Genomic DNA, 144,179 nt, shown 5'->3' with positions numbered 1-144,179 from the left:
GATTGTATTAATCTGCGTGCGAGTGTGTGGAGTCTGTTTACACACCGCGTTCAGTTTTGGGAATCACATTTGGATTCTTGGGTGACTGTATCACAGTGTTATCAGATTGTTTTTTCCATTTTTGGTATTACGGCTATTTTGTGGTGATCTTTTTGAAATGTATGTATATTTGGGAATGAGTGTGTGTTTGGGTCAAATCTCCCTACAAGGACAGTATAACGTGAAATCCGCTACACTGTGAGGACTAGTCAGCAGTCCCATGAGGGATATGACTTAATAAACCGACTTGAATACCATAAATGTAAATTCTGTCATCATGTACTCCCTTTAGAGTCTTTCCAAACCTGTATGACTGACTGACATCTGTAGAACACAAAGATATTTTGAAGAATGTTTGTAAACAAACCATTTTGGATACCATTGACTTAAAGTGCATGAAAACAAAAAAACAACAACAATCAACACCATACATTTCTCAATCTTCAGTAGAGAAACCACGGAAAGAAGAGAAACCTCACTCGGAGCGATTCTACACTGTAAAAATTATTTTTTTAGTAAACTAAACTTAATTTCATAGTGTTTATACAATTGATTTGTCCAATGTATTTAAATTGACAAAATTAAAAAAAGTTATCTCAACTTTTGGGTGTATTTGAAACTCAAAAAAGGCCATGCAAAAAAGAAATGCAATATGAGTTGAGTTTTTGTTAGTGTAGACTAGAGTGAGAGAAAACACAGATTTTCCACTTTTTAAAAACCTCCTCGCTTCAGGCAAAATCTCTGGTTCCACTCTTTACTGCTCACATACTCTCAACCCACAGACAATTGGAGTGATGCAAACAGTGAAAAGTTCCAGTGCAGTAAACATAAAATAACACCACTTTTGGACCACCAACAAATAAAATTAACTGTTGTATGACACTTATGTCTGCTAAATATATAATATACACACTGTGAAATATATATATATTTTTAAAAGTATATATAAAATGTGTTATTTAAAACAAAATAAATATTAACTAAAATAAAATATAAAAAACTTAAACGGAGCTAGTTACCAACATTTCTCATTTTCGTGTAGTTAGCCTGAGTATGAAGTAAATAAAGTAACTAATACTAATAAATAAACTAAGTAAAAACTATATAGATATATTTTCGAAAATTTGAAAACCAACTAAATTACTAAACTAAAATTAAAGTGAAAACAAAATAAAAATAAACTCTAATTCAGAAATTTATCTAAAAATATAATAGTACAATGACACTAAAATAACACTGATCATTTTTTTTTGTCTTGTTTTCCCATCAAAATATCTAAACATCCTTAAGCAAGATGCATTTACGTGACGTAAAATAAATCTTATATTAATTCAAGCATTAATAGCATTCAAATTTGTATTCATATTTTAACCATATAATCATAGTTTATTCATAGTGAGGTTGATACTAAATAAACTATATTTTCTCTGAAAACAAGCATAGTGTAATTTTGCTTCCCATGTCTTACACAGGGAACTACACTGCGACCAAAATGGTCGCATATGCGACCTTTTGAAAGGCCATTGCGACCCTAATTTTTAATGGGTCGCAAATGTATCACCGTTTGATTATTTTTGTACCTACCTAATGTTTTAGGCAATATGCTATGATTTATTATGAGCATTTATTAAAATAGAAATGTGTATTTTAAGAATACGTTTTATAACGCGCTCTGAGCATTCAACACATCAAGTTGGCTTCGCGGATTCGCGCTTGTTTAACTGAGAGAACGAGCAGAGAGAGTGAAAGCCCCAGTCGCGCGCGCGCTCTCTCTCCCTCCCTCGCTCATAATAATGAATTGAGTTGACTGAATATCTTTGAGAATACACGATGGTAAAAGGTCGGAAGACCGAAGTTTTTTTTTTCTGAACTACCACTGGTTGTGAATTGTGCTAAAATAACGTTGCCTCATCTTCTCTGAAAAGCTTTCCACACATTCAGATGGCATAAACCACTCTTTCAATAAACAAAACAAAAAATCTATCTGGTGATGAAATGTTTTCTGTGTTGAGACAAATCTTGTGCGATGTCCTAAACTGCCTGGATAATCACACAACGTGTGCCGTGGTCCGTTAATGACACGTCCGATTCGCGAACTGACTCCTTTGAACCGATTCACTTTAATGAATGGTTAAAATAACAACTGATCTGTCCAACACTGAACTCAAGAGTCATTCTAGAATGATTCATTCTTTCCAAGTAGAGCTATTCAAGTCATCTGGTGAAATTGTTTTTATATCGCAATATATATCGCAGAAAAATCAAATATCGCAATGTCATTTTTTTACCAATATCGTGCAGCCCTACTGTAAATTCTGTGGGCCTTCAATTGCAGGACTGTCCAAATTTGTAACTGCGTCAAAACAATTCAAACACGAATCATTGAAGCTTCACAATGACATATTATATTTATTTTACTTTTCCTTAAGAGTTCAGAAGTCTGCCCATCTGTGCCAACCATAGCATGGTGAAATCCAAAAGAAATTAATTTAGCACTTTATTGTGTAGGCTACTGTATTTTCTATTGCAGTAAATCTATCCCAACCATTTTTAAAGAAAACAAGAAGGCATGTGTTTTAAAAGATGGAGAGTAAAATAAAAAGCACATCTGTATGCAATACAGTTTCACTATTGGTTATTATTATCCAGAGCGGCTTACTATATAAATAATTTGTGCGACCAAATCATGTTTTGCGCTAGTAACTGAAAAAGTTAGTAGCGCAAGTGCCACCAGTGGAAAATGTTAGTGTAGTTCCCTGTTACACTATTTTTCTTGATTTAAATTTGTTTAAAAAAATGATACAGGAAACAAATTAATTTATACACACTATACAACACAATTCAATAAACTTTTACGACGCAACAACACTATGTAAATATAACAATGTGTAAAGTCCCAGCATGGTAAGGATCAGTACTGGTATGCGAGTCAAGTTTGTCTAAAGACACTAAAAAATGAGTGTGACTGTGCTGATTATGATGTCATGTTCCAATATAATGAGTCTCAGGCCAAAAAATCGTCTGCACTAATGTGAGAACAGCCAGAACACTTTGTTTTCTTCGCTGTGTCCTTGAACTTTTTTCAGAGAAAAGAGCAAAGCGAGGATTGAGAGGGGTGTTTAGTTTCGGGGGCTGATGTCATGACTCATGATGTCATGCTGTAGTCTGACTGATTGCTCTGCAGCTCTTCTCTGATTGGCCCATGGCCGCTTTTGGCCGTGTGACTCAGTGACTTGATTTTATTTTTATTTTTCATAAATATTTACTGGCCGGTTGCTGGTGAAAGCGTTTGGCACTGTGTTTGTCTTTGTGTAGTAAGGCAGCTGTGTATTTTAAGCATGTTGAGCTCTGTGTAAGTATGTCTTCTCGTCCAAGCGAACCCTCAGTCAGCAGGAGATTGTAATGATTAGCTGTGGTTCTCTTTACTACTGGAACATGCAGCAGTAAAAGCCCAGATTTCATGTGCATATAGCGTCTCTGAGTGATGATGTCATGCTTTTGTGACTCATAAGAGATTTATCATCTTCACCAATGGGCCATTATGTCATTTTCTAAAATGGCATAAACAGGGTCTGTTTATTCTCAAAATGAAGTTATTAGTGGTGCTTGCTTAGGCCATCACTATTATTATTATTATTATTGCTGTGTGTGTGTGTGTGTGTTATTTATATACTACTATAGTATTTATTCATACTTTTATTAGCTTTTATTTATTCAGTATTTATTTTTGCTATTTTATAATATTTGTTTTATTTCAAATAATATAAATGCTTTGTAATAAAGTTTTAGTTCACAATAACAACATTGGCTTATATGTGACCTTGAAACAGAACTTGTGTGTGCTTTACCGCCACAATAATTGGCCTTATATTTTGGATTTATGTGCTTGTATTATTGTCCTGGAAACCATATGAAAGCTGAAAAATTACTTCACTGCATTCTTTCTCTCTTCCTCCACTTTTTCCCCTCTTCCTTCTCTCTTGTGCACTGTAAAAGTGAAGTGTCAGCTCACTTACAGAATGGATCTGAGTGCACCGTCTGTATGATCCTTCAGACTAGAAGAAACCTCATGGGTCAAAGAGCAGCCTGAGCTGAACATTCAGATTGAAGATCTTATATTATTTAAGCTGAAGTGTCATTTTTTTAAATATAAAATACTGTCTCCTATCCCACGTCTCAATGTGCAAAGTCATATACATGTAAGCTATTCATAGGAGGATTTCTCTTAAGTCAAATGTTTACTTTACCATTTGGCAATGGTGTGAGAATCAGTGTGAATGTGCCATTTGTTTTATCTCTGTAATTTGACGTATTTCTAAGTGAAACGTCATGAACAAATGTACTATTTATTGCATTTATCATGCTAAATTGCCTAAGCAATGCCTAAATAGCTATTTTGCTAATGGTTACTGTTAATCAATAGCCCACATGACTATGATGATGTCAGCGAATAGATAAAGTTGAGTGAGAAAAAAGCAAGCTAATATATGATAAATAATATAATAAAAAACAGTTATAGTAAAAATAGTGTGTATATATATATATATATATATATGACACACACGCACTCTTCGGGTAAGTTACTTTTAAAAGTAATGAGTTACAATATTGTGTTACTCCTAAAAGTAACTTATTGCGTTACTTAGTTACTTTTTATGGAAAGTATTGTGTACTTTTGGGGTTACTTTTTCTCAACTGGGGAAAAGTAACAATGTTTTTCGTAGTAGCAAATGGCGAATGTAAAGGCCCTTTCACACCAAAAGTGAAATTGATAAGCCTCAACCTAAAGGTAATGCAAATTCACATATGTACAGTAAAGAGCGCCGCTCAACTAAATATTTCAGCTGTGCTGCCATTCTGGATTGCAGAATAATAGGACACAGGAGAAGAAATTTCAACACTCTACAGCAATAAAAACAACAAAAAAACGAAACCCAAACGGTTGAATTGGATCATTGAAGGTCAGCAGAAAATACATTGGTTAATAAAGTGAGAATAAATACATAAAGGATATAGGCCTATGTGTCATTTAACATATTTTATTATTGCAGGGTTGCGTAATATTCGGAGTTTGTATTTCACTGCTTTTATTCATTTTGAGGAATACTGAATCTGTTTTTTTGCAAATGAGATGAGTAAATGCTAGTGTTGTTTTTTGCGGCCTGTTTTAATTTTAGTTTTAGACTAGTCTTTCTGTCAAGCTGTCATTTTTAGTTTTCTTTTTAGTCTAGTCATGTTTCAGTCGCTTAAAAGTGTCAGCATTTTAGTCTTATTTTAGTCAGAATTATCCATGACTATTTTCGTTTAGTTTTAGTCGACGAAAACTGATGACATTTAGTCTAGTTTTAGTCAATGAAAATTGTATTTTAGTCTCTTTTTAGTAATGTAATTCTATTTAACCCAGTCAATATAGTGTTAGTACCTAGACGAAACCAAACTTTTCTTTTAGCCAAACCCATTTCAAACAAGGTTATCTTATTATTGTTACCTTATAGACTCAAGAATACATCCGTTCCAGACAATTTACAACATATTTATTTTACCAACCAAACATGTTAGAAGTACACACATAAATTTAAATAAAAATGTATCGGTCCCTTTCTTTCTCTGTGTCAGACTTAACTTTGTTTATTGTTGTTTACGCTAACTCACCGCAGCTGCATCTTCTAAATAATGCCGCGAGTGTGGCTTGAGGAAGTGACGGACCTGATGCAGCCCCTGAAGTGAGACACAGGAAACAGAAATACTGCAAAATAGTAATAATAACGCGAGTAAACGAGACGGATTAACTTTATAACATTTCGTTTCGTTTTGTTTTGGTCAACGAAAATGAAGAGACATTTTAGCATAGTTTTTATTTTGCATCATTTATTTATTATCATTTATATCCAGCATTTACGTTGAGTCTTGTCTCATTTTTGTCACGTGATAAAGGTTCGTTGATGATGCATGCTTACACTTAGTCTACCATCATGCTCACAAAGCTCACACTTTTCAGGTTCCCTGAACAACTTTTATGAAAATCACTGCAAGTTAACAAAATATATTTTGCTTATCAGACAGCAAATCAGATAAGAGAAATAAGGGAGTTCCAGTAGCATAGTTGTTTTTTGATCTCAGGTGCACTCTGATTATTTCCAGCACAAACTTTGACACAAGCACACAATCATCTGCTTTCTGGGAAAAACAGTTTCCACCACAAATAAAATCAAACATATGGATCTAAATGACTTTTCTCCTCCTTGATACCGAGTCTATCATTGCCAATGCACTGATTACATTACTGGGTAGTTGCTAAGCATATCCAGGTGCGCTATGATATATGTTTCCCAGATCTCCAGGTCTCAAGCAAGAAGAGCTGTCTTTCAGATTCCATATGTGGACGATCCACATCTATCCAGTCACATTTTCATGAGCTTGTCCCTCTGCACTTGAGCGTCTCCCTCCGCTCTGTCTGGACCATGCGTGGGGCCTGTTCTTTGGCAATGCAAAGGGGAAAAATACCTTCCTGTATGATGTCAGGGCTTAAACACCAGAGCAAAGCATAACACAGTCTGAGAGAGGCTCTAAACTCACTCCCTACGAACAACAGCAGGAATGAGGATCATCTTTTTTTCAATGTCGCCGCTTAAGAGCAGCTCAGCGTTCATACCTTAATAGTCCTTTCGACCGAAGCTGTGGCCGCTCCATTCATAGCGCCGGTCATCTGAGAACTGGCTTCTGATCAGGCCTGAATGAACAGCTGTGGTGGTCATGAGTGCACTGTGGGTCTAGTTTCTCCTGTCTGAAATGTTACAGCTAGGTCCACGCAGTATAAACATAGTATGGCCGTAGCCGAGTGTTTTGTGTAAATAATTGAATGAGTCTAAATTCATACTTATTTCTTAGCTGGCGTAAATCGACTTACAAGAATTTTTTTGTTTTTTTGTTACAAGTTGTCAAGAGTTTGTAGACAGGTGACTAGTGACAGCAAGAATGTAGTTCCGTTTGTAGACGGAGAAACTTAGCTTATGGTGTGCTTGTGTATAGTTTTATTTGGAGTGGGGATTCTGTATTCTGAGAAACATTACTTGTATAGGCTATACTTGCTATAGCTATAGACTCAGTCAGGACAATAATCTGTTTAATAGGGACCGTAATCTATATATATATGTATAAACATTGGTCACTGTTTTTTTTATACATACATATATATATATATATATATATATATATATATATATATATATATATATATATATATATATATATATATATATATATATATATATATATATATATGTATATATATATGTATATTATATACATAAAACATTGACTAATGTTTTTATATTTATATATTACACTACCGGTCAAAAGTTATAAATGGTTATAAAATAAAAGTGTATTTTTTTTTCACTGCATATTAAACACTATATAAAGCATATTAAACTATATATATGTATATATATATATATATATATATGTGTATAAAAAAACAAATATAAATATATATTTAATATATATATTAAACAATATATATAAGTTTAATATAAAGCATATATTACACTACCAGTCAAAAGTTTTAGATCGGTAAGTTTTCAAAAGTTTCTTCTGCTCACAAAGGCTGCATTTATTTGATCAAAAATAAATAAATAAACAGTAATATTGTGAAATATTATGAAAATTTAAAATGACTATTTTCTATTTTAATATAATTTAAAATGTAATTTATTCCTCTGATCAAAGCTGAATTTTCAACATCATTACTTCAGTCTTCAGTATCACATGACCCTTCAAAAATAATTCCAATATGCTAATTTTATGCTCAAAAAACATTCATTATTATTTTCAATGTTGAAAACCAGTTGTGTACAATTCTTTTTTCCGAAATTCTTTGATGAATAGAAAGTTCAAAAGAACAGCATTTATTTCAAATATAATCTTTTCTAACATTATAAATGTCTTTACTGTAACTTTTGATCAATTTAACTCATCCTTAATTAATAAAAGTATTGATTTCTTTTATTTATTTCCCCCAACAATAAAATACAAATTCTTACTGACCCCAAACTTTTGAAGGGTAGTGTTTAATGTTACAAAAGCTTTCTATTTCAGATAAATGCTGTTCCTTTGAACTTTCTATTTATCAAAGAATTCTGAAATAAAAATGTAAAAAACTGTTTTCATCATTGATAATAATCATAAATGATTCTTGAGCATCAAATCATCATATTAGAATGATTTATGAAGGATCATGTGACACTGAAAACTGGAGTAGGCCTAATGATGCTGAAAATTCTGCTTTGATCACAGGAATAAATTACACTTTACTATATTCATATAGAAAACAGCTGTTTTAAATTGTAATCATTTTTCACAGTATTACTGTTTTTTTGTATTTTTAATCAACTAAATGCAGCCTTGGTGAGCAGAAGAGACTTCTTTTAAAAACATACCGATCTAAAACTTTTGACCGGTAGTGTAATATGCTTTATATTACACTAATAAATATTATTATTATTAATATATACAGTATATGTTGAATATGCTTTAAGGCAAACCATGTGCAAATTCATCAGTCAGCATCATTGCTGAGTATTTTTCCTTAAAACTGCAGTGAATAAAAATACACTATTTTATTTATATTATTTTAAATGGTGACCGAAATTTTGCAGAATCCCTAAAGTAGTCATTTTACAGATGCTTTTAGCTAAAGTGGCTTAAAGTGCACTTTAAACAATACCCCTGGACAATAGTGATGGGTCGGGTCACACTCAAGGGTTCAAAGTTCGCTTACTTAGCACTTGCAGTAACATTCAGCTGGTTGATGCTGTAACGATTCCATTATGGAATCAGAGAAAGCATCTTTTTCTATTGATCACCGTTCAAAGGTATTTCAAGTCACTAACTCTGTGGGCTGAGCACCTGCCCTTGAGGTAGATGGGAATGCAAATGCATATCTCTGTGCATGTATTCTAGACCTCCTCGGTCTTGATCCCTGCGCTGAACTTTTATTCTTGGACACAATAACGGGTCAATTATTCTCGAGAAGCTGTTATTGAGGAAAGCTCCTCTTTTGTACCCTTATCCTGATGATTAAGTGCCTAAGACTATTATGTGAGGGACCCTTATGAAGAGTGGAGGCGGAGTAGGAAGTGGCTAGCTGAGATTGTGTGCTGTGGTTGGACGCAGACATGCTGACTCCTCTGATTCATGCTCTGAATACGCTCAGAGGAATCAGGTATTCACAAAAGTGTGCAGCTCACACTCTGAACATCTGAGTTGATTTATCACCATGCCCAGTATCATGTATTATAAATATGGCAAAAGGGTTGCGTCCTGGTCATAGTCTAGTTCTCTGTGATGTAAATCAGTATATTGCAAATAATAGTTCAGGCAATTGTGCAAAATGTGTCATGTTATTTACCCACCTGACCCATTGAAACAACCTCTGTATAACACACCACAACCGATATCGTTCTGATAACGTTTGTTTCGTTTATTGTCCATCTTGTAGCGTTTAAATCCAGTCCCTTGGAAAGTGCACTTACTGTATACTACTGAACCAGGAAGTGGACTTAAACGAACTGCTGGGGGCTGCGAACGGGTTTGTTTCACGACAAGGACGCCAGGGATTGGGGTCGCCTTGTGGAAGCAGGCAAATTTGATGAACCGCAGAAGTGTATGGTGTCTCGAGTTCGGCAGAACACAAAGGGCACGTTTGATGAATATGTATCTGGTGCTAGACTGTCAGCTCTCGCGGTCCCCGTCTCATCTTCCTCTTCCACTCATCATCCTGTCCTTTGTGCTCAGATCCGTGGATGCACGGTCTCTCCCTAGAGCTTCTGTCTAGTCATGGTACCATCATCCCTCAGTCACGTTACCCTAGCAGGGCCTGTCAAACAGCATACGCTGGAGGACGCGTTGACTTTGAAATGGTGCTAAATGACTAGAGGATGTTCTTTTTTTCCTCTCTGTCCTGATGGTCAAGGGCCAGGAAAGAGTTGAGTAACAACGCTGGGTTGCTAGTCCTCGGTGGCACCTGCAGGGACAAACTTCAGGCTGATGGCGAGCAGCCCGTCCTCCTGTTTGCTGGAGATAAGTGGTGATGCCACAGGGCTGAAATGTTTGTGGGCAGTGTCTTTAAACACTGGCTGCTTCAGTTTTTTTAGCCACCCCAAACCCAAATATCGGACTTGGAATGGAAAGCTTATTGATTCTGTAAACTCTTCCACTTCCCCTTGCCCCTGTTATGCTATTTTAAAGGTTCCTATTTTTGCTTTGGAGGTCTCCTTTAGGTTAACCTGTATCCCAGGTAAAAAAAAAACACTTACATTTTCTCACAATATACATTGCAGCATTACCTCTTTTCTCACAGTGTCTGAAACGTTCAATAAAGGATTCAGTCTCTCTAAACACCGCCTTTCTGAGAGTCTACTCTGATCTGATTGGTCAGATGGCACAGTCTGTTGTGATTTTGGTCTACCGCTTATCCGCATGTGTCGGAAACGAAACGATTACCATATCTGAATTTCAGCTCTGGAGTCTTCCTCAGTATTTGATATACAGCGATACGAACACTAACAGTGTTCAACTGTATCAATTCAAGTCCCAAGTTTGATAATTAAACATTGGAAGTAGTAGCTGATCAACCTGAACTACCATCACAAGCAAAACATGAGCAGCACAAAAAACGGCGTCTTCTCGACATGTCGGCAACATGAACCAAACACTTTCAGGCCTCAGCTACTACTATAGTGTTTATGAGCGGGTCAAAGTAGGCGTTGTTTATATGCAGCCAATGAAGATCATAGGCTGGCATTATGCAAATTTGTTAAATTGTTCCTTAGGTAACAGGAAGTGAGTCTGGAATTACTGACGACTTGTTTCGGCAGCTCAGAATCGATTCTTTCATTTCGATTCTCACATTCCCTGAAAATAATTGAACATCTTAGAACAGCGGTGGCCAACTGACGCATACAGTATAGCCTATCTAAAACCGTAAATCTTCATTATAAATCCTAATCATAAATACAGTGCATGTTCACAAAAACAGTTTAAATAAATAAAAGAATGATTTAAACTATGTTTTACTTCTGATGTAAACATTTATATTAAATATGCCATTCTGATTAATGGAGTTAAACACTTAAGTTACATGAAATCATTACTGAGAAGTTACAACATTTTTTATCTTCAATAAATATAAATATTTGTTGTGGATGCAATGCAAATTCGAACACTTTTCCTCTGGCATGCTGTGTTTTAATGTTTTACCTACATAGATAATTGCTTATCATGATAATAGCAGATTGTCTGAGAAAATAGTTTCGTGCAAATAATGCACAACAAGGTATCTGTTTCCATTAAAAATATAAATCAATTAAAAATACTCTTTGGCCAGTGGGAAAGATTGAGAAAAACTTGAAATGTATTTTACACTGATTTATTTATTCAAAAACAAGGCAAGGATAGGCTAATAAATGATTTTATTAATGTAACTAATGTGACCGTAAATCCGTATTTCATATTTTTCTTAATGTCTGGTATCGTTAAACATGTTATCACGTGGATGAATAATCATATGCAAATGATACGCAGATGAGGATATGCATAGTAAAACTAGGCGTTGTAAGCTCCATATATGGTTGTTTCGGGGAGGAGACGCATGTGCGCACAATCTTCCGCTAACTGGTATTTATAAAGTGAATTCTGCGCAGGTTCTGGCGTACGCACTGTTTTATAAGTCTGAATATTTTTTTGCGTACGCCATTTTTGGCTTTCTGGCGCACGTACACTTTTAGTAAGGATCCTACGCACAGTTTTATAAATGAGGCCCCAGTACCGTCGTTGTCTACCCCTGCCTTAGAACATTAGTCAACCAATCAGATTCAAGCATTCAACAGCCCCATAGTATATCTTCATTTATCATGCACTTTGATCTTTAAAACTTTGCAGACCTTTTACATTCTCAGTCTATATTACACACTACATGAGTGAAGTTACGTGAAGGCATAGTGTGGTAACCTATACTCAGAATTTATCCTCTGCATTTAACCCATCCAAAGTTAGTGCAGTGCGCCGCCATTCACTGCGGTGCCCATGAAGCGGTTGGGGTTAGGGGCCTTGCTCAAGGTCACCTCAGTCATTTCCTGCCAGTATTGAGAATCGAACCTGTGACCTTCACGTTACAAGTCTGACTTTCTAACCATTAGGCCACAAATGCCCTAAAATGAAAGGTATGAAAGGTAATATACGAATAAGAATAATAGGGGCACATTAAAGCATGGTTAAATAGACACTTTGAGTGTCCTTTCCTTGGGTTTGGTGAATCTTTAAAGGAATTTTTGAGGTTTAATAACAACTCTATCGACAGCATCTGTGGACTTCTGATGATTACCACAGAAAATCATTTCCACATGTCCCTCAGTCTCTAAAAATAAGTAATGAACTACAGTTGAAGTATTGGGCAGTTGTATAGCACTGGAAATAAACATTAAAGATACACAGTTAACACACTGTTTCCACACTTAAAAATCATGTGTTAGCATGAGACTAATTTAATGGAATCGCTTACCAACGTTGTCTGTCACAGTGTAAAATCTTTCAATTCTTGTCATAATCATGAATGTCCAGTAAATTTTATACATTTTGCGTTGTAGATGCAAAGGAAAGTGATGTAACTATCTGTAAAGCACAGCTTCAGCACAATCAGAAGTTCAACCAAAAAGTGCCCACATCTAAATTACAAATTAGGGCGTTTTCACACCTGAAAGTAAGCACCAAGGTCCGACCCAAAGTTCATGTTTAGATACATTTTATACATTCGGTAAGTTTTGGTTTGGTTGCACATTGCAATTATGCGAGCGCACTAAAGAACTGGTAACTGGTAAATGACATACTTGCATCCTGACGTCATCATCTGTGGAGGCTGCAGCTTGACATTGATTGGTTTGTAAACATACGTGCGTCTGACATCAGCATGTTGTCAATTCAGCGGGTAACTTTGTCAAGAATGAATGAACAGACGCATATTGTTGCCACTATACTGTTATTATTATGGCATTACTACCTGCAGCACCAACAATACTCGAGGCTAGTTCAAACTCACCAAATGAACGTCCTCGTTGTGCGAACATTTTATCATCCCCGGTAGGAAAGGAGAAGACTGCAATCCTGCGAGAACCACCGGAACTTCCTGTAAATGGTCTGAAAGTCCAAACCAAACAGAAAATGCTTTCAAACTAGAAATGAACCAAACCTTTGTTCAGTTTGATCCGGACCGAGACTACCTCTTTACATCGGACCAAATTTTGTCTGTTTGGTCCGAACCGTGGTCCGGGGAGGTTTCACACCTATAATTTTGATTCGGATCAAACTGAAAAGTCTGAAAATCCGGACCAAACAAGGTAGGTGTGAAAGGGCCTAATTATTATATTATTATTATAGTATTATATAGTATAATATATATAGTATTATTAATTATTATATTATAGTAATTATTTTGCTCAATAATTAATATAAGACTATTAAAGTAAAGCGAACTAGAAATATTGTATTAAAACAAAATAATAAACCTCAAATATTTTGTTAACCAACCAACTACCAGGAATTGCTCACTCATTTGCACTACGGTGCAGAATCTATCTAAATGCTCTATTTATGCTTTGATGTAATGATAGAAATTAAGGTGTGCAGTTATTATGTCACTCTGGATATAAAAGCTGAGAGGAAAGGCTTTTGGCTTCCATGCTGGTTGCCGATTGCTCCTCTCTCATCAGTTATAGTTCAGGTCAATAGCAAAGAATGTGTAATCGAGAGAAAAGCAGAGTGTAAGAGAGAGAAAGCGAGGGATCCCTCTGCAAAAGCATCTCTTAGCATGCTGTCAGTGTATGCTGTGAATGCAGGGGCCCGGGGCCAGTGCTGTTTTAAGCCTGACTTCTGAGAGTAGAGGTCTCCCTCTCTGCACCAAACTTCACTGGAAGACCCTCGGGCTGAGTGCGGTCAGGTCACCTTCACTAAGCTCAGATCAGACAAGGGAGCGGGGGAACAGGGGAGCAGGGGACTAAAGCAAATGAGCGATGTAACTCTTCCAATGGTTAGTGCCTGTGGGTGAGAGTGGTTCATATGGAGCAGAGAAAGTTCTTGCCTGGAGTCTATTGCGTTGTGACCCCCATAGGGAGAACTGTGCGCTCCGGCCCCTTTGGTCAACGAACCTTAACCTTTTTGCCATTGCTTATGGACTTTTCTGATGTTTCTGGCAGAAAGGATGGAGCGTATTCTTTGATCTGTGGACGGCTTGGCTGATTGGTTGGCTGTATGTACATGCCCTGGTGTGCCCTAACACTGTTGTCATGGGAACTGAGGAAATGGAAACTAAACAAGTCTTCTTTTTTTGGTGCTGGAAAGGAGGGGGGAAACTCCGATGTCTTTCAATGCTGGTGTTGACATCAAGACAAAGGTCTATTATTTGTACTCTACGTACCAGAACTGAAATCTCATAAGCGAGATGTACCTCAGGGTTTTGTGAATGCAGTTTATTGTTGGCTTTTGTGAAGAATTTGTTTAGCAGGTTTTGTGGAATTTAAATATTTTTAATGAACTCTAGTCCGTTGAGACATTTGCTTTGCTTGGTTTGAATTAAGTCATGAGAAGCCTTTGCGCTACCGGTCATAATTAATTGCCTTTTATGTTTATAGTTTTTGATGCATTAATGTAATAAAAAAAAGTTATTTGACTGTCCCATGCTGCTGTATTTAGCATAAAATTACCTTGTCCCCTTATATCACTTTTTTTTTTTTTTTTTTACATTTTGTTTATTGTGCTTTGCTTTTGTTTTGTTTTTTGTTTTCCTTGGTTTGGTTCTTGTTTGTTTTGTTTTGTGGTTTGTTTTCTTTGGTTCTTGTTTGTTTTGCCTTTTTTGTTTTTTTACTTGTTCTGTTTGGTTCTTGTTTTTTGTTATGCATTTTATGTATTGTGGTGTTTTTTTGTTTTTTTGTTTGTTTTTTTGCTTTGGTTGGTTCTTGTTTTTTGTTTTGTCTTTTATGTTGTTTTTTGGTTTGGTTTGTTATGCTTTGTTTTTTTGTTGTTGTTTTGTTTGGTTCTTGTTGTTTTTTGTCCCTTTTATGTTCTCTTTTTGTTTTTTCGGTTCTTGTTTTTTTATTTTGTTTTGCCAAGTTAAGCATTCGTGCAAGGTCTAACAGCTGTGCAAAAAAAAGTCATACTAAATATAGTATAATATTTTGACTTTAGTCTGATGAGTGATGTTTTTTGCTAGTTGTGCCACCTTAGAAAACACTGACTGATGTTTCAGTCCTTCTTCCATTTGTGAAGAAAAATAAAACTAAACAACAAACGAAATGCAGAACAAAAGTCAAATTGCCCTATATATTTTGTAAAAATGCCAATATAGTTTTATAATAACCATGAGCTTTAATAGGAGAAAGCTTAACTGAATCATTTGTTTAATCCATGGTTATATTGAAATAATAAATCAAAAAAGTCAAATTGCCCTATCTGATTTGTAATAATGTCAATGTTTACCATGAGCTTTTATAGGAGAAAGCTTTAACTGAATGATTGAAATTTGAGTTTAATTGAATCCATATACCATGTATTATATTATATACCATGTATTGTATTATATTATATCCATATAATTCATATACCATATTATATATTTAATTGGTATCCAAGGTACGTCAAAAAACACCATAATGATGCTGTGGTTCTTGTACATTTGTTGTAACTGTAGAAAGTGAGAAAGCTTGCAGTATCTATAAAGCAGATGCTGAGTTTAGAAGTTTCTTTTGTTTACACTGAGCCAAAATGCCTGTAATGTTTACATTAGATTTGAGGCACTAATGGGCATTTGGGCGAGCGGTTTGCCTTTTCCAGTTTTCAGATCTCTTTGGTCATTTGTCACAACTCTCACCTGTAACATCTTGCTCCCTTATTTCTGAGGGTTTTTTAAAGATCTTAAACAAAAACTGCTTTCAAACTTTGTTTGTGATCGGTAAGATGTAATTGATTCTTGAGCGCAAGGGAAGTTCACTGGCAGCCCCAATAGTATCCTGTTCGAGTAGTTCGTTGTCATAGCAACAGTAAAATTAGCTGGCCTTTTTCTGTCAGATGTGACGTTTTGTGGCAGCGCCACCATGGATACACAAAAAGCAAAACTGTATATCGTGTATATGTGCATTTATATGTTCCAAGAAAACACCTTATTGTGGTTACCCTTCATAATAACTGACCCGCCAGTCGACTGCTTTTCTTACAGATTAATTTATTGACTTTCATATTTTGAGGCCAATTTGATACAGATTGATCATAAAAAAAAATTCCAATAATATATTTTTGGAGATTATAATCAAGATAAATGATTAAGTACTTTGGAGTAACATGTAAATGCTGTTTTATTAACAATAACAAAGTACCCTAAAAAAAATTAGTGTAGAAACAATTTTCACTCAGAATTTGCTAGTAAATTTCACAAACAATGATAGAAACGCAAAATTTTGATGTAGAAAGAACTGAAAAAGCATTTTCTTGTAAAACATACTCCAATAATCTATATTTGCAATTTCAAAAAATCCTATTAATCAGATACCATCATTCTACCTCCAAAAAAACGTTTCATTGGTATTATTTTCTCTCTTTATGTGACGCATTTAATTTAATGATTTCTTTAACAGTTTTCTCTTGTATTTTAATGAAACCGATTTTTGTTTTTCACAGTTTTTGTTCATATGCAGTTGATTCTAGCTGAGACCTCGGTTGTGGTGTGGATGTGATGCCGTCCACATTTGTATAATCTGCCTTATAAACGCAGCCATGCCTTGACTGACCCCAGGGAATCTCTGCTCCAGATTGCGAGGATGGATAATATTCTCGCTCCGTTGCCGTGGAGACAGATGCTGTATTAGCAATGCAGCGCTAGCTGTCAGCTGTCAATCAATGCAAGGGAAGAGAGCTGCTGCTTTGACATGTAAACGCGAGTGTCAAAAGCAGCCCTGAGGCGTGACTGTGCATTTTCCAAGGAGGGCTCAGCTGCATATGCTGAAATTGACTGATCGAATGGGTGCTGCCCCTGGCACATCAGTTGACATGTTAGTACGGCATATGTATAATTGTGTGTGGGTACGTGTTGGCATGGGTGTCAGAGAGAGAGTTGAAAGTGACGGGTAATGCTGTAGGAAGAGATTAACTGGATTATCTACTGTGATTTGGGCAGTGTGTGATAAGTTCGTATTTAGATTTTATGCATCTGCAGAATCAGTGTCAAGCTTACTTCTACTACAATCCAACCTTGTGCTAAGCTTACCTCCCAGAAACCACACACACACACACACACACACACACACACACACACACACACACACACACACACACACACACAAAAACAGGCTGCTGTCACAAGAGAACACTTTATCAGATTTTCTATTGTAAAAAGGTTGCATCCTTGTTATAACGTGATTTTTTTTTTTATGGAAAAAGGTAATTGTAGCTTTACATCTAATATTTGCAACTTCTCATAGTTATGGAAAATAAGTCACATTTTTTCCAAGTCACAAGTTTTTCGCACATTTACTTTCCCCAAAGTTGCTTCTCTTTATTGAAACCTTATATTTCACTATTTCTTTGTTATAATTGCTCAAATCTTTCTCATTATGACTTTATAACTCACAATGCAACTTTTAATTACACAATTGCAACTTTATTTCTTTTATCTCAGTTGTCTGTTTAATTTTTTACTCTTCTTGAGATAGAAACAAGCTGCCTTATCTATGGAAGCTTGTTTCCACCACAAAATTGTATAAATTGTATTATTTAATAATTATATTATATATATTTTTATGGACCATATGGTACAATTAATGCAACATACTTCAACACAATTATAGTCGCGTTAGTCGTAGATATACGCGTATGTACAGCCGGCTAATGAGAGGTCTGTAATTTGGGTCCGTATTAAAGGTGTTTATTGTGTTTGAACTGGTGAGAATTGGAATTGTTTGAGGATCGGGTGAGAACGCGTCTGCAAACAGCTGCAAGTTTGACGAGAGTGACGAAAGCGTGTGCGGAAAGCCCTTATATGGAGATGGTTTGGCCGTGTTTAATGCACGCTGCCGCTCATTTAGAATACTCCAAATTCACTAACATCAGAACGAGGTTAAGAACAAATTTGTGAATTAGGAGGAGTTTTTCCGTGAGAAGTTCTCCTGTGCAGACAAATGCAAAATAATCCACGCAATTATTAGTGAATGACACCCATTGTTTGTGGTCGTCCAGTAAGAAATGTTGACTAAAAACACTGAGGTTTTTCAGATGGTCTGTTGCAGCATTCTCTCCGTATTTCCGAAATTTATGGCAAAAGTAATAATTTTACCTTTTTATCTCATAATTATGACTTAGTATGTCACAATTATGACTACTTAGTATGTCATCATTTCAAATATATATTCATAATTTTGAACATATATTCAACATAATTTCAAACACAAGTCATAATTGTGACATACTATGTCATATTTTTGTTGTTGTCATAATTATGACTTTTTATTTTATTTTTTACAGTTATTTACCAAAGCATGATTTTTTTGGCCTTCCATACCATTCAGCTTTTTCCAATTAAGCCGTTTCATGAATACTTGATTAAAAAAAATTGTCATAAAAACCAGCGGTCACTTTAAAGTGTGCTTCTGGTGTCTCTTGCAGGAGCCGAGGGCTGCATGGGTCCAGTGGTCATGCCCCCAGGGAAGAAGGCCGAGGGCCCCAGCAGTGGGAGCGTGGCGCGGGGCCTGAGTCAGCTCTACCAGGACACAGAGGCCGCTGACCTCTCTCTGGCCCTCTCTGCCTCCCTCAGCCGGGCCGAGGACGAGGAGCTGACCAGCCTCAGCTGGTTGCACGAGAGCACGGATCTGCTGACCAGTCTGGGCCACTCCGGCCTGCGTAGCGTCAGCCCCCTGCAGGATGCTAACGGTGGCCGCGAGCCCTCGTCCTCGCCGTCGTCCTCCCCTGAGCCCAGCGAGCCGCCCTACCACCTGTCCACGGGTCCCAGCCGCAAACCTCCATACTCCTTCAGCTGCCTCATCTTCATGGCAATAGAGGACGCTCCCTCTAAGAGACTTCCTGTCAAAGACATCTACGGCTGGATACTAGAGCACTTCCCTTACTTCGCTAGCGCCCCCACTGGCTGGAAGAATTCAGTGCGTCATAATCTGTCGCTAAACAAATGTTTCAAGAAGGTGGATAAGGATCGCAGTCAGGTGAGGGCTTGTGTTTCACTGAGCTTTACTGAGGCTTAGGTGTAAAAGAGCCGGTTGGTGTTTTAGAATACATACTTTTATCTTTCTGATTGATTTTCCATCAATAATTCTTCGTTTAGGAGTTATAAACATTTTTAACATTATTTTTTGGAGCAGTCATGTCCACGATTAAGAATATTTTTAAAAATATAAAAAAAAATCTGTAAGTTCTTAATGTTTGAAAAAACCTTTATGGCAATTTTCATTATTTGAAAAGTGTCATGTTGTACAGTGGTCAATTAAAAAGTAATAACATTTTCATTAAACTTTTTGTTTTCAGGTTTAAGGAAGGTTTTTTTGTTTTAAGAGATAATAATAAGAGCCAAACTACTTAATAATGGCAATAATTATACCACACTAATCAATTATGGTTTGTTAAAAAAAAAACGTAAGATTTTTTTTTCATTATGTTTGTATTACATTTACATATACATTTTTATATATTTTTTTAACAAAGTAAACAAATTCTCATCATAGAAGTGGTGTCTTTTTAAATTGCATTTTTAATGTAAGGTAAGACAGAAAAAAAATTGCGACATCGCATTGACCCATTACTGCAATATTAACCTTAATTCAAAGTCCACTGTGACTTTATGATGGATCAGTTTCCAGTTAGTCAACAACGGCTTAGGTTTTAAAGAGATTTTATGAATGTGGGCTGTGGATATGCAAACATGTCCATAAATATAATTAAAATATAATATGATTATAACCAAAGCGTAACTACAAACAAAATGTATTCATTCTTTTTGTTTAGATGTGAAAAATAATGATAAAATCGCAGACTGACATCAAAGCAGATGTAAAGATTAATAACACCTTTTGCTCTGGCATAGTGAGTTTGCGTGTGTGTGTGTGTGTGTGTGTGTGTGTGGTTAAGAGTGTGTTTGTACCTGTCTAAGTCTTCATGTTGTCTTTTGGTTCTTAACTACGGCCAAAAGAGTTCTCCTTGTATATGTATTCCCATGGCAACCAAGCTATAGTTGACATGAAAAGCATGCAGTTTCTGTAGCAACAGCAAAACTGATTGGCTGCGTTGCTATGTGTGTGTGGGTAAAATATGGGAACATTTCAGGGAAGTCGTATGAAGCACAGTGATGTTGATCATGGTGGCCTAAGTTCAGGTTACTTGGCCAGCTGTATCACATTTCGCCAAGTTCAAAATAATCAAAGTCTCTGGCAGAATACCAAACTAATCTGCTGAAATTGACATGTTAATTTAACCTGTCTAATATAGACTGTGAATTAACTGAATTAAATGTGAATGCATGCGTTTCATTTGGTTTAATTTTTCCACTGTATTTGGAACAGGGAACGGAAACATTTTATATTATTATTATTTCAGAATATTTTGTTTGTCCTATTCAATTTATTAAATGTCTCTCTTAGTTTGATTAAAAATGGTATTTAATATTTCTGATACAAACATCAGAAGGATGTTTGGGGGAGAGGGGCAAACTTGTGGGTTTACAGCAGACTAGAGGCCAGATTTACTAAACAGGGTAAATAATAGCGCAAATACCAGTAAATTGACTAGCCCTTAGTAAATTGATTCATTTAAATACTCTTCTCCCATAATCTCAAAGGGAAACTCCTACAAATGCATATGCAAAAATAACTGTGTATATGCCTTTTCACCGCTAATTTTAACTGTGTGTCTTTAGTAAATCCTGACAGTAGTTTTTTTAATGCCAAAAGAGGGTTTACGCTAGTGCAAGCAGTTAGTAAATCTGGCCCTCTGTATAATAATTCACAGTGTGTTACTCAATAGCAGATTTTAAGACACTAAATAGTGTGGTAGATCAGTCTCAGCTTTCTTACAGGCCTCCAAACTTCCAGCCAAGACGCACAGGTTAAAGATAACAAATGTGTCCGCACTCTATTTTGTGCTTCAGTGTACTAATCAAATTCAGTGTGTGTCTGTGTTTTAAAGGGATAAAGTGCAAAAACTTTTGTAGCACTTTATTTTTCCCCCTTGCTGAACGTCCACTTATAATGTTAGTCAAGGTAGCTTGAGCGAAAAGCTAATTTAGTTTTACATTTAGTAATCATTTTTACCCCGTGTCTGACACTTGAAATTCAGTGGCCTGTTTTTTTTTTTTGCTTCTGTATCTTTAAGTCTTCTGCATGCAAATGTTATGGGTTTCCATAATACATCTTGTTAATGTTCCCAATGATTTTAGTTGCTTAGCTGGCACACGACCCTCCAAAAACAGGCTCATGGAAACGTCTCTGGTTACTGGTGTAACCTATGTTCTCTGAATAGGGAACGAGACGCTGCGTAGCTTAGACGAAATGGGAACGCCCTCTGGGTGTGCCGATTATCTGAAGCCCATATTGAATCACGCCAATTCATTGGCTGATGGCGCGGGCGCCACCTCGACACTCTTACGTCGTCATATTATATTAACGCGTGCGCGCCATCTGCTCCTCAGATTTCTCTGCCGAAAATGGACGCTTGTCGGCAGCGCGAGGAGCTTGGCAGCGAACGTAGCGACTCGTTCCCTATTCAGAGAACATAGGTTACACCAGTGACCAGAGACGTTCTCTTTCATAGCTCACTCAACGCTGCGTAGCTTAGAAGCAGTGGGAACGAAATACCAAACTCGCCAAGCTAAGCGCTGCCGTAACTAGAACAACGACCAAATTAAATACATGACTGGTTCAAGCAGACAAAACATGGGAACCTGGAGCCAAGTTGAGTTCCAAACTATAGAATTTGACAAAAGTGTGCGGAGAGGACCAACCTGCCGCCACACAAATTTCTTCCAGGAGGGCCCCTCTAAAAAGAGCTCGAGAGGAAGCCACATCTCTCGTGGAATGTGCCCTGATGCAAAGAGGTGAAGGCAGACCGCGCACCTCATATGCCAGTGAAATAGCCTCTGTAAACCAGTGGGAAATTCTCTGCTTCGATGCTACAAGCCCGTGGCGGCCAGCACCGAAACATACCAAGAGCAGACTAGATTTTCTCCAACTGCTAGAGCCATTTACATAGAACTTCAACGCTCGGACCGGGCAGAGCAAATGAAGTTTCCCGTCTTCCTCAGAAACAAAAGGAGGAGGATGGAAAGAGGGAAGGTTGACAACCGGAGAGCGAAATGATGTGGACAATACTTTGGGCACATATCCTGGCCTTGGTCTTAAAGTCACCTTGACCAGACCCGAAGCGAAGTCCATACATGTCTCGCTAACAGAAAAAGCCTGCAAATCCCCAACCCGCTTTCAGGGCTACTGTTTGACGGTTCAGCATCCACCCCCCCCCGACCTGAGCTTCTGTCTCGACAGAAAATCCGCTGCGAAGTTCAAGATCCCGGGGACATGGACAGCCCTCAGAAAAAGGAACTTGTCCTGAGCTCACAGGAGGAGGTGGCACGCATGCCTGTCTAGGGTGCGCAACCATGAGCCCCCTTGCCGGTTTACATGGGACACTAACGCCATATTGTCTGTTCTGACAATGACATGGTGCCCTTCCAGAAAAGGGAGAAAGCGTAGAAGGGCCAGGGAAACAGCTCTCACCTGCAAGCTGTTTATCTGCCAAGAGAGAGAGTCTTCCCAGTCCAGACCCCGCATGCTGGCCTGCCCTCGAAAACCGCGCCCCAGCCGGTCAGAGAGGCATCCGTCGTAATAATTTGGCGACGGAAAACGGCGCCCATGCTGACCCGAAACACGTCAGGGGCGAGGGGAGAAAGCTTAACGGGTCTCCTTCCTCCTGCGCCAAAAGGTTTGAACGAGATTGAACAGAAACTGCACTTTTTCGCGCTGGGCGGCGAAAGTGGCAGAGTTGGAAAAGGAGAGCAAATGAGAGGTGGGCAGAAATGCTTGCGCGGTCTGTCCCAACCTGAAAGTCGAGGTAAAGCTCCTTTTTCTGACCTGAGGGTCAGGAGCGATTTGAGGGAGCTGGAGCGGAATGTTTGTTAGACCGCTTCAGCTCAAGACGCCTGTGAGGTCGCTGGCGGGGAAATGGATGACCGTGAGCTCCCCAAACCGTTGCTGGTGGGGGATGAGCCGGGTCACTCCTCCTAGTGGAGAACTCCTTCCTGTGAAAGGGAGGTTCTCTGGGTTGACACGGGGAGGGATAAGACGACTCTCTAACCCTCCTGGGCATAAACTGCCTGAAGGCGGCCGACTGGGACTTTGCGGCCCGGAACTTGTCAACCACAGTGTGAACCGCCTCCCCGAACAGTCCAGACTGAGAAATCAGGGCATCCATGTGGAAAACCTTCTCCTTGTCACGGATCTCTGTTAGATTGAGCCACAGGTGGTGCTCTGCAGGTGTGTTTGGTGGCTCTTAAGGCCAGATTCTTAAGGCCCGGGTACTCCATACCCTCGAGCTCTACATCCAAATGTAGAGGGGGGGCGGATGACTCTTTCTCAAAAACCGCGAGCTCAGAGCGGAGGGTTTTGAGAAGTAAATTGTCACAAAATTTACATTTTGACAAACCTAGAACAGCCTCGCGCACATGCGAAAAACCCAAACACTTAACACACTTACTGTGAGGTAGGGCTGGGTATCGTAGCAAATTTTTCGATACCGATACCTTGACTTCGATACCGGTTCCTGAACGATACTTTTTTCGATACCAATTTTATCAATATAACATTACCTAAAAAAAAAAACTTTTCTTTTTTCAGTTTGTTGACTTTTTTACACTCATATTTTGAGTCTGTAAAAAAGCACCAATGCTAAAGTTTTCTGTTTCCTAATCATTTAACAACATGTATTCTTTACTTCAATGAGCTCATTGTTTCTGCCTTAACTTAATGCATTGTTTAACAATGAAGCTGAATGAAAATTAATTGAATTACACACAGTCACCCCTTATAACAGATCACTCTAAATTGTAATTTAGACACATGCATTTTCTGTAAAGCTCCTTTGAAACGATATGTATTGTGAAAAATGCTATACAAATAAATGTGAATTGAATTAAATGTAGGCTACTGGGGTGCGGGATATATCCCTCGCCTCAGCACACATGAAGCTTGCGCAAAGCACTGGCAAAAGTAGCCTAATGATTATGGATGTGTCGGGAAACGATAGCAAGGAGATATTTTAATTGTTTATTAATGAACAAGTGTTTACTAAACGTGTTGGCTGCAAAGATGATTATTGCGAATTTGCGATGCTGACTCGTCATCCCTGCAGTAGTGAACGCGCGCGCGCCTATAGCCTATGGATTAGGTAATCAAACTATTTATTTCTAATTGTTTCGTTTAAAAGTAGACATATTTTGAACATATGATGAGGCAAGTGAGGCAAGTATCCTATACGCTGAGTTTTGGTTTATATGTGACGCGCTCCAGTTCTTGTAGTCGAAGGCTGATAAACTTTCTACTCTCGAGTGTATTCTGTGCGCTTTTAAGTGCCTTATCAGATTTACCAATTATCTTGTCTAAAATATTGCATCGTGTGCTTATGGCATCGAGTCGGGTACATAGGTACACTTTTGATCATTTCCACAAATTTTCTATCTATCTGGGTTGGACGCTTACACACACACACACACACACACACACACACACACACACACACACACACACACACACACTATATACAGCCTCAAGTGCGATGATCCACGTCTCTGGGCAGCCGCGTAAACTAGTGTTTTTCCGCCACAGCCAATCATGCTGCATGTTTATTGTTTCACTGAAGTTGACGAGATTAACCTCTTAGGTATCGAAACTTGGTACCGAAAAACAAGACATGTTTCAATACTCGGTAGTATCGAGGCAATTCGGTCGGTACCTAAAAAGTACCGAACTCGGTACCCAGCACTACTGTGAGGGTCTTCACTCACAATAAAGCAGGTGCATGGCGGCAGGCAACGACGAAATTCCATGGCACTTCACCGCAAGGAGAACTGAGTTCCACTATTCACAGTCGCTGAAGTGCAGATGAAAAATGCTGATGCTAGAATCCAAGTATTCGGGCCAGAAAAACCGAGAACGAAGGGCTAGAATGGCCCCTTCATGAAGGCAGAGAAATCTGAGGAGCAGATGGCGTGCACATGCGCTAATATAATATAACGACGTAAGAGCGTCAAGGCGGCGCCTGCGCCATCAGCCAATTAATTGGTGTGATTCTATATGGGCTTCAGACAATCTGCACACCCAGAGGGCGTTCCCACTGCGTCTAAGCTACGCAGCGTTGAGTGAACCTATCAAAGAAAACTCATTTCCACATCTAGTTTTTTTTTTAACCAAATTACGGGTGTCATAATGCCATGTGGCTAATCACTCTGAAGCTGCTATTTTTTTCATAACAAAGCTGATTGGCTGATGAAACAAAAAAACATATACATTCCCAAACCCTTCAAGAAGCAATGGTTCATTCCATACTTTTAAAGAGCTCTCCAAAAACATCTACTATCATATAATGATTAATTTACGATTTTCTGTTTTGTCAGAATATTTACAAACATTTTAATCACGGTTGAGTCAAATTTGGTGTAGTTACAGCATCCACCAGGAGAGACTAACTTGACTATTCTAACCAGACAAACCTTGAGCCCTTGGGCTAAACACTTTGCGCAGGCGTACTTCATATTAGTGTTCCAGTTTTCCATGATATGACCCCTTTAATATTCATGAAAATATGGTTATACTTTATGAGCCATAAGTAGAAACCCTCTCCTCTAAGCATTGGCAATCATGTATCCTGGCTCTCTCAGCGTAGAGTCTGTGGCAGAAATCTGCTTTCCTCATTTACCATGGTTGGGAAAGATTAGCACATGGGTCTGGGCTGGTTTTAAAGCGCCATCATTGTCTCCATGTAGACTGAGAATCTCCTGCCAAACCTTCCGACCAGACAACCAGCCATCCCTCTCTTCTACTTGTTGCCTTGGAGACCAGTAAAACCACAGGTCCTTGTCTGCTCCTCCTCTATCTCCTATAGAGAGGGGTCGTGTGGTTCTGGCAGGCAGGTGAGCTGGAGCCGTACCCGGATGCTGTGTCGAAGCTTGTGAATGATGTACGTCAGTCTGTGATGTTGTTTTGCAGGCATGTTGATAGCTAATTGAGGGCAGATGGAAGACTGGTAGGGGAAATTATGAATGAAGTCATGGGGAGTGTATTTGAATTACCCTGCACCCCGGGTGGAAATGGCACGCTGGGCCAATGGCTCCTTGAGCACTGTGAAAAACAACAAATACACACAAATGTGAAATAAAGTTGCTTCCCCCAGCCATTTGGCAATTGCAAGCTTGTCGGCCTGTTTAATCAAACCTTCCCCTAATTGCAGTGAGTGGTGTGTCAGTAAACACTGACAAACACTGCAATAACGACTGTTCTGTAACTACGATAATATCAGAGCGCTTTCATCATCCCGTCTCACTTATTTTTGTGCTTAATACGAGAGCCGAGATCAAAGGCACACGGGTTGAATTTCATGCCTTGTGTGAGTTGTGTTTTTTGGTAAAGTGAAATGTGGCTCTGGAAGCCCCTGATGGAGGGCAGACAGCTTAATTAGGTGGAGAATGGCTTCTTTGATCTAAAAATATATCCCAGTATTGCCCGTTGAGGCAGTTTTAAAGGTGCCTCTGTGTTCACTAGACAGTGAGGGTCTCGAGTGCAAAGTCTTATCCTCCACCCTACTGTTCAGTTGTATTCATTGATCATGTACAATATATTCCAATATATATACCCATGTCATTACTTTGAAGATTTGCGAGAGCATCAGGCTAATCTGAGTGTTAATTTTTTAATCACGTTTACAATTAACATGCAGTATTTGGCGTACACTTTACTCAAGTAAAAACTTTCTCCACAACTTAATTTGTCTGACATGCTGCTGTAACGAACTGAGAGACCCTATTTTGCTTTATTTAATTGTTTGATTCATCGCAGGTTCCCCTCATTCATCATACTCCGGGGATCCCGTACGCATTTATGCACTCATCCAAAGCAGCACTGATTGTTGACTCGCTAAAATATATAGCTTAAAATGTATATATATTTAAATGGGATGAAACATTTAAAATGCACTGAATGTTAGCTTGTTTACTGTGCCCTAGAGCATGATCTATTTAAGTCCATGTCATTTTAACAAGAAACTATGCTTCTAACTACAGCTCAAGAGCTCCAACCACATACATTTGCGAGCTAAGTCTTCGGGAAACGTGCAAATCGTTCAACTATGCCGGTAACAACGGAGCTTGCGACCATAGTTGGATAACGATGCTTTTGGGGAATTCACTCCTTGCTATTTCATGTGATCCTGAATATTGTGATTAGCTGGTTCAGGTATGTTTGATTAGAGTTGGAGCTGAACTCTCTAAGACAGTACCCCCAAAGAGTAGGGTTGGCTACCATTGGTTTAGAGGTATGATTCTTTCTTGGGCTCCGTAAAGTCCTAGTTTCCTATCCTGGACGAGCCCCCAATTTAAAGTATGTTCCTGTACAGCAGGGCTGGTCTACTTCAGCCTTCGAGGTCCACACTCTTGCAGAATTTAGTTCAACCCTGATCAAACTCACTTGCCTCACTTGTTTAATTAGGATTGGAGCTAAACCCTGCTGGAAAGTTGCCCAGCCCTACTGTTCCCCCTTTTTGGGATATAGGCTTACAACCTCGTTCCAGGTGTTACCCATCTTCTTGCCTTCCTCTTTCCCTTTTTCTATGAGGATTTCAGGTCAGCGCTTGCCTAGTGATGTTTGATATAGGCTTCCTGCTGTACAGTACCTTGGAATATTGTTAATCTTAATAAAGATACTGTGTAACATGAGAGTAATTTGCCTTTTTTGTATTTTAGAGCATAGGAAAGGGTTCTCTCTGGTCTATTGATCCTGACTACAGACACAATCTGATCCAGGCGCTAAAGAAGACTCCATATCATCCGTATTCCCCTCGGCTTCCAAAACCACCTACCTCCCCATCTGCCTCTCCTCAGCAATACCACAGGTAACGCCTCAATTTCTAACTTTTTTTTTTTTTGGCCATCCATTTCTTTTTCTTTTTCCTTTCTGTTCTTTTCCTCTGCAGCTACCAGTTATGGCTTTTTTCCCTCTTCATTGGTTTTCTTCTAGTCCTTTCATTCACACTTTCCATTTTGTGTGGCCCTGAAAATCCTAGTCCAGACTTTTCCATCTCTAAAGAAAGAGCTTGGGCACAAAAACCTGTTTTTGTGTGGAATAACAAAATGTGACTGAGTGGATGTTGACTTTACCACAGTAAAAATAATTTTGATTGTAAAATTGTCTTCAATTAAATCAGATCTCAAGAAAGAGAAAGGAAGACTGAAGGAAGCTCATATATATATACACACCATTATTTGTTGGCCTCTCTTATGACCTTCCTGTGAAGAACACATTGATTCAGTGTCTAAGGGTTTTGGGTCATTTCCTTCACTCGTTCCTGAACTCTTCATCAGCAACTGGACTTGGTCCTCTGGGGAATCTGTGGGATGTAAAGAAGCGGCACACGCTTGCCCTTCCTGAGTCGTTTCTTCTCCTCTGCTGTTGCTGTGACGACCAGAACACCTCCATGGCAACATATGTATGAGACAGGTGTAATAGAAGCACAAAGCTATTTGTCTGGCAAAAGAAGAAAAAAACGTGGATAGGACAGACAGTTAGTGCTAAGAAATACATTATAGGCTTAGCAACACTAAACTCCATAGCAACAGCAGATGCTGGCTCTTGTTTTCTTACTTTATCCTTGCTTTTTTCCCCCCTCACTTCCTCTTGTAGGATGAGGGGGCCGCTCTCAGTAGCTTGTGGTCTCTATTCTTTTTTGGGAAATTGGAAAATTTACTGTGTAAACAGTAAAAAAAAATTGTTTACAAAAAAAATATATTTTTTTTTACTTTAATTTTGAATTATTGGCTTTTTTCATCAGTTGAAGAACCAAACAATTCAATTCACATTTATTTGTATAGCACATTTCACAATTCATGTAGTTTCAAAGCAGCTTTACAGAAAATGCATGCGTTTACATTATCCAATTAGAACGGCTGTCAAATCGATTAATCGCATCTAATGCTGAACCATGCATTTATCAGATGACCTAAAAAATCCCTGGAATGATAGTGTCAAATGTAAAATGAAATTTATCAATGTAAACATTTCCAAACCACTAAAAGGCTATGTTAAATTGTAATCAAAATAATATTAATGAGATTAGATAAATGTCATCTGTGAACCCCAACTGTCCCTATCACTTTATAAAGTGATGCTCATGGTGTGTTTGAGGATCTGGTTTCAAGACTAAAGGAGTGAGTGTAGGGATGATATCGACTGTTATTGAAAATAGAAGCCATTTGGATACATTGCTTTACACTGTCTATAAAAAGTAATCAAATAATTGAATTTCCAAGCTTCGCCAGGATGTCTGTACTTGTTCAATTAGATTATTTTAGTACCTCTCAGTCTTGAGTTTGCATTCCCCAAACCTTTATCTGTCTTTGAATAGGTTCTTTGGATGTTTATAATAAAAAGGTTGTTTTGTTTTTGGAAGTTTATTTTGCATTATTTGATTCTGTCACTGTATGTGTTTGTGTTTATATATTTTAGTCCTCCACTATGGCCAGGAAGTCCACTCTTCAGAAAAAATGGAGGAGTGCTCTTACAAGGTAATATCCCTTTTTTGTAAAAAAAAAATTCTATTGTGTTTCTTAAAGGCTCCATTTATATGAAAATTTGAGTTTTATTGCTTTTAGTTCATGTCTATTAGCTTTGAAACCTTCTGTATAGCTTGAGCAGGCAAACAGGTATGATGCTGATTAGCCATTCAGTCGTATCCGACTCTTGGGCATCATATGGGCCGTCTCTCGCCATGCTTTCCGGTCTTCTGCTTCCTTTTTTAGCTGTTCTATGCCTAGGCCTGTGACACTCTTGATAGTGTCGAGCCACCACTTTTTTTGGCGGCCTCTTTTCCTTGTTCCACTAACATAGCATTTTCCAATGAAGCTGTCACAGTTTAAAAGTTGGGGTCTGTAAGATTTTTTGCAGCGTTTTTGTCTCTTACATCTCTTTTATTAGAATTTAAGAGTTCTATTTTAATCTAATTTTCCTGAGATGCAAAGCTGAATTTTCAGCATCATCACTTCTAATATTATGATTTGCTGCTCAAGAAACATTTCTGATTTATTATCAATGTTGATAATCAATGTTGTTGTGTAAACCGGAAAACCTTTTTTTTAAATTAGATTCTTTTATAATTAGCCAGTTCAAAAGAACAGTATTAATTTTGTAGAATAAGTAGACATTTCTAAAAAATATATATACATGTTCTTACTGTCACTTTTATAATTTTAATGTGTCCTTGCTGAATAAAGGTGTTAATTTCTTTAAAGAAAAAATGTTACAAAAAAATCTCTTTATAGTCTACATCTTATGGTGAACGGAACAAATATATTGATGACTCATCCTGCATTACAAATATTTCGTCCAATCAAATGCTATCTGGAGTGAGAATGTCCCTCCTCCTAATACCTATTAGCCATGTAAAACAATTTTTTTAAGATGACAAGTCCTTTGATATGTCCCACCCAAAGAAATATATTTCAAAACAGGAAAAAAGTGATTTCATGCAGCCTTTAAAAGTACCTTGCAAGAGCTCCTTGATTTTGATTTATTTATATATATATATATAAAAGCTCTTTATCACACAAATAACTGCTTTGTGCCTACAGATTACCTTTGTAATCTCTTGGGAATCATTCTTTTTTGCCACTGATTCTCTCATTTCCCACAACTGCTCCATCTCCCTCTCTCTCTCTCTCTCTCTCTCTCTCTCTCTCTCTCTCTCTCTCTCTCTCAATCTCTCTTTCTCTCCCTCTCTCTCTCTCTTTCTCTCCTTCTCTCTCTCTCTCTCTCTCTCTCTCTCTCTCTCAATCTCTCTTTCTCTCCCCCTCTCTATCTCTCTGTCTCTCTCTCTTTCACTCCTGTTGGTGTCCCAGCCGTTTAAATGTCCATTCGATTCCAATCAGGGTGCTCTCTTTCCACTCCACCGCAAGCAGCTAAATGGAAGGAAATGGATACATTATCTGTCTGTAGTGGCTGCTCTCTCCTTCTCGTCTGCTCTTGATAATGGAATAATGGAGGCAGAGCTGCCTGTGAAAAGTGTCTGAGCAAGGCTATTGGCGTTTGACTGATGTGAATGTCTTGATGGTTGTCTACATAAAAGAAAACACTCCGTGTGTGTGTGTATGTGTGTCAAGTGGGCTTCTTCACTTAAGCTTGCTATAGCCAATGTCATAGTTCTTACAGTTTGTGAGTGGCTGGACACCTGTGAAGGCTATCTAGTGTCCATTTGGCATGTCTCTTAAAGCAAGTTCACCCAAAAATTAAACTTCTGTCATCATTTACTCGCCCACCGGGGATTAACTGGGGAATCACTTTCCCTGTGTTTGCCTGCTGAAAAACCGGTAGCGTCAACACTATTATTGACCTTTCCACAAATCAGTTGAACAAACATTGCATCACCTAATTAATATTGATGGGGATATGGTTTATAATGTGTTCCTCCCAGTTTTCAGACCGTTATATTGTCCAGCTCGCTCTTAAGTCGTTCCAAACCTAAATTACTTTATTCCGTGAGATGTTTAGCACAATGTTCATGCGGCTCTTTTCCATGCAAAAATAAATTAATAATAATAATTCATGCAACTCATACACCACACCTCAAGTCTTTTGAAGCCATACGATAGCTTTGTTTGAGGAACACATGATAGGATTTTCATTTTGGGTGAACTTTTCTTGTGTGTTGGACAAGATTTCTCCGGGTGATGTTCTTCAGATGTTTTAGGGTAGTGGTTCTCAACCAATCATTTACAAATGATTTTAAAAAAAGCTACAAATCAAGAGGTAAATGATGTAATATTTCTCCTTTTATTTTTTTATTTTTTTTGTTCTATTTAGGAACCAAGTTGGAAGGGTCAAGGTTTTTATTGAAAATTCCCTAATTTATCCAGGGATATCCAAAATCTGGATAAATGGGAGAATTTTAAAATGTGATTTCTAGACTTCTTGGAAAAGATAAAGATAATAATAAGTAATGGCCTTTTATATAAGGAATATAATTTTATTATTTTTTTTGTTATCTCAAGCTCTAAAATATTTTATTAGGTAGAAAATGATATTAGGTAGAAAAAATAATTCCACCATGAACTACTGGAAATTTGGGTTCTTGTATCTCCTGTAATCACAGCAGTGTAGTCCAGTCCAATACTTGTTATGTGTTTTATGGCATGAGTTGTAATTTGGGGTTTGTTTCTTGGCAGTTCCACAGAGAGTTATACAGCATAGCTCACGTGTTGCCGCTCAGGGGCTCTTTCCAGTTATCAGACCCCTTCCTTTGAGTCCTGTGAGCAAGAGGACCACCGCTGTGAGGTTAGTATCCTTCTTGGTGTTAAATAAAAATAGTTTTCTAAAATGCTATTATGCTATTTTAAAGGTTTGTGATTTTATGTTTTGGAGGTCTCCAACAATGTTCACATGCATTCAAGGTCAAAAACACTTTAATTTTCTTAAGATATACAAACACATCACCTAAATTCTGAAAACGGTTATTTTGTAGAGTCAGTCTCTCTAAACTCCTCCTTTCTGAGAGCCTGCTCTGCTCTGATTGGTCAGACGGCCCAGTCTGTTGTGACTTATTCTACCACTCACAGCACGTGTCAGGAACCAAACACCCATTATTATATCTGGATTTCAGCTCTGAAGTCTTCCTCCGCACTTGTCATTATCATTTGCATGTTTATTTTCCGTATTTTAGATTACATCTTTTATCATCTAATGCTCATTTAAAATGAATCTGTAAAAACACTAAAACTAATAACACTAAATGTAATCTTTAGCAAATCTCAAAATGGAACCTACCTAAATTCACTTTATTGATTTTAATTATTGACACTTAATTTAGAATTTATTTAGAATTTTAATTTCAGCCATTTATTGGTTATCAGCCATAATGCAAACAACGTGTGCACCTTGAATACACAAGTCATTTTGGTAATAGCATCTGCGTAAGTGTAATATATTTAAAAATGATTCCCTCTCTCTGTCCGTCTTAACAGATCAGCCCTGGGCGACTATCTGACGCGGGGTAAAACCAGTCTGTGCAGTGACTCTCCTCCACCCAGCGATGACCAACAGGAGGACCACACGTACAGCAGCTCCCAGTCCCCGAGCACAAAGGGGGACATTTCTTCCCCCCTCTCCTCCTGCTCCACTCAGGGTTCCCTCTCTGCCCACAGCCACGGTCAGGAGGTGACGGTCACTGAGGTCAAGGAGGAGCAAAAAGACTTCCCGCTGGATGCTTCGCCACCTCCTTCCCAGCTGCTCCAGCGCAGAAGACTGCTGTGGACCAAAGGCCACCTACGGACCCCTGGTGACACACTTCCCCTGAAGAAGAGGAGGGCAGGAAATCTCCTGGTAAAAGAGGAGGAAGATGAGGAGATGGAGGCGGCGGGGTCGTTGCTTCACCTGGCTGGAGTGCGCACCGGTTTGAATAAAAACACTCAGCGTGCATGTAAAGTTCCGAAGGAGCTGAAAGAGGAAGCCAGCGATTAGCAATGAACGAAAATCCCGTTAACACAGATCTAAATACTTCTGTTCCAGGATATCAGGTGAATTCTAGTCAGTTGTTGCAATATCAATAAAATCACTGTTGTCCCTTGTTAAATTTGATTTCCCGGGTGAAAGATTCTCATGTTCATGTTGTTTTGTGTGCGTGTATGCGAGCGTGTGTGTGCGAAGAGGGAAAAAAGCCATAGTCAAATTTGGGTCATTTGAGTGAAAATTTGTTTCATTGTTTGTTTTTGAATTCATCAAGCCTACAGAACAATTGAAAAGAATTAATTATGTTGTAGCAATCCTTCTAGTTCACATCAGAAAGCTGAACGGAGAGATTTTCTATGCTGCTCTCAAGTGTGCCAAAGATGATACCTGTTGATGAAAGTGCAGCTAATCCATGCACACTTAGTAAGACCAGTAATAGTTTCAAAAAGTAGTGATACCGACCCATGACAAAAACCATCAGATGAATATTTGGGTCAGTGACATGATAGTCATTTTCTTTGGTCCACATCTATTGATGAATTTAAAATACATAAAAAATGCGATTCACGACTAGAAAACACCTTGTTGCATGTCTTTTTTCTGAATTCATTTTAAAAGTTTTTGGGGCAAGTCAAATGTGTCAAGTAATGTGTTACAATATTAGTAAAAAGTAACTCATTTTGCCATACTAATTTCCAGTGTTGGGAGTAAAGCATTACTTTATCTTTCAGTTTTTTATTATTGTTTCTTAGAAATATGAAAAATTTGAAAAAAACATGTAAATTAATAGTAGTATAATATAACATATTTTAACAAAACTGCTCAATAATATTTGAAAAACAAGTCATGTGGTGCAATAAAAATAATCTATCATGAGGAGAAGACCTGCAGACTTGTGACTTTGAGTCAAGGTCAGTTAAAAATTAATAATTAGGAATGCTTTTTATCTTGAAAAAATTATTTAATTTCTTAATAATGAATAACGTACATTTTCATGTACATGTAGCCAAGGTGTAAGGAAATATATTGTTATTTTTTATTAATGTTAAATTGATGGTTACACCATATGATATTTTAATGTCATTAAATTTACTTTTCTTGAAAATGGTGTACACATACAAAAAGTACATTTCTCCTTAGCATGTTTTAAACTAGTTTTTTTTTTACAGTTCTTTATGGTGGACACTCTTATGTCATTGACCCATTTATTTATTAAGCAGCAAATGTTTTGTGTATAATGGCCTGTGTCCAATGGATATCAAACGTAAAGGTCAAATGCAATATGCGAATTCTCTCTTAGATGTCTGGTTTTCAAAACATTTATGGTGTTAGTTCTTATTTGAAGCACACTAAAACTAATCTTTTTATGAAGCAATGTGTCAGAAATGCCTATTATGTTGCCAAAATGTTGGTGTTTTTTACATTTCTTTTTTCCCCATCACAATCCAAGCAATTTGTCCTATCAGGATAACACTGTAAAAAAGTACTCCCTTTTTTCCACAAAAGGCAGTTTTTGCCTGTTTTTCAGTTATATTGCATGGGTGCTTGTACATAAGAAGAAGTATTTTCTTTTCTAAACGAAAGATCATGTAAGATAGATATTTAGCATGAGGCATGGCTTATTTTCTTACGAGAAAACAGAGAGGCGTCTCTAAAAGCGTAGGTTTCTTTCTTTACTCATTTTTTTTTAATCGTATCTCTCTTCTGCGGCAGACAACTCTTCCAAAGGAAGGGACTTCGTGAAAACCCATTAATGAACAGATCTGCCTTGTATTGAATATCAGGTGAAACTGATTTTGCCTTTTTCGTGGTCCTCAGTTTGGTGGTCCTTTTTCAATTCATTGATGTAAGTGTTCAAATGTTGTTAATAATCAGTGTTGGATGACCTATCACTCTGTACACCCTTTAAGGTTGTGCTTGGATGTCTGTTCTGTTCTTTTGTAATGGTTCGATACTCTGTTGAAGTCATTTGCATTGTGCAACCTGCAACGTTGATATCATAAATTGTACTGAAATAGTTTGACAAGGAATTAGAAGTGTATTTAGGTTAGTCCCTTATTAGCGCGATACTTCGCGATCGACCATTGCTTGTCTGTTTCCTTAATATTTTGTTTTCAATTACCCATCCCTCATGAACTTGAACTCCCATCTGTGAAACTGAATGTCCTGTGGTGGTGGATGAGCCTGGCTCGTCATCTGTCTGCGTCATACATATGGTGCGTTCAATGTCAGAAAGATCGTAATTAGGAGTTGAACACATGATTGAACTCCACAATGTCGTAAATACGAGTGGGAAGCTCTGAATTTTCTTTAATACTGCCTTCACGTGCTATTGGAATTATCAAAAATACGAGTTTCCTTGTTAAAAATTGGACATGATCGCCCTCTCAAGTCGTATTTACCACTGGGAAGTTTGGAGATAATTTTGATACCCCAGTTCCCGAGTTAGGCGGGCCATAAACTTTAAACATGGCGGAGGGGAGAACAATGCTGTTGACTGATATTCATTATTAGTTGTTTCCTCAAAAACATCGCCTTGTCATTAAAGTAGTGCATATTTACATACAATATGCTTCAAATGATTATTCATATGTATTATACACTGTGTAAATAGCCTGTATTTGAACCAAATTCCAAAATCGTCAGCAAACTGACTATAGATAGAATGCATGGTAATTGTCTATATGGTTTGTCAATGATTGGGATGCTACATAAAATTTTGGCTTTATGATTTTCCCAATTATTGGGAAGGATCAACCAGGTGTCCTCCATGGATCCTGTTATTTCCGACAAAAAAGCACCAGAGAATGTCTTATAAGGGGAGAACTTCCACTCTCAGTAAACTTACGGGTTCTGAACTGGTTGCAGTTCCACTTTGGCTCCATATGAGGGCGCTCACAGGATGAGTGCAGAATGAATGGAGGTCAATGGAACTACACCCCTCAAAATCCACTTTTCTCAAGATATAATTTTTTGTCTAGTAATTTGAATGTTGTATTCGAAAGGAGTATGCAAAGAAATTACACATTGCTGGGTGTTAGATTTTTAAGAGTCACTTATTTGCTTTAAAAAGTATTTTAAAATGTCAATGACGTCATACACATCGTACAACCAGAGATACTGCTTTACGGCAATCCTTCAGTCACTTTGGTGCTTTCGCGCTCTGCACTTTCTTTTCTCTCGAGGCATCGACAACACAGCTGACACGGGTAAATACACGTGCTAGAAGAGTTTTTGTTTTGTTGTTTTAAAAGACTACGCCGAAAATACACACACACATTCTGGTACCGCTTCGGATGCCACGATGCCATCAAGCGCGGTATCTCTGGTCGTAATCAGTCCTTCACTGACCAATCAGCGTTCTTTAGCAGAATGCTATCGTGTTATGGGCAACAATAACTCAACCTGTAAAAAATCGAAAGGACATAAGTACTCGTTCATTCAACTTTCGACCTATAACCCATGTTGAACTTGCAAAACCTACAATCAAATCTGAAATTTCTCAAGGGCAATCGGGTGAAAGAGACAAATTTAGGGTCTAGCTCCATAGACTCCCATTCATTTTGCACTCATGGGCGATCGCCACCAGTGGAGCTCTGGTGGAACTACAACCAAAATTCGGTACAATAGGACTTGGCCAGGCTCTCCGTAGACGGGCTCTGAAAGCACTTTGAAGTCGGCAAGGTCGTAATCACGACTTCACAAGCGAAGTAGGACACTTCCGTTAGCATGTGAAGGCAGCATGCCCCGATCTTTACGAGTTGAGGGTGTGTCAGAGAAAAAAGTGGCGGAATACCACAATACTCAGGTATTTATCAGTGACATTGTCAGGCTTATTTATTTACAACAAAATAAGCTAACAGCCAGCACAAAATATGATAGCATTGTAATATAATAATATGTAACAATAAAGTGCACAGTAGCTATATAAATCAATTAAAAACGTAAAAAAGCAAAAAACAACTGATAAACAATCTTTGTTCTTCATTTTAGACGTAGAGTTTAAAAACCTTGCTGTAGGCCTAGTTAATTAAGAGATCACCGCCATCTTGCTGCGACGAAAGTGACTTGAATGCACCCGACGTTGTAAACTCGACTTCCAAACTGGTAAATATGAACTTCCCATGAGGACTTGAACGCACCACAGCATCTTTCGCGATGTTTACACTCCACTTCCGCTTTATGTATGAAACGCTTTCTGAATGTTATGCGTCCCCCGAGGGAGCAGAGCACAGATATACCGTTTTCAGTCATTTGAAATACTCCAGCACGATATATCAGCACTTTTTAAAATAGTAAAATAGGACTATTTGTCTTCGGCAGGGGGTCTAGTGATGGAATGGCCCTGTAAGGGTGTAAAATAAGAAACGTACGGCGAGATGGCCCTACTTTATTTGATTTGCATATATAGGCAATAAGCTGCTGCTACGGTTTTGCTTTAAATTTTTGCCAGTCCCATAATATGCCATGTGTGTGTGTGTGTGTGTGTGTGTGTGTGCGTGCGTGCGTGCGTGCGCGCGCGCGTGTGCGTGTGTACCAATAAATAAATAACACGATTTGTTTTTAACTGATTAAATAGCTAAGATTCATACAAATCCATGTAAGACAAAAGGGGGAAACAAATATGCATGAATTATTTATTGGAAAACTCTCACTGCCTCTGAAATTATATGTGAAATAATATAAGGGTTTTTGTCAATGTTGTTGATGTTGTTTGTTTTTGCCAAATATGTTTTTGCCCTTGTACTTACATAAGTCACTAGTGGTCTGATTATGATTTTAGAGCACAATGGAATCATGATCATTATGTATTCAACCAGGTCTATTTTCAATACACTCAGATGCCAATGCTATACGAGTATAAAGCTGTCTATTTCCTTGGTGTGCAATCATATTGCCAAAGAACAATATCAAACTATTTCATCAATACATGTAAATAATCACATTGTCTATATGACAATAAATGTCACATCATGTTGTTACTTTTCCACATATTTCTCCTGAAACTTAAACTAATGTTTATGTAATGTATTGTCTTCCAGTTGCAATAATAAAAATATCAGAGTTTTAAATGTTGTTTTTATTTATTTGATTTTAGAGGTATAGTCTAACTGTTATCAGTATTTGAGTTCTACATTCCCTTCAAAGTTATATAGAATAATTTGAGGATTATATTATATTATAAATAATTTTATCATCACCTCTGTAAATCAACCATTGCATTTTTGTCCTCACTTTGTCCCCTACATTATGGGGACCAAATGTCCCCGCAAAATGTCACTAATTTTTAGGTAGGGTTATGGGATAAATTATACCGTTTCTACAGTATAGAAATCATTATGTCTGAGAGTCGCCATAAAACATTGAGAAACAATGTGTGTGTGTTCTTGTATATGGTTTATGAGGACATAAATGTGTATAATGACAGATACTGCAACATAAACATGAGTTATGCATTGCCAAATGGCTTAAAAACATACTAAATTGTTTTGTTTTTTTATTGGGTGGGTAGGTTTAGGGCTAGGGATAATCTAAGGGGATACAGTTTGTACATTATAAAAATCATTATGTCTATGGAGAGTCACCGTAAACCACAAATGCCAGTTTGCATGTGTGTGTAAGTGAGTGATTTTTGGATTACCTTCAGTCTTGAATGTTCATCCCATGTTTAAGGTGACTTGATTACACTGAGCTTGGGTGTGGCTAATGGGACCCAATGATGGCTTATGCAACTGGAGCTTTATTCATAATTAAAGGCAATAGAGGCTTAATCAGCAGCCACCAGCTCCCTGTGCTCACTGGAGCCATTTCTGTTGCTATGCAACTCCAGGAGACATAAGTAGGCAATCTGTGCTTGATACATTTTATTAGTCTTTGTGTTGAGTTATTATGAGTAAACAGGTTTCATCCCTTTCTTAAGAACAATGGGACAAAAATTCCTTGGCACAAAATAAATTGTGCAAATAGTGAGTGTTTAATTTTGGATTAAGCAAAATGACAGTGGACGAAATTAATTTAAACAGATGACACACAAAACGTATAAATACACTTTAAGATATTGATACTCCATGTATCCCATTAAAGCCACTAAAGCCAAACTGTAAAGGTGGCAAAAAAGCTGCATCTTGATGTTGCATTTAGGTGAATTTACACAGTTTAATGCTGCTCAGAGGTGGGATAAATGCTTTTATACAGCTATGACAGTTGCATAGATAATAAACTTTATTTTATAAAGCACCTTTAAAAGCAACTTCTTAAAGCGCTGTACACAATATAAAAATACAGCTAAGTAAAAATGAAAATGGAAAAAAAAAACTGCATTTGTTTCTAAGGGCTGAGGTGGGTCAACTGGCATAAGTGAATCTGACATTTATGCAGCATAACATCTTTACTCTTTAGCTACTTTTGAGCAGGCTGCCTTAACTCGTCTGTTCAAAGACACCTTAAAACGGAAGAAAGATCTGAATGTTGACAATCCTCTCTGGAATGACCTCAAAGTCCTCAATTCCTTTATTTAAACTTCTTGAAATATTCATCTCCAAAAACATTGACACTGTTAGTTTTGCTATTCCTAATTATTTAAAGGTTTTGAGATAGATGTTTCAATGTTTAAAATGAATCTTACTGTTGCTTATGGAGTGGTACACATTGCCCTCGTGTGGTGAAAATGGTAAGTCCATTATGGTTATAATTTCCAATAAAGTAAACTTGATTTTGTTTTGACAAAGCATTGCCTGGACGTTTGAATAATTTATAAAAGCATTTTTATAACATTAGGCATTAACATTAGGATGGACATATAGAAGCCAATAAATAAAGAAAAGCGTCTGCTAAATGACTAAGTGTAAATGTAAAGAGGCTAGGAATTTTGGTCTCAATAATAATAATAATAATAACAATAAACAAGAAACGCTTGGTAATCCACAATTATAACAGTAGTTTACATATCTTTTGTATGTTGACAAACACAATGTGACTGGCTGCATTGGCTGATTTTGGTAAAGCCTCCATACTGACTCACCGTGTCGTGTTTGCGGTAAGAGCGCGCTGAAATCTCGCGATATTTCGCGCAGTGCCCGCTTGACCCTGCCCTGTGTCTCGCGCAGCTCCGTATATAAAGGCGGACGACTGGAGAAGACGGACGGCTGGGGAGCAGCAGCCCTGGGACTGTGAATAAGACCGTAAACAGCTGTGTTTTTATTTACAGAAACTTTAACCGGCAACTTTTTAGAACGTTTTAGATGTTTCCGGGCTTTTTTTAAATGATTTTTGGGGTTCTTGCTTGATACTCGCGGTGTGTTTCCCCCCTCACTGCGCTCATAATGGCGAGCTCGGCTAACTCGAACATAGTGGTAAGGATCAGACAAACGGCACTCATACTCCAAATCATCACACACGTGTCCAAGAACTGTAGTTAGACGCAGTACCAAACCCACACATTTAGTATTCGCAATAAATAAACATACTAGACACACGTACACATCAGATCTGATCCATGTGAGCTCTTTGTAGGGAAGTGTGTGAGTGTTTGATGATAGAGATGTATTAACACGTCTGGATCTGCTGGTGGAAATATATCTGCTCTGATCCACTGCATTAAACTTTATTACGTGTTTAAAAACGTATTTCTGTTAAACTAACACGGGCTTTGTTACATTTTGGCCTCGGCCGTGTAAAAAGCTGTGTTTGATGCGAAAAATAAATTGTCGTGTAACTCGATATATTACAGTTTGTTACGTAAGCACCCTTTTATCCCGACAAATGCATCTGAACTTAAACCAAATCAAGCGTATTTATCAAGTGAGAGGGCAGAATTGTGTTTGTTGTCCTGCGTGTTCGAACGAAAACCTTCTACATCAAATTTTATTTTAACGAGTTGTATATTTCCCCCATAGTACCGAATCCCATTTATATAAGCCCAAAAATGAGCCGATTATCACTATAAAACCCGTTCGCGGAGTCCTCACTGCGGGCAAACGCTGTGTCATCATGGCTACCGTCGCTGTTCGCTGTCTGCGCTTCTGACCCTCCTTCTTTCGGGCGCCTGGTTTTATACAGCCATAGCGGCGCTCTAATATAGACTCTGGCCGGGATGGGAAGGTGCTACTCCGCGCTACGTCACGGGCTCTGCATATAAACACCAGACTGCGCTTTAAATAGTGAGCGGACGGGCCGCGCGCCACGGACAGGACGCGACACACACAGCGACCCGCTGCCGCTGCCTTCGCGTCTTAGCTGAAGCGTATCGGCGCCATAGCGATGGAGGTTTCTCTGTGGGCAGAGAAAGACGTTTGTTTGCTCGTTCCAGATTGACTTCTGCCGGAAATGCGTCTGTGTTTTTGTACGAATGTTGTTTCTTTTCTCGGTTTCGTTGAGTGCAGTTGACCGTGGTCGCAGTGCTACATACGCTATTTAACCGGATGCGTCGCGAGCTGCAGCAATGTACACGTTTGCTGAACCATATGTGTCTTTTTATAGTGCCACTCGGGTCCAGTTACCAAATAGTGATTGGGAAGTCGGACTGATGTCCGTGGGACCGAAAGCCCTTCTTTAAACGTAATTACGTCATTCTTTGTGTTCCTGAAACGGGTTTTTTTACACCCTCTAATACAAACTGTCAAGGGAGTCAAGTGTGTAGGCACATATCACCGTATATTACGTTCCATTACATTCTTGTCGTTATGGACATTTATTTAAATTTGCGTCCCAGTTCAGTTTGTTGCAGACATAACTTAGCACTTTAGAACCTATATATATTTAAATAATGAATAGAATTGCATGTATTATAAACGTTTACAACCAATGCCAAGATCAGTTTACTGTTTGGCTGAAAAATGGTTTAAAACCAATCATGTTTGTTGATAAAGCTGTCAAAGTTGAAAACATTACCAGTGTGTTTTTTTTTCTAACACTTATGCTATTAGACTAGTATGACCGGTACACTTTGTACGATTTTGGTCTGTCCCAGGCAAAAGATGACCAGTCGTGGTGATTTCTGTGGTCGTGACTCCCTAACTGTGGTCCTGCTGTCATACACTAAGAGAGGTTCAAAGACGGCCGTTGCCGCGGTCTTGCGGCGAAAGATGGTCTGCGATTAATTTTTTGAAATTGTCAGAAATTTAGCATGATCATCTCAGTGTGTTTGTTTGCTGCTGCGACCAATGTCTACTGACTAGCCAATAAAAGTGCAACATGAAATGGCGTATTGATGAATGCGACATGATGCTAAAACTTTAAACTACCTTACTTGCCTCAAGCTCCATTTGCAAAATTGGCATGCTAAGCCTTTTCATGACCGTGTCCATATACTCTACTCTTTCGCTTACTCCTTTTTTTTTCGGCACACATAACCAAAATTGCCAGAGTGACTCATCTTTCTCGATTTGTTTACCACTAGCACATGCTGATGACATTTTATTATTCTATACAAACGTCATAGCCTTTAATTCAATACGTGTCATCAATCTACAGTCTACATATGTCGTACCTAAGTTTATTAGATCCATGTCGTACAGTGTGACTTGTAATGATCTTATCGGATTGCCAAAATCGCACGGTGTGTAGCTGGCAGAACAGACTTTTTGCCTCATCAGTCAATCATTGTTCACACTTCAAGTCAGCTCATTCACTGATTATCAGTTCATTACAAATCATGTTGGCAAGAGACAGTTCCTGGTTCACTGAGTCGGCAAGTTGAATCGAGGACTGATTCAGTCCGGTTTGTAAACAAATAGTCTATTGATCTTGTTAACCAGTTCAAACACTTCCTTAAAAACATGCATTCATAATATTTTGTAATTTAGTAGTTAGCAAGGTTTACATTTTGTTTGCTTGCATTGTAGCCTAAACTGTATAGATCAGTAATGGAGGATGTCATCAATGAAGTCCGGGAGCTTTTCCTGGATGAGGGAGTGGATGAGCAGGTCCTGATGGAGCTTAAAACGGTAATATGTTTGGTATTATGATGAATCTTAACGTGCCGACCAGATCGATGGTTGACTTAAACTTGCATCTTTCTTACTGAGCAGTTGTGGGAGAGTAAGCTGATGCAGTCCAAGGCGGTGGATGGTTTTCATACGGAGGAGCAGCAGGCTCTGCAAGCTCAACAACAACAGCAGGCCCAACAAGTTCAGCTGACACAGGCACAATCCCAAACGCAGCAAGTCCTCCTGCCTCCAGCGCAGCAGGGTGAGGCCTGGTCTGATGTTTTTTTTAGAAATGGAATAAGTTAAAGACTTTGTTGTCATTGTACTGCTGTGCAAAACAATGACATTTGTTGGTAATCCCACGTTCTCGGACATTTATATAAAATATAACAAAAAAAGCCCAACAACAGCCAGTAAATCTGCTGTTTATTGTCTGATTTCTCAGCTCCTCAGCAGCAGGTCATTGTTCAGGATCCTAAGATCCTCCAGCACATGAGCGCGACAGGAATGGTAAGTGCGCTTCACTTTCGTGTTAGTGTTTGGAATAATAGTGGAACGGTTGTTTTCCGGTCGTTAGGTTAGGGAATTGATTTTTAAAGAGTACTTTCAAACAACTGAAGACCGAGGTTAATTGATGGTATGCTTAAGCATGCATTATTTTAACTTATTTTTTGGAAAATCAGCGTTTAACAATGGAATTCCCTGCCATTCCCATAAAGCAGTGAACCCTGATTTCTCAAACAAGGCTTAAGACAATCACAGACTAAAATGCATGTTTGAACTGGAAGCAACTTGCAGTGAAGCATCTTAAAATGTCAGTACCATTGTTTTGTCTCAAGATGCACAAGTCTTTTTTTTTTAAAGGCACGTTTATAAAAGCTACTTAAATGTCCTGATTGAACTAGGGTCAAATCCTTGCTTAATCTAAACCCTGTCACATGTCGTGTAGTAGTAAATACAAGACAGACTCCAACAAAACAATAGAGATTACAAGATGTTTTAAAGTGCCAAGTTGTGGGAAAAAATTGATTTTCCTTTTGATCCTAACATTACGAAAGCATGGATAAACTTTATTTTTAACAAAGTACCAGTCAGATCCCATCAGTAAGACGCTGTTCGTTTGTTTGCTTCATTTGACTGCAAATTTGTGCGGATCTAAGCCATTCGCTGTAATCCTGAGTAAAAGCCTCAGTGAGCGACATCTACTGTTTTGTCATCGGTAAGACATTACATGTTACACTTTATGTAAAACGCGACACTGCAAATGACAATGAATACGTTTTTCACTTTAAAAGATGAACGATGAATAGCCTATAAGAATGACTGTGGCAAGTAATGTTATCCTACTATCACTGTGGTAACTCCAAGTACTTATGCTTTATTTGCCACTGCCAACATTTATAAAGCATATGTAATGCACGTCAAAACTACGTAACAATATTTTTCAACATCGGAAGTTTTCAAAAGAATAAAACTCGTACAATGGATAGGACATTGAAAATTATTTTATGCAAAACTCTTACCCAATCATAGATATTAGGTATTTGCTTAAAGTCTTTAATGCAGAACACCCATCAAAATTGAGTGTTTGAAAGAGAGTCAAATACAGGATCGAAAATAAGCTTATTTCTTCTATGAAGAATGTAAATATGTAATTTATGTATTTATGTAAATTTATGTTTATGTAAATATCATGAATTTAAGTGGACCTCAGAGAAGATTATAAAATTGTTCAAAAATGCAGTTCATGACTCATTTAAAGTAGTTTATTACACAATCTTTGTCTGATTTTTCAACAACTTCCAATCCAAGTCTGTAATGATGTGATTCTCCCTGTAGCTGGTTGGTTTGGTTCATGCCATATAACTCTTTATAAGCTGCTTTAAAATCACTATGGGAAAAATGTTTGCAGAATCAAGGCCACTGAAACAGTGGAAGGCCACTGGCCAGACAGTCACCGTTACTCGGATCCAGAAATCTGACAGTCCCATTAAAAATAAATGACTTCAGTGGTTTGGTCACTGTAGTTGCCTTCATATATGAACACACCTTTAAGATCGGTGCCAGCAGGAGAGCAGATGGAATGAGGGAGGAGTTTTCCTGGAAAATGGTTTAGACGGAGCAGGGGACTTCAAATTAGATTACACGGCAAATTCCAGTGAAGGATATTGTTCTATCTCTCTCTACTAGCACACTCTCTCTCACTCACTCACTCACTCACTCACTCACTCACTCACTCACTCACTCACTCACTCACTCACTCACTCACTCACTCACTCACTCACTCACTCACTCACTCACTCACTCACTCACTCACTCACTCACTCACTCACTCACTCACTCACTCACTCACTCACTCACTCACTCACTCACTCACTCACTCACTCACTCACTCACTCACTCACTCACTCACTCACTCACTCACTCACTCACTCACTCACTCACTCACTCACTCACTCACTCACTCACTCACTCACTCACTCACTCACTCACTCACTCACTCACTCACTCACTCACTCCTGCTCTACCTGATCTTTAATGTATGTGTGTGTCCTCTGTGGATTCAATTCCTGTTTCAATCTCCTGTTTCACTAGAGTGCAGCAGCCACAGCAGCAACTTTGGCTTTACCCACAGGTGTAACACCATTTCAGCAACTCATCACACCTCAGGGTAAGACATTACGTATCCCGTGAGGCAATGGTTCTCAACCAGGGGGCCTCAGCAAACATCCAAGAAGCCTCAAAGTGACTTAAAATAAGGTTGAACAATATTCAGCAAAACATGCTACAATGTATTTCAGTTATTTTAATCATGCTCCTAATTTCTGTAAAAAAAAAAAAAGAGGCCTCTGGAAGGTTGAGTACTACTGCCGTATGGAGACATGTTCTTTTTTCTTTGGAGCTGCCAATTGATTTAAAAGGGCTACACAATTATGTAAACGTTGTTTTTGAACAACTGTCTGCATAATTACTTTAACTAATATAATTATGTATACATATATGCAACTAATACGAATTTTTTATTTTATTAATAGTAGATTTTTACATGTGACAATGCAGTGCTCCAGTTCTCTACTCATGCCTGTTTCGCTTGTGTGTGATATTTGGCTACGTTCAGACTGTCAGTCCAAATCAGATTTTTGTGCATGTGATCGAAATCAGATTTAGCAAGTGTTAACAGCTAAAATTAAGAAATCTCTTTCGATCTACATTTGTTTGAAAATCCTATTCAAAACGCATTCCTGTAAATCCGACTGTTATGATCAGATTTCGGATGGTTTGTGACTTTCTCACGCCACATAAAACGTAAACGTCAAACGTTGTTATAGGAAACATTCGGAAATTTGCTGTAGAAACAAGGTTGTGTTGCAAAGTGCCAGACAAGCAGGAAATGACTGTGTAACGGAGACCTGTTTTGAGAGCAGCGGAGTCGACGGCACGGAATAAAGCCGCTCATACCAGCATCCTATGTTTCTGCCGCTTCCTCTGAAGACGCAGTGGTCCAGTGAGGCGGATACAGATTGTCATGTTGTAAATAAGACAACATCTGCATTGGAAACCCCTCCATTTTGCGCAACTACCAATGCGACAGAAACCAATGCAGATATCTCAGAAAATTCAAGTGTGGCATAAAAGTATAAAATAAACTCTAATAAATTCTATGGTATTGTTAATGTTGACTAATGTCAGATGAAACTTAAAGTATTTATTGAACGAACAAATTTTTTTTACTAGCTAACATTAATAAAATGACAGCATTTTATTAATCTGTTAATGACAAACACCTGTCATTTTATGCAGTGTCATTGAAGTCACTGTGAAATCTAAATTTACTTCTGAATTCAGTTTTTATTTTATGGAATGTTGCAGTGTTCATTATAAAATTTATCCACTGACATTATTTTATAAAATTAAGGAAAGGTGTCCTCATAATCTCTTCTCTGATTAAACCAATGTGAAAAGTTGACAAGTGGCCATAATTTTCAATCAACCGGTCTCTTAGATTAAATAAAAGCCCATATAGTTTGCAACCCCCTCATTGTATGATCCAATCAATTCCAATAGATTTTATTTTTTCTTTCTTTCGTAATGCCCATTTCATGCTGACTTTAAGTGCATGTTAACACATAAAGTTTGAAGCCCTAAAAAGCGTCTCTCTGTTGGCTGTCCAGGTCAGATCCTGCAGGTGGTCCGAGCTGCCAATGGCGCTCAATACATCATCCAGCCTCAGCAGCAGATGGTGTTGCAGCAGCAGGTCCTGCCCCAGATGCAGCCTGGAGGTGTACAGGCCCCCGTCATACAGCAGGTCTGTGCTTCATACCTCACCCTTTCAGTGCGCCCACAGTGACTCATGTGTTCTAGTCCGGTCACTGGATGCTGCAGGGTGTGTTGTGACGCTGTCTGCACATGTATGTGTGTGACTTGTTTCACCGTGTCAGCAGAGGTCCTTATCATAGCTAGCCAATGCAAGAGGCCTGTCAGCTCTCTTTTTTGTTTAAATGATACTTATCAGAAGTGATGGAGGACCGCTCACAGGACGAGATCTGCTGGAAGTAGAGCAGGTTTAGCAGTTGCAGTTTCTGGTTTATGAACGATTTTGTACATTGTGTGTGTGTATATATATATATATATATATATATATATATATATATATATAGATATAGATATAGATATAGATAGAAATGCTGTGGTTGCCAAAGCTTTACCATTGAAAAAGCTGGCAATATTAAGTTTTCCAAATTGATCTTAAATGTACAGTAAAAAACTATTTAGCTCGGAATGATAATATATACCAAGGTAGTAAAATGCTTTGTTCCTCGTGTAATATTTTGACAGCCAGCCACCATAAAAACAAGTAAATGTTTTTTTTAAATTAAAAATAAGTTAAAATATATATTTTTTACGTAAATCTTTACTGTTACAAAATAAGTGTTTTTAATTGTTATATTTTATAATTAGTTTTTTGCTTCTTCTTTTTTTACTTGTAAGTAAAGTATTACACAACTTCACCACGCAAGTATAATAACTTATATTTTTATGTTTTTTTTTTTTTACTTGTGTACATAAAACCAAGTAGCCTAAATAAACAGCAGTTACACAATTGGCCGGATTCACAACGATCACGTGCGCTTCGAGTTTGTTCTGATTTATTCCGCTCAGCTGATCCTCACGAACTTGCATTTTTTTAGCAGTAAAAACTCTTTTCATGTAACCTTCATGTTTATTAAAATGGATTAAACTATAGACCCACTTTATTTGCATTAAAATAGTATAGGCTTATGTTGAACCAGGACACATGGCTCTGTATTAAGCAGTACATAAAGTACTGAATGAACAGTGTTTCTGTTCCTTCTTGAAAACACCTGAAACCTGTGTATTTGACAAATATTGCATTTAATCCCCTTCATATATGATAAAGTATGCAAACACCTTGTGAGTCACTACAGAAAGTGTCCCCGACTTCATGTTTCTTTTTTCAACTCCCCGACTGCAACCGGTGGATCATGCCCGTCGGTGGAAGCCTAGTATAGTTCAACTCAAACACCCCTGATGTCTCGGCCTCTCTATGCAGGTGTTGACTCCTCTTCAGGGAGGCCTTTCTCAGCAGACCGGAGTCATCATCCAACCACAGCAGATTGTCCTCACAGGAAATAAAGTACAGCAGAACGCTCAGGTCAGCACAACCTCATGCCTCAGGGATGATACTGATGAATGTGAGGAAGTGTGCATTAAGAAGTCTCGCGTGTGTTTAGGTCATGCAGGCAGCAGCGATGGCGGTTCAGCAGGCACAGGGAGCGGCTCAGGCGCAGGCTCAGCCTCAGCCTCAAGCACAGCCGGCCCAACAACAGACGCCGCAGCAACAGGCCTCGCAGCAGCAGCCTCCCATGATGCTCCAGGTGGATGGAGCAGGAGACACGTCCTCGGAAGAGGACGAAGAGGAGGAGGACGAGTATGATGAGGACGAGGATGAAGACAAGGAGAAGGATGGAGGCGAGGATGGCCAAGTGGAGGAGGTACGTGCTGGACAGAGCGCTTTTGGTTTTTGATCCTAGACCAGTCTTTTTTTTTTTTGACCGTTCGGTCTTTTAATTCAGGAGCCGTTAAACAGTGAAGATGATGTCAGCGATGAGGAAGACCAGGAGCTTTTCGACACAGAGAACGTGGTGGTTTGCCAATATGACAAGGTTAGTATTTGTAGCTTAGTATTTGTAGCTAACTTCTCTTGCTAGTTTGCAATACTTATCTTTTATTCCTGGAATTAAGTGTTTAAACACTGTTATTTTTGAAACCCTTTTTGAAAAGTTTGCGTTTTCAGGCCCCCAAAAGGTTTTTTAGTTAAACAGTGTTGTGAAAATGGCCACTTAATTTAACATGATTTTAGTGTTGTCACAATACTGGAATTTCTATCTTAGATACGATACCTTGGAAAAATATTGATATTCTATGCCATTTTCGATACCACAGGGAAATATTTGTATCTAATATTTTGATAATTTAGGTAATTTTGTTGCAATAGCTTACACACAGCAATAAGCCATTAAAAAGTAAATTTGGTACTGTTGAGCTTTTTGAGGGGTGGGTTTATGAAAGCGCCACTTATCAGTGGTTTTGGTGGGAGATAAGAAATTATGCACAATACCCACAACCAAATTCAGGACCTGTAACACCAACACTATTCAAACGGAGTGAGTGAGCGGAGGCGGGGGTATCAAACTGTCTATTCGCCATTGGAAAGAGGGAATGAGAACGCACAGCTGGTTTTGGTGTATTGATACTCCAGAAAATGAGTATTGGAATTGTTTCAGATATTTCAGTATCGAAATATCAAATTTTTGACAGCACATGATTTAATGAGTGAAATTAGACATTGCCTACAAAAAGTGAATTAGAACTTTATCATAATACAGTTTATTTATTGTTAATTTATTAGTCACTGGCACATTTACATGTCTAGAAATCTTATGCAAAAAGAACATGATTTTACAAGTAAAATTTGACATTGCATAGGAAACTTATTAAATTATAGCCTTAGACATTTAATTCAAAAAATAAAAATTCCACCCTTGCTTTAATTGTTCAAATGAAATTCATGCAATATCTTTTGCCTCAGATCCACAGGAGTAAGAACAAATGGAAATTTCACCTGAAAGACGGGATCATGAATCTGAACGGGCGGGATTACGTGTTCTCCAAAGCCATTGGAGATGCAGAGTGGTAAAAAGAGAGGAACACAACACAAAACTGTCTACACTTAAAGCAAGACACATCAAGACCTGAAACTATGTATCGGGGGATTCCCACTTCGGGGGGCTGAAGAGTAACGTCCCAATGCTACTGTGCTGTTTGAGTGAGATCTGCACAAAATAATGTGCCATCCAAGAGATTCCTCCCTCCCCCCTTTTAAAGCTGGCCCTTTTACCTGTAGAATTTCACAAGAGTCCATAACTTCACTTTTAGAACAATATTTTTGCCCCTCAGATGTATGAACATATATTAGGCGCAGGGAGCCAATTGTAGCGCCTGGCGCTAACTTAAGTCGACTCTGGTGTGTTAAGACAGCCTTTTTACTGCAACCGTATGTGTTTGTTGGTGATTTCCGTAGCTAGATCAGCCATCTGAATCCTGTGTAAAGCGACCGGTCCTACACGAGGACTATTCCATCACCATTCGCCACCTTATACAAACACTAAAACGAGCAACCAAGAACTGTGTTCCAGTCATTTCCTTTCATATTTCCGATGTTTTTAGACCTTTGTATGTTTAACAGCAGAGATACCAATGAAAACGGGCGAGTTAAGTGTAACGTTGTCGATCTCACTAAATTTGTTCACGTGTTTGTATGTCTGTCATGGATTTTTCTAACTCTGTACTCTGGCTAAAGATCTGCTCTGTCAGTATGATGCATGTTTTTGGGCAGTGCATCACGGAGCTTGCGTCGTCCCGCGTGTGTTCGTGTTCAATTATTGCGTTTGGTGTCAATGAAGTGCTCAGTCAGACCACCCTTCCTACTTTACTTGCGGTCAGGCTTCTTTTACACATTTGTAGTTCGTATTTATTCCTGAAGCTCAGGCAGCATCATATTTTTGGGGGGATGAAACCGAACTGTGCTCTTAATGAAAAGTGCTCCTCTACTGAGGAGTGTTTCAACCTGATTCTGTGCATTGTGGATTTTTTTTTTTTTGTCCCTCCATTTTGTTTTATAATATTTAGTCTGACTTTTTAAAGCCATGCCCTAATACAGTCTGAGAAATGACAGATTGTGGCGTTCTGTGTCCGTATGTTCAGCAGTTGAAAGTATTGACATGTTTTGTTGATCATGTCCATGCTAAGATTGTTCAAAGGACTGGTTTGGGGCTTTTTATTTTATTTTAGTATAGTTCATCTTTACGCTCCTTGTTTGTGCCTTTCAGATTTGTTTTAGATATCAGGTCTTGTCTAAAGGGGGAGAGCCTTTAACAAATCCTACAAACTGTACATTTGGCTTCGTGTTTCTAATGGTAAATAAAGAATTCTCAGAACTACTGTCATGTGAGGGAACTTCATGTATGTTCATATACTGTTTTACCAATCAAACTGCTCTGTCTGATTCTAATCTCTATGAAGGTTGTGTTATGTTAGTAGAGATCTTTAGTATTGTTTTATTTTTTTGCCTTTGCTGAACTTTATTAAAGCACTATTAAAATTGAGACTCTGAGTAACTGGCCTTTTGCAACTCGTCTCCTGCTGATCGATGCTGCCTTGAACTTTTTACTGAAGACCTATTATGAACTATTCGTCACTGCACAGTGCACGTTATTTTAGAGTCTCTTTTATATACAGGTCCTTCTCAAAAAATTTGCATATTGTGATGAAGTTCATTATTTTCCATAATGTAATGATAAAAATTAAACTTTCATATATTTTAGATTCATTGCACACCAATTGAAATATTTCAGGTCTTTTATTGTTTTACTACTGATGATTTTGGCATACAGCTCATGAAAACCCAAAATTTCTATCTAAAAAAATTAGCATATCATGAAAAGGACCTCTAAACGAGCTATTAACCTAATCATCTGAATCAACTAATTAACTCTAAACACCTGCAAAAGATTCCTGAGGCTTTTAAAAACTCCCAGCCTGTTTCATTACTCAAAACCACAATCATGGGTAAGACTGCCGACCTGACTGCTGTCCAGAAGGCCATCATTGACACCCTCAAGCAAGAGGGTAAGACACAGAAAGAAATTTCTGCGGAAGCAGTGGACTGAGTCTGGAGTAGAAACATCCAGAGCCACCGTGCACAGGCGTGTGCAGGAAATGGGCTACAGGTGCCACATTCCCCAGGTCAAGCCAGTGAAGCCACTTTTGAACCAGAAACAGCGGCAGAAGCGCCTGACCTGGGCTACAGAGAAGCAGCACTGGACTTTTGCTCAGTGGTCCAAAGTATTTTTTTCGGATGAAAGCAAATTTTGCATGTCATTCGGAAATCAAGGTGCCAGAGTCTGGAGGAAGACTGGGGAGAAGGAAATGCCAAAATGCCTGAAGTCCAGTGCTGCTTCTCTGTAGCCCAGGTCAGGCGCTTCTGCCGCTGTTTCTGGTTCAAAAGTGGCTTGACCTGGGGAATGCGGCACCTGTAGCCCATTTCCTGCACACGCCTGTGCACGGTGGCTCTGGATGTTTCTACTCCAGACTCAGTCCACTGCTTCCGCAGGTCCCCCAAGGTCTGGAATCGGTCCTTCTCCACAATCTTCCTCAGGGTTCGGTCACCTCTTCTCGTTGTGCAGCGTTTTTTGCCACACGTTTTCCTTCCCACAGACTTCCCACTGAGGTGCCTTGATACAGCACTCTGGGAACAGCCTATTTGTTCAGAAATGTCTTTCTGTGTCTTACCCTCTTGCTTGAGGGTGTCAATGATGGCCTTCTGGACAGCAGTCAGGTCGGCAGTCTTACCCATGATTGCGGTTTTGAGTAATGAAACAGGCTGGGAGTTTTTAAAAGCCTCAGGAATCTTTTGCAGGTGTTTAGAGTTAATTAGTTGATTCAGATGATTAGGTTAATAGCTCGTTTAGAGACCCTTTTCATGATATGCTAATTTTTTGAGATAGGAATTTTGGGTTTTCATGAGCTGTATGCCAAAATCATCAGAATTAAAACAATAAAAGACCTGAAATATTTCAGTTGGTGTGCAATGAATCTAAAATATATGAAAGTTTAATTTGTATCATTACATTATGGAAAATAATGAACTTCATCACAATATGCAAATTTTTTGAGAAGGACCTGTATGTATATATATAGATGGATTTTTTTTTTTTGTCCAATTCTAGAAATTGTTCCACTTTTCCTTTGTCGTGTAGGTTGTGTGGATTATGGAAAGTAGCCAAATCATTTTAAACTGCTTTAGGGGTTGGCTTCAAACCCTCACTTTACACAATCCAGCATTCCAATGCAGTATAAAGTGTAATATTGAGATTTATTCCTGTGATCAAAGCTATATTTTCAGCATCATTATTCCAGTATGTCCAGGAATGAAGCTTGATTTTCGGTTTTATTTTTGCAGCACATGATTTTCCTGAATGCATGTTGTGCTTTACTACAATAATCCACTAGGTGGTGATATTTTCTATAAAAGTAGTTGCACTAAAAAAAAAATAATAATAAATGTTGCTGCCTAAAGTACAATCAACTTAGATATTTAAAACATTTCAACTTAAATAACATTAAACAATTTGCAACCTTTTTTTGAGTTAAATGTAAAAACACGTTATTACTTCATTATATATCTTTTTACAGTGTATTAACGGTTGTCCGTTGTTTGAAATCAAAATATGTCACTTTAAAGTACTGACTAGTCTAGTTATAGTCAGTATATCTATAATAACTATAGATTAACACTCAGCTTTGTAAACTGCAGCAATAGTGATGATTGGTGGAGTGAAAGGTGGGTTAAAAGCCTTTATTTTACAAGTTAGAACAAACCATTGAGCGGGTAACCCTAAAAATAAAGTTTCTCTTTGGCCTTTTTAATTTCATCTTCTCATACCAACATTAACGTCTTCCCCAGGCAGGTCATAAATGCTTCATCTGCAGTAAAACCTCACTCCATTTCCACACCTCTCCCTTCTCCTGAATCAGCAGTTTTCTGCTGCAGGTCTACAGCGTTGCCCACTGAGGTTGATTGAGCACCATATCAGCACACGTCTCTCACTCTCCCATGGGTCCTCTTTCCTACATCACTTTGTCTGTAGCTTTTCCATTGAATTTTCAATCGTTCAAACCCTTATACCTATAACTTACTTCAGCCCATCCATTCCCCTCATCTGAGGTCACGATGCCACACAAGTCTACGTATATTCACCATCTGGGTTTATATGCCTCATCAATCTTCACACACACTCCATTAGGCTTCTAATGGAGAGTACAGCTGTGTTGATGCCTCGGTTTCATATGAATTTTACACCTACAACACCATCAGTAGATTATAATGTCTCCCACTCTCTTTAATATAGGTATGTTATGGTGTGTTTGAGGAAAGTACAGCGGTAGCCCTGAGCTTTTATATTTATCACTATCTACACCCACTTTACAGCTCTTCAGTGTCCTTTGACACCCTGGCAGGTTGTTCACATGTATAGTGTTGAAGTGTGTTTTTCCACGTGGACATTCTGACAGTCCAGTCCTAGTTTACATTGAATACACACGTAACACAATGATTATGCAATGGAGTAACTGGATGATTCAAACAGTAGAAGACAGACAATAGTCAAAAATGAATTTGGGATTCCATACTGCAATGGTAATATTGGGATTCAGTTCAGAAGAGTTACAGATTTACATTTGACCGAATCAATTTTAACTGCCCAGATAGTTGAAGCAGTCTCCTAAAATTGAAGGACATGGGCTGTTAACTAGTAATTTGGATTTTGATTCCTCTGTGACTGTAACCTTTAAAATCCATTCACCAAAAATATTCATTCAGATTCATTTACAAATCGTTCAGTGACCTTGAAGTTACATTATACCAGTAGATGCAGAGGTTACACTTTATTTTAAAGTGTCCTTGTCACAGTGTAATTTTACATGTAGCCTATTGAGTGATATTAAGAACATATAGAGTTAGGGTAGGGTTAGGGTAATGTAAAATATTGTTTCTGATGCCAACATTAAAAGTGCGGCTACTGATTTTACAGTTTTATATTTACAGTTAATCTACTTGGCCAACTTTTGATGACGAATACCAGTCATTTCAATATGAATCCGTGAAAGGGCCAAAATAAATAAATAACACAGATTTTGCTCGTCACGAATTTGCCGTATCTTACAAGCTGCTTCGATTGAAAGTGACTTTTCTTTGAGTGGTGCTCCATGCGTTACTGTATTGATAACGGACAGTGGTCTTTTTTGATATTGACAGCGCATTAAGACTGTTCAAAATCGCCCCCTGTAGGCTATACTTGTAAGTGCACTATTTGAGGGGACAGCCATGGTGTCGAAACCATAGTGGACATCATCAAGTGCTCTCATTCAATCCTATTAGCACTAACGAGTGGCCAACCACATTTAACTGCTAATCTAGGCTATAAATAGGCTATGCATGCACTGTTGAGAGTTGCACTAAATTAATTCCAAGCATTCGGTTGCTGAATTCGCTCACTCGTTTTCATTCCTTAAAGTGGAATAAAGCAGGGAATATTGAATGAGGGTATGGGGACAATTTCTTGATACAGCCTAAAATGCCATGGTCACATTAGCGAAAACTGCGAAAGAAGGTTCATTATCAATATTGTAGTGATAAGCTACATGATGAAGTAGCCTAGCCTACTCCTTCATCACTTCCAAACTATGCAGTTTTATATTGGTCAATGCACCAAATTTGCGTGTTCAGCGTTGAACAAACTTCAAACCGTTGCGAAATCCGCATGGTGAAATGTTTAGCCTCGCATGTCGCATGCAAATCGAGATTGCATGGATGCCAGTTGAGATGGTACAAAGGTAAATGTGACTGCACCCTAAAGGTGAGAATTGTAAGATAACTCACAATTGTGAGATACATAGTCCAATTCTGAGGAAAAAAAGTCAGGTCACAATTCTGATATTTTCTTACTATTACAAATGTATCGAATTTCTGACTTTATCACTTGCAATTGATGTTAGAATTGTGAGCTGACTTTTTCCTTTCAGAATCAGAATTGTGAGGGGGTAAAAGTCAGAATTGCGGGATATAAACTTGAAATTGCGAGAAAAAACTAGCAATTGTCAGTTTATATCCCGCAATCCAGACGACTTTTCTCGCAATCGCAGTTTAGGCTAAGCATATATCCCACAATTATCTTTTAAATATTTTAATTCCATGACGGACACAATTAAGCTTTGTAGATATTTTTGAAGCATCGCTTTCTGTTAGTCTGCGTGGCGAAATCTGGTGGGGAACATTTTCATCCTCTCGTCAAAGTTACAATCGAGTGGATTCTGGAATGACTGATTTAGACAACAGTAGCTAAATGAGTGCACCTTATGAGTTACTGAGTGAATTGTTCTCTCACATGATTATTAACAAATTAATTGAGTTAGGAATCATAAAAAATGTCTTATTATCCTTTAATAAAAGACGTCTGGGTCTAGAGGTCTACTAAAAGACTGCAGTGGACAGCAAAGCAGATCAATATTCAACCATTTTGTCAACTGCTGGGCATTTGTATCATTGCTATAAAAACAATATATTCTAAATTAAAAGTTAATGTATTTACCTTACTTGAATTTTGTATGGTCAGAGGCCATTTTTACACATTCATAATTCTTATCCGTTTAGCTCCTGGTTGTGGATTGACTCACATCTGAAATGAATGAACAACATAACTCTTGTCTGTTCAGAATCGAGACACCGAATCGTCGTTTGTTCAATAGGTTTAACCAATGAAATACTCGTTCACAACCTTCACTCAAATGCTTTTTGCTTGGTTTATAGTCGATCATTGAGGTGCGGTCACATTTGGTGTATTTCTGCAGCGGAAATCCAATCATTTAAACACTTATCTGCTCAATCTGGAATTTCACGCAAGGACGAACGCAGATGAGATATGGTGTACGGTGTTGATGACAGATTGAAGATGTCCTGATTCTCATCTAAAGTGGAATGACTGCTCTAGAGCTCTCTCTTGTTTCTTCTGAGAGGACATCAATACTGGTAGTGGAATAAAAACGCGTGTCGTAACAGTAAGATCAGACTTGGCTCACATGCTGGCCAGTGACCTTGTGGGTTTAATGGCCTTGGAGGCCGTGACACGGTGAAGTAAAGCTAAACTGATCCTGAATTTTAGAACTGCAAGACACTGGTTGCTTCAGATCGGGAGAGATGATACGAGGAGAAACTGACATCAGACAGTACGATACGATATGGGCAGCGGCCCTGTGGTCAGGCCGACTGTTTCAAATACACACTCGCACACATGCATGCATGCATGTATCCCAGGCTTGTCTGCAACATTTGAGATAGGATAGAGCAAGGTGATGCGCAACATGCACATGCAATGTTAAAAAACACACACCCATAACCTTATGTAAGGACATAGCCATTACAAAAAAACTCCACTACTTCATACTTGTCAAAGTAATGCATAATAATATTGTGCACCTAAAAATGTAAATATTGTCATTGTTTAAGGCCCCGATATACTAGCGGACAAGATCTTTTCTGTCCTTTGCTTAGAAAAGACCCCCCTAAAGCTTGCAGTGGGTTTTCTGGGGGGTAATTGAGAATGAATGGGGTAAAGTCACGTGATGCCTCATCGCACTATCATTGGATGTGATTGGTTATGATTGGATATGATTGGTTAGTGCAATAAATCCCTCCTCTTAAGTTTGTGCGTGTTTACGAATCAGTCTGAATGAACAAAATGATGGAGTTAAAGAGAAGTAAACAACTCAGCCACTTAGATATCACCACTTTGTCACATCAAAATCAAACTTGAAATGGCCTGAAAACATAATAACTGTGGGGGGTTTAATGAGAAATCAGCTCGGTGAAATTAAAGATACATCTTTATGTGTGTGACAAACAGATACCCAGCATGACATGATCCGAAAATAAGTTGGCTATTAAAAAGAACAGCTGAATATCAATATGCAAATAAAATATATTGTTTAAATTGCCTTCAGTTCTTATTTTTGGAATAAATGTAAAAATGCTTAAAACACTAATTTGATGAGATTAGTACTGGGTTTTAATAAACAGGACATTAATAACATTAAAATCCCCCTGTAGTTAATAAATGTGTCCCTTAAAACTCATCACGAAAATTACATATGTAAACGTTTTTTTATTGAAAAAAAAATATTAATGCCTTATAATATCTTGAATGTAACTCTACACCATTGCCTCATTTAGTATACGCGGTTCTATGAATATGCAAATTAGCCCCGCCTCCACTCACTCACTCACACCAGATCAGAGATCCACTTGTTGACGATCACACCTTGTCTTGATTGGTTACAAGGTAGTTTGTGACGTCAGAAAGTCACAGAAAGTTTTAGAGTTTCGTTGCCCTTTAAAGAGAAAATACTCAGCAATGGTGTTGACATGAATTTGCACGTGATTTGTCTTAAAACATATCAAAAACACCACATAGACATATAAACAACATTAAAAGCTTGATTTTCAGCACAGGGTTTAATGCACTTTAATGGAAAAATACAAAATAGAATTGTATTTGGTTTCTTTTTTTATTTTATTTTTATTTTTTTATTTGATGTAGTCATATTTATATAACTAGAAAATTGTGACAACATTAAATGTAGCCTGGACAGGAATTTTCATTTGATTTATGAAAATAAAATAAAAACCTTGCCTCCTCTAGGCCTATTCAGAGCATCACTCCTCGCCACTGGGACAGATGGTAGTTTGAAGGTGTTTAGAGGGAACTTTTCCGAAAAGTTTATTTTGGCTGTCCCGAAAAATAGCTTAGATTTTGTTCAAAAAGACGTCAAATCACTCTGTTCTTCCATTTCAATTGAAGTACATCACAGGCCCTCGTGTTATTCCAAACCTGACTGACTTCCTTCTGTGGAACATAATTTAAAGAACAATATGAGCCAAACAACGTGATCTGACCCCCATTAACTTGTTCCAGTGTCTAGTGAACCCAAACAACTGTCCAGTGGGTTAAAAATACAATGCTAACACATTTCATCATGTAAACGCAGACACCGCTTTCAAATCTTTAAAAGACTTTTCTCGTAAAGGTTTTCTGATATGTAGCTAAATGTAGTCGGCGAGCAACAGATTCTTCGAAAAAGTAAAACTTCAAAGGACACCCGAGACAGAATCAGGACCAGACAAAGAATAGGCTAAATTAAGCCAGGACCTCAGGGGGTCGAAAGACAAAAGGATGAGCTCGAAACGTTCACTCACTTACAAACAATGCTTGTTTCCCGTCAAAATAATATAACTTCCGAGTTCCAACAGGATGTCATTAAGGTCCTAAGTGAATCAAGTTATACTGAGGAGGTTTTCTTACTTAAAACATTATTCCGAAGAACATGTTTCTCCAATAAAGCCAATGAGACATTTTTGGGTAATACTTTGTTTTAATGTTTCCTTGTTACACATGTAACAAGCATCACATGTGTCCTTGTTACCTATAAATTATGTATAATTTCATGCAACTAAATCAAACCCTAATCCTACCCTAACCCTATAGCAAGTTCAGTACTTAAATGAATTACACTGCAACAGGGACACATTCAAATTAAGTGTAACCTTATTCTTTTTGTGTGTGTGTGAAAATTTGAATTTAGTGTGGGGGGGGATCAAGAATCATCTTCAATGTTTCTTCATATTTCGTTTCAAAGTTAATGGACATGGCACAAATGGCAACATCTACCCAATATCATTTCTATGTTTTAAATCATATGTTTATCATTTTGCAGATTATAGCATACATTAAACGAAGAGACATGTTGTGTCGTCAACAAAATACCAGACTATGCATGATATCAATAATAACTCAGATTCTTGACAGTAAAGTGGTCGCTAACCTCGTATTCAAATAAATTAAACTCGCTGCGAGGTACACAATCTTTACTTCAGTGTTCATTAAATTCAGATCTGATTTTCACACTTGTAGGAAGCCCCGCCTTTCGGCAGGGCATCAAAAAATTACATTATACTCATAGTGTTCTTCCCCACGGAAATCTTTAGTAAAAGGCGAAAGATTTATACGATCTGAGGAAAAACATGAGTGTACTGACATATTGTTGTAAGCAGCAGGCACCAGACCGACGACAACACACTTCACAACAACGGTAAGACTGACATATTTTATCACCACACATTTTCACCTCCGTTAAACATTCTTGCTGTCCCTAAAGTGTTGCTCATGTGTCTATCGAAGTTGTACCTAACAAATCTACTGAATAAATAGAAAACATATGTATGAAATCCAACGCGTCCAGTTGCATTGTGGGTAGTCAGTGTCCTCTTCCTGAAACGTCATGCTTCATATCATTTACATCCAGTGACGTCGGATGTCACGGAAACTTAAGGCTCGTTCACACCATAGACATCTCTATTTGATATCTATGGTTCACACCGCCAGCGACTTTGTCGCTGTATGTCGCTAGGCTCTGTACTGTGATGTCGCTTTTGGGCGTTCGTAGTGCTGTCGCTCTAATGCTATTGGTAGACTGCACGTCTGGCCATATCTACACAAAATACCATCACAAGTGATATATACAACTATACAATTTTAATTTGACTAGGAATTAGGCTAAAAAGAAACAGTATATGCTGTTGGGAGAGTGTTTTTATATTACCATAGCAGTGTTCAGTGGATTAAATAATTTACGAGATTAACGATCGATCAATCAACAAATTAAACTCAGTCATAATGTCATAAATTACTAAAACGTCATTCGTATTTGACAAATAATCAATTTTCTTGTCCCTAATAGTCTAAACAATGCAGGGGAAACTGTAAAATGAACTGAAGCAGTACTAAACTTGCATCATAAAATTAGACAACTCGAACTATAAATGTATGAATTAAACTCACTGAGATGTCGACAGTTTCTTTTCCATGCATCATTTTATTATATCCATATATGTGGTTAAAGTTAAATCATATTAAACAGTGTAATCATCCTCGAACTCTTCTGTCTTGCCTGCACTCGAGACGGTGACGTGAGCTCCACTGAAAAGGCTTCTTTCCTATTGGTTGTCGCTCGCGAAAATCGTTTCATATTTACTAGGCTACTAAAGCAGCTGCTTAACGAACAGAAATAATGAAACTGTGTTTGTTTCTGAAAGAATATAATAATAGTCATCGGTGGATGATTAGACCAAAATACTTAAACAATCTCAGGTAATTCCAGCAAAGCCTAGCTACTGCCATGCAATACACATTCAAAACAGCGTAGAGAGATAAACATTATGAATCATCACCGCTATACGTCGCCATAATCTCTCCTCCAGGTAATGTGTTGCCCTCTTTATTGCAACAATCTCATGGATTTACACAAATTCAAGGAACTGTTTTCCATTATTGGTTTCACCGGCTGGCGACACTCAAGACCCAACGGTGATGCTCTTCCTTCGTACTTTTAACATTCACTAAAGGTTATCGAGCATGAACAAATGAAAATGAATTGGCTAAACAACGTCATTAAAATAATTGTTCATAACAAATAAAAACAGTTAACGTCAGCACTGCATTAATCACACTTTTTGCATCTTCAAAACTCACGATCTAACGTTTTCCAAGCGACCTCGCTAAAAAAATGTGGTGTGTAGGCTAATATTATGTTAATATTAAATTAATATTAAAAGGTAATATATTAGGCTATAGCCTAGCTATGTTTTATATATATATATATATATATATATATATATATATATATATATATATATATATATATATATATATATATATATATATATATTAAACATTATTATGAATAGTGGTCATGCAAATTACTTACTACCTCAGGCATATATTTCTATGAACTGATTTATAAAATATGCACTGACCGTCCGTCACGTTTTATCAAAATATCTGGATTACAACGAAATCGTTTTTTTTCTTTCTTATGGCCTATATAAAAGCAAATGGCAAATCTAAACCGTTTTAATGTTTTTTTAAATGTTAGTTTTCTTTCTTTCTTTAGTTTTTTTATTAATAAGAAATCAAGATGTAGGCTAATATTTGATTTGCTTATGTTTAATAATTAGTGAAAATGAATGTGCATTCGCTATATTTTTAAATTGTAGCCAACATTTTATTAATCTATGTTATGTATGGGTGTATTTATTGTTCTCAGGTCATCACAATGAATAATAAAACAAATTGAACGTTTCTTTCACTTGATAAGTGAATAAATGAACATTACATTATTTTAAACTAAAATATTTGGACATTTAACAACACTTAATTCACACGTAATTAGCTGGATTAACATGATTGTGAATAGTAGGCCTAGGGCAATTGCAAATGCATGTATGAACTAAGCTATCAGGCTAGCTAACTAATAAGACTTTAATGGCCATTATAACATAGTTCAAACAGCATTTATCATAATATGATTTTGAAGGAATTGTAATCAGGAGCTAAAAAGAGTGCCTATTAAAAGTAATTTGAGCCAATGGGCTCGCTTGGGGTCCCTAGAGACCCGGGCTGCGTTCAGCCACGACAAAAAGTTGCAAAACGTTTTTAAAACGGAAACGGTTATGCATTGAACACCCTGTTCTCATGACACAAGAGTTGCAAATTGCAAGTATGGCAGCTGAGAAGGCCATTCTTTGTGTTCTTTTTGAAGCCTGATGAAATAAATAGCCTATGTGTTTAATACTGCAAAATACGCTCGATGTTACAGTCACTTGCTCTTGCCGTCCAGAATAAAAGAGAAGATCCCAATCGAGTGAAGGGATTTGTGGAAACTGTGGGTCTTAATTATTGTGATCCAACATTTGACTCGCATTTCAGGATGAAAAGACAAACATTACAGGTGAAGGATAATTAGGGTGGCCATACGTCCGGATTTTGTCTGGACAGTCCGGATTTTAAGCCCCCTGTCCGGCGTCTGGCGCAGCCTCAAGCCGGACACTCATTTGTCCTCATTTTTGGAGTTGCGCTGAATTGTTAAAACAAATTAACCTATAAAAATCCCGCATATTGATAGCGGCTCCCTGATGCCCGTAAATTAGTTAAAATCTCCCGGAATCTTGAGCTCGCGAGCTCCAAACCGTGAGAGGGAGAGAGCGAGAGACCTTGCGTGTGTGTACAAACGTGCGTGTGTGCCTCACAAAGCGCATGTAGGCCTACCCCCATGTTCTATATAGTATGAGTGTGTGTGGCATAAATGTAATCAGACGTTGGCTACTACCACATTCAACATGTTGTTGTTATCATGTGACCTACCAGCGTCAATTGTGTCGCTTCACTGCCATTCATAAATCCTCTCCCGTGGCCTCATGGGAAAGTATCCATTGTATGCACACTTCAGAATCTCGCCAGAATAAGTTGATCGTCCGGGTACTTTTTGCCTACTCTTTTATGAGTAGGCTACTGTGAATTCTGACATACTTATTTTGTCACATACCGTTTTTCGTCTACTATATAGTAGGAAAGAATGCGATTTCAGATGCAGCCCTCATCATAGAAGAGAAGAGATGTCCTTGCAAGTTATTTTGATGAAAGAATTCAAGCATACATGAATTAAAAAAAAAAGATGTGCAAATAAATCATTTGTATACTACAATATTCCATAAAAATGGTCTATTTTAATTTCATGGTGACTTAGGAAAAATAGAAATAAAATCTGAAAAATGTCAATGATAAACAATGACACATGGCATAGGTATTTTTTGTCTGTTTGGACGAAGATTAATTTAGTATATGAATAACATTTATTATGTGTTTTAAATTGATTATTTGCACTGATTTAGCAGTTTAGCGTGCGAGTGACAGACCTGGATTTGTAACCTGCATATGGCTGCATTATTCTAACTGAAAACTGTTTGTCTAACTGTTTGTGTGTTTCTCTGTGTAATTATGCTGAAGATCTCCTGTGCAAATTCACAAACACAAACTAGTACACACACCATGCTTTGCTGCTCAAACCAAACACAGAAAAGATCAGAAAAACAGAAAATGTTCGATTTTCTCTCTCTCAGGTGGCGTGGAAAATCAAACTATATCAGCGATTTTAAATCCCTTAAGATCTCTTTAATGCGTCAACTTGAATTATATTAAACAGAGACTGAGAGGAAATGTCTTCTGCTTCTCAGATTATTCCCTTAAAGGAAATCTCCTCTAGAGATCTCAACAATGTCATAAACCTAACCGTGAATTCCTTTTTAACCATTCAAAAGTCAACTCTAATTTAAAGCATTAGATAAAGGATTAACTATTAAATCAAATACACAGTAACATTTTCTGATGGCACGTGTAGATCTGACGGTTTCTCCATGGACTGTGCCATGCATTAGATCCTCTGATAGATGACTCACCCATTAAATAGTAACAAAGTCTCCCTCCTCAACTTCACCTGACACTCTGTCGTCTGCAAACTGACACGCTGGAGACGATCCAGGGATGAAAGTTACACTAATGAGCTCAATCGTTCGGTTTATTTTGGCGCTTACCCAGAATGCCAGCTTAGCTTTCAGGGCACCAGCAATCCACCAACAACCACCCTATATACTAATGCCTCTCGGCTCTTCTTCCCTCACATGCACCTGCACTCACATAGGGCTTCCTCATGCCTCAGTGTACCTCAGAGAGTCTGGTTGCAGATGATAGAGTCTCTATCAATGCTGTGTTTCTTTTAAAGATTATAGATGTGTGTCTATTGAAAATTGTGGGTCATTTTTTGACAATATAAGCAATGCGCATGATGCTTATGGTAAAATGGTATAATCCAAGTATATGAACAGTAATGAGCTTTTCAATCAGAGTAAAAAGTGAGATCTGCCATGACAACTCTTGTGTTTGGCATTGTAATTGATATGATGATGTTCTAAGTGACAATGTTGTTGTTCTAGTGACAATGACAATGCTATAAGCTAAGTTCTTCCATGACAACTCTCGGTGTGTTTGGCATGGTAATGGATATGACAATGTTGATATGTTTGGTTTTTGGCGGAATAGATCTGCTACGCTGCTGCTGCTGTACAATACATGAATTACCCGTAGCAGATCTAGGCATGTGGAGCTGGGGAAGGTGGAGTGTTTCTGAAAGTGCGCTACAACTGCTAGAGCAAACCCTGACCAGTATTTGAAGGTTGAGGAGCGAGCTCATTGGCTACTAATACAGCAGCAACCAGCCAATCAGCTGTGCCCTATAGAGAATGATGTGATTGCAAGCAGATTGAGTTAAGTACAGCCAGCGCCATCTAGAGTTTCATGACAGAACTTTGTATTTAAAATAAATAAAAAATGTATTGTTAGATATAAAGTTGCGATAACAAAATAAAGTCACAACAATAATGATTGTGAAATATTTAGTCAAAAATATAACAAATAAAGCCACACATGAGAAAAATAAAAGTCACAATTAAAAGTCAAATTTTGGGCTGTAAAGTTCCAACTGTGAGAAATGAAGTTGAAATTGCGAGATATGAAGTTGTAATTCTGAGAAATAAAGTCTAAATTGTGAGGTATATATATATATATATATATATATATATATATATATATATATATATATATATATATATATATATATATATATATAATCATACTGCAAGTAATGTCACATTTATGACAAACAAAGTCCCAATTGTAAGATATAATTTTGCAATGGTGATAATGTTGCAGTTGTTGTGAGATATGTGATACATAGTTACATGGTGAGATAAATTCACAATTACATCAAATTAAGTCAAAATTACTCTGAAATCAAGTTGCAATTAAACGTGCAATTCTGAGAAACAGTTGCAATTGTGACATAAAGATACATCTGTGAGAAATACAGTCAATATTGTTATATATCTAAAGTCACACTGTGAGATATAGTCACAATTGTAAGATTTAAAATTGCAGTTGTGTGGTATAAAGTCTCAATTACAAGAAGTTGCAGCTACGTGAAATTAAAGTCACAATTACAAGAAGTTGCACTTACGTGAAATAAAGTCACAATTAACGGGCTATAAAATTCCAACTGTAAGATTTAAAATTTCAATTGTAAGATATAAACTTGCAATTACAAGAAATTAAGTCACAAATGTGATAGCCTAAAGTCACATTATGAGATAAACTGCAACAAATAAATTTGAATTTACCTGAATTCAAGTCGCAGTTGTGAGATGGTGAGAAATAGCTTTAATTGTGAGATATAACATTGCAATTTTGATAAATAAAGACTAAATTGTGATAAAGTCATACTGTGAGATATACAGTCACAATTATGTGAAATAAAAACACAATTGTGAATATAGAATTGCACAAGTCTCTGTAAGAATTAACTGATTCCTAATATGACTTGCCAAGTGTGGAAACGTCTGAGAAACTTCTTTTGTTAACCTCTCATTTAGAATCACATTACTTACCCCAACTGTGCTTCTCAGTAAAAACTAGAATACAATAGAAATCATGGATGACCACCCATATGACAACCACATGGTTAATTATTGTCGTGGAAAACGCATAAGCTTAAACCCTTAAGCAGAGTTTTACTGTACCACATTGTACAACTAATTGGTTATTACTTTTCACAGTCCCACACAACCAGTATGGAGTAATGGGCCCCAGTCATACACAATGGCTCTACTCAGCGAGTCTACCTGTGGGAGGCCTGAAAAGCTAAAGGCAAGTGTTACTTCACCACAATAAAAGTTACACAATCAAATGAATCATGGTTTTCACATGTAGGCTTGTTTGTGCAAGGCCCTGGGAGAAACAGACTGAGATCTTCAAATGAAGAATCGTTTCACTCTATAATGTTATGCCCTCTTTGTTGATACAGGAGGATACAAAGATTCCCCCACAACAATAATAGAACAGGCTCCATGTTGTAGTTGCACATATCATGTTTCTTTTGCACCTGCGTCATCGCTCTCTCTCTCTCTCTCTCTCTCTCTCTCTCTCTCTCTCTCTCTCTCTCTCTCTCTCTCTCTCTCTCTCTCTCTCTCTCACACACACACACACACACACACTCCATCTGTCTCACCTCATAGACAGAGACAGTCAAGATGGTCAAAGTCAGTGGCTGTACACTCTGTCCCTCCTCTGTTTCTGCTACGTCAGGGATGGAGTCTTATGACGTCACTGTACACACGTGCCTGAGGTAGCCTACTGAGAAAAACCTAGACAGACACACACACAAACGGATCTTTGAGTGCTTTGACTGTTCAAAGCAACATGTAAATGAACTGTCTTTTTCAGGGTTTTTTGTCTTGTTTTATCCGTTTAGACTATTCTACAATGGGCCTATATACTACGATTGCTTACTGTTTTTACAGGTTACATCATTTTGCCAGTAGACGGCGCCAAGTGACTGTCTTTTTCTGAGTGAATCATTAAAAGATTCATCCAAAAACCCTGATTCATTTAGAAACGAAACATTGCACTATTGGGCGTGTTCGACTTGAAGCGGTGCAGACTGATCACTTTCGTGCCGCTTCAAGTCGAACAAACCTAGGCTGTGTCAGAAATCGCCCCATATCCTTAAATAGGGCACTATTTTAGGGGACAGTCACTTGTAGTGGTGTCCAAAACCATAGTGGACACTATCGAGTGCATTCATTACGTCCCATAACGCGCCAGAATTTCGAGTGTACAACTCATGTACACTCAAAGGCTAATACCCATAATGCACTTCGTGCCGTATGAATTCCCGCGTCTGATCAGAAGATGGCGTCCACAGCTAAATCATCCATCCATCCAATATGGGTACAGCGTAATATCATACAGGTATGATAGTGTATAAACAGTATAATTGCAAATGATTATTAAACAGCATTATTAAACTCAAATTATATAAAAGCGGCAGCCAACTCAGTGTCTGAATTCATTGACTCGTTTTAATTCACTCCTTCAAGTGGACTAGTCGACTAATAGGAATAGTAAATGAGGGCATAGGGGGCAATTTTGAACACAGCCCTAATGTCTCTACGAGTGAGGGATTGAACTATTCATTCAACAGATTAAAAAAACACTAATTCGTTCAGAAACAAAACACCGCACGGAGACCTGCAGCGGTTTCGCGAGTTTACGAGTTTGTTTGGAAGGATTTGCGTTGGCCGAGCAAAAACAGACAACTGTAAATGGCAACATTCTGTTAATTACTCAATTTATACTTGTTTATTGAACTGTTGTAGTATAAAAGAAATAAATAGCACAGTCGCAATCGCGATATTCTTCGCATCGACACAAGGTCAATATTCAGCCGACTTTACAAAGTTGCTAAAACATGTTGGGACACGTCACCAAATATATATATAAAAAAATCACTCAATATATTCTCACACTGGTGTTATTCTAAAGCCGGATGATTTATTTTCCTTTTCGCAACAAGGAGAAATAAGAATGTTGTGCTTGATCACCATAGGAATGATGACCTTCTTCAAACTTTAAAAAGGGATATTTTGAGTCCTTTTTCAAAGCTTTAAAAAGGTGACCATTTATTGCCATTATATGCACAAAGCGTGAGCGGGACATGTCTTTAACCTAAATCTATACGCAAGCCTTTAATTAGAACATATAGGCTAAATGTATCACTGACTCTTGTCTGAATGTTATGCTATGTGTGGTTTTATTGTGGTCATTTGTTTATCCAACAGCTATAAATATGAGGATAATAAATATGATTTGAAATAGTTTGAATGTTAACCTCAGAACCACCAATGCCAACACTTAGCCTATGTGTAAATGGACTCTTGACTCAAAATCTTGAAACGTCTCCTAGCTACTATTCAAGGACGGCCACGGGCTATATAATATACTGTTTTAAATAAAATTTTACTCATTTATTTTCGAAAAGAGTCCAACCACCTGTGTGCTCTCTGAGCGCATTGACTCTTTGTTGAAAGGGGTAGGCGGGTATTACCCCCCTGTGTTAATGAGCGGGACACAGACATTGTGTCAGACTCTCCCTCTCTTCCTCTCTCTCCTACTGACTCACTCACTCACAGCTGCAGAGAGAGAGGCAGTGCAACACACGCCGTACAGAAGCAGCACTCAGATGGTGCGCGTCTCGCAACTTAACAGCGTTTCAACACGGAATCAAACTTATGGACTTGTGAGAAAAGTCTGTTCAAGATTGTCATGTGTTTAACCTTGATATGCGCGAGATGGAAAACCAACTGTTTCCAGGATCCTAACATAACATCGATAAGAATTAGCTTGTGGTGATATCCACTGGAAGGACTAAAGACGCGCCACGCACGGTCACCTTCGCTGTTGAGGAGACTTGCGAGAGGATCCCAAGAACAGCGGCTGCTCCGTACCACCAAAACGTTCCAGCAGTTACGACCGAACCGGATCCCGCAGATCAATGAAGAATGCGCGAGCGCACGCACAGTCGATGAAGCCGGCGGCGGGATCATGCGTGTTCTGCCCGAGCCGAGCGCGCAGTCACTGCGGCTGGTATTTCTCTTCGTCTTCGTCATGGATGTAGCGCCGTCCCCGGCTCTGACCGCCGGCTGCCCGGACCGCTGCGTGTGCGACGACCAGCTGGTGGTCCAGTGTGCCGGGCAACAGTTAAGCGACTTCCCCGTGGACCTCCCGCTGGCCACCCGGCAGCTGATCATCTCCAATAACCGGATCGGCGACCTGCCGGCGCTGCAGCTCAACTACCTGTCGGACCTGGTGTACCTGGACTGCAGCAACAACTCGTTGACGGAGATCTCTGAGTCCACCTTTGGAAATCTGCGCAAGCTCGCCTACCTTGACTTGTCTTTCAACAGCCTGGCGCAAATCGAGGACCGGACGTTTGGCCCGCTGGCCAGCCTGGTGATGTTGAGGATGACTGACAACCCGGGGCTGTCGGAGATCCACCCGGACGCGTTCGCGGAGAACGCGGCGCTGCAGGTGCTGGACGTGAGCCGCAACAACCTGACAGCGCTCAACATCAGCTCGTTGATCGCGCTGCCCGCGCTGCGCTCTCTGGGACTCAGCGGGAACCCCTGGAGATGCGACTGCGACACGGAGGACTTGTGCCTCTGGGTCCAAATAGAGGGCTTCAAGTTCCAAGGTGAGATGCGCTTCTTTAACCGCACTGGAAACTTTCTAAGTTCAATATCTGCGTATTTAAAAAACAAAAACTGGCAGCTGCAGTTGCCAGAACTAAAACTGACAATGTTACAAGGATTTTGGTAACTGTAGGCTATTCATCAAGTGCTATAATGCTATATAATGTTATATAATACCTACCTACAGCGCTATTAAAATCTTTTTGTAACTGTGACGTGTACTAATAATATCACATACGGTTTAATAGTTAAAATTGTATCAAAATGGCTCCAGCAATTGTGTCCAATTACAACAATGAGAGATGTGATAGGCATTCTGGGAATTCTTCACATAAATTAAAAGGTGATACCTTTTACTTTGTAAAAAAAAAAAAATCTCATAATTTTAATTTTAGGCCTAAATTGCAATATTTAGCAATACATTTAGTCTTTTAAAAAATAATACTTAATATAATATAGCCTATGGTAAATTACAGCCTTTTTACTGTAGCATTTTTTTAAAACTTTAAACATATTTAATTTCCTTTATTTATAAAGAACACACATACACTATGGCGACTCTAATTTCAAGTTGCAAGCCACTTCATAATCTGCCAACAAAATTTGAAATGAAATGACAATTGCATTGTAAAATAAGTTGCTGCCTTAAATTTTTAAGTACAGTCAACTTGAATGTTTAAGTCATTTCAACTTAAATTACATTAAACTGACTTTAGCATAAAAAACTTATTTTGATGAGTTGAAGCAAGGTAAAAAACATATGTTGTCATAATTTATTGATCATATAATTTTTCACAGTGTGTTTTTACAGTGTATAGTAGATGAAATTGCAAATTAGTGATTCATCGTTTAACTATTAAGTGAATTAATACAAAGTTACATATATAGTACTAATACGACAAGCACACTGGAGCAGGTTATGAGCATCTCTTTCAGCTACAAGCTGAACTCTTTAACCGCTGCTGCATTAACGAATACTGCCTTTCCTCCAGACATCATAATTGAACGTAATGGAGGTGCTAATTATTAATTAGTCATTTAGTTGATGTTTTCATACAAAGTGTCCTTGTACACATATTATACAGTCTCCCTGGGGTAATTTGAAGTTAAGTGTCTCGATCAAGGGCACAGTGTGTCACCACTAACAGGCAAGGAGGTAACCGTTTTTTTAAGATTGGTTGTGGACCAAATGTAATAATTTAAGATTCAACCATTTCAAATTATTCGAGCACTAAAGCCCAGACTTCTGGGGTTTGACCAACAACCAGCCTGAATTTCCAACCGTTGGAATACATTAGCAAGGCCTTTTCCTTTTCCTTCAAAATACACAATACACAAAAAAATTACAATGTTCTTTAGGTTGATTTTAATTCATTCGAGTGTAGGTGCCCAACAAATGACCTTACAGTGAAGGAGAGAGAGGAAGGGAATGAAAGGCCAGCTAATTATCTCCACCATTAGACCTCAAGAGTGAGAGACTTTATCGGTCTTATCACTCCAGTTTGCGTTATCGACTTATACGGGCTGTTAATTTGATCTGAAGACTCCATCTCTGTGGAACAGAGGGCAGGACTCAGACCCTGTGAACACTCCGGCTCACAACGTTACCGCAAAAGACGTGAAAGATGTAGACTATATGTTTAGTGGGGAAAAAACAAGATGTCATTGTGTAACTGCATGTATTAGCTGGTTGTTTGCTCATTTTAGAGGGCTTTTGGTACCAGCTAAACCACCACCCTGACTGGGCTATGAGAGCAGCTAGACTCAATTAAACCAGTTAAAGCCAGTTTAGTCTTAGGGCAAATACACTTAAATGTTAATCTCTTCACAAATGTGACATTTCGAGCGTAATGCTCATAGTTATTTTAGTCAGGCAGCTGTAATTGAACTTCAGATGTGTGTGCTTCACATGAGCCGTGTCACTGTAGATATCATTTATGCTGAAATCTTGTTTGCAACAGAGGCGGACAGAGTACACAGCTTCATTACCTGATTAAAAGTACAGATACCCCATGCTAAATTTTACTCAAGTACAAGTAAAAGTACTACAGTCAGATGTCTACTTAAGTAAAAGTACTGAAGTACTTGTTTTTAAAAGTACTTGAGTATCAAGAGTACATTTTCTAAATATTGCATTACTACTGCCACACGTCCGGATTTTAAGCCCCCTGTCCAGCGCAGCCTCAAGCCGGACACTCATTTGTCCTCGTTTTTGGAGTTGCGCTGAATTGTTTAAAAAAATTAACCTATAAAAATCCCGCATAATTGATAGCGGCTCCCTGATGCCAGTAAATTAGTTCAAATCTCCTGTAATCTAGAGCCGCGCATGCGAGACAGAACATAGCCTATTGTATATGCTCCAAACCGTGTAACGCGCACGGCAGAGAGGGAGAGAGCGAGAGACCTTGCGTGCCCTAGCCGTGAAATGACTTCTTGCAGGTTGGGATGTCTGTGTCCTCCTTTTTGGTGTTATAGAAATGGCCACCCTAACCACAGTGCTTACATTTATGTACAGAAACGTCCTACATGGAGTTATGAAAAATGTGAATGTTAATACCTTGGAGAATGTAAAAGGAATTTAAAGTAAAATCAAGTCATTTTCATCTTTTTACCAGGTTGCTTTATTTAACATTTAAGAAAATTTCAGAAAATTCAGAAAATTGAAATCATTACTAATTATCATTACTGGGGCCACGGGTTGGCACATTCCCGGGATGGACCTGCTGCTTCTTCATCCATTGATTCGTCCGTGGTTTTGTCTCTTATCTAAATCTGACCATGGAGTTGACTTTGGCGGAAAGCTGAAGGTGATTGCTAAGAGGCTGTCCCTATCAGTGGCGCCTGCACAACCCAATCACGTTTGAGAGGTAAACAACAAATCGAGGGTTTCCGAGATTTTTCTTTTTTTCTTTTTTTTTTAGAAGTAGTAACGGGTACTCACGGTTATGGATAGAAATGTAGTGGAGTAAAGAGTACAATATTTGCCTCTCAAAAGTACTTGAGTAAAGTCACGAGTACTCCCCAAAAATGATACTCGAGTAAAGTACAGATCCCTCAAAATTGTACTTAAGTACTGTACTCGAGTAAATGTACTCCGTTACTGTCCGGCTCTGGTTTTCAATAGTTATTTTCTGTTTTGCCAACAAAGTTTAAAACGTTGTTTTAGTGGAAAAGTTGACAAGTGAGATGGCGGAGCTTTGCTGTTGTCTGAAATGTAGTAGGACAGACTGTAGCATTTACAATACAAATAGGTTTTGGACTACCTCTGAATGTGGTTTGCGATATTTGATCTCATAACTTTTTGGATCCCATTTACAACTTTATTTAGCAATGATTATTTGTTCAAATTGCACACAACTCTGATCTGGTTTTCACATCTGGTCTTTAGGACTCACTCTCCAAAGTGTCATTTTGAAAGTGATGAATCTGTCAATATCTGGTAGATTGCCTTAGTAATGATTTCAGCATCAGCAAAATGCTAGGAAACATTAGTATTCAAAACCGTTCACTGTCAACTCATTCACTATTCACTAGTTGTACAATGTTGTATTGTGTTCCAAATAACAATAAAAACAACTTCTGATTTGATCGTTCAGACTCATTCACAACAAATCTGATTATAATAAACAGTGGTTCTCAGACAATATTCAAAGGTCTAAGCTGAAACACCTCTACTTCTATTGCAATAAAAAAGTCAGATAAATGTTAACAATACATCTTTATTTAATTTGTTTAGTATTTTAAATACTAAAAATATAGTATATTATATTCTTTATTGGAGGGCCCCTGGAGGACCTTTAGTGGGGCCCCGGCACCCTGATTAAGAACCATTGGATTAAAACCACATATTGTATAGATTAAGTTTGTAAAAATTGGATTTCATGTGTGTTTTTTCAGACACAAATGGAGTTGATTTGCAAATGCTAAAATAAAATCAGATTTTGAGCCTGGGCTGTCTGAACAAAGCCTTCTTTTTCTTTTTCTTTTTTTGGTTCTTGGTGCTTTATCAGCTGTTATACCATAATGAAGCTGTTAAAGATAGAACATAGAAAGTATTGAAAGAATAACAATGCACACAATCTTCCCAATCCATCCGTCTAGAAATAAGCCAATGCCATCTCAGAACTTAATTGAGAAAATAGAGCTTTTCCAGACGTTGAGATTGAACATAAGCCCTGGTCTCTCTGTTATCAGGGAGCAAAACCTCAAGAATGCCAAATCCTCATTTCGCTCGGCCTATTCAAAGATGTGCTCATTGTCTCTCTCCTGATTAGACTCTCTGACGTTTTGGTGTTTCTGCGTCTGTCCACTGAGAGCAGATGGCTAATTATGTCTTTTTTTAAAGTGGATATGAGAATTCTTGTTCCATTATATAATTCTGTCCGAGTGCTCTGGCTGCACCAGTTTACAAGAGCGCTGATGCCTGTCTCTTAATCACCAAATGTCAGCAGCTTCAGATGAGAATGCCTCTGCGTGAGCTTATTAAAGGGATAGTCCACCCCCCAAAAATAAACATTTATTTACCTTCATGTCGTTCCAAACTTGTATGACTTTCACTTGTGGAACACGAACAGAGCCATTCTGAAGAATGGGAGCTTTTAATCCTAAACAGCACCACAAAATCATCATAAATGTATCATAAATGTAATCCATATGACTTCTGTGCTATATATTTCAAGTCTGCGCTCCAAAACAAAACAGTTAACGTGATTTCACCAAGTTGAACATGTTCCTAGATCATCATATCATGTCCTTTTTAATCCTGGAACAACATTCCGATCAACCAATCAGATTTGAGGAATAGTTTTTTAAGTTAATGTCAAGTTTAGGCTTACAAACAGGTTTAGGGGCTTCTACACCATTCTTATTCACCTATCATTTAATATAATTTTAGGGATAAATTATGGGTAGAGTTAGGTTTAGGGGTTGGGATAGGTTTAGGACTGTGTTTTTGGACAGGAATGTTGTTTCAGGATCAACAATAGATGTTGATCAAACATGTCTTATTGGCAAATCACGGCGACCATCCGAAAACTTAGGCTGCTGTTTTTTTGCCTTGCTGCTTTATCTGGCAGTGAATTTGCCGGCAGCATTCGCGCACAAAGGTAATAACTAAGCGGATATTTAATTCATCAATTGGAATTTAGAATCAGAATCAGAATCAGAATCAGAAAGAGCTTTATTGCCAAGTGTGCTTGCACACACAAGGAATTTGTTTTGGTGCTGAGGCTTCCAGTGGACATATACAAATACAACAAGAAACATGAAACATAATACTACAAATTATAAGAATAAAGAATAAAAATATAAATATATGAGAATAAAAGTATCACAGTTGGGTTTAGTCAGAATAGACATTTCCAGATTTACAGATTATGAACATATATTTACAGTGTTTTGAATATTATAAATAAATAAATCTACATATAAGTATCACCTGAGTTGTAGGATATTGCACTAAACAGTGGATTATTTAGCGCTAGAAATTTCAACAGAAGTGGAAAACGTTGGTCAAAAACATACATTTGCACACAAAAAGACGGCATCTTTATTTTATTTTTTTTGCTCATCTGTCACAGAAAGGATTGTGGGATTTCAAAGGAAATCACACATGAAGGATTTCATAGCGTTCCTCTTTGCCAAAAACTTTAACACCCATAATGCATTTTTGATTTTGGCGCCATCCCTCTGTCGGTTTGACTGTCTGTGGGCAGTTACACAAAAATGTTCAATCGGTAGTTTTAACATAAAAGTCCACAAAATGGAAAATGAATAGGGAGATATAGGTTTGAATAATGCAGGGGAATTGTGCACATTTACACAAACTGACATATCTTATCCTTTTGATGCGTTTCTCAAATAAAGCTGTTCTATGATTCTAGAACACTTGGAATAAAGTACAGAAGTTGTGTGGGCCATTTCAATGATAGAAGCTTTAGTCAACATTCATTGTAGTGGTTTGAAACAACATAAAGGTAGGTTTTTCCAAACCTGTATGACTTTCTTTCTTGTGTGGAACAAAAAACTGAGAAATTCAATGAACAATGCACAATTTGAACTATTCTTCAAATGCACTCTCCTATGTCTACTTGTAACTAAAAATGGCGAAAAGAATGCTGTGTATGTAATAATACTCTTGTGAGTGTGTGTGTGTGTGTGTGTGTGTGTGTGTGTGTGTGTGTGTGAGTGTGTGTGTGTGTGTGTGTGTGTGTGTGTGTGTGTGTGTGTGTGTGTGTGTGTGTGTGTGTGTGTGTGTGTGTGTGTGTGTGTGTGTGTCTGTGTGTGTCTGTGTGTGTGTCTGTGTGTGTGTGCCTGTGTGTGTTGGTGTGTAGGGAGTCTATTAAGTGTGTGTTTGGTGCAGATTGAGTGACCACTCTGTGTGATTCACACCACTTTAGCATCTGTGAGTCATTTCATGTTTCTGCCTCTCTCTTTCTCTCTCACTCTGAAATATTCTCCAACAGGCCAGCAAAATGCTTCTATTTAAATCAATGTCTTAGTCCGGTGCGGTGTGCTAATTTCAGTTCTCAACGCAGGGTTCCTTTAGAAGAAAAAAGGGCCAAAACCAATATTGAAGAATTGATGTCAACCTGTCCTGAGCTATAAATGCATGGATGAAATCCTGATCCGTCACCATCCTCTTTCAGCTTAGGACATTATTGATCTTCAAATATATTCTCTGCAGTTCATATGCATAAAGACATTTATGTGAAGTAAAGCTGTTTTTTCGTTTTCATACAGAATTCATTACTCACAGCTTGTGCTGTCCTAACAACCCCTTGAAATGATTTTATGAATGTAATTTCCTTCCTGTGTTGACATATTGGAACTAAAGGACATTTTGAAGGGCTTGTCCTTTTTATTAAATAGCCAATAGCCTTTAGTTTTCATCACAGCCTTGCAAAACTATAATTTGCTACTTGCTAGTTGGTGGATTGCAATTAGTTGATGTTTAGCTAGTTAGCACAGCCCAGTTAAGTCAAGTCAAGTCAAGTCAAATATATTTATATAGCGCTTTTCACAATACAGATTGTATCAAAGCTGCTTCACAGTATCAATCAAAACAACTTAACAATGTTTGTTTATTACTGGGAAAAAAAGACATCCAAGTTTGGTAGAGCTAATCAATGGTATGATTGGTTAATTAATTTGAATATCCCCAACTGAGCAAGCCAAAGGCAACAGTGGCAAGGAACCGAAAAACTCCATCCAGTGACCTAATGGTGTCCTAACACCCCATCAAATGACCCAATGGAGAAAAAAAAACCATATAAAAAATTTATATGAATGCCTGGCTAAATAGATGCGTCTTCAGTCTAGTTTTAAACTGGGAGAGAGAGTCTGAGCTACGAACAATATCAGGAAGGCTATTCCAGAGCTTCGGAGCTAAATGTGAAAATGCTCTGCCTCCTTTGGTGGATCTGGATATCCTAGGAATGACCAGAAGCCTCGAATCTAGTGATCTTAAAGAGCGCGATGGATTGTAAGGCGATAGAAGATCCGTTAAATAGACTGGAGCTAAACCATTTAGAGCTTTATAAGTCAAAAGCAATACCTTGTATTTAATACGGAACTTTATAGGTAACCAATGAAGTGATGATAAAATCGGTGTTATATGATCATATTTTCTTGATCTAGTAAGAACTCTAGCGGCTGCATTTTGGACTAACTGTAGCTTGTTTATTGAAGATGCAGGACAACCAGCTAATAAAGCATTACAGTAATCTAGTCTCGAGGTCATGAATGCATGAACTAACTTATCTGCATCAGAGACTGATAGCATATTACGTAGCTTAGCAATGTTTCTAAGGTGGAAAAAGGCTGTTTTTGTAACATATGAAATATGCTTTTCAAAAGACAGGTTGCGGTCTAGTATAACACCCAGGTCTTTTACTGTAGCGGATAAAGTAACAGGGCATCCTACTATGTTAAAGTCGTGCTGTGAAGGGTTTTGTGGACGGTTTTTAGAACCGATAAGTATTACCTCTGTCTTGTCTGGATTTAATAAAAGAAAATTACGCGTCATCCAATCTTTTATATCATTGACACAATCTGTCAATTTGTATAATTTAGCGTATTCATCTGGCCGTGATGAAATATATATTTGAGTGTCATCAGCATAACAGTGGAAACTAATTCCATGTTTCCTTAGAATATTACCAAGTGGCAGCATATATATTGAGAATAATAAAGGGCCTAACACAGATCCCTGCGGCACTCCATAGTTTGCCGAAATTATAATCGATTTTTCTCCATTTAAGTAGACGAAATGGTAGCGGTCAGATAAGTATGACCTGAACCAGCTTAATGCTTGTCCTTGAACACCAGTGTAATTTTGTAGTCGATCTAAGAGTATTGTGTGATCTATAGTATCGAACGCAGCACTAAGATCAAGTAAAACTAGTACTGAGATACAGCCTTGGTCCGAAGCTAAAAGTAAATCATTTGTGATTCTAACAAGGGCAGTTTCAGTGCTATGATGTGGCCTGAATCCAGACTGAAACTTTTCATAGATGTCGTTTTCTTGCAAGAAAGAGCAGAGTTGAGCAGACACAACTTTTTCTAATATTTTTGACATAAATGGAAGATTCGAAATGGGTCTGTAATTTGCTAGGTTATTTGGATCTAATTGTGGTTTCTTAATAAGAGGTTTTATAACTGCCAGCTTGAACGTTCTCGGAACATGACCTAAAGATAAAGATGAGTTAATAATATTGAGAAGAGGCTCTTCCACTATAGGTAACACTTCTTTCAGTTGTTCAGTTGGTATACGATCTAATAAACATGTTGTTGTTTTAGATGAAGTGATAAGTTTATTTAACTCTTTTTGTTCTATGGTTGTAAAGCATTGTAATTGTTCTTGCGGGGTGATAATTGCGGCTGAGTTATAAGGCGCGAGCAGAGATCGGACGTTTACGATTTTGATTGTGATGCTTTCAATTTTCTCGGTGAAGAAGTTCATGAAATCATTACTACTAAACTGTAACGAGGTATTTTGTTCAGACGACGTCTGTTTATTTGTTAGTCTAGCCACGGTATTAAATAAAAACCTTGGATTATTTCGGTTGTTTTCTATTAATTTGCTGAGGTGCTCCGCCCTGGCCGTTTTAAGGGCCTTTTTATAACGTGACATACTGTCTTTCCACGCGATTCTAAAGACCTCTAAATTAGTTTTTTTCCATTTACGCTCTAAATTACGGGTTTCTCTCTTTAAAACATACGTAGTATTATTGTACCATGGTGCTATACTTTTTTTCTCTGACCTTTTTTAATCTAATGGGTGCAACAATATCCAATGTTCTAGAGAGAATGGAGCTCATAGTGCTAGTTAGTTCGTCTAGTTCATCTGTTTGTTTGGGTTCAGGCAGCAGCTGGGACAGATCAGATAAGCTATTTGAGAAATGATCTATGGTGGATGGACGAATTGTTCTACCTGGTCGATAACGTGGCGCAGCATGACATATTATAGCAGTGCGTAATATGCAAGTTACCAAGTAGTGGTCAGTGACATCATCACTTTGCGGTACAATATCTATATCGGTTGGATCGGTTCCATATAATATAACCCCGAAGGAGTTTTATAAATCTGTAAACGCAACCCCTAACGCATCATTTAAATTATCTACGTGTATGTTAAAATCTCCAACAATTAATGCTTTATCGACGTTGACCAAAAGATCTGATAGAAAGTCAGCAAACTCTTTTAGGAAATTGGCGTAAGGCCCTGGAGGTCTATATACGGTAGCCAATGCTAGAGATAATGTGTTTTTTTTTTCTTACATCTAAGAGCGTAACATTTAGCACAAGCTCTTCAAACGAATTAAACCTATGACGAGTTTTCTGAGTAACATTAAGGGTATCTCTGTAAATTGTTGCAACACCGCCGCCACGACCGATCAGACGGGGCTCATGCTTATAACAGTATCCTGGCGGAGTAGACTCATTTAGACCGAAATAATCATTTGGTTTAAGCCAGGTTTCAGTAAGGCACAGAACATCGAAATTATTATCTGTGACCATTTCATTTACAATAACCGGCTTAGGTGTGAGCGATCTAATGTTTAGGAGACCTAGCTTTAGAAATTGTTTTTGTTCACTACTAGCGAGATTTTTTGTTTTAATAACAATTAGATTTTTTCTAGATCCCGCAGTAGATTTATTATTTGATCTTAGTAAACGAGGAATAGACACAGTTTCTATGCAATGTTCTACACTAGTATTAATATCAATTAAATTGGTGCAGTAGAGACTGTGATTTGGATTTTTGGTTACTAGTCAAACGGTATTTAACATCTTGGAGATGTTATCCGACAGAAGATCTGCCCCGATTCAACTTGGGTGTAAGCCATCAGCGCGGAAGAGCCTTGGTCGCTCCCAAAAGATGATGAAGTTAGCCAAATAACTTCATCATCTGGAGCCAAAAGTATCTTTCTCTATTAACTGTCAGTCAAAATTAGGCCGATTAAATGAAATATAAGCAAGCAACATATATATTGCTAATATTTCAGTACAATAGATATTTTATGAATTCTGCTCTTGTGGACTTCTCTGCTGCTTTTCATTTCATTAGTAAGCCCGTTTCTGCTCAGAGTAAAAAGATGAAAGACAAGTATTTGTGACTTTATATTTCAAAGTTGAGCTTATTTTCTTTTAATGTTTGACTTTGTTTCTCACAGTTGTGACTTTATATCTAACAATGTAATTTCATACCTGTATATTACAAATCAGGTTTCATTTCTCACAATTGACTCACAATTTTCATGTTATTTTTGTGACTTTTTATCTCACAGTGTAACTTTATTCCTCACAATGTGACTTTTTACCTCACAATGTCACTTTATATCTCCCAGTTGTAACTTTTTTTCTGGCTTTTGACTTTATAACTCGATTGAACTGCGATTTACAACTTTGTTTCTCAAAATTGTGACTTTATACCTTGCAATGCAACTTCAAATCTCACAATTGCAGCTTTAAATCTCACAATTGACTTTATATCTCACAGTTGCATCTTTTTTTTAGCAATTGCAACTGCTTCTCATAATTGAAATAATCTGGGTGTGATTTATATTTCTCAAAGTGGCCTTATTTCCGCAAAAATTAGCTTTTTATGTTTCTCGTTGTGAAATTATAAAATCTTCATATTAATCGAAATTATAAATCTTCGATTTATTTCACAATGTCACATTATATTGCCCAATTGTGACTTTGTTTCTGATAATTGTCTTTATAACTTTATTATAATATTATATTATAACTTTATTATAATGTCCTAATATTATAACTGTATAATTGTATCTCTGCAATTATATTTTTCGAAATTTTGACTATATCTTACAACTGCGATTTACAACTTTGTTTTTCAAAATTGTAATTTATTTGAAACTTTCAGAATGAATTTTTTTATGTTTTTACTTCAAGGCGGGGAATGGCCTCTATATGTCAGGATGGTGTCTGACTCCATATTGAAGTGTTTGGGACTGTGCGGCACATAATTTTTCTAGGTCTATAAAGTCTGCAAATTCCATCTGGGTTTGGTCGTTACATTATTTCTACAGTGACAACAAACACAGGCCAATAGCAGCAGTGTTATGATGTTTTATGTTTTCTGGCTTGATTACTTTCATTTTGTTTTTATAGGTGTGTGTGTGTGCTCACATCTCCGTTCTCTATTTGTCCTGGGCCTCGGAGAGCCACCAGTTTCATTAACTCGCACATTGAAGACTTCCTCCCTCAGGGATACCTCTGCTCTCATTGTTTAGTTTGTGCGAAGTGTGTTTCAATAAGGCATCTTGTGCTGTGAAATTCAGTTTTTCAGAATTGAAGTTTTTCTTGATGAACATTACATAAGCCTTATTGCACAGGCATGTCATTGATTTTAGTTTGGAAAAGTTACATGCTGCTCTCTGAAGGCATATTTTTGCTCTGTAATGTGCTGAAGTGTTGACATATGAATGTTTGTGTGGATGATCAGATGTGAGAGGTAATTGTGAGTCCTCTGGCATAGTAAATGTAGCGTATGGGAGTGTGGGTGTTGCATACTGAGTGGATGCAGAGGCATGTGGCGACGCCAGATGCTTCTGCTAATAGGGTCTGATTTAAAGGCGAGCCTGGGGCTCACGGCAAGTTCGCTAAGTGCCACCTCATTCGGTGGGCATAAAGCGCATAAAAAAAAAAGAATGTGACAATTGTGCATAGTGCATTTAAAGACACCATTTACGCTATAGAATATGTGACAAAATTACAACTGTTTGTCAGAGGATGTATATCAGTAACAATTTGTTTGCTGTATCTAGTTCAGTCAATAAACTCTAGAGGGCGCAGGCTGATCGGTCCTTTACATGCGATTTGCAAGCAATCACATCATTACCACATGGCACAAGCTGATTGGCCTCTGCAGATCCTGCAGCCAATGGGATTGTCTGCTCAACATTTAAGCAGTCTGGTTCAGTGTTTGCTAGGCTAGTCCTGCAGCACATTATCAGAGTTCCTCTGAAACCCTCAACCTCCCCGCGCTCCACCTGCCTAGAGCTGCTACAAAATGTATTTATGTCTATTTATGCAGCAGCAGCAGCATTACATGCTCACAATCGTGTGACTGAGTATCTATTAGTTCTGTTGCTAAATATTTGCAATACAAATCGACCAATCGGGGTGCGTTTCCCATACAACGATGTAAATTGTTGCTTAACTACCGTAGTACGATGCATTTTGATGCGAAGAAATCAACTTGCTAGTCACGACTGTTTCCCGAAACTGTATTGTTGCAAAAATTGGTCGTTAAACCACATTGTTTAATGATGTCATGCAGGTGGTCTCTGATTAGTGCACACCTGTTTCGTCAATGATCTTTCCCTGTTAAAAAAAAGGAATAATACTTTTATTCAGCAAGGACACATTAAATTGATCAAAAGTGAAAATAAGACTTTTACATTGTTACAAAAGATTAAAAAGATACATTTTCTTTTTAACTTTCTATTCATGAAAGAGCCTTGCATGACAGTTTCCACAAAAGTATTTAGTAGCAGAATCTGTTTTCAGCATTGATAATAATAAGAACCAATAATAACTGATATGAGCTGAGCAGCAAATCAGCATGTTTTCTGAAGGATTGTGTGACACTGAAGACTGGAGTAATGATGCTGAAAATTCAGCTTTGACATCACTGGAATAAATTACATTTTAAAATATATTAAATTAGTTGATATTTTAAATTGAATACATTTTTCACAATATTACTGTTTTTACTGTATTTTTGAGTCCCTTAACAATCATGACAAAAATGCTCAAAGACTTGTATTAGAAAGCTAATATAGCATGGTTGCTACAGTAAATGCATTTTTATTTAACATTTGCTGTTGTTAATACTATTGGTTGGGTTTTGGGTTTACTGTAGGAGGAATATTACTTTCAAAGTTAAAAGTTCATCTGTTCTGTGTTAAAAAAAAGAGAGAAAAGAACAGAATGTGCTTTTAGCGCCACTCACTGGTAGCACAATATTTCATATTGAAAGTGTCACGAAACATGCATAAACAAGCAACGTAATGTAATTTTGTTGCCACCGACACATTTTTCCAATGAGCCTGTGTTGCACATGTCTATCAGAGTGTCTCTTACTGTCTGAGTGGGTGGTTCTTGGCCAAAATAAGCTACAATGTGGAACAGACTATATGTTGATAGTCAAAAGCAAGACTACTGACATCCACACAATCATCCTCTGGAGGCTTTTAGTGCTTTACATTCCATATTTATGCTGTAAATTCCCACCTCATTTTCCAATTGTTGAATTGTGGCTAGTCATTGTATCTGTCACTGCCTCAAGCTATTAGGAGAAGAACTTATAACCAAGGGTCTCATCAGGATAAGAAAGATTACTGCCGGCTCATCATCTACTGTATCTCATAATAAACTAGTCTAGGTTGATTTGACTCTGTATAATTGTGATGCAGTGTGTCAGAACGCATGATGATATTTCTCAGTGGCTCTATTGTTTCTGTTCGAGAGGTGACGGTTCTCCACACTGTCAGCACTTTCACAGTGTTGACTAACAGAGAGAGAGAGAGAGAGAGAGAGAGAGAGAGAGAGAGAGAGAGAGAGAGAGAGAGAGAGAGAGAGAGAGAGAGAGAGAGAGAGAACCATGAGGGGGAGAGAGAGGACCATCTGACCGAGCAGGACTCTTCCTGTTTGACACACACCCAGAGAACTTTATTTCAATCTGACTTCATCCAAATCATCCAAATCTAATGTTTGAGACATGTTAGCTATGGTTCAAACCCTTAGCTCCCTACACACCATTTTTAGGCAGAAAAATGGGAAAGACTATTCCAAAAAGAAGGCGGGAAATGATGCTCCCTTGTAAAAAAAAGACCTTGTTTTGTCCAAATTCAAAAGCAGTACCGCATGTAAACTTCATAGGTAATGGCTCTCCCAGAATGCAGTGTGATTAGAGGAAAATATTGGGCAATGTCAAGATTCATCCGGCGCAAATTGTGAAAGAATGGTTGAGAGGGAGCATGAAGAATCATTTTAACACATGAATTGTCACCTCTGAGTCCAGACCTTAAATTCATTGAAAGGCACATCACAGCATTTATTTATCAAGAGGTGCATCAATGTGGTCAAGATCTTGTACTGACAATGCAAGAGTCCAGCAAACTTTCAATGAATTTAAAGTTTTGGACTCAGAGGTGCCAATTCACGTAAAAAGGATACTTCATGCTCCCTCTCAACCATTCTTTCACTATATATATATATATATATATATATATATATATATATATATATATATATATATATATATATATATATATATATATATAATTTAAATGGCAAGCGTCTTCTCAATTTTTTCGAAGATAACTCATCAACAATATCTTCATAACATTTTTTTTCTTCTAGTATTGTGAGTCACACTTTCACTTCCTTTTAAACACTTCTCAAACAAAATGAAATTGAAATGACTTGAAATGAGTTTATCTGTGAGTAAATCACTGAGGATTTGATGACTAATTATCTGAAGAGAAGGTGAACAGATAAACAACATTTACAAATTACATAAAAGGTGATTGTAACTGTATTATTGTAGTATTTACTTAGATGCTAGCCTGGAATGTAGCATATAGTAATAAGGTCTGTATTATGCTTATCTCAAAGGGAAAAACTGTATACCACATATCGATTGACTTAGAAGGACAATAGATCAGTCCCATGACCTACTGGGAAAGTGACTGAATGCCCTCAACCTCACGTGTCTTCTGATATCTGAAGTATGTGTGCGTACAGTTGTGTTGTTGCGAGTTTTTTTGAGGGGGCAGATCTGGATTAGATTCATATCTGCAGCAGTGAGAGCGATGCCTTCCAGCAAGGGAAAGAGAGCAGCAGTTTGTGCCACTGAATGCTTGTGATGTTCTCTGCAGTATGGCATTGCTTTCACCTGGTCCCAATCCCTGTTATTCGCTCCGTCTCCTCCTGATGAAGTGCACTGGTTGGCTGAAGGGAATCTGAACTGGTCAGGCTCATAGGCACAGAGCCAAAGAAGTGGGCGGTTGATTTGATTTCAATTCAACAACGTTGTTTTTAGATGAAATGAAGATGTGTGAGGTGTTTGGTAATGACCGTGCCAGCTCATGCTCTGTGATCTCGGAGGAAGGTCACCTGACAGACGCTCAATGTAATCTACCTGATGGTTCACTCTGATGTCATTGGAAGGAGGATTTTATACATGTTCTCAAGGGCTTTGTGAGGTCCTTTATTTAGGGATACCTGTAGTTGACATTCAGGAGAGCTGTTGACCAGAAAGTCTGAATTTGCCTCAGTTGCCTTACCAAATAATACAATTCTCCTCAAATGAAAAAGAACCATGGCATACATTTACATCTCTGATTCAGTTTGCTTGAGATGTTACTATTAGTTGTCAGTGTAATTTTGCAGTTTACAACAAATATTATTTTGCAATTTGTAAAAAGTTAATTTTTTTCGCAGTCACTATGTTACCAATCACAGTTCATTCACCATCATATGTAGGCTACGCACATACAACGAGCGCATTTAGCCCAGCACAGAGCATTGTTTTGGATATTCGGTAAGTTCCGTCACAAAATATGCATCATATAAACCAACCAATCAGGTTGGGAACATATCCCTATGACTTCAGCCAGGTGCACACTGTGCGATTTATAATAGTCCTTTACGATTGTTGCTTGTCAGACTGTACGAACATGATCCTCACTGTAAGCCATGACACACTGCAAGACGCATACAAAAAAACTTGTCTTGAGTTCTCTTACGAGAGGTTCTCTCGTATTGCGTAAGTTTAGCTTACGCTACGGGAAAGATTCATCTTCTCGAGATACTGAAGCCAAAAAATTATCCTTAATTTTGTATAACTTGTCAACGCAGTGCAGCAGCTAGCAGACCTAGAGCAGGCCATCTCGCGTGCTCATTGGCTGCCCTGCGGGCAACTGCTGCAGCCTACCAGTGCGCCCGGCGTGACGTCACGCCCAATGAAGGGCGCCCGCGCCTTTATAGCGTCACAGCCCACCAGATAGGCGTGGCTTAGCGTATAAAATAGGGGCTGTAGGCTGAATTCTCTGATTTTTCGACTCTTCAGCGAGCTCTTCGCATCGCTGGATTTGAGAGAAGCCGCCGCCGTCGAACAGCGAACAGCCAGCTTAGGACAGCGCTGAGGAAGCCGGCCGTCTTCGCCACCTTCAGCCATCCGTGCGAGCTACGCTATCCGGCGACGTATCCTTTTTTGCAAATCATTCTAAAAGAGCAGCGAGCGTCTTTTTAAAGATGCCTCGCACTTCCTGCTGCTCGTGTAAAGCCCCGCTCAGCGCCGGAGACCGCCACCTGATCTGCGCTCTCTGCCTGGGCCTGGAACACGCAGAGCTCGCCCTCGCGTCCGGGGGCTGCGAGCTCTGTGAGGAGCTTCCGCTGTCGACCCTGCGGGCTCGACTCGAAGCGTTCAACACCACAGCAGTCACTCCGCCTCCTGTGGGACCGCGCAGAAAGAAGCGCCGTTCCCTGAGACAGCCGGAACCTGTGGCCACAGCGACGCGCTCGCCGGAGAACCTCCCTCGAGCCTCGCTCTCGCCTTCCCCACCTCTCCTCACTGACGCGCAGCTGCCGCTTGCGAGCCTCACTGCCGTCACTTCGGAGGATGAGTCCGTGGGACACGCCACAAAAGACTGCTGCTCTATCCTGGCATCAGACAGCGAGGAATGGTCGCTTCACTCCGCCTCCTCGTCAATCCAGGAATCCGCCCGTACCCACGCTGGAGCTGACGCGGAACTTATGCGCCTGCTGACGCAAGCTGTCGACCGTCTCGGGCTCGAGTGGTCGCTGCCGAAGGAACCCGCGCCGAACAGGCTCGACGGCTGCTTCCTTCAAAGTCGCCGCCGCGCAGTTTCAGAAACCAGGCCCGCTCCATTCCTGCCGGAACTTCATGCGGAGCTGACGAAGTCGTGGAATTCGCCTTTTTCGGCTAGACTTCAGTCACAGGCCTCCGCGTCGCTCTCCCGAGTGGACGGCGCCGCCGAGAAAGGGTACACAGCGATTCCCCCTGTGGAAGAGGCGGTCGCAGCGCACCTTTGCCCGCCCTCCGCGAGATGGCGGTCACGGTCAGCCCTCCCGTCTAAAGCCTGCAGAGCCACTTCCGCCTTGGTCGGCCGCGCTTATGCCGTCCCCGGCCAGGCCGCGTCTGCTCTACACTCGATGGCTGTGCTTCAGATCCTGCAAGCCGACCTCCTCCGTGAATGGGATGAGAAGGGCCGGGACCCAGCTGCGGTTACGGATTTGAGAAGCGCGACGGATCTTTCTCTCCGCGCCACCAAAGCTGCAGCCCAGGCCATCGGACGAGCCATGGCCGCGTTAACCGTGACGGAGAGGCACCTCTGGTTAACGCTCGCGGATATGAGGGAAACTGTGCGAGCCACCTTTCTGAACGCGCCGCTTTCCCCCACTGGTCTCTTCGGCCCAGCGGTGAACGGGATTGTTGACCGCTTCTCTATGGTGCAAAAGACCACGCAGGCCATGAACCTCTTCCTGCCGCGACGCTCGAGTTCCGCCACAGGCCGCTCTCGCGAGAGACAAAGCCAGCCTGCTGTGCGAACCAGCACCCAGCGTCCAGCACAGCCTCAGCATCAGCCTTCGCAGCGACGTCAGGGCGGCCGCCCTAGATCGAGCTCAGACAGCCGTCGCAGACCGCCGCCCCCCAGAGGGCCTCGGCAAAGGCTCACGCTGAAGTCTGAGCACGCGAAGCCCTCCTAACAGCGGGAGAGAAAAGACGCGCGTGTCCCGCTGCGGCCGGACCGCCGTCAAAGTTCATTTCCCTGTCAGTCCCCTTCGAACAGGCTACTGCAGTGGTTCAACTAGCAGCCAACGAGCCGGTTTATTCACCCTCTCGCCTGCACACAAACGCCGTTTTCACGGCGACCCAGAGAAATCTCAAAAAGAGTATAATGTCTGGTCCGGCTCACGCCGTCAGTGTTTTAAGTGTAGTGAATGTGCCCACGCCCCAGTGTTCACCCCTACACATAAGCACTCAAAATCCCGTGTCACTCACAGAGCACACTCTCATAAAGCGCAGAAAAGCCGCTCGAGTGTTGAATGTAAGAAATGTGTCCACAGGTCTGTGCCCACTATCTGCCCGCTCTGTTACACGATCAAAAAAGCTTATGAACGTAAGTCTCGTGCCCGCCAGAGAGCGCTCACGCTTGCTAACACAAACCTTCCCCCGGGTCCCGCCTGTGCGTTTAAGTGTTATCACGAAACACAGGGCGTTAATAAAACGCTCCCCATCTACTATGATCGGGGCGTCAGATACAGTTGTAAGTCTCGTGCCCGCGTGCGCGCGCTCACGCTTACAGAGAGCTCTCCCGCCCAGAGCGCTGCTCGCGCGTCAAAGTGTGGCAAAAGTATGTTCCCCATCCCTTATGATCGGGACATCTCACATAAGTCAGCCGGTCTCGGCTGTCAGCGAGCGGCCATTGCCGCGCGCGCTCTCGGCTCCGGTTCAGTTTCACAAGCCCGCAAATGGCGGCGGTCTGAACCCGGAGGCCATTCGCCCCCTGGCGGCTCACATAGCTGCGTGGGAAACTATCCCAGGGATTTCAGAATGGGTGTTGAGCACAATAAAGCAGGGCTATGCACTTCAATTCGTTCGCCGTCCTCCGCGCTTTCAAGCCCGGACCGCGACGATAGTGAATGCGGAAGTAGCACACCTACTTCACGCAGAAATAGCAAAGCTGCTGTGCAAAGGGGCTATAGAAAAGGTGCCGCCTTCTCTGAGCGAGTCAGGCTTTTACAGCCGATATTTTCTCGTACCCAAGAAGGACGGAGCCTTCAGACCTATCCTAGATCTGAGATATTTGAACAAAGTGCTTGTAAAAAGACCGTTCAAAATGCTTACGACCAGAAAAATCCTCGCGCACGTTCGCCCGAGGGACTGGTTTATTTCTCTAGATCTGAAGGATGCCTATTTTCAGATTCAGATAGTACCCCGTCACAGGCAATTTTTGAGATTCGCCTTCGACGGTCAGGCATATCAATACACCGTCCTGCCGTTCGGCCTGTCCCTAGCACCCCGTACATTTACAAAGTGCATGGACGCGGCGCTCGCCCCCCTGAGAAGTCAGGGGCTGCGCATAATGAACTATCTGGATGATTGGCTGATATTGGCACAGTCAGAGACAGAACTACTATCTCACAGAACAGTGCTTCTCAGTCATCTGGAAAGCTTGGGTCTCACGGTCAACTGGACCAAGAGCTCATTACTGCCCAGCCAGTCAATTTCCTTTTTAGGAATAGAACTGGACTCGGTGACCATGACGGCTCGTTTATCGACACAGTGCGCGCGCCGTGTTCGCCACCTAGCCGCATCTTTCCAGAAGGGCAGCTTTCTCCCTTTGAAAACATTTCAAAGGATGTTGGGCTGTATGGCATCAGCTGCAGCGGTGCTCCAGCTGGGCCTACTGCGCATGCGCCCGCTCCAACGCTGGTTGAACGCTCGCGCGCCTCGCCGAGCCTGGGTGTCTGGCGGCCAGAAAATCAGAGTGACTCAGACCTGCATAACAGCTCTGCAGCCCTGGTTAGTGGCCGATTGGTACCAGCATGGAGTAATGATGGGAACCATCTCTTATCGGAAGGTCATCTCGACAGACGCGTCCAACTTGGGTTGGGGCGCGCTGTTCGAGGGCAGACCGGCCTTTGGCCAGTGGTCAGACCAGGAGAAGGGTTTTCACATAAACTGTCTGGAAATGATAGCGGTCGAGAACGCGCTGAAGTGCTTCCTCCCGTTTATACAGGACCAGCATGTTCTTGTCCGCTCGGACAACACATCTGTGGTATCCTATGTAAACTGTCAGGGCGGTGTCAGATCCAGAAATCTCTGCAATCTGACGGAACGCCTCCTTATTTGGTCACAGACGAACCTGCGCTCGCTGAGGGCGGCGCATGTGCCTGGCCAATTGAACGACGGCCCAGACAGACTGTCCAGGGACAATGTTCCCCCAGGGGAATGGTCCCTGCACCCCCAAACGGTCCAGAAACTGTGGCGCCTATTCGGCAGAGCGGAAGTCGACCTGTTTGCGTCAAAAGACAACGCTCAATGCCCGATGTTCTTCTCGAAGGACGAGGACGCGCTGGCCCAGGTTTGGCCCAGCCTCCCGCTATATGCTTTCCCTCCGGTCTCTCTGTTGCCACAGGTGATCAAGAGGATCAGGGAAACGCGCCACTCGGTGCTCCTCATAGCCCCGCGTTGGGAGAATCAGACTTGGTTCCCGGAACTGGCACGGCTGTCACATACAGCTCCGTGGCCGATTCCGGTGAGGGCAGATCTCCTCTCTCAAGCTCGCGGCACGATCTGGCATCCCCATCCAGAGCGCTGGTCTCTGCATGCATGGTTGATCAACGGGTACTCGTTGCCCTGCCAGAAGGAGTGATGAACACGATAACGCAGTCTAGAGCCCCTTCCACGAGAAGGCTCTACGCGTCTAAATGGTCGGTGTTCTCTGGATGGTGCACCGACAGGGGTCTGGACCCGCGGACATGCGGGGTGGCGCATCTGCTCACTTTCCTACAAGAGCTGTTGGATAAGGGAAGATCCCCATCCACGCTCAAAGTTTACGTGGCGGCCGTAGCAGCATTCGCGGAATCGACGCACGGCCAGTCACTGGGAAGACATGAGTTGGTCATCCGCTTCCTTAGAGGAGCTAGAAGGATGAATCCGCCGCGCCCCCCGTCGGTTCCCATGTGGGATCTTTCACTGGTCCTCGAGGCCCTGAAAGCTTTTCCATTTGAACCACTAGACTCCGTGGAGTTGAAATATCTATCACTAAAAGCCGTTTTTCTGACTGCACTGTTGTCAGTAAAACGTGTAGGGGATCTGCACGCGCTGACTGTCAGCGCGTCGTGTCTTGAGTTCGGACCAAATGACTCTAAAGTCATCCTCAGACCTAGACATGGTTATGTCCCGAAAGTGATGGGCACTCCATTCAGAGCGCAAGTTATTTCGCTGTCAGCTCTGCCAGCATCTGACAGCGAAAGTGATGTGAATCTCCTCTGCCCTGTCAGAGCGCTGAGGGTTTATATTACGCGCTCCGCCTCCTTCAGGCGTTCGGAACAGCTTTTCGTTTCGTTTGGTGGGCGCGCCAAGGGGCTTGCCTCCTCGAAACAGAGCCTGTCCAGATGGATAGTGGACGCTATAGCGGCAGCTTACGCGTCAAAAGGCCTGCAATGCCCTCTGGGCATCAGGGCTCATTCCACGAGAGGTGTGGCCTCGTCGTGGGCATGGTCCAGTGGAATTTCTATCCATGACATATGTGTAGCGGCGGGCTGGAGCTCTTCAAGGGCGCCCTTCATTGGGCGTGACGTCACGCCGGGCGCACTGGTAGGCTGCAGCAGTTGCCCGCAGGGCAGCCAATGAGCACGCGAGATGGCCTGCTCTAGGTCTGCTAGCTGCTGCACTGCGTTGACAAGTTATACAAAATTAAGGATAATTTTTTGGCTTCAGTATCTCGAGAAGATGAATCTTTCCCGTAGCCTAAGCTAAACTTACGCAATACTCGTTCCCTCTCTAGAGAGAACCGAGGTTACGTTAGTAACCGAGTATCGTTTTACATCATCAATCAATGACACCTTATGTGACAGTGAGCTGAATTACACACAGGATTGAAAAGGTGGCAATATAGAAATCTCTAACGTTAATTTTGGTCACACTGCACAAGGACTGTGAGTCAAATCTTCTGACACTGCCATAATTTCATCCAGGTAAAATTTTATCGCAAATCAGCTGTCGGGGATCATGTAAAAAAAAATGATCAAAGACTTCAGATTTTAGCCTAGGATCTGAAGATTCTTTTAGGATTTGCAAAATTTGTCTCAGACGTCCAAATCGCGGCGTTAAAATGCCAATTTGAACGTTAAGTGGACCAGTACCAATTTTTTTTTTTTCCGGGCCAAACAAACCAAGCAAACCGAAGTACAAGTGTGAAAACACACTTAATTTGTTTATCATCATTTCCTGTGTTTGCTTTGTTTTATTGTGTTGCTATGGTTATTCATTGTTGCATTGATTCACACATACCTGTTCCTCATTTCCGCATTCTCTGTGTATTTAATGCCTTCAGTTCAGTTTGTCTGGTGTTGTTTGTGTTTATGCACGCTGTTACGTTGCCTTTCTCTTAAAGCGGCACTATGCAGGATTTCCGTTTTTGTCAAACAGCGACCCCTAGAGTCGCTGTAGAGTACTTGTATTTAACGTTACTGTCGTAAATACCACTCACGCAGAGCATATCTGCACTCACGACCTCTGCACTTTATAATAAAGTAGCCTAGCGCGTTAGGCTTACCTGAGCCTAAATGTCAGACGACATCAATAAAGTTACATGTACGTCGCATTACACGAGACGGCCACCATTCAACCCGAAAAGAGTCATATAACCATTCCAATAACTCCGAAGCTGTTCAGTCAAGCTAAAAAAAACTGCATAGTGCCGTTTTAATTTGAACCTTTTGTTTTTGTTAAAAAAAGTTCACGCTGCATTTAAGATATGATACATCTCACCATCGCTTCATTATCTTCAGACATCTGCGTATATCCAACACTATAAAATTTTGACTTTATAGCTCAGAATGTGACTTTATACCAATTATGACTTTGTTTCTTGTAATTTTGTTTTTATTTCTCATAATTGCGACTGTATTTCAGACTTTTCACTCAAATTTTCAAAGGTTTGGTGTCAGTAATGTTTTATTTGATAGAAATAAATTTTATTCAGCAAGGATACATTATATTTATCAAAAGTGAAAGTAAAGAAATTTATAATGTCACAAAAGGTTTCTAATTCAAATAAATGCTGTTGTTTTGCACTTTCTGTTCATTAAAGTATTCTGAAAACAATTATCATGGTTTCCACAAAAATATTAAGCAGCACAAATGTTTTCAAAAGTGATAAGAAATGTTTCTTAAGCATCAAATCAGCATATTAGAATGATTTCTGAAGGAGCATGTGTCTCTGAAGACTGGAGAAAGGATGCTGAAAATTCAGCTTTGACATCACAGGAATAAATTACATTTTAAAATATACTTGTATGATGTCACATAACGTAGATAATAGAAACTCTCATGATAAGGAATACTTAAAGTAGGCAGGCTTGAATATCAAATACTCAGGAAACATGATGAACGAAGGGGACAACCACATATACATGATATATACATGGAGCTAACAAAGGATCTTGATCAAATAATTAATGAACACAGGTGGAGACGAATTAACTAATCAACAACAGGGAAACTAGGTCACAGAGGGCAGAATTGAAAACACAGGAAAGACCAAACATGTTAAAGAAAACAATTATATTAAATTGTAATAATATTTTACAATATTACTGTTTTAACTGTATTTTTATTTTTGATTAAAAAAGATAAGATTCTTAGGTGAAGATAAGAGATTAACCCCAAACTTTTGAACAGCAGTGTACCTCGCAGTGTGACTGTATATCTCATAATTGTGACTTTTTTACAGATAAATTGACTATATGTCTTGTAGTGGGATTTTACTGATTTTAAATTGTATAATTTTGAATGTTTACCCCAAGGCGTTTCCATGCAAAACAACACAGAACAGCACAAAAACAGCCCAGTACAGATGTACAGCCAGGCATATTCATGTGCACAAGGTCATTGCAGGATAAAGAAAATACATACACAGCAACACACGTCGATACACAACTGTGATTGACACCACACACATACAAAAAAACACAATAGAGTTGAATGCACTTTATAAAACACTGCTGCCTGAGCAAATTCCTGTACAATTATCTTCCTCCCCACCGCACGCTTATCAGAAAGTCCATCCTCATTGAGATTCAGAATGAGAGTGGGGAAAAGGTCTCCCACCTTCTAGCACTTCATCCTCTTAAAGATTAACATATGCAATTACATAATTAGTAGGCTTTAAAAATAGAAGGCTGCTCTGCTGAATGCATTTGAACTCAGCCATGCTAGATTAATACCTGAACTACTGGTGGAGAGCTTCACTAGACATATTTAGAAAATGTTTATTATTTAGGGCATACATGTTTAGCATTCAGGGCCATATTTTACTGATCTAAGCACATGGTCTAAAGCACACAGCACAAGCACACTTAGAGTGATGGAAAAAATGGTCCCGGCACATGGCCTAATGTTGTCCCTATTCTCTTAATGAGTAATGGGTGTGTTTTGGGCGTAACATGCAATAAGCCAATCAGAGTCTCATCTCCCATTCCCTTTAAAAGCCAGTTGCGCTCGCACCATGGCGGATTCGCTATTTACATGCCGGAATTTGCAAGTGGAAAGACTGAACGCGCCTCCATAGAGGAAATGGATCTGCTCGTGCGCGAGGTTAAAGCACGGGAGCAGATCATCTACGCGACAAGCCGGATTCCACTATATCTTTATGTACACAATAATAATCTTTTACATTGTAATCCTTTTATTTTAATATTTATCATGTTTCTGTGCTGCTGCACATCCCTGTGTGTGTAATAAGCAGGAGTGTACACGCATTGTGCACCCGCCTAGGCTCATATTACTAATGCGCCCATTAAATAACAAAAAAAAATTCTGTGCCATTGACTTTGGTTTCAGTGGTTTAATGGCGCAGTCTATTTCAGTTGCCTCAAAATAGCAGCGCGCCATCAAGGCGCCTGAACACACCTTTTTTTCAGACCATGGGTGCACAGATGGATGCAAATGCATTTGCTATTTAAACAACGTGGCGCTGAACGTGAAAATGATAACTGCGTAGCAAAATCTTTGAAACTAGCAAAAAACATTTGTGTCGCGCCTGGCGCCGCATTGCGCTAATTGTGTGATAGGGCCCTTTGTGTTTACTGATGTGAGGGCGGGACAACCTGTCACTCACATGACATCACAGCAATAGCAAACCACAACCATCCAATCAATTCCCCATGCAAAATCAAGTTCCGCTCTACATTTGCTTGATAGGCCGTTTCACTGGGATAGACGTCACAATTGGGAAGATAAGTCTTTAAAAGTGTGAAAAGACCTTGAGGTGAATGGCTCAAAAAAGTGTGTCCATGAAATACAATGAGTATCATAATGGAACAAATAAATTGAAGGTTTTAAAATATTTGAGCACAGTTCATGAGCCACAAACAGGTGCGTGTGATTCCTGTCAAAAGTTATTATATCTCTCTCTGTGCCACACAGTGCTTGGCAGGACTCAGTCGACAGACATCTGGTATTTGACAACCGTAAGGTTTTGTTAAAGATACAAGCACATGTTGTCTGTTGGATACTGGTCACTAGCATGCTGGTGTCCCTACCAGGCTTTTTAACTGGATAAACCCCATCCGTCTTTCTGAACAACATGCAAAAAAAAAAAAAAAAAAAAACAGATTGGACTACCATGGAAATTGTATTCTGGATTTAGTTATGAAAGCCACAGAAGCACCAAGAAATTAGTGATTCATGTTTTGGATGATGTAATTTTTCCTGAAGCAAATTTTAATAAGCATTGAACTGTGTATGTTTTTTACTCTCTCTGAGATCGCTGAGGAACCTGTAATGCCTGCTACAGACTGTACGATCCTATAAGATCATTACAAATCACACTGTACGACATAGATCTGATAAACTTGGTTACGACCTGGATGTAGACTGTATGATGATGACACCTTTTGAATCATATGCTATGATGCAAGTAATTATAGAAGAATAAAACCTCATCAGCATGCGCTAGTAATAAACAATAAAGAAAGATGAATCGCACTTTGGCAATTGTGGTTCTCTTACGAGAGGTTCTCTTACTCTCATATTGGGTAAGCTAGCTTACGCTACGGGTAAAGTCATCTTTTCTCGAGATATTGAAGCCAAAAATTATCCTTAATTTTGCATTTATTGTCAACGCAGTGCAGCAGCCAGCAGACTTAGAGCAGGCAGTCTTGCGTGCAGCCTACCACTGAGCCTCGCGCGTGACGTCGCGCAGCCTACCACTGAGCCTGCAGCCTACCACTGAGCCTCGCGCGTGACGTCGCGCCCTCTACGTGTCACAGACCGCCAAAATGGGGGTGGCTTAGCGTATAAAAGCCAGGCTCAGAGCCTGCGTCACTGATTTCATCATCTTCAGCGAAGCTCTCCGCATCACTGGATCTTGAGAGAAAGCCGCCCGCCATCGAAACTAGCGACCAGCACGCAGAGGAAAGCGCCTGAGGAAGCCGGCCGTCTTCGCCACCTTCAGCCTTTAGTGCCTGCTACGCCATCCGGCATTGAGTATCCTTTTTGTGCTTGCATTCTGTGAGTGTTCGCCGCTGCGACACTCACTCTCTCACTAAAAGAGCGTGAGCGTTTGTTTCAAAATGCCTCGCCTTTCCTGCGGCTCGTGCAGAGCCCCACTCAGCGCAGGAGACCGCCATGTGATTTGCGCTCTCTGCCTGGGCCCAGACCACGCAGCCCTCGCCCTGGAATCGGGTGGCTGCGTGCACTGTGAAGCGCTTCCGTTGTCGACCCTGCGGGCCCGACTCGAAGCCTTCACCCTGGACGCTGTCTCTCCACCCTCTGGACGGCACAAAAAGAAGCGCCGTGCGCAGAGGATGCCGGAGCCTGTGGCCACAGTGAAGCGCTCGCCGGATCGTATCCCGCCAGCCTCACTTTCTCCTTCTCCGCCCCTCTCGGATGCGCAGCTGCTGGCTTCGGCCCTCACTGCCGCCGCCTTTGGGGACGAAGCTGAAGGGGCATACACAGGTGACAGCTGCTCTATCCTGGCATCGGATAGCGAGGAGTGGTCGAGTTGGACATCGTGGTCGAGTTGGACATCACTCCGCCTCCTCCTCGATCCAGGAATCCAGCAGGACTCCGGCTGGCATGGACGCCGAGCTCATGCGCCTCCTTTCTAAGGCCGTCGACCAACTCGGCCTGAATTGGTCCCCGCCTAGGAGCCCGCGCCCAATAGGCTCGACGGCTGCTTCCTACACAGCCGCCGACCCCCGCCCGTTTCCAGATCTGCGCCATTTCTGCCAGAGCTTCATACAGAGAGGCATCTCTGGCTGACGCTTGTGGATATGAGGATACGACGGTCTCTTAGGCCCAGCGGTGAAAGGGATCGTCGACCGTTTCTCCGAAGTACAGAAGACCACGCAGGCCATGAACCTCTTCCTGCCGCGGCGCACTAGCTCCTCTGCAAGCCGCCCACGTGAGCTACCTGCACGACACGCTAGCCAGCGCCCAGCTCAGCCCCAGCCTCCCCAGCGTCAACAGGGCGGCCGCCCTAGATCACGTTTCAGATCCCGATAGTCCCCCATCACAGGCCATTATTGAGATTCGCCTTAGACGGTCGGGCATATCAATACACCGTCCTCCCGTTCGGCCTGTCCTTGGCACCCCGTACATTTATGAAGTGCATGGATGCGGCTCTCGCCCCCCTGAGAGTGAAAGGGCTGCGAATTCTGAACTATTTGGACGATTGACTGATTTTAGCACAGTCAGAGATGGAACTTTTATCTCACAGAACAGTGCTTCTCTGCCATCTGGAAAGCTTGGGCCTTACGGTCAACTGGACCAAGAGCTCATTAATGCCCAGTCAGTCAGTTTCCTTTCTAGGAATAGATCTGGACTCTGTGGCTATGACAGCCCGCCTATCGACACAGTGCGCACGCGCCGTGTTTGACACCTGGCCGCGTCTTTCCAGGAAGGCAGCATCACACCTCTGAAGACATTGCAGAGGATGCTAGGCTGTATGGCATCAGCCGCGGCTGTGCTTCAGCTGGGCTTGCTGCGCATGCGTCCGCTACAACGCTGGCTGAACGCCCAAGTGCCTCACCAGGCTTGGGTTTCAGGCTACAGACGAATCAGAGTGACTCAGAGCTGCGTTTTGGCTCTGCAGCCCTGGTTAGCGGCCGACCAGCGGGGAGTGGTACCAGCGGGGAGTGACAAAGGGGGCTGTCTCAAACCGAAAGGTCATCTCGACGGACGCCTCCAACTCAGGTTGGGGCGCCGTCTTCGAGGGCAGACCGGTCTTTGGCCTGTGGTCAGACCAAGAGAGACACTTCCATAAAAACTGTCTGGAAATAATATCAGGCGAAAACGCGCTAAAACGCGTCCTCCCATTCATTCAGGACCACCATGTGCTAGTCCGCTCGGACAACATGTCTGTGGTGTCCTACATAAACCGTCAGGGCGGTGTCAGATCCAGAAGCCTCTGCCATCTGACAGAACGCCTTCTTGTATGGTCTCAGTTCCACCTGCGCTCGCTGAGAGCTGCGCATGTGCCAGGCCACTTGAAAGACGGTCCAGACAAACTGTCCAGGAACCACATTCCCCCAGGGGAATGGTCCCTGCACCCCCAGACAGTCCAGTTACTGTGGCGCCTTTTCTGCAAAGTGAAAGTCTACCTGTTTGCGTCTACCTGGCCCAGCCTCCCACTTTGTGCTTTCCCTCCTGTCTCTCTGTTTCCACAGGTAATCAAGAGGATCAGGGAAACGCGCCACTCGGTGCTCCTTATAGCCCTGCGCTGGGAGAACCAAACCTGGTTCCCGGAGCTGATGCGGCTGTCTCACACAGCCCCTTGGCCGATTCCGGTGAGGAGAGATCTACTCTCTCACGCACGCGGCTCAATCTGGCATCCCCATCCAGAGCGCTGGTCTCTGCACGTATGGCCAATCAATGGATACCCGTTGTCCTGCCAGAAGGAGTGATGAACACGATTACGCAATCCAGGGCTCCCTCTACGAGGCAGCTTTACACGTCTAAATGGTCGTGTTCTCCAAATGGTGCGCTAATCGAGATCTAGATTTACGAACGTGTGGGATCCCGGGGTTGCTTGGCTTCTTTCAAGAGCTGTTGGATAAGGGCAGGTCCCCATCCACGCTTAAAGTTTATGTGGTGGTCGTTGTAGCGTTCGCTGAGTCGACGCGCGGCCAGTGAGTAGGAAGAAACGAGCTCGTCATCCGCTTCCTTAGAGGAGCTAGACGGATGAATCCCCCGCGACCCCCGTCGGTTCCCATGTGGGATCTTTCATTGGTCCTAGAGGCCCTGAAAGCTTTCCCCTTTGAACCGTTAGACTCCGTGGACCTAAAGTACATCTCTCTCAAAACCGTTTTTCGGACAGCTCTGTCATCAGTTAAACGTATGGGGGATTTACACGCGCTATCTGTTAGCGCTGCGTGTCTTGAGTTCGGGCCAAATGACTCTAAAGTCATCCTTAAGCCAAGTCATGGTTATGTCCCTGAAGTGTTGGGCACCCCCTTCAGAGCGCAGGCCATTTCTCTTTCGGCTCTGCCAGCATCCGATAGTAAGGGTGATGTTAATCTCCTCTGCCCCGTCAGGGCGCTGAGGGCTTACATTACGCGCTCCGCCTCTTTCAGGCGTTCGGAACAGCTCTTTGTCTCGTTCAGTGGGCGCACCAAGGGTCTCGCCGCCTCGAAACAGAGCCTATCCAGATAGTGGATAGTGGAAACTATCATATCTGCTTATGAGTCTAAAGGTCTGCAATACCCCTTGGGCATCAGGGCGCATTCCACCAGAGGCGTGGCCTCGTCGTGGGCTTGGTCCAGCGGAATTTCCAATCAAGACATTTGTGAGGCGGCAGGCTGGGCCTCTCCGTCCACATTTGTTAGGTTTTATAACCTGGAAGTTCCCGCCTTGCAGGCTAGACTTCTGTCAGTGTGAGCGGTGTGTTTGCCCTGCCCAAATTATCATGCGCAGACTACTCTCACGCGATGTTAGCTCTCCTGGTTGAGCTGCACTATATGGTGAATAGTTATATGGACCGCCAACGCCGCTCTGTATACCCTGTATGTATTTTCACTTCAGCTGATGAAACCAGTGATGCAGCCTCTGAGGCTGGCTTTTATACGCTTAGCCACTCCCATTTTGGCGAGCCGTGACGCGTAGAGGGTGCAAAATCACGCGTGAGGCTCAGTTGTAGGCTGCAGCAGTTGCCGCACAGGCAGCCAATGAGCAGGCAAGACTGCCTGCTCTAGTTCTGCTGGCTGCTGCACTGCGTTGACAATAAAAGCAAAATTAAGGATAATTTTTGGCTTCAATATCTCGAGAAAAGATGACTTTACCCGTAGCGTAAGCTAGCTTACGCAATACTCGTTCCCTCTTCTAGAGAGAACCGAGGTTACCTATGTAACCGAGTACGTTTTAATGTGTGCTGAAAAAAAGAGGAGGAAGCGAAAGAGACACAGTCATGGCTAGGGTAAAGAGGCAGCTCTTCTTGGCATGCCAATTTTATAAATGGTACTTGAGGTAGTTTTAAGCTTTAGCGTCATGTCAAATCGATCAATATGCCATTTCATGTTGCATTTTTATTGGCTAGTCAGTAGACGTTGCTCGTAGCAACAAACACACTGTGAGATCATCATGATAAATTTCTGCCACTGCCAGAAAAATTTTGCAACTTACATTTACATTTACATTTATTCATTTAGCTGACGCTTTTATCCAAAGCAACTTACAATTGCTATATGTCAGAGGTCGCACACCTCTGGAGCGACTAGGGGTTAAGTTAACTTAAAGGAGAACTCCGGGCAATTTTTAAGTTAATCTTGATCGTTAGACCTTTGTGAGTACTGACTATAGAAAAAAAAACGAACCGGATTGGTGCTTGCTACGCGGAGCTGCGACCGCGAATGCCCAGAGCTCCCACCCAGCTAAAACGGCAGCTATGGGGGCATCGACATAAAGAGCGTTTTTGAACCTCTTAACAGACACAAAATGCAATTAAAATGTCTGTCCAACATGAACAGGGACCCTACATGTGAACAATATGCGTTTAGCAACTTAGCCATTGTTTCAACTCACCTAAATAGTCTTTTAGACGGCAAGCTGTAGTCTCGCGCTGCAGTCCCGTGCTGTAGCCGGAAAAGGTAAACAATGTCCAGGTGGGAGGAGCGTTGATCATGTGCGACGAGTTATGATCAGAGTTGATTACAAGTGAAGAAGAAATGGTTCGTGTTTGTGCCTTTCCGAATTGTGACAACAGAATGCGAAAATATAAGAGCTTATATTTTCATCGTCTTCCTTTCCATGACCTCGAGATTCTGCAGTTTGTGGCTAGTTGTATTTCAACTTGATGTGCAAACTCCCGTAGAAGTACTACACGCTAAAGATTACCGCATTTGCAGTGAACACTTTGACAAGGATGACTACACACACTCAACACAGCGGGGCCGTTTGAAGAAAAATGCCATTCCATGTACGAAGACTCGTCGCACATGATCAACGCTCCTCCCACCTGGACATTGTCTACCTTTTCCGGCTACAGCACGGGACTGCAGCGCGAGACTACAGCTTGCCGTCTAAAAGACTATTTAGGTGAGTTGAAACAATGGCTAAGTTGCTAAACGCATATTGTTCACATGTAGGGTCCCTGTTCATGTTGGACAGACATTTTAATTGCATTTTGTGTCTGTTAAGAGGCTCAAAAACGCTCTTTATGTCGATGCCCCCATAACTGCCGTTTTAGCTGAGGGGAGCTCTGGGCATTCGCGGTCGCAGCTCCGCGTAGCAAGCACCAATCCGGTTCGTTTTTTTTTCTATAGTCAGTACCCACAAAGGTCTAACGATCAAGATTAACTTAAAAATTGCCCGGAGTTCTCCTTTAACTTTGGTTGCAAGACCGTGACAACAGCCGTCTTTGAACCTCTCTCAGTATACGACGTAGGAACACCGTTTAGGAGCCACAACCACAGAAATCACCACGACTGGTCATTTTTTTGTCTGGGACAACCCAAAATCGTACAATGTGTACCGGGCTTAAGAAAGTATCTTAATACTGTCCTGCTGATTCATGGGCCAATAGTTTTTTCCCATCTATTAATTTATTCCAAAACACATTAAAATGAAATTCATACATACAATGTCTTAATTTTACCTTTTCTATAATGAACATGTTTTTTTCTGTTAAGCGACAAAATAGGATCACCTGTCCACATTCTGAAACAGAAAAATAACTGGACATTTAACTATCACAGCAAATGCTCAATGCTGTGTAAGAGAAAATATCCCGCATGCAGTCTGTGTGCCCAACCCTGTTATTCGAAAGCTCTGCGTAAATGTTGTAGCAGCTTAAACAAGACTCACGGTAAAGCTGTGGGGCGTTCTTTAATTGAGGGTGACAGGACAGTCTCTGCACTGCACACTCAGCAGTATTGACACTAACCTTGGGCAAAAGTGTCACTGAAAACACGACAGTTAACTGAATATTTCACAGCAATTAACACGACAGTTTATGCTGAATATGGAATGTTTGGTTTAGTCTTTAAAGAGATAGTTCATCCAAATATATCTTATTTTGTTTTCCACAGAGGAAAGAAAGTCATACAGGCTTGGAATTATTTGAGGGTGATTAAATGATGACAGATTTTTAATTTTCCGGAGAATAATCCCTTTGGGTGAACTTGTCATTTGTTGATTGTTTGATATGACATACGAGGAACCTTTTCAGGCTTTTATTGTTGTAAGTCCCCTGATGAAAAGGAACTTGATTCATCGGTTTTCTGTCAGACAGGTGGTTATTAATATCATTTCTCTCTGTCTGCTTGTCAGCTGCCGTTCATCCGTCTCCAAAATGAAATCTGCTCAAAACATTATGCAGTCTCTTTCTGCACAAAACAAGGCCTGGGCGTGCACCTTTCTAGAACACTGTCCAATAATAATAAAAAAAAAAAAAAAACATCAAGGCTTCAGAGACTTTAGAGAAAATTTTAGTATTCGAAAGAATGCTGATGATAAAACAAGACACGATAATAACGTTTATCTGAGACACTTAATCAGGAATTAAAAAATGGCAGCAGATGTTCCATTATATTTCTTCTCTCATAGTAGCAGGTGTTTCTGTATACTAAAAATAATGAAAAAAACAGGAAGATGAAAGCTTCCTGTAGACAGCAGGCCATCTGTGAACTGTTTCCTGTAAGGAACAGACAGATACATACAGCAGATCTTGCTCTGATACAGTGTGTGTATGTGTGTGTGTGTGTGTGTGTGTGTGAAGGTATGTGACAGCTTTGACTGGAACATTAGCATCTCTACATCCTTCTGGTACTAATGATGAAGTACTAATGATTTAATTAGGCTGAGGGTACGCTTTATGGCCATACCAATTAACAGTTCCAGCACCCAGAGGGAACTTTTTTGTGTGCGTACACTGCATTAAAAAAGTGAGATAGTATGGAATGTACTATTTATTCAGATGCTGCCGGCCCAATTGGTGAAGTTAAAAGTAAAGTTTAAGGCTACTTTAAATCCAAATAGGAGTTTTGTAACTTTTAGTTCATTCCTGTTTCATATGCATGGTCATTACAGAGCCCCAAAATTGGCATGGTGATGGAAAAAATATGAGACAAGAGGAAAAATGCTATTCAAAATGCATTCTCTTGAAAAAAAGTAAGCATTTCCTGATAAACGTTCAAAAATCGTGTGTTCCCCTAAGAAACTATGCGTTCATTTCTAAAATTAAGTTTTTCACTGGAAAACTTATGCATACTCTTGCAAAAGGTTTGCATTCCTCTAAGGAACTTTGTCATTACTCGTAAATGTTTTGCACTTCCCCAAGAAACTTTGTGATTAATCGTAAATGTTTTGTTCCCCAAGAAACATTGTGATGAATCGTAAATATTTTGCATTTCTCTAAGAAACTTTGATTAATTGTAAATGTTTTTGTCCCCTCAAGCAACTCTATGATTGATCGTAAATGTTGTGTCCCCTCAAACAACTTTGTGATTAATCTTAAATGTTTTTTTGTCCCCTCAAACAACTTTGTGATTAATCGTAAATGTTTTGTGTCATCTCAAGCAACTTAGTGATTAACGAAAATGTTTTGTGTCCCCTCAAACAACTTTGTGATTGATCGTAAATGTTTTGTGTCCCCTCAAGCAACTTTGTGATTAATCGTAAATGTTTTGTGTCCCCTCAAACAACTTTGTGATTAATCGCAAATGTTTTGTGTCCCCTCAAGCAACTTTGTGATTGATCGTAAATGTTTTGTGTCCCCTTAAGCAACTTTGTGATTAATCGTAAATGTTTTTTGTGTCCCCTTAAACAACTTTGTGATTAATCGTAAATGTTTTGTGTCCCCTCAAACAACTTTGTGATTAATTGTAAATGTTTTGTGTCCCCCCAAACAACTTTGTGATTAATCGTAAATGTTTTGTGCCCCCCCAAACAACTTTGTGATTAATCGTAAATGTTTTTTGTGTCCCCTTAAACAACTTTGTGATTAATCGTAAATGTTTTTTGTGTCCCCTTAAACAACTTTGTGATTAATCGTAAATGTTTTGTGTCCCCTCAAACAACTTTGTGATTAATTGTAAATGTTTTGTGTCCCCCCAAACAACTTTGTGATTAATCGTAAATGTTTTGTGCCCCCCCAAACAACTTTGTGATTAATCGCAAATGTGTTATGTCCCCTCAAACAACTTTGTGATTAATCGCAAATGTTTTGTGTCCCCTCAAACAACTTTGTGATTAATCGTAAATGTTTTGTGGCCCCTTAAACAACTTTGTGATTAATCGTAAATGTTTTGTGTCCCCTCAAACAACTTTGTGATTAATCGTAAATGTTTTGTGTCCCCTCAAACAACTTTGTGATTAATCGTAAATGTTTTGTGTCCCCTCAAACAACTTTGCGATTGATCGTAAATGTTTTGTGTCCCCTCAAACAACTTTGTGATTAATCGTAAATGTTTAGTGTCCCCTCAAGCAACTTCGTGATTAATCGGTAAAGTTTTGTGTCCCCTCAAGCAACTTTGTGATTGATCGTAAATGTTTTGTGTCCCCTCAAGCAACTTTGTGATTAATCGTAAATGTTTTGTGTCCCCCAAGGCAAATTTGTGATTGATCATAAATGTTTTGTGTCCCCCCAAGCAACTTTGTGATTGATCGTAAATGTTTTGTGTCCCCTCAAGCAACTTTGTGATTGATCGTAAATGTTTTGTGTCCCCCCAAGCAACTTTGTGATTGATCGTAAATGTTTTGTGTCCCCTCAAGCAACTTTGTGATTGATCGTAAATGTTTTGTGTCCCCCCAAGCAACTTTATGATTGATCGTACATTTTTTGTGTCCCCTCAAGCAACTTTATGATTGATCGTAAATGTTTTGCCCCCAAGAAACACTTTGATTAGACACAAATGTTTTATGTCCCCACAAGGAACTTTGTGTATGCTCACAATGTCTGTGTAATGAATCACTAGACTCAGCAGAATCCATTTGCAGCTTTTAATAAGGAAGGTCGTGCAGGCGGGGTCAAACAGGGCAGACAGAGCACGGTAGATCAAACAGCAGGGATAATCCAGACAACAGGCAGAATTCGGGGCAGGCAGCGATAATCAAAAGTCCAAGAACAGTCCAAGTCAGGCCAGGCAGATAACAATCAAACAAATGAGGAAACAGTCCAAGATCAAACTAGATAAAAAAGACAATAGATAAACGCTCAGAAGTGATCACCAAGGCAAATCAAGACTTTGCATAGAAGTGGTGAGTGGAAGTGTCTTTTATGCGTGTGTGTAAATGCAGTGCAGGTGTGAAGCGCAATCAGTCCCAGGTAAGAGGTATTATGGGAATTTGAGTTCAGAGCCAATAGTTAATATTTCGGAGAAGGCTCCCTCTGGTGGCAGAGAGGAGGTGGTACAGGAGCCTCCTCTGTGACAGAGCCTCCTCGCTGCGAGCGGCTCCTGACACGAGGAGGCAACTGACTTCGGGGTCTTCCACGGGGTCGAGGGGCCGGTTTCTCCGAGTGCATCCTATGAAACTCCTCAGTAAGAGTGGGGTCCAAGATATCCCTTGAATTGACCCAGGATTGCTCCTCCGGACCATACCCCTCCCAGTCAACCAGATACTGGAGAATATTACCCCGCCGTCTGGAGTCCAGCAACTTGTGCACCTGGTACGCCTCCTCGCCGTCGACCAGTATAGCTGGGGGGTTCTGAGCGGCGGCCCCCTCCTCCGGTTCTCCCCTCGGACTACCAGCAGGTTTCAGCAGAGAAACAGGAAAAGTAGGAGAAATACGATAATTAGCCGGTAGTTCTAAACGAAATGATACTGGGGATATTTGTCTAACAATTTGGAATGGGCCAACATACCTGGGACTGAGCTTGCGGCATGGAAGTCGGAGTCGTAAGTCTCTGGTTGATAGCCATACCCATTGGTCGATCTGGTATTCCGGAGCGGGCGACGATGGCGATTGGCTTGTTGTTCTTGACGTCTGATAGCATGCAGTAAGTGTGTGTGAGCTTGATCCCAGACCTCCTCGCTCCTGTGCAACCATTCCGTGACGGATGGGAGTTCTGTGGGTTCACCAGACCATAGGAAGAGAGGAGGCTGGAAGCCGAGTATACATTTAAAGGGGTGGATGCCAGTTGCGGGTTTAACCAGCGAATGTTGGGCGTATTCGGCCTATATAGATACCAAAATAAGTATCTAATCCAGTCATGTTGATGTTGTTGACAGTAAGTTCGGAGGAAGCGGATTATGTCTTGATTCAGGCGCTCTGTTTGACCATTTGACTGGGGATGATAGCCTGAGGTGAGGCTAATGTTCACATTCAGAGGCTTGAAGAAAGCAGTCCATACTCTGGAAGTGAACTGAGGTCCCCGGTCACATACTATATCATCAGGTAATCCATAGAATCTAAACAGTTGGTTGCACAGGAGTTCTGCTGTTTTGAAGGCAGTGGGAAGCTTGGTGAGGGGAACTAGTCGACAGGCCTTGGAGAATAGATCCACTATAGTGAAAATGGTGGTGTAGCCTTGGGAATTGGATAGGTCAGTGATAAAATCAACAGCAATGTGTGACCATGGTCGTTGAGGTGCTGGGAGAGGACGTAAAAGACCAGCAGGTAATATTCGGAGTGATTTGGAGGTTTGACAGTTGATGCAACTTTGAACGTGTTTGATGGTATCGGACGAAAGGGTGGGCCACCAGAATTGATTTTGGAGTAGTTGAATAGTGGCAGTGATTCCGGGATGACCGGAACTTGGGGTTGAATGGACTTGATCGAGGAGACGGGGCCGTAGTGTTTCAGGTACAAAGAGGAGGTTTGTTGGGCATTCGGTGGGGGTGGGTATCTGAAGGTTTGCTTGTTGAATCTCGGTTATGATATCCCACTGGACAGGGGCTACTAACAGGTTTTCATGAAGGACACTTTCAGGATTGGAGTTCTGGGCTATCTCCTCAGTTTGCCGAGAGAGGGCATAGTTCACGGTTCCCAACATCGTAATTACGTTCAGTTGAGGTAAGTTTGCGGGAAAAGAAAGCACACGGATACATCTTGGCTGGGTTCCCTTGTCGCTGGGATAATATGGCTCCCACTCCTGTATTGGAAGCATCCTCTTCTACGATGGGAGTTCCGGGTCAGGGTGACGTAGAATGGGTGCTGTATTGAATCATGTCTTTAGATCTTGGAATGCTTGTTGTGCTTCGGGGGTCCACAGTATGCGAGAGCTGTGTCGTTTGGTTAGAGCTGTTAGAGGAGCGGCGATGAGACTGAAGTTTCTGATTAATCTTCTGTAGAAATTTGCAAATCCCAAGAATCTTAGCAATTCTTTTATGGTCTGGGGTAACGGCCAATCCAGCACTCCTTTTACCTTCTTCTCGTCCATGGCTACTCCCTCCTAACTGATAATGTATCCCAGAAAGGATATGCTTGTCTGATGGAACTCACATTTTTCCATTTTGGCATAGAGATGATACTGAATGAGTCGTTGGAGAACTGATCTGACCTGGCGAATGTGCTCCTCCAGTGAGTCTGAGTATATCAATATATCATCAATGTACACGATCACCCATTTGTCCAGCATATCCCGGAAAACGTCGTTCATGAAGGACTGGAAGACGGAAGGACTGTTGGACAGGCCGAATGGCATAACCAAGTACTCATAGTGCCCACTAGTGGTGGAAAAGGCAGTTTTCCATTCGTCACCTTCACGTATGCGGATAAGATTGTAAGCGTTGCGCAGGTCGAGCTTGGTGTAGTATTTGGCTCGACGAAGCTGTTCTAAGGCGGCTGGAACAAGAGGTAGAGGATAACGATATTTGACAGTGTTCTCATTTAATCCTCGATAATCGATGCATGGTCTGAGTCCCCCGTCTTTCTTCTTCACGAAGAAGAAGCCGGCGGTGGCTGGTGATGTGGAAGGTCGATTGAAACCTTTAGCAAGCTCTTCTACTATGTATTGTTTCATGGCCTCGGATTCAGGTTAAGATAGGGGAAATATTCTTCCTTTTGGGGGTGTAGTACCGGGAATTAAATCAATGGCACAGTCGGTTGAGCGGTGTTCAGGAAGTTGTGAGGCCTTTTCTTTGCTGAAGGCTTCAGAGAGATCGGCATATGCAGAGGGTATGTTTCCCAGTTCGGGGTCTGATGTGACAGAGTCTGGTGTTGAACAGGTTACTCGAGTGACTTTGGACAGGCTGCGGTTTTTACAAGTCTCATCCCAGTGAATTATTTGACCTTCTCTCCAGGAAATGTATGGGTTGTGGATTTGAAGCCAGGGATGACCAAGAATGATGGAATGATGTGGAGCATGGATGACGTAAAACTGGATGTACTCGGAATGAAGAGACCCAATGTGCATTTTTACTCTCTCCGTTACATGCTGGATCCTGCCCTCTCCGAGGGGACCTCCATCTAGCGCCTCCACTGTTAGGGAAGAATGACAAGGGTTTAATTTGAGGTTACATTGCTTGGCAAATGTATGAGAAATCAAGTTTCCCGCTGCTCCAGAGTCTATCAATGCGGTAGTATCAGTAATTTGATCTTGAGTGGTCAAACGAATAGGGAGAGAGAAACTGGATGCAGAATTTTTATGTTCTCCCTGATGACTCACCGATTGATTGCGATTAGAAGGTCGGACAGGACAGGAGAGCTTAATGTGTCCAGGTTAACCACAGTACATGCACAGCCGATTCTGCATTCTACGTTCACGTTCCTCTGGAGTAAGATGAGTGAATCCGATCTGCATAGGTTCGTGAGCTGCTGCGGCCTCGGGTAAGTAATGGACTGGTGCTCGGGGGGTACGTCTGGACCGCATAAGGTTGTCGACTTGAATGGCCAGAGCTATATATTCGTTCAAGTTCTTTCCCTCGTCTCTACAGGCTAACTCAGACTGAAGTTCAAATGTTAGTCCTTTCCTGAAGAGAGTTTTCAATGTATTTTCGACCCAGTTGGTTTGGGAAGCGAGCGTGCGAAATGTGAGAGCATATTCAGCTGTAGTTTTCCTCCCCTGGGTGAGAGTTAAGAGTTGTTCTCCAGCATCTCCTCCTTCTGTGGTATGTTCGAAAACTTGACAAAACTGTTGAATAAAGTCTTCAAATGAAGCAAATGAGGAGCCCTCTGGTCTCCAAACGGCAGTAGCCCACTCTAGTGCTCTGCCAGTGAGCAGAGAACAGACAAATTTATCAGGGAAAGCGAGCCAAGGATTAACTGATGTACTCACTGTATCTGAAGGATCATTTTGAGGTGGTGGGGCGGCGAGAGTACTCGGTGCATTAACAACTGCTGTACGAAGTTCCTGCAACCCTCGTACAAGTTGTTCAGTGAGTGTAGTCAAATTATTCAATTGTTGGTGATGCAGGTCCAGACGAGAAGCTTGGGTTGTGAGCTCAGTGGTCAATTGCATGACTAGTGCTGGATCGGTTGTCGGCGAAGTCTTCTGTAATGAATCACTAGACTCAGCAGAATCCATTTGCAGCTTTTAATAAGGAAGGTCGTACAGGCGGGGTCAAACAAGGCAGACAGAGCACGGTAGATCAAACAGCAGGGATAATCCAGACAACAGTCCAAGTCAGGCCAGGCAGATAACAATCAAACAAATGAGGAAACAGTCCAAGATCAAACTAGATAAACAAGACAATAGATAAACGCTGAGAAGTGATCACCAAGGCAAATCAAGACTTCGCAGAGAAGTGGTGAGTGGAAGTGTCTTTTATGCGTCTGTAAATGCAGTGGAGGTGTGAAGCGCAATCAGTCCCAGGTAAGAGGTATTATGGGAATTTGAGTTCAGAGCCAATAGTTAATATTCCGGAGAAGGCTCCCTCTGGTGGCAGAGAGGAGGTGGTACGGGAGCCTCCTCTGTGACAGTCTGTTTGCATTAAGTGCAAACTAAGTCTTGTCCCTTTTCCTATCACACTTCAGCTCGGAGAGGCATTTATTTGAAATAAAAATTAATAAAATCTATTCGAAAAGTGAAAGTAAACTGACAGACAGGTATTTCATATGCCTATAATTTAAATTTGGATGCAATATGTGCAACTCATATTGTTACGCCCAAAAAATACTTCCTGGACTTTCAAAGACACCTTTACTGATCAGCAGGTTCAATATGTTTAGGAGTAGGTGTAGGGGGAGGCTTTAGGGATATAGGTAAGGTCAGATTAGCAGTATCCATTTATGATTTTAATAATATTATATATATATATATATATATATATATATATATATATATATATATATATATATATATATTATAGTTTTTCTTCAATCACTTTGGCAAATTTTTATTAACATTCTCTAAACTGTAATTGCAATTGTCACAACTCTTTGCTGGAACTTTAGAACTCTATTGCATGTCTGCTAAATGTAGTAACACCCAAAACATTGAATTCATGTGTCCAAACCAAGTTATTGTGTCAGTAAATTGGCAAATGCCACCAAAATAAAATGTAAATCACACTGATCAAAATGTTTAGATGTTTTCTTACCATGGAAATATTTATTATATAAAAAAATCTCCTGATTTTCTTCTTTGTTTGTGTTGATACTGACTATTTCTATACACTGAGATTTTTAGATACAGATTTCAACAGAAAGTAAAATTTACTTGGATAAACTGTAATGAATATGTTTTGTTTACTGTTTTACAATGTACTACAATACACAGAGGTGCAAAAAGTATTTACCACTATTTGCACTAAGTATAAATAGCATCTATTTACACTATTTACAACTATTTACACTTACTGAAAATAGTATCTAACACTATTTACACTTACTGAAAATAGCATATAACTACTATTTACACTTACTGAAAATAGCATATAACTACTATTTACACTTACTGAAAATAGCATATAACTACTTTTTACACTTACTCAAAATAGTATCTAACACTATTTACACTTACTGAAACTAGCATAAAACTACTATTTACATTTACTCAAAATAGCATCTAACACTATTTACACTTACTCAAAATAGCATCTAACCCTATTTACACTTACTCAAAATAGCATCTAACACTATTTACACTTACTCAAAATAGTATCTACTATTTACTACTTGCAAAGAAAATACTGCTACTGTGATTTCAAAAAGTGCAAATAGCAACTGCCATAATTTATTATTATTATTATATTACATTTAGTATGAATGAGGTTCTTTAAAAGCAAATTATAATAAATAAAACCTTTGCTTGAGTATGTATGTGCATTTGAGTATGGAGCTATATGAAACGAGATAGATGGACAGACAGACAGTGCTTTCACACGATGTTCAAACTCCAATTTGCAGCTCTATTTACCCTAGCGGTGTCCAGGTCATTTGAAGGAGGCATATCTGACAGGACTGTCCCCGGTGGCGTTGCCGTGAGTGACCCCTTTCCGAGACCATAATTACTAGAGATGACTGAAGCAGTACGACGAGGCAGGATGTCACTCTCTGTTCAGGTTTATCTGACTCTGCTATTAGACCCATGCAGGGTGTTCCACTAAAATAGTTCCCCCTCTGCTTAAGTGTCACACAGACTCTGACTCAGTAGAGCAGCACTGTTGCTACCCTGTTGTTTTTGCTCCAAGAACCTGGTGGGGCGTTAAAGAACAGGATTCGGTTAACACTGCATGCTGATGATTCCGCTTCCTTGGATTCTATCGAAATCTTAATTTTCTGAAGAGTTGAGCTTGGCATTGCAAAAGTATCTGCCCGATGCTAGACTGTTGTTAAAATAAGGTGTTTAGATTTTATGTGGTTGCTAGGAGGTCCCAAGGCAAAAGAGTTTAAAAGTTTGGGGTTGGTAATATTTTTATGTCTACAACTGCATTTGAAAATACAGTAATATTGAGAACCATTATTACAATTTAAAAAAACTGTGATGGGTAGGGTTAGTGTAAGGGGATAGAATATACAGTTTGTACAGTATAAAAATCATTATGTCTATGGAAAGTCCCCATAAAATATGAAAATCCGTGTGTCTGTTATAGTCTCTCCTTTTTCACATGTACCGTTTATAAAGTGTACAGAGCTTAGCTTTTTGTTTTTACACAGCTTTAATAATGTCCAATCTCAAACAACAAGAAAAATTGCTATACCTTTGGGGTGAGGGGAAACGATGACTTGTGGGTAAATCGATGGTAGGCACTGTGAGATTATCTCTGTAATGACACATTCTGAGCAATCTTTCAGCATGTGTGTCAGAGATGATGACAAGGAATGACGCAAGAGACCGTGTTTTGAGCTAATATGCCCTCAAGGAAAGAAGGATGGATCAAGAGAGGTAAAAAGACCAAGAAAGAAAGGCTAATCATAGAGGGAAGAGGACAGATTACACATAAATTACAGAGTTATGGTTATGGGACTTTTGATGATTGAGTGATTTGTCCTCACACACAGAAAGCCCTCTAGTCTGGGATGTAATGTAAGGTCATACTTTTTGGCAAGGGGTTTAAAAGGTGTGTGTGTGTGTGTGTGTGTGTGTGTGTGCGTGCGTGCGTGCGTGCGTGCGTGCGTGCGTGCGTGCGTGCGTGCGCGCGTGCGCATGTGTGTGTGTGTGAGAAAGAAACATTAGAGGGCGTCGAGGTCCTTTCAGTATCACATTCTTTCCATCTAGGTTTGTTCACTGCAAATGCTTTTTGCGTTAATCTTTGATCCATGCAGCACAAAGAAACACATTAATTTTTGTCACCACAGTGCAGACCAAACCATATCAGCCCTAGTTCATGTGCCTGAAACAGCCAAATATAGCTCATGTGCATACGCTTGTGCAATCTAATGTCCTGTCAGTTTGAACTCAAATAGTCTTATGATTGCCTAAATAAACACATGAATGTGGGGACTGAGCAGAGTTTTACAAGCTCCTCGAGCAGCCATGTGCTAATAGGAAGACAGTATTTATGTCATAGAACTAATTGGGAGATGTTATGGCCTGAAATTATTTATAACATTTTGTCAAATATATCTAAGATTTGTGGTCTGAAGGAATGTTCTGGATTCAGTTGCCATAGAAAAAAATTATAATGTATTACTAATATTAATATTATTATTATTAACAAAAACAACAACAACAATAATAAGGCCATGTAGTGTCAAATCATCCAAATTTCGGAAACTTCCCCGGCTCAAATTTCTGATTTTGTCAATATTTTTCTGTAGAAAAATAAACATAAATAGTGATGCAAGGCAAATTTTTAAATGTTACAGATGTATATTTAAGGAGTAATCCACTATTTTGTAGAGGGGGGTGAAAATGACAATTTTCATCTGAGATTTGGAGCTAATTGACAGGGTTGTAAAAATTACTTTACAAAGATGACAGCATCATTATTGTATTTTTACACAGAGAAAAAATTAAAAGTGACCCACATTTGGATTTTTGACCACTGAAAATGTGTGCAATTGACCAATTTACTCATGGAGCCGCATTTAGATCTCCATATCTCTGGGACTGAATTATATAGGGCTTTGAAGATGAAGATTCCAAAAGGAAAATTTGTTAAGAACCAGAATCTAAAAGGATATTAAGATATCTTTAATACTTCTTGAGTTGCAGGCATGCAAACTTGAGACAAAAAAAAAAACACAAGAAGTGTTTTTTTGCCATTTTTGAACTGTCATTGTTGGCATATAATGCAACAAAGATTGCTAAAGTCAACAGATTTCACACTTAGCTCCGAAGCTCTGGAATAGCCTTCCTGATATTGTTCGTAGCTCAGACTCTCTCTCCCAGTTTAAAACTAGACTGAAGACGCATCTATTTAGCCAGGCATTCATATACATTTTTATCTTACAGTTACTGTAAATTCGGCCTTTAGTTCATAAACGCCAGAGGAGAACTGGCCCCCGACTGAGCCTGGGTTCTCCCAAGGTTTTTTTTTTCTCCATTGGGTCATTTGATGGGGTGTTAGGACACCATTAGGTCACTGGATGGAGTTTTTCGGTTCCTTGCCACTGTTGCCTTTGGCTTGCTCAGTTGGGGATATTCAAATTAATTAACCAATCATACCATTGATTAGCTCTACCAAACTTGGATGTCTTTTTTTCCAAGTAATAAACAAACATTGTTAAGTTGTTTTGATTGATACTGTGAAGCAGCTTTGATACAATCTGTATTGTGAAAAGCGCTATATAAATATATTTGACTTGACTTGACATAGACCTACCGATCTCTGTGTAAAAAGAAGATAATGATGCTGCTATCTTTCCAAAGTAATTTTTGCCCCCTCTAATTTGGCTCCAAATCTCATGTGAAAATTGTCATTTTGACCCCCCTCTACAAAATAGTGGATTACTCCATAAATATACATATGTGGCATTTAAAATGTTGGCTTTCATCACTATTTAAGTTTGTCTTTGTACAGAAAAATATTAACAAAATCATAAATTTGAGCCGGGGACCTCTGGTTGAGTTGTCACGGAATTAACCAATGTACTACTTCAAAAGTTTGGGGTCAATATATTTTATTTTTAAGAAATAAATTATTTTATTCAGCAAGTATGCATTGAATTGATCAAACGTGACAGTAAAGACTTACATTGTAAGAAAAAAATATATATTTTAAATAAATGCTTTTTAAAAACTTTCTATACATCAGAAAGAATATTGAGCAGCACAACTGTTAAAGAAATGTTTCTTAAGCATCAATTCAGCATATTAGAATGATTTCTGAAGGATCATGTGACACTGAAGACTGGAGTAATGATGCTGAAAAGTCAGCTTTGATAACAGGAATAAATTACATTTTAAAACACTTTACTGTTTTTACTGTATTTTTGATCAAATAAATTAAAGGACAATTCCGTCCAAAAATGAACCTAGGGGTAAATAACATATGGGTACCGAGTCGACCGTTCTGTGGGATGCGTTTTCATGATAATCGAATGTACCCAGTTTTAACGTTATTTTTAGTTTAACCACAGATTAGCTTATAACGCTAGTGTATGGGGCATCATGCTAGTGTATGGGGAAGCATAATGAGGGTCCCTGCCTACAAACCGAAGCATTGAGAACTTTGTAAGTGTACAGACAGTTTAATAAGCAGATACTCTATAGTCAAGTCAAGTCAAGTCATCCTCATTTATATAGCGCTTTTAACAATGTAGATTGTTTCAAAGCAGCTTTACAGAGATAAACATATAATTTAAGGTAACAGAGATTGGTTTGGTTTTATAGTGGCTCTTGACAAATGTTTTTTCCAGCTAAAGTTAGTTTTGATTGGTTCACTTCCGTCTAAATGATCATTTGTTATTAAATTAGGGGCCGCTAAGCACCGTTCTCTCTAAACAGACTTTAAACGTGAACCTGTGATAGACGCTGATGGCGTTCACATGCGCATTAAGAATTGATTCTATAGTTATGTGCGTTTGAATATATGTTCGCAGGTTTGTAATTCCTTACAAACCATGCCTAAACAAACTACTTGTCTATAAATTTTGATGCAGAATTTTTATTTTATCTTATCACTTTGGGTAGGTACGCGAACCGAAAAATTCCACAACGCTTTGTCTGTAGAGTGGTATAGGGATCCTCCATAGGGTATATAGGGATCCTACATAGGGTTATAAAGACAGTACACGTCACGTGTACAAGCAGGAGCCTTCTTTGGAAAACAGTCTCGACCAGTCAAACCACGAACGCTGTTCTACATCCTGGTCGATAGTCACAGTTCAGCTCACGTAACATGGCGTTCGTGGTTCGACTGAGACTGTTTTCCAAAGATGGCTCCTGCTTGTATACGCAAAGATTTTTATTCGTACTTATTCGATGCCCCATACACTAGCGTTATAAACTAATCTGTGGTTAAACTAAAAATAACGTTAAACCTGGGTACATTCGATTATCATGAAAACGCATCCCAGAGAACGGTCAACTGTTATTCACCCCTAGGTTCATTTTTGGCCGGATTTGTCCTTTAAGCTTTGGGGAAAGAGATTTCTTTAAAAAAAAAAATCAAACAAGCCTTACTGACCCCAACCTTTGATCAGTAAGTAGTGTATAAAATAATAAAATAAACCTAAAACTGTTTACAGTAATGCATTTACAGCGCAAGTCAATGTGTTATGGAGAGATTAATAGTAGCTCATATTTTTGTCAATTTTGTGTGCAAAAATGTGTTATTAGGGCTGTAAATTATATCCTTTTGCACTAAACATGTACCTTAATTGCATCTTGAAGGGCATCAAAGTTCAGACTTGGTCTTTTCATTACTATCTAAGCTGTAAAAACACAAGTGACCAAGTTTAACTACAGAGTTAGAGTGGTTAAATACCTTCACAGAGCATTCCTTCAAGACGGCATGTGGCTGATATAAAAGCACAGAGCGCCTTAAATAGTTCCACATTTATCTTGTTTGTGCTGATATTACCTCATGGCTCATATGGCTGTAGTAGGAGACCAGCTTGACAGCAAATAAAGCCCAGAGGTCACACTGTCTCTGCTGGGGCAGGTGGTTGTTCCTGGCCCAGTTCACAAGGATATGGGACACACTAATCATTATAATGACTTGCATAATGTCAGTCTGCTATTTTTGCCTGTATGGAAGATTAGTTACCTGTAATCCCTGTCTTTAGCACCTGGTGGTCTTTTCCACACTTCTCTGGTGAACATGAGTCAACAATTGTCAAATGTTGCTGTTCATAACATTAAGCAAGGATAATCGTGCATTTTATCTGATATAACCGTATAAGGTTATGAGATGCATTATGTGAATGCTTGGCTAAAGAGATGCGTCTTTAATCTAGATTTAAACTGAGTCACCTTCGAGAAGGAATCATCATTTTAAAAGTAATTTCTAGACCTGGAAAAGTCATGTAAATATATAATCTTAAAATGCCATGGGTATTTGTTATACTGCCAAACCAACAGGCATTTATTATTATTTTGGGGGGAAAAAATATATTTATTGAAATGTCAAAAAGGCGAAGGACATGAAGAAAAGAGACTTCTTTATCTTTCTTTTTGTGATCGCTCATATGTTTTATGAAGTACCAAGCTAACAAAAATATGTTCTACGAACGTTTTGCTAATGTTCCCATTAGGCTATTCAAAACATCCAAGAAAATAAATTGTGGTTATGCAAGCATTAAGGGAGCATTGCTTTTTATCATTTTGCAAACATTATGGGAACGCTACTTTTAAAAGTTCGATAACGCTTTTCATTAGTTAACATTAGTTAAAGCTGCAGTAGGGAGTTTTGAGAAAATGTTGACTTAGCCTGAAAATTTGAACAAGCACAACTTACAGGTCCAACCCTCTTGCTCTCTGCTGCTACAGCCCTCCCTCCACAGCTCCTCCCCCACAGCAGAGCCTGCCGTGAACGCGCAGGCTAGTAAGCAGGACCACCGATGACGGCGGATAAACAGTTATGGCACATTCACTAATAGGGACGAAACATCAACAATATGCTTTACATTGACTATTGCCTGCCCATACTTTGACTACAAACTCAAATCATTATGTATTTTGCAATACATACTTAACTTTATAACGTTGCACTCTTTCTATATGTTATAAATAGCTAGTAAGATAACGTTAAAGGATTAGTTCACTTTTAAAAAAACTTTTGCTGATAATTTACTCACCCCCATGTCATCCAAGATGTCCATGTCTTTCTTTCTTCAGTCGAAAAGAAATGAAGGATTTTGATGAAAACATTCCAGGCTTTTTCTCCATATAATGGACTTCAATAGGACACAAACATTTCAAGGACCAAATGACAGTTTCAGTGCAGCTTCAAGGGCTTTAAACGATACCAGACGATGAATAAGGGTCTTATCTAGCGAAACGATCGGTCATTTCAAAAATAAATAAAAAACTTTAAGTTTTATAAGCACAAATGCTCGCCTTGCTCTGTTCTGTGATGAACGTTCGTGATCCTGTTCGAACTCGTTCATCAAAATGGACACATTTTTTTTTCGAGTCATTTCGTTCGTTGAATGAACGAAATGACTCTGAAAAAGACTCGTTCAAAATGAACAAATCTTTTTTCGAGTCATTCCGTTCGTTGAATGAACGAACGAAAAAAGATTCGTTCATTTGGATGAACGAGTTCGAACAGGAGAGTCACGAACGACGGTACGCGCTCGCGCTGTGCAAGAGAGGGGTGATCAGCGTGTACACGAGCGTGATTGACACTGCTAAGACATTCCTCCTGGCTCGGATTGGTTGTTTCTGACCGGGAGCGGTGTATTTCTGCAAATGGCAATAGGACCACAGGGAGGAGCCAGAGGAGCTTGATTTTTTTCACAGATTATCTGTCTCATATTCTACTGTCAGGACATAATGACAGTTTTAACTAATATTTGTTTACAAAAGTTACCTACTGGAGCTTTAACTACATTAGTTAGCATGAACTAATAATGAACTGCACTTACAGTATACAGCATTTATTAATCTTTGTTAATGTTAATTTCAACATTTACTAATAATTTATTAAAATCTTGATAACATTAGTTAATGCACTGTGAACTAACATGAACAAACGAACAGCTGTATTTTTATTAACTAAAGTTAACAAAGACTAACTAATACAGTAACAAGTATTGCTGATGGTTAGTTCATGTTAGTTAATACATTAACTAATAAACCTTATTGTAAAGTGTTTTTTTTAAAGACGTACATCCAAATAAAACATTTCAGAGAAAAAAACAGTCCATGAACGATATATAAAAAAGGGTGTAGTGCGAACGTTCTGAATACATTATTAAAGGGAACATTATGTTGACGTTACTGAAAACGTTTGTTCATAACTTTGAGAGACCCTTGCCAGAATGTTAGGGAAGTTTTGAGAACATTCCCTGTTTGCTGGGCACCCACTGTGTGTAATGAGAAACAGCTGAAGATCACAGAAGTTCATTTGTGGTCAGCCTCAGTCTCATTGAGTGTGTTTGTAAATCATTCTGTCAGGCTGATATGTTGAGCTGACAGGCTGATGCTCTGTTGGACTCAGGCTTTAAGATGGGGATGATGATTACTGACCTGCTTCTTCCTCAGGGTCACTGCTGGAGGGCTCAAGACAGTGTGTGTGTGTGTGTGTGTGTGTGTGTGTGTGTGTGTGTGTGTGTGTGTGTGTGTGTGTGTGTGTGTGTGTGTGTGTGTGTGTGTGTGTGTGTGTGTGTGTGTGTGTGTGTGTGTGTGTGTGTGTGTGTGTGTGTGTGTGTGTGTGTGTGTGTGTGTGTGTGTGTCTGTGTGTGTGTCTGTGTCTGTGTCTGTGTGTGTGTGTGTGTGTGTGTGTGTGTGTGTGTGTGTGTGTGTGTGTGTGTGTGTGTGTGTATGTGTGTGTGTGTGTGCTGAGCCAGTTTTTGCTTATATGAATGCAAGTGTAAGAAAAAGACACAGAGGGGAAAATAAACAGACCTTGAGTGTATTTAATAAAGAACATGCTCTTGTTGTTATTTAAATATTTAATATTATTAATAGTAATACATTAACTATATTTATAATATTTTAAGGACTGTATTTGGTTTCACTTTATTTTTATGGTCCCTTTAACACATTCTGTTAACTATAAGTAACGTTGCACCTACATGGCAACTAACTCTCATTAGAGTATTAGTAGAGTATTATTAGATAGGGTTAGGGTTAGCCATGAAAGTTGACATGTAGTTGCAAAGTTACTTATAGTCAACAGAATGTTTAAAAGGGACCCCAAAAATTAAGTATCACCCTGTATTTATATATATTTTCAATTTAATTTATTCCTGTGGTAGCATAGCTGTATTTTCAGCATTACTCCAGTCTTCAGTGTCTCTTGATCCTCCAGAAATCATTATAATATGATGATTTGATGCTTAAGAAACATTTCTTCTTATTATCAACATTGAAAACCTGATAATATTTTAAAGATAAAGTTCAAAAGAACAGCATTTATTTGAAATACATATACATATATATATATATACTTTGTTGTTGTTGTTTTATTCCTGCGCTCATCCTCACCCATCCACTCATCTCTCTCCCTGTCTAGATGAGGGGCAGACGGTGTGCCTGGGTCCCCCGGACATGCTGGGTCAGCGTCTGGCGGAGGTGGGCATGCAGCTGCGGTCAGAATGCCACCAGGGCTTGGGTTACTGGGACTACCTGTTCTTCATCGCCATCGGCTTCGTCATCTTCAGCGCCGGGACAGTGTCGGCGTGGGTGATGGGCGTGCTCATGGTTCTGTACGAGCGGTACAGCAAGAGGAAGAGCGAGGAGCTTGACAGCGACGATGAGGAGGAGACAGTCATTCGAGGGGCGGGATGTGGAGGAGGAGGAGGAGGAGGGGGAGGAGGGGGTAACCATGGCAATGGGGACATGAGCAAACCAGGCATGCAGGTGTGACCAGAGGTCAGAGAGGGACGCTGGGAAATCTTTGATGAACAGACAGCGAGCTGCGGACAGATTCGCAAAGGAGTTTTCTTTCCTATAAAGAGGTTTTAAGTGCACTTTTTAGAATGTGTCAACATTAGTTTTAGTTTAAGAGAAGAGAAAGGCAGGACAGACAGATTAGATTTATTTCTATTCTTATAGGTGGAAAAAGGACAGACAGAGAGATCGTTGAGTGGGTCACAGTGAACTGTGGTTTTGACAGATCTGGGGTTGGTCTTGGATAAGTAATGCTCTCACACACACAATGCTCTCCCCAGTGTTAGTAATGTAGTTGGGGCAGGGTGACAGCACTGTGTTTCACATTTATGAGAGAGACAGCGAGATAGAAAGAAAATGGAAAAAGATGGATAGGTAGAGAGGCTTGAAAACTAATCCAGTGACCAAGCTAGAAAATAAAACCTGAGATAGGTTAAAGAAAGGAATATAAATATACAAGGCAGTCTCTCCAGACTCATGCAGTGTGAAATGAACGAATGGAAGACAGAAGACTCTTCTAAACTGTCTGCACAACTCCATGGAAGGCTGAAAATGCTTTTTTAAGGGGTCACAGACTGACTGACTGCTCAGATGATGGATTGAGAACATTATATTGCAGGGCTTAACAATAAGGCGGCCAGGCTAGTAATTTTCACTTTCCCCTCGACAAAAATGAATAGCTACATTTGCCATCAATAAATAAATTAATAAATTGAAAGGTTTGCGGTCGGTAAGATTTTGCTTTTATAAATTAATACTTTTAATCAGCAAGGATGCATTTAATTGGTCCAAAGTGACAATAAAGTCATTTATAATGTTACAAAAGATTTCTATTTCAAATAAATGCTGTTCTTTTCTTCAAAGAATCCTGACAAAGAGTAGCACGTTTTCACAAAAAAAATATTAAGCAGCACAACTGTTTTTTACACACAAAAAAAAAATCAAAACACAATTTCATGATTAATGAATGCAAGACATTTTGACAAGTCAGCACTGACCTAATACTGCACCTAAAGAGTCCTGTAAATCTCTCTTTTTCCCCGGGCCACCAGACCATTCTTATTGTTGAGCCCTGTATTGGACGGGACATATTGATCTCAGTAAGCCTGTATGCACTGCACCGAAAAGCCTTACACACAAGATGTAACCAGTCCAGCAATAACACCTCCAGGTGATACTGAGAGCAATAGAGGGAAATGTGTGAGTGTGTGGGTGTGTGAGTGTGTGTGGCTCGTCGCAGCAAAACCGCTATAGGTGGTGAAGAATAAAGTATGTCAGCATTCTGTAATTTTGGCAAGGCTTTAATTTTTTAATCAAATGTGATTTCTCCCGTGGCTACCACATGCCACTCAAGGGCAGAGCTAAAGTTACCCTTCTTTCCTCACATTGCACCAACAGCACTCAGGAGGGAATTGCACCCACTGAGAGTGTCGTTTTAGTCTGCATTTTAGTTGTTTATCATTAGTTGCATGATAAGGAAATTGTGATAATGGTACAAACACACCCAAAAATTAGTTCTGAATTCAGCACAATTCCTCGTCTTGCTGTCCAGCTCTAGGCTGTGGAGGATTCAGCAGACTACTACAATCTGGCATACTTTACTGAACAGCATCACTACAGCAATCCAGACACCTGAATCGGCTCTTTAAAATACTAACAGCACAGCACATCTGGATCTATAGCTATTTTCCATTATTTGACCATCATTGGATCGATTGCTGCTGCCATGATCACTAGAGACTCAAATATCTTGTTTAAATTCAATTTTTTTCTGCAGGCGGCAATAGCTTGAAGTGATTTGGTAAATATTCATGGTGGAGCACTATACTAACAGAGTTTAGAGCCTGGTGAAACTGGATTGTAGGTGGTTAGTGAATAAGAAGCAGTTTTACTCCTGAATTACCGCATACATAAAGTGGTGCAACTCTTTTAGCAAATCTGTTTTAGCATATTTCATCCCTAGATTTAGCCTCAAAAAGAGTGTGTTGAGCAGTTACATCCTCTCTTCTCTGGTATTTAGTGGAGAAGGAAAGCTGGTTTTGTGGTGTTTGTGGTGATTGAGGGTTGCTAAATCCATCTATAACGGGTTATAGAGCTTAAGGGGATGATGTCCGTGGCCTGGGACACTCTCAAAAATATCTCAGCTGCTGCTTTTATAAATCTATAGCTCCTATAGCTATATTCAGTTGACTTCTTGTTCTGCCTTTTCCTTTAAGCCGCAGTGGGTAATTTCCACACATCTAGTGACACCAAACGGAATTTTTAACATTTCCAATAAACGCTCGCAAATCTGTTGTGATGGAAATAATATGTAGTGGGAAGAAAAACTATATTTCAGTTCTTTTGTGTGAGACCGAGAATTTCTCGGTGGAATGTGATACTTTTGTGAGCGAATGGAAATGCATTGAGGTATAATTTTTCAATCTCATAATTAAAAATATATATATATTCTCATATTTCTCATCTCATATTTTTTCCATCACTATGTCCCCTTCGTGGTTATCAGTCAAACAAATAGTCTTGATTTTTATCAAGCTCGTATATTTAAGTTCAGTAATTTCACTTAAATGGCAATGAAAATTACCTATTAATTGTCATTCTAGAAGAAAATTTCAGATGGTACTTAGAGGCTTTTGCATCTGAACTCTTCATATATATATATATATATATTTTATATATATATATATATATATATATATATATATATATATATATATATATATAATTATAATTAACATTTAATATTAATTATTTATTTTATATTTTTGTAATATCAAAGTGCTTTTTAAAAATATCTTATTTATTATGTGTTACCCTCATTAGGTAGTGGTATCTTTTGAAAGCATCCCGGCTATACAAAACCCTCTCTTCACTAAAGTCAAAATAATGCAACTCCACTCCACTTCTCACATCTAACAAACTATATTGCTAATGGTGCAGAAATTACACACTATGTCTGTGGGCACATACTCACTAGATGTTGAAAATTTGATTAAATTTAAGAAGTCTGTATAAAGCCCAACAAGCTGGTCCTTTCAGCGAGGAAGTCTCAACTTCAGGTCACAACCCAGGACTTTGTGCGTGTTGTGTTGTGTTGTGTGTGTGTGTGTGTGTGTGGGTGTGTGTGTGTGTGTGTGTGTGTCCATTCATCTCATTCAGTTCTTCAGCCCATGGTTCACTGTCTCTCTCTCTATCGTTCTGTCCTCTCTCACTCGTTAGTTTCGGGTTACAGTGGGGTTTCACCATGTCAGCTTTATTTCCAAAGTGTTTACCCCATTCTGAGACAGATTAATAATACCATGTCTTTAGGGGAACAATATTATGTGTGAACAGTTGAGCCAGGAAGTACCTGGAGAGACTTCTTCTTCAAAAAAAAGTAAAATAATTCTTACGACAGGAACATACAGTAGAGGTTGAATGTATTGTGCTGATGTCAGCATGTGGCAATATAAGGATGGACAGTAGAGGTGGTAAACGTTATAGCAACATGCTGCAGTGTGTATGCCATTTTCACCTGCTGTGAACTCTGAGAGTGATCATGCGTGACTGTCAGCAGCCTTTAGAAGAAGAGAGATATTGGGGAGGGGTTGTATTGGTATTTTATTCCTCTATGAATATTAATGTGTAATATAAGAGGTGATAAAGGGTACAGTGCTATCCGAGAGTAAATTTCAATGCAAGAGCAGGACTTTATCTGAGTCTCCAGGCCACAACACTGCAGTCAGTTCAGCTCCAAAACCGCAAGAGCCATCAGCAATGCAGCAGGGGTGGCCTGTGTCGGGAAGATCTGTAGAGATACTCACACACACATACACTCAACAGAGCGCTAATGAACTAGCAGCACAGAGTTGAACTACTGCTATATCTTTGTGAATGAATAAATGCAACCTCAGCTGCTAGCAGTAAAACAGAAAATGAATAATAGAGGCTGACGTATATGCAGAATCCAGCAAACAAATGCAGCCAAAATGATGGTTATCATTTTTAGGAATAGTTTCTGTTGTTCATGCTAATCCACGGCTGAAGCTAATGCTTTGTGGAAAGTTGAAAGGTGTCATTGAACGTCTAGGTCCCCAAGGATTTAGGTATGTGTGTAGAGTATGAATTTAACTAAGCTAGGAGTAATAAGTGTGAATTATTACCTTGTAGTAAAATGTACTCTTAATGTACTACTATAAACCCTTTAGGTATAAATGAGGTACAAAGTTATCTTTTTAAGGCAGAGCTGGGCAACTCTGGTCCTTTAGATCCACTTTCCTGTAGAGTTTAGCTCCAATACTTATCAAACTCTCCTGCCTGTCACTTTCTAGTAATCATGAACAAAAAACACAGATAAGCTTATACAGGTGTGTTTGATTAGGGTTCAAGCAAAGCTATGCAAGTAAATGGATCTCGAGGGCCAGAGTTGCCCACCCCTGCTTTAAGGCTACTGCCCCATCAGCAAGCTGTTGGTGCCATTTTTTTCTGAGAGTGTATGTAACAGTATGTCATACAACATAAACCAAGCAATTTTATAGGATTTCTAATCAAATTCTGAATTGGGAGACCATTAAAAGTTCTTTCACCCAGTGGAATCGCCTCGGGTCCTAGATGAACCTGATTCGACAGCCGGAATAAATTATTCATTACATAAGAATTTCCAAATTTCTTACTTGGTGCATAAAGTCAATGCACTTTTAGTCATAAAGTCAATGCTAGCATTGTGATTGTGTTTCATTATGCATCCTCTTCCTGGCAGAACACTTATTGTTGGAAGGCTGATATTCAAAGTAGAAAACCTCTTGACCAAAGTTGAATGGAACACTGTGAACTCCCCAGATAGACAACAATTTAGGCATCACTCTCAGAAACAAATGTAGTATAATACCTTTATGGGGACAACAGCTTGTCACTGGTGCAGTATCCTCAAAGGGACAACTTTGTACCTTAAAGTTCATAGTTGTAGAACTTAAAGGCTAAAAATTACTATTTCCACCTTTTAGGGGTAGATAAGGTACAAGGATTGAATGTCATTGGGGCTGTACCCTTAAAGGGACGAGCTGTTGTACCCATAAGGTTCAACTCTTACACATTTTTTCAGACATTGTAGATGCATTCTAGTCAGGCAGCTCACTAGTTTTTGAGACATAGTCTCAACGTTTTTCTTCTACATTCTTGATGAAGTCTAGGAAATAATATTGATTTGAGTTCCTTGTTTTTTTGTGGGGTTTTTTCTGTTGGTTTGGATAGGAGCTTTGGGACCAGAGGCAGTTCTAAAGGTCTTGCTGTACTTTCAGTAGCACAGGAATGAATTTGTGCTCTGTGAGACTTTAAATTTGCTGGATCGATTTGCTGTCTGTGGAGGTGTGTCCGTCACGCTCTGTCCATCATGCATGAAGCTCTGCAGAATTTCCCCAAATGAGACTCACTTACACCTTCCCCTCTCATTTCTCCTCTTCTTTTGTCGTTGTGTCTTGTCTCATCTCATCTTTTCTCCTGTTCTTTCTGTTCCTCTTAGTCTCATATCCTCTCTTCCTTGTCTTGTCTCTTTTCTTCTCCTAATCGTCTCATTAATCTCTTCTCACTTGTCTTGTCCCGTCTCCTTGTTTTCTCTTCTTGTCTCTTTTCTTGCTTCATCTCAATTTCTCTTCTGATTCTCAATTTCTCATTCTCATTTGTCTGGTTTCATCTCAACTTCTGTCTTCTCCTGTTTTCTCTTCCTTGTTTCGTTACACCTTCTCTCTTTTTTGTTTTGTGTCTTGTCTCATCTCATGTTATCGCTTGTACTGTCTTCTCTAATTTGCCTGGTCTCCTCTCTTCCTTGTCTTGTTTCATCTCATCTTCTGTCCTTTCCTCTCCTCCTGGTCTCATCTTCTCTCTCCCCTGTCTTATCTTGTCTCTGTTCTTTTTCTTCTGGTCTCATTTTGTCTCTTCTCATCATTTGTTTTTTCTCACCTCTTGTCTCCTCGTCTTTTCTTTCTCATCTCCCACCTTGTCTTGCCTTTTCTTGTTTCTCACCTCATCTCATTTCATCTTATTCTCGTCTCTTCTTGTTTACTCTAAGTCTTGTCTTTTCACCTTTTTTTCTCATCTCTTGTAGCCTTGTCTTGTCTCTCGTCTCATTTTGTCCCACCTCTTATCATCTTGTCTTGTCTCGTCTCTTTTCTTCTTTGCAGTGGGATGACTGTGCCTTCCTCTATCTCTGCAGTGCTGGTTTAGAGAGGGTGATGCCATAAAGGCTGCTGTAAGCCATCTTCCTTTCTTAAGGAAGAGGAGGACTAAACGAGAGCGGATGACAGGTTTACTCTGGGGACCAAAGCTTAGACACTTTCCCCCGCCTTAACTCACAATGCTTTCATCCACTTCAAGCGTAGTGTGGATTTGCCCACTTCCAGTTGGGTAGAGACAGTTTACCTCTAAATATACTTCTGAAGAGAAAGTTTGTCTTTCTTAGAATGATCACATCATTCTTTTCACCCAGAGGAAAGCATGACAGCTGCTCTCAGCACTATATGTCTCCATAATACTAAGGTGACCTGCATAATCAAATGACATGACATCTTTTGGGAGACATTGCTCCAGCCTGAAATGATATCTCCCACATTAGTCCCACACACATGGTCACTGATCATTTTTATGGGGTGTGTGACAGATCACTGGGAAAGTCAGATCCCCTTCCTTGCCAAACACGTGCTCAGTGTGTAAGAGGTCCTCAACTCTGATAACCCCTCTTGAGCTCTTGGCATCCTGTTACACAGCGGAGACTCAACTGCAGTGTGACAACAGCTTAGAGCAGGAAGAGAACTCTGATGCTCACGAACACACACTACAGAGCCGGATCAGCCTTTTATCATCTCTGGCAGATTGAAAACTTTTATTTATTAGTTATTCCATTTTCTCTCCCTCTGTGTGTCTTTGTGCTATTGTTGCTCTTTCAGAATCAGTGTTTCAGAAGATAATTTGAAACTGAAGCTTGTTAGAATAGCTAACTTCTTATTCTCTGGACCATTTTGGTGGATTTACTCCTGATGTTGGCCTACCTAAATGGAAAAGCTTTCCATATCCACATGCAGTGATGTTTTTTGCAAGAAACCCTTTTTATTATATAAAATACTGCTGAACATGATAAATATTTATGAATATGTTGTCTGTGCCATACACTAAAAAAAGGCAATATTTTTTCATTTTTAAATTTTTGTCTCTGAAAGTGTAGAAATCATAGACAGCTGCAGACAGTTCTGCTTGTTTCAGCAAGATGGTAGCAAACTTAGGGGGGAAAAATTCTCTATCATGTTGTATGCAAGAGTTATTCAAATGCACCTGAAGAGAGGAATAAACCCTTTTTTTAAAAAATATTATAATTTCCATGAAGGCTCCCCAAACCCTCATGGTATAAATTCAATAGCTTGGTGTCATTTCAAATTACATATTACATCACAATTACATATTCAAATACAATTACAGTTCATGTTCAATCACAATTACAATTACATATTCATCAACACTACAATGGGGCTGTGTGGTGGGGAGGGGGAATGAGGTAAATTAGTGTAAATAAGTTACTTTGTGTAAAATGAATGACAAAAATATGCAGAAAGTTGACATTTTAAGCTTTCAAATGATACCATATATAGGGTTAGTGGTCATCCTCTGACCTTTAAAATTTTGATGACATCTTGATGATGTATTATTGGACCCGGTACTAGGTCTGCAGAGTTTGAAAGGCTAAACCACACTTCCTTTTCTTTTTAAATAGTTAGCTACACTAGGGAAGAAATATATATATATATATATATATATATATATATATATATATATATATATATATATATATATATATATATATATATTTGTATATCACTACAATGTATGTAGTTAAATAGTCGAATTGCTACAGTTCCTCCCCAACAGTGCTCAAAATACTGCAGTAAGGAGGGTTAAAGCTGAAGACGTCTCTCGGGCATAAAGCATCTGATGTAACCAGTTAATAACATAGTCTGTGAGTGCAAAAGAGTGTGACCTTTGTAAAATGAACAGGTGAATTTGATGTCATAGCTATGTTAATTTGCAGTTGCTTTTTTTTGAGCAGCAGAACATGAAATATTCACTAGCATTTAATCTGTACTTAGTGACATTCACATCTGAGCAGCTTGTTCTTTAAATGCAAGCGTGTGCGTGTGTTCATTGACAATTGCACATTCAGTAGGGATTTCATGTGAATCTCTCAGACAGCTGCCTGCTCGTTGTGTAAGGGGTGACACACAGAATCATACAGGGGCCCAAGGGGGCCCCTGACCTATTTACAGCCCTTACCCCACTGGTCACAGTCAGCCAAACACACACTCACACAAACACACACACACTCACACACACACACACACACACACACACACACACACACACACACACACACACACACACACACACACACACACACACACACACACACACACACACACACACACACACACAGTCTGTCACATTACTACAAAAAACACACAAATTCAACCTTTCTGGGGATTTGTACCTAAAATTAGGGAGAAAAGGTGTGGAAGACTAAACTGAGATCATCACGTTATAGTGGTCAACCATTATAGCAGAAAATATTTAGTCATTTTGTAAACATTTAAGTTAAAATGGCAAAGTAGAAATGGTTGGAATGCAACAATAATCCCAAGGTGACCAAATACCGTTGGTTTAGTTGTCCTGGCTGACTTATCGTCTATGAAATATATGAAATATTAACATCTATATATATTCATATATTTAGCTCTTCGTTGTTTTGCTTTTAAAATGGCACTTTGAGACTTTCATGCTCAAAAAGTAAAAAAAAAAAAACTGATACATTCAATAGGCAATTACGCTCAATTTCCTCTTAAAGGGACAGCTCATGCAAAAATGTAAATTCTGTCATCATTTAATCACTCTTATATCATTCCAAAACTTTTTGTCTTTGTTCCGTGGAACACAAATTTTGAAAAACTGTATTTATTTTATTATTATTTTTTTCATTCAATGAATGTCAAGGGGGTCCAAAACAACTTTTCATTGTATGGACAAATAAAATTCTGAGACATTTCTCAAAATATCTTCTTCTGTGTTACACAGCCATATAGATTTGGAATAACATAAGGGTGATTAAATAATGAGAATTTTAATTTTTAAGTGAACTGTAATCCTAAATATCCACCATGCAGCGCCGCATACTTCATATACATTCATGACAATGAGACCCCCATGTCACTGCTGTATCTGTAACGCTATCTCACGACCAATTCGTACGAGTGAGTAAAATGTGGCTGATTCGTACGAATTCGTATGACCTCACTCGTACGAATTCGTAAGATTTGTCTAAACCCCAGTGACGGTTAGGTTTAGGGCCGGGGTCAGGGGTAGGTCACTCGTACAAATTCATACGAATTGGGCTACTCATAAAAATGTACGATTTAGCAAAAATCATACAAATTTGAACGAGTGAGGTCGTATGAATTCGTACAAATTAGCCACCTCGTAAAAATTGTACGAATTGCCGTGAGATCGGGTTGGCATCTTCAGATGGTGCAGGTCATTCTTTAAAGTTCAATGTACGCAACATGGTTCTTGAATGCACCTCAATGTCCATCCTTGCTGCAAAGCAGATGCTGAAAATAAGGTCCCAGTTAGTTTTATGAACGTGGTCTTTCAGGCTTTTGGGCTTTATCTGATTTGTCGTAATAGGATTCATCTCTGTACCGGACTGGTGAACTGGGAAATATCACATGCTTCACATGTTTAGGAAACCAATTCAAGAAATCCCTCACCCTATGAACACTTAGGGCTCTTTCAGCTCTGCAAGAAGCTGTCTATTTAATGAAACTATAGTAACTTATATTAAGTAACATATATCTTTTACTTAAAAAACTAGAATATGTTTATGGATTATTTTTTCTTGATTTGTTTTGCTGTTTTATTTTCTTACTCTGGTGTGAAACATCACCTCTATTAGCACAAATGAGGAGGACAAGATCAATAGTTTTCTTCTGGGTGTCCCCTTTGCTTTTGTGCAGAGCCACTTAGAGTGAACGTGTGTGTGTGTGTGTGTGTGTGTGTGTGTGTGTGTGTGTGTGTGTGTGTGTGTGTGTGTGTGTGTGTGTGTGTGTGTGTGTGTGTGTGTGTGTGTGTGTGTGTGTGTGTGTGTGTGTGTGTGTGTGTGTGTGTGTGTGTGTGTGTGTGTGTGTGTGTGTGTGTGTGTGTGTGTGTGTGTGTGTGTGTGTGTGAGACTGGACATGTATGTGTGTTTGTGGCTCATGCGTCCATGCACTGCAGCCTGTCAACTTTGTATTTATACCAACATTAAAGGTCATTTGAGTGAAGAAAGAGGTGTCCATCTTTGTCTTATTGTTGTTAATTGTATCTTTCTCTTTCACACACGCACACCACACACATGTCTGTTTTTGGCCAGCACAGCATTTTGTCTTTATTACAAAAACACTGCAGTGATGTATATGGATGATAAAAGGAAAAAACACTCACTCACTAACATTCTTTTAAAGGAACACATTGTATACATTTTGTAGTATTTTATTTTTCCCTTTTAAGTTCGCTTTTAATATTAGTCAAAAATATCTTGCACGAAAAACAGTCATTTAGTTCATAAGGACCATTTTTCCCCCCTCTTTCTCGGACTATTAACCCTTAAATGCATGGATGTTTTGCCTATCATTGTTACATATTCGGGTCTTTAGCGACCCGGATATATATCCTACACGGATGGATCTCTACCTGTCACGATAATATAAAACTCTCCTGATATTAGAGTAAAAATTACAGAAGAATAAAATAAATCATATTTTGTTACCTTTTGAAGCTTGGAAGGGTTCAGTTTGAGCATATGTTTTATACCATCATCATTGTCCTCGCCAGAGCTCTTTTCCCACATTCAGCATCTGGCTCATAATCGCGATCTCAAACATATTCTCAAAACTATAATTTTAAACATCTTCAAAATCAATATTTTGATCGCTGATATTTTCTTCACCAGATCCACCATCAAGAGACAGTGACACTAATCTATGATTGGATTCAGTACTTCACTGAGCCATTTCAAGTTTTACTGATCATATTTCCTATTCTTTTGTTTTCTGCCTGCGGTCACTTCATCGTCACAAACATCACTTCATCATTGTGTATCAGACATTCATCAGACACCTTGTGGAATAAAGGTGAATTGCACTTATTCATTCATCAAATATTCAGGTTGATGACAAATGATCCCTATTATGATTGGTTCACTTCCATGTCCTTGTGTACAGTTTGCACTGTAAGGTGGGTCAAGTACCTGAATAGATGTTAAAATGTAAATGTGGGCAGACATGTTAATAAGCTTGTGGTTGTGATGTTATAACCATGATAATTTCTGAATATTGCCTTTATGCAGATTAGTTGGTATGTGGAGATTTGCACTGTCAAAGTTTTTTTTTTTTTTTGGCAACCTAACACAGTAGGCTCTACCACAGTTTATGGTACAAACATTTGATGGTTTATAGGTTTTGACTGACGAGAACCACAGTATTTTGTCTAGTATATCATAAATAGTAGATCAGACAAAAAAGTGCAAGGGAATCCTTTTTCCCAACCTCTGATCTTGCAGTTGAACTATGACCCTGAATTGTAAACAGTTCCTCTGTGGTTGTGAGAGATTGAGATGGAGGCAAGTGTTTGGGAGTATATAAATATGTACATGCAGATCTCAGCTCTAATATGAGTCATACTGACAAATAAATGGGTCAGAGCACAGACACAGACAAAAGACCCCCTGGAGGAAATAAAGGTTATAACTTGCTCATGGACAGTGCAAAGTTCAAAACACTTGATTACTATCAGAAAAAATACTTGTATTAAATGCCTGTTCAGGCTGAAGTGCACAATTTTACCTTGTACCATGACTTTTCCATCCAAAAATACATACCCCTTGTGAAAAAGAAGAGCACTTAGTATATTAAATGTGCACTTCAAATCTTAAAAGTATATTTTAAAAACTGTGCTTTTATTTAATCTAATATTGATGAAATATTAAATGTAACCTAAGTGTGCTTAAAAAAGGTACATGTTTATGACTATGTATCTGTTAGGGATTCTGCAAGATATAGGACCCAGACGCAAATGAGCAGACAAGGTTTTTATTAACAGGACTGAGGACTTGAGACAGCAGGGAGTGAAGCATGAATCACAGCAAAAAACAGTAGGGAAAGGCAGACGACAACGACAGGCAGGATGGATGACCACGGAGACCGTCAGCAAGATGGCGATGATGTGAGTGCAATAGAGACCGCTCTGAAGGAAAGACCAGGCAGGAACATGCAGCTTGATGTAGATCTCAGATGAAGCTCCAGTCTTGCCACCAGGTAGAGGCTCACAGAACCAGAAGCTCAACACAGGGGATAGCTGCACCAGTCAGGCAGCTGAGAGTCAGTGGCCAGGGAACTCAGGATACAGGACAGAAACACACAGAACATACATGACAAGACTCAAGACAAAATCAATGAAAAGAGAAACAAAAAGTAGAGAAATAAATATATAAAAAGCAAACTAATGAAAACTACTAAGACAAAAAACTGGAGTAACTAAAGAGAAGCAAGACTTCCACTTGACAGGGAAAATAAGAACTAACAAAAATAACTAAAAAATATAATTCTAATCAAAAGAAAACCAGATTACCAAGCACAAGTGCTAAAGCTTAAGCAAAACAGTAACAAACCAGCGTAAGCACTAGGATTAATTTCAATCACAAACCAGAAAACACTGAAATGTGTATACTCACAATGAACCAGCAAAGACATGAGGGAAAGAGGCACAATATGAAGGGACCAGAGCACATGAGGATCAGGTGAGCACAATTAACGAAACGAGGACAAGACGTGGACTAAACAAGGGGGCATGGTAACAGGAAACGAGGCGGGACATGAGCACATGGCAAACAAAGACCAAGACAGAGCCACCCATGTGCTCAAACACAAGACAAACACAGAAACCACAACAAAACAGACAAGGCTGCCAGGGCAGAACCCTGACAGTACCCCCCACCCCTCTCCTCTAATGGGCAAAGGGGGTACCAACTGGGAGGGCGGGTGAGAAACAAAACTTGGAGCTCCGGGGCTTCCAAGAAACGGGACTGGGATGGAAGAAAATAATCCTGGGGAATAGTTTGAGGCAAACCAGGGAGATACCGGCTTAGAAAACCCATGATGACCACGTAATACAGAGGGTGGGATGGGAGGGGTAGGGACAGACTTAGTGGTCCTCCTGGGAAGATGGGCTTGCTCAAATGGTCGGGGCTTGAAAGAGGCCTTGGTGTCAGAAAGAGTCTTGGGGGTGAACTCTGGGGCCATTACAGACATAGCAGGAAGGGTGCGTGTCAAGGGAATGGACTCAGAAACGTCCTTCATGGCTGGAAGGATATATACTGGACTAGACTCTAGGGTGTCCTCAGGGGCTGCTGAGGCACCCTCCAGGGCTTCAAGGACAGACACTGGACTTGACTCTGGGATGCCCTCTGGGGCTGCTGAGTGGCCTTCAGTGGCCGGCACTGGAACTTGCTCAGGGGCTGGAGCCGGCACTGGAACTTGCTCAGGGGCTGGAGCCACTTGATTTAAGACCTCCCGGACCAAAACACTAGGGGCCTCTAAAAGAAGTTCATTTGACTTGCCAACATGGGACGTCCTTTTCTTCCACTTCTGAGGGCATGGCAATTTGTGCTCGACTGCCTCTGGACTGGCATCTTTGTCCAAGACAGATGAAATGAGCTGCTCTGGAACAAACTCCTCTTGGGGTGACAGGAATAAAAGATGGTTCTGGTAAAGTGTCATTGACAGTCTCTGATTCCTTCACTAGGCCAAAGACTACTGGTGAAGTGGACAGCTTTGGATGTGGTTCCACCAGACTACGTGCTTCTGGGACCACTGGATATGGGACCATTGGAGTCGGGTCCTCCAGGACCACTGGACTTGTGACCTCCTGACTCTGCTCCTCTAAGACCATAGAGTTTAGAACCTCTTGATCCTGGTCCCCCTGGATCACCGGACTTGGGGCCTCCTCACACAGAACCAATGGGTTTAGGGCCTCCTGACAAGGAGTGTAAAACTGCACGGCATGGGCCGTCCTTGGCTTCAGCTTACGGGGGCACAACAATGCATCATCAACCGCTTCTAAAGTGAGTTTAGGACCTCTTGATCCAGGTCCCCCTGGATCACCGGACTTGGGGCCTCCTGACACAGAACCAATGGGTTTAGGGCCTCCCGACAAGGAGTGTAAAACTGCATGGCATTGGCCGTCCTTGGCTTAAGCTTACGGGGGCACAACAATGCGTGATCGACCGCTTCTAAAGTGGCTCCGGAAGGACTGGAGCGGGCTCCGGAAGGACTGGAGCGGGCTCTGGAGGGGATGGTGTTAGGAAGGACTGTTTCCACCAAGTCCGTGGCAGAAACTTTTCAGTTGGATTCAAAAGAGCTTGACTTTGAGGAAGGGTGAGGTGGTCACTACAGTCAGGCTCTGGTGGTGTCAGGATCTGCCAATCCTCACGGTGATGCAGGTAATTGGAGAAGTTCCAGAAGTCCAGGACTCTTAGTTGTTCCATCTCCCATTGAGGCAGGAACTATCCAGGCAGTGGTTGAAAGCCACCTTGAGGGCCGAATCATCGTACTGAAGGCCTTTAGCCATAGTCCAGAAGAACTGGGGAAAAGACCGCACATCTCGGCCCTGTTGGCGAAGCGATAACATCCCCTGCTGGAGTGCCAGTCTCTTGGGCAGTCGCGGGGGGAACTATACAGATGCTCATTGCTGGGTCCTGTGCTGGCTGGTTCGTTCTGTTAGGGATTCTGCAAGATATAGGACTCAGACGCAAATGAGCAGACAAGGTTTTTATTAACAGGACTGAAGACTTGAGACAGCAGGGAGTGAAGCATGAATCACAGTAAAAAAAACAGTAGGGAAAGGCAGACGACAACGACAGGCAGGATGGATGACCACTGAGACCGTCAGCAAGATGGCGATGATGGGAGTCCTTCAGAGCGGTCTCTATTGCAAAGACCAGGCAGGAACACTAGGAACATGCAGCTTGATGTAGATCTCAGATGTAGCTCCAGTCTTGCCACCAGGTAGAGGCTCACAGAACCAGAAGCTTGACACAGGGGATAGCTGCACCAGTCAGGCAGCTGAGAGTCAGTGGCCAGGGAACTCAGGATACAGGACAGAAACACACAGAACATACAAGACGAGACTCAAGACAAGATAAGGCAACAATTAAGATAAGCAAAACTAAATTGACAAGATCAATGAAAAGAGAAACAAAAAGTAGAGAAATAAATATATAAAAAGCAAACTAATGAAAACTACTAAACTAATGAAAACAACTAAGACAAAAAACTGGAGTAACTAAAGAGAAGCAAGACTTCCACTTGACAGGGAAAATAAGAACTAACAAAAATAACTAAAAAATATAATTCTAAACAAAAGAAAACTAGATTACCAAGCACAAGTGCTAAAGCTTAAGCAAAACAGTAACAATGGTAACAAACCAGCGTAAGCACTAGGATTAATTTCAATATCACAAACCAGAAAACACTGAAATGTGCATACTCACAACACACAACGAACCAGCAAAGACATGAGGGAAAGATGCACAATATGAAGGGACCAGAGTACATGAGGATCAGGTGAGCACAATTAATGAAACGAGGACAACACGTGGACTAAACAAGGGGGCGTGGTAACAGAGAAACAAGGAGGCGGGACATGAGGAGCACATGGCAAACACAGACCAAGACAGAGCCATGTGCCCAAACACAAGACAAACACAGAAACATGAAACCACAACAAAACAGACAAGGCTGCCAGGGCAGAACCCTGACAGTATCTTACACTAAAATTTATTTTAAATCATATGGTAACACGTTATTTTGATGGTCGCTTCAGACATTTTTATTTTATTTTTATTTATCCTTTATTTAACCACTAGAGAATCTCGCTTAGATTAAACATCTATTTTACAGGAATGTCCTGGCCAACTTGGCCAAGTTTTGCAAATCACTAAATCTTTCTCTAGTTCACGCATAAGTGTTTTAAAATTACTCAAATGCACCAAATGATTTAGGCTCAATTTCTTTGAAGAGAGTTCCAGTCTGAAGGGGCAGCATATAAAGCAGTTTTACCTAAATTAATTCTAGCAGGAGGTACATGGAGATTATAATAAGATTGTGAACACAATAAATAGTTACCAACTGCTTTTTGTTGAATCAAACAACAGAGATAAGCTGGCAAAAAAAATTTGCTTTATATAAAAAATAAATACTCATGCATATTCCTTCAAATAGCAAGAGAAGACCAAGCACATGATGTGTAGAGAATGTACAATCCGTTATAAATCTTAAGGTACCATGATACACAGTATCCAGGGAGGCAAGAAGATAAGAAGGAGCATGCTGATACACTACATCCCCATAGTCAAGAATCGGTAAGAAAGTCACAGACACAAGCTTCTTCCTTGTATTAAATGAAAAGCAAGAGTTATTTCTAAAATAAACTCCTAGCTTCTTCTTTCATTTTTGTTTCAAGTAATTAATTTGTGAACTAAAATGTCATCAATTATGATGCCCAGGTATTGACTGTGACACTAATGTGATCAGTTTCCCTTGCAAAGTTCGAAGAGCAATGGAACTATCTAAAGAGTTTCTAGAATTTGATAACCACATAAATTTGGTTTTCTCAACATTTAAAAACTAGCTTTAAAGTATAAAGCCATGCTTCAATAATGTCAAAAGCAGATTGTATATAACCCAGAGTTTGTTGTTTTGTAGGAGCAGAGCAATAGATTACAGTGTTATCTGCTTAAAAGAGAAACCTTGCATTTTCAATGTTATCATCAAGACAGTTTATATATATATATATATATATATATATATATATATATATATATATATATATATATATATATATATATGGTAAATAATAATGACCCCAGTACAGATCCTTGGGGGACTCCCTTAACCACTGCCACTGAGTCTGATTTGATACCTTCCACCTGCACACATTGTGTTCTTCCCTTTAAATAAAAATTAAACCACAAACTACATTGTCTAGTAAACCATTCTGAGTGTTGACTATAAGTAATGTTGCACCAAAATATCAACTCACCCTTATTAGAGTATCAGTAGCGTATTAGTAAATTGTCTGCTTAGTATCTGCTAACTCTTTATTGTGATGCTCCCTCAACATACATTCTACTGACTATAAGTAACTTTGCAACAACATGTCAACTTATTCTACTAACCCTACCAGTCTACTAATACTCTACTAACATGCTAGTGAGAGTTAGTGGAGAGGTACAACACTACTTAACAGAATATCTAAAGGGGATCATCAAAATAAAGTGTTCACCAATAGTTTATAATAATCTTTGGTTGTTCTTCAAAATTTATTTTTTATGTATTTTAATGTGTTGAATAACATATTAAAGCACATGAAAATACTTGATTATAATTGTAGTGTGTTGGTGTTGTCATTAATCAGAACAACACGAATAGGGTAAAGTTTGCAATGACGTTTATTATAGCACTCAGGAACAGACACGGCAGGTAAGTTGAAGAGATGATGGAAATATAGGTTGAATCAACGGATGATTTGGATTTGACAAAGTAGCTTATCTGTTACAGGAAGGATGATGAGAAACAGACTGAAGAAGGCAGGCAGGTGTAAGACTGGAGATCTGGATGACAGGACGGGTAGTTCAACAAATGCAGGTAAGTACTCGAAGCAGGTAAGGAAGATGGTGTTAGTCTAGGTGTGAGAGAGTCAGAAAGTCGATGGAGTATCAATAAGACCTGACAACTGAGTGAACTGGTGGTGTTTTTAAACAGTGAGTGAAGTGACAGAAGATTGGCGACAGGTGAAGATGACAGGTGCAGGTGATTAGAACTCAGGGGATGCAGAACGAGTGGGCGGAGTGTATAGGTCTGGCGCTCACGCTGATGTATCCTTGACAGTATAGATAGACACGATAGATATTCTCGTCTGCAGGGTCCACAGGAAGAGGAGGTACGTCATCAGCACCAGACCCCGGGGAGGAAGGAGAGAGATGATTAATGTAAGGTTTGAGCAGGGAGACATGGAATGAAGGTGAGATGCGGTAGTGTGAGGGTAGTGATAACCGGTAAGTGAGTTCGTTGATCTGCCTCTGTATAGCGAACCGACCAATGTACTGTACCTGGGACTCAGCTTGCGGCAGGGCTGTCGGAGACGGATGTCCCTGGTTGAGAGCCAGACCTTTTGCCCATGTTGGTATAACGGGGTCACAGATCTTCTTGCGTCGGCCTGGCTCTTGTGTCTCCGAACAGCCCTTTGAAGATGAACGTGTGCTGAGTCCCAGACCCTCTCGCTCTCCTGGAACCAATGATGGACTGCTGGAACTTCGGATGGCTCTCCTGACCAGGGAAACAGGGGCGGCTGGAAGCCGAGTATGCACTGAAAGGGCGTGAGACCCGTGGTGGACTGTTGAAGGGATATTTGTGCATACTCGGCCCAGGGTAGATACCTGCTCCAGCAGTCCTGATGATCATGGCAATATGACCGCAGGTATATCCCGATCTCTTGTATTTTCCCCTCAGTCTGGCCATTGGACTGGGGGTGATATTCGGAGGTTAAGCTAACTGAAACTCCCAAAAAGTTGGATATGAACTGTGGTCCTCGGTCTGATACAATATCTTCTGGTATTCCGAAATGTCGAAATATTTGGGTGAATAGGGTTTCAGCAATCTCGAAGGCTGTGGGTAAACCTGGCAGAGGAATGAGCTTATATGCTTTAGAAAAACGATCGACATCGACCAGAACACACAAGTGAGAGTCAGAGGAAGGAATGTCCGTGATAAAATCCAGGGTCTTGTGGTTACTGGAAGAGGTAGAAGTTTACCTTCCAGGAGGCGTCGAGGAACTTTGACCATGGCACAGACTGAGCAGATCTTTACGTACCGGGAGACATCCTGGGTCATATTGGGCCACCAGTATTGTTGTTGTACGACGAGAGGGTTTGTTGGCTGCCTGGGTGTCCAGAGCCCGGAAATGTATGGACTGAGTAAATGAGGGACAGATGTAAACGAGTCGCAACGTAGGTCCGTCCCTTAGGACCTCCCGGCGTAGCAGGTTCTGACCGGGTGGCATCGGCAATGTGATCGTCTAGACTCCACTGGATAGGACTGACAATCACGACTGGAGGGAGAATGGATTCCGGATTGGAGGTTATAGTGTCAGGTTGGTATAGACGAGACAGGGAGTCAGCTTTGACATTTTTGTCCCCAGGGCGGTAAGTTACTTTGAAATTAAATGTTGAGAAGAAGAGTGACCAGCGGGCTTGACGGGTATTGAGTCTTTTGGCGTCTCGGAGATATTACAGGTTTCGGTGGTCGGTAATGACATCAAATGGGCGAGTTTGATCGCCGGAAGTTCCTGGCTGCCGAAGTCATAATTCTGCTCCACCGAGGACATCTTCTTGGAGAAGAAGGTACATGGATGGAGTCGGGGAGGCTTCTCCTGCCACTGTCATAGGACCGCTCCTACCCCGGTGATTGAGGCGTCCACCTCGACGAGAAATGGAAGATCTGGGTTTGAGTGGACGAGGGTAGGAGCGTAGCTGAAGGAGGCTTTGAGTTTCTGAAACGCATCGGTGGCTTCGGTGGTCCAGGACAGAGACTTGGCCCCTTTTTCCAAGAGAGAGGTGATGGGTGCACTGATCTGACTGAAACCTTGAATGAATCTTCAGTAGAAGTTCGCGAAGCCCAGGGAACGTTGAAGTTCTTTTATATTGGAGGGTAGTGGCCAGTTAGAAACAGCTTCCACCTTCCTCTGGTCCATGGTGATTCCGTGAGGAGTGATCACATAGCCCAGGAAGTGGATAGTTTCTTGATAAAACTCACATTTCTCCAGTTTCAGATAAAGCTGATGATCGCGCAGACGTTGAAGAACTGACTTGACATGATGGTGGTGCATGGACAGGTTGGAAGAGTATATGAGGATAATGTCTATATAAATGATGACAAATTGGTGCAGGAAGTCTCTGAAGATCTCGTTCATGAACCCCTGAAATACAGCAGGAGCGTTGGACAGTCCGAAGAGCATGACCCTATTCGTAGTGGCCTGCAGGGGTGATGAACGCTGTCTTCCACTCGTCTGCGTTCCTGATCCTTACCAAATTGTAAGCACTGCGCAGGTCCAGTTTAGTGAAGATCCGAGCACCACGGAGTTGTTCCAGAGCGAAGTTTTTTCTTTGCATTTTTTGTGTACAGACGACAACATTGTTAAAACGATCCCCGTTCACCATGAATTGATTCAAAAACACATTATCCTTAGAGGCCAGTAGTTGGCGATGTCACTTTGTAAAGAAACACTACGCGCCAACAGACTGAACATGTAATACAAATGCGCATGAGGTCACCGTTTTAAGCAAATGTGCATCTTTTTAGTTTACATGGAAATGATAACGGATGCACTTTGAAATCCGTTTTCAAAAATGTGCCTTTTCAAGCCCCCAGAACGTCTCTCCTTCTCTTCTAGAAATGCGTAACACATACACACGCAAAGACAAGTGTATTCCAGGGCTTGTGTCGACTGCCAGTGGACTGGAAACACAATCACAGCTGACAGTTATGTGTGTCATGAGGACAATGGCAAAGCGGGACAGAGATGGCAAACACTCAAATCCAGTCACCACATCGATACACACACAAACAGAGATGTCTTCCATCCCAGATTTATTTACCCACTCCCAATGACATTTAATTTGGAAAACTGAAATGTTTCGGATCCATTCACTCATTCATTCACACCCACACAATGCTTACAGTCAAACAGAGGGCTAAACCAGTAAATCCTCAGAACGTCGAGCTGAACTGAAAGAGGTTATTAATATGAGACAGAAGGTTGGCATAATGCCCTAAATGCTATTTAAAATGGTATAAAACCCAGTCCGGCTCTGAGTCTTTTGGATGGAGGGGAGGAATAAATTTACATTCATTAACATGGCAGATGCTTTTACCCAAAGCATAAGTGCTTTCAAGATGTACATTTATCAGGACTCAGAGTCACAACCTTGGTATTACTAACGCAACACACTACCAATTGAGCTACAGGAACAAAAAATCGAAGAAGTCAGTGGAAAAGGTCTGAAAAAATGAATGACCTTGGCATCTACCTCGTACCCCATGTTTGCCCCACCATGATGGCAACACTCTCCCAAAGTAGGCAACAGACACCCTGGTTTGACCTCCCCTCCCCTCTCCTCTCCTCTCCTCTCCAAGTGCCTGGCTCTTTTTATAGCAGACCATATTCATTAATAGAGAAGGTTCCTCCCAGGAGAACAAAGCTCATTACAGAACTGCACATCCTTTGGGTGCTCTCAGGATCCTCATTTGGGATCTTTCTCTGGCAGGTCGGCACCTTTTCCTGATTTGGATGGCTTTGGCAAGAATTCCCCACCTCAATCTCCACTCTGTCCTAACTTAACCACTCCACAGAGATGGTAGGACAGAGAAACAACTATCCCTTAATGAGTTTTGCTAATGCAAGCCTCTACAAATACAATTTGATGTTTCTTTCATTATCGAGAAATGTCAAGATAAATCCAAATTTTTCAACGCACAATGGAAAATTTGATAAGCTCATAGCTTTGTTCACTTCATTATTCATTAGAATAAGCCCGATTTTGACTTCCCTGGGGAATTTTAAGCTTGTTTAGCTCAACTACACTGAGAGAAACAATAAGTAGAACTTACTAAATTTTTATAAGGCAAGTTTTTGCACTGATATTTTTCAAGTAAATTTCACATTTATGGAAAATTAAGTAAATCTACTTAACTAAGCCGAGTAAAATCAACAAAGTGAAAAAATACATATAACTTGGCCTGTTAAATTATATTGAGTAATTTTTACTTACAAATCTGATGTAATTATTATAATTAAGTAAAACCATTTGATATTTTAAATACATTTTACTTGTTTTATGCAGTGCTGGTAATTATTTTAAATTAAATGTTACTCTTATAATGTGACAAAATAATACAGTGACAATGTGCAGTTTAGAGTAATTTATTAAGAAATAAGCATCTACAGAAAAGATCACTTTGGGCACACAATTCAGCGTGTTCGGTCTCTCTCTTTGTCCTTCTCAACCGGTTTACAGGAATGAAGGCACAAAGGAATGAATGC

General features: G+C 39.9%; 3 protein-coding genes and 1 non-coding gene across 6 annotated transcripts in view; 3 read left to right on the top strand and 1 right to left on the bottom strand.

The window, feature by feature from the left end:
* Positions 1–38,896, top strand: part of ches1 (checkpoint suppressor 1) — a 39,849-nt gene extending 953 nt beyond the window's left edge. For both annotated transcript variants that reach the window (XM_077220620.1, XM_077220621.1), the window contains exons 2-6: positions 18,739–19,289; positions 28,076–28,224; positions 29,835–29,893; positions 32,546–32,654; positions 33,341–38,896. In XM_077220620.1, coding sequence (XP_077076735.1) covers positions 18,753–19,289; positions 28,076–28,224; positions 29,835–29,893; positions 32,546–32,654; positions 33,341–33,836 — 1,350 coding nt within the window. In that variant the 5' untranslated portion in view covers positions 18,739–18,752 and the 3' untranslated portion in view covers positions 33,837–38,896. The remainder of the gene's footprint in view (positions 1–18,738; positions 19,290–28,075; positions 28,225–29,834; positions 29,894–32,545; positions 32,655–33,340) is intronic.
* A 2,037-nt stretch (positions 38,897–40,933) lies between these two features.
* On the top strand, positions 40,934–52,437 carry gtf2a1 (general transcription factor IIA, 1). 2 transcript variants are annotated; one of them, XM_077220464.1, is made up of 10 exons: positions 40,934–41,176; positions 43,667–43,768; positions 43,853–44,012; positions 44,196–44,260; positions 46,346–46,421; positions 47,923–48,056; positions 49,323–49,424; positions 49,504–49,764; positions 49,846–49,935; positions 50,862–52,437. In XM_077220464.1, exons 1-10 carry the CDS (start codon positions 41,147–41,149, stop codon positions 50,967–50,969), a joined length of 1,128 nt encoding a protein of 375 aa, XP_077076579.1. In that variant the 5' UTR covers positions 40,934–41,146; the 3' UTR covers positions 50,970–52,437. The 2 variants fall into 2 exon arrangements, with proteins under 2 accessions (XP_077076579.1, XP_077076580.1); XM_077220465.1 differs by having other exon boundaries at positions 40,968–43,542.
* An 8,420-nt stretch (positions 52,438–60,857) lies between these two features.
* On the bottom strand, positions 60,858–60,973 carry LOC143730045 (U5 spliceosomal RNA). The gene has a single exon (XR_013200278.1). It is a non-coding gene; the product is annotated as a U5 spliceosomal RNA (small nuclear RNA).
* Positions 60,974–69,849: 8,876 nt separating this feature from the next.
* On the top strand, positions 69,850–123,264 carry lrrc52 (leucine rich repeat containing 52). Its single transcript, XM_077220493.1, has 2 exons — positions 69,850–70,918; positions 121,600–123,264. The coding sequence occupies exons 1-2, from the start codon at positions 70,270–70,272 to the stop codon at positions 121,950–121,952; spliced, it is 1,002 nt and encodes a 333-aa protein (XP_077076608.1). The 5' UTR covers positions 69,850–70,269; the 3' UTR covers positions 121,953–123,264.
* The last annotated feature ends 20,915 nt before the right edge of the window (positions 123,265–144,179 follow it).

Source organism: Siphateles boraxobius, unplaced genomic scaffold, assembly GCF_051911475.1.
Source record: "Siphateles boraxobius isolate OS27281-9 unplaced genomic scaffold, OSU_SipBor_1 8, whole genome shotgun sequence".
Lineage (NCBI taxonomy): Eukaryota > Metazoa > Chordata > Actinopteri > Cypriniformes > Leuciscidae > Siphateles > Siphateles boraxobius.
Note: the sequence above shows the minus strand (reverse complement) of the source record. Positions and strands in the feature narration are given on the sequence as shown.

Bases quoted from the DNA above. Each gene is read 5' to 3' on its own strand.
- lrrc52 (XM_077220493.1), top strand. From the start codon at position 70,270: ATGCGTGTTCTGCCCGAGCCGAGCGCGCAGTCACTGCGGCTGGTATTT. The intron at 70,919-121,599 runs GTGAGATGCGCT...CTCCCTGTCTAG, and splicing joins AGAGGGCTTCAAGTTCCAAG to ATGAGGGGCAGACGGTGTGC.
- gtf2a1 (XM_077220464.1), top strand. From the start codon at position 41,147: ATGGCGAGCTCGGCTAACTCGAACATAGTG. The intron at 41,177-43,666 runs GTAAGGATCAGA...CTTGCATTGTAG, and splicing joins CGGCTAACTCGAACATAGTG to CCTAAACTGTATAGATCAGT. The intron at 49,765-49,845 runs GTACGTGCTGGA...CTTTTAATTCAG, and splicing joins AGGATGGCCAAGTGGAGGAG to GAGCCGTTAAACAGTGAAGA.